A 127,729-nucleotide genomic window follows, 5' to 3' on the forward strand; every position below is an offset into this window, starting at 1 on the left:
GACAAAATTGTATCATATCATATCATATCATATCATATCACATTTTAATTATCTATTAATTAAATTCTGTTATCTTACCCTATGTTATGTTGCATTTTGATGTTTCAGTAAAAGATTTCTTCAGCACCAGTCTGCTGTTACGCATCCTTCCTCCATCTCTTCAACAGATTATCAGGCTGAGACCTGAAACTACATTCAGAGGTTCACAAGGAGGCCAAGCAGAACAGTGACCTTTCAGCTCACTGTCTTGTAGGAGCTGCCAAAGGTGCTTAGGAGAGAATATAAGAACTGAAGCAAGCATGTAAGGCATTTTTCAAAGACCCTCCCAGTCTCTAGCTACTTGTAGCTATGGTACACCCTGATCAGGAGATGTTTTCAATTTATTCAGCAGTCCTCAGTTAATTTATTTTCCAAACCTCTATCATCTCCTCTGAAGAGACTGGATAAAAAAAATCAGCATTCACAGCATCCTGCGAGAAGACGTTCCACACCTTAGTTGTACACAGAATGAACCATGGCCTTTTGATCACTTTGAACTCTTCACATGATACTTCCATATACTGTTTCACAGATGTTATGCTGGAAGAAGCATTGAATAGTTAGTCCTGTTTTGCCCTCTCACACAATCTTTTGGTCAATCCTGGACCTTGAACTTGGAGGTGACATAGCTCCAGATTTTCTGGAAAGCTTAGGAGCCTGTAGGCTGCACCCAAACCAGTACATGCATCTTGCATTTGCATTGATCCATCCACACAGTGGTCCCCATATCACCTAATTATTACTTTCTCCCTAAGCCCTGGTTCAGCTCTCAGATGATGCACACGCAGCCCCTGCAACATTGCTTCTCCCGAAGAGCCAGTTTCTGAATGCAGAGGTCATGCAATAAGCAGTTCTGCCTCCCTCAGGCCCAAATGGCATGACCTGGCCAGTCTTCCCCTCCCCTACATTACTCCAGATCATCTCCTCTGTTGCAGCTTCCTATGGAGGTGGGGGTAAGTGATGTGCACGGAGGAGGAGAGTGTACAGGAAGAGAATGGGGAGGATGGGAGCAGGGTTTTTAAAAAATCACAGAATCATAGAATCATTTGGGTTGGAAAAGACCCTTAAGACCATGAAGTCCAACCACAAATCTAGCTCTGCCAAGTCCATCACATAAACCAGGTCTCTAAGTACCACACCTACATGTCTTTTAAATACCTCCAGGGATGGTGACTCCACCACCTCTCTGGGCAGCCTGTTCCAATGCTTGTCAACCCTTTTGGTGAAGAAAATTTTCCTCATATCCAGTCTAAACCTCCCCTGGTGCAACTTGAGGCCATTTCCTCTTGTCCTATCTCTTGTTACTTGGGAGAAGCGATCAACACCCACCTCACTACAACCTCCTCTCAGGCAGTTGCAGAGAGCAATAAGGTCTCCCCTCAGCCTCCTCTTCTCCAGGCTAAACACCCCCAGTTCCACTCTTAGTCAGATCTGCTCTCTAGACCCTTCCCCAGCTCCGTTGCCCTTCTCTGGACACGCTCCAGCACCTCAAGCTCTTTCTTGCCCTGAGGGACCCAAAACTGAACACAGTATTTGCAGTATGGCATCACCAGGGCCGAGCACAGGGGCACCATCCCTGCCCTGCTCCTGCTGGCCACACCAGTGCTGACACAAGCCAGGATGCTGCTGGCTGCCTTGGCCACCTGGGCACACTGCTGGCTCATGTTCAGATGGCTGTTGACCAAAGTAGCATAATGTGGGCTGGCATTACCCTACCGTAAATCTTTGTCTCCCTTTTTAATCCAAGGAAATAAGTAGATTTTTTTCTGACCATATGGTGCCTGATGCTAATTCCCCACTGCACCATAGAATGGGGTGAATCCTGCCCTTGCTGGGTCTAATTCATGCCATGTACAATACGGGGAGTCGACTCGGAGCTCAGAAGAAGACACCAGTTCTGGTGACAACTACACTTCATCAAATGGGTCTTACCTCCTGGAGTGAGCTGGTCTGCGTTTATTACCATTTTAGGCTTTTTGAGCAGAGGGGAATCTCAGCATTAAGCTCCCAGGTGTGTGGCTTCAAGCAGGTTGGCTTACAGCTCTGTAGTACATGAAACATCCAGGTTGGCTTTAAATCATGTAGTCAAGGGACTGACAATCTACCCTTATACCTTGGTCTCAGTGTTTACTCAGCCTCTTAGGTGGATTTTCCTCAGTGCTTTGTGCCTGTAGTCCTAGAAGTATTTAAGTTACCTACCTTAAAGTTAGCTTAGAAACACCTCCGTGACTGTGGTTGGAGCAATGGCTATGACAGGGCTTATCCAGGACAGTAAGAGCCGCAGGCATGGGGCACCAAGTCTTTGCTGTGCTGATGGTATCTCCTATAGCTTGAATTTTCCATCTGAGTTCTGTTCAGACACATGCCCTTATCTCAGAGTGAGCAGTCCTTTCTCATGAGAAAGGTAAAGCTTTAGATAGCTCTTCTGGAGGTATCTGAGACCCTGGACTGGCAAGACAATAACTACTGCTCTGAAGACATGAAAATGTCCCTTTAGAACATAATTTAATTTAAACATTAAATTTTGTAGCCCCTTATTTCAGTCCTCTCATAACCACCAAATATGGCTTTTTTTTTTTTTAATTTTGTAAAAATAACAAGATTGGGAAATCAGTGTGACCACTAGATGGCACGAACTGCTCAAATATACTGTCCAAAAGACTCCAAAAAGCTGAAATTTCTCAAGTAAAAGGTACAGAAAATATATGGGAGGAACAAGTACTGAGGATGCTCAGAGCCCTACCATTTGCTATCAGGTTAGGTGAACTTCCCCAGGATTTCATGAGGAGGACAGCATCTCAGATATTTTGTGGTATGTGTTGATGGGGCTGTTTCAGGAGTTGTCCTCTCATGGTTGGGATTTCTCTGGAAGAAAGCTTTCATGCACTGTTCTCCCTGAAGCACTTGGAGTTACTGCTGGGCAGAGTCTGTCCCTCAGAATAATTAAATTGTGTTAACTTGGCTTGCACCCAGGGAGAAATGCTCACAATTTCTGTGTCTTATGAGATAGCCAGTTTCCCTTTCCCATACTGAATTTCGTATCTGAAAGTTTCTAGTAATCCAAGTAAGAACAAGGTGTACCCGCATGGCAGCACACTTACCCAGGGTGCCAGCTGCCCTGACATTCATCCCACTACACACCAATCCTTCTGAGAAGTGATATATGGACATACAGAAAAGGCTTTCTTGGTGCTTCAACTTTCTTCTCTTCATACTACATTCAACAGAGACATACCAGGTACCAGGACTTGGCAAGCTGCCTGTCTGCCCTGATGACCTCTTCAAAGTGGGTTTCACAGCTGTTCCCAGACACAGTCAGACATCCCCAGCATCAAGGCCCTTTGGTAGAGGCTTTGGATGTATTTCATCAGAACAACACCAGATTTTGAAGTTGTGAAATGCTCTGCTGCACCACGGTGCACACAGCTAATGGCAACAGGGAGATCAGCCACTGGGACCCCAGAAAAGACCTTTCAGGAACACAGGCACCTCCTAAATAGTGTCAGAACAGGGGACCATTGGGTCCCATCCACACGTTTCAGGGGAGATTTAGATTAAGCCCTGAAAGAAAATATTTAATCTAATTCCCTGAACTTCACCTTAATTAATTTGAACGCTGGACATTTATCTGTGTCTATGCCTGTGTAACCCTTTGGAATTCCTGCCAATTTCTTGATCAAATTGCTGGCTTTCAATGCCACTAAATTCTAGTTTGTTAGTGCTTTGGGTAGATTCAGTTAATGGTTCAGACACTTCTAGCTGGGTATTTAATGTAGGTGCTTCTGCATGAAATGGATGTCTGGTGCTCCATTCTTCTACCTAGAAGAACAGAGACCTGGAAATCATAGAATCATAGAATTATTAAGGTTGGAAAAGACCTCTAGGATCATCAAGTCTAACCATAAGTCTTTAATTTACAAATCCACGCAGCCATGGCACCCATGTTATGACCAAATGCAGCTCTGATCTTTTTCCCTCAGCTTCAATCTAGAGTCTGGAAACCCCCTGCTCTTGAGCTAGAAGGTGCCAACATTTTGTTTAGCTTCAACATTCCCTACAGGGTTTATTTAACTGGTATGGTGAAAATGAGGAAGACTAGTCCTACCCATGAACCTTGCATGGAAAAACAGGGGGACGCAGATGTATGAAGGCACAGCATCACCAAGGTGCATGTGTTTGTGTGTCAACACAGAGATTCCTTGATATAACGTGATCTGTTCCAGGCCAAATGTGTGTGGAAGCTCAGCTGTTAGATCATGCCTCTTTCCAATATCTCTGCTAACGCTGGCCGCAGGCATGCCAGGCAATTTAATATGCTGAGCTCCCACCCAAAGAACAGCTGCTCATCTTGCAAAGTCAGCAAAAGTCAGCATCAAACATTTCTAACATGAACACACCTGAGTAACTCCTTATCTTGGTCTTCAGTGGCATCCCCAGAAGGGTGCTTGCCATGTTCACCCCCTAAATCAGGAGATTATATTCCAAGGAGGTGGAAGAGGGTATAATATGAGCAAACAAGACCCCAGGCTTAATGTTCATTCAACAAACCTAACCACATCTGAACCACGTTAAAACACACCTTGGTCTCATTTAGCTGCATGCTGTGTCCTTATGTGCCCTTGCTGAGGAGAGCCTGAGTGGAATTGGCTGCTCCTAATCGCTTTGGGAAGGGCAGTGCTTTTCCCAGCTCATTCTCTTGTGCCCATTGGCTATCCTGTACCTGCTCTAGGGTCCTGTTTTGGTCTGAATATCCTCCTTTCACCAGATGTGCGTAGGATCAGCTTTATTGCAAGATCTTTGCACTGTCTCACTGTTTTGATTTACTCTGGCCCTCAGCTCCTCACCTGTGCACTGGGAGAAGCAGAGTGGCTGTAGGAACAAGCTGAATACTGATCAGAAGGTGAAGAGTGATAGCCGGTAAGATCTGGATATTTTTCCAAATGCCTCCTGACTGACCAGTGGTTATTTCAAATTGGCAAACATCTCTCCTTCCCGAGCAGGAACTACCATTACCTCTAGGGTTAGCAAGGTAGGTTTGACTTGCTTTTAAAGGGGTGCCTAAGTTTCCTCTAGGTTTTCCAAAACAGTAGGAAAATCATCCTAAATATATTGTTTTAAATGCCCATTTCCAGCATTTCTAAGCATATGCTTCAAGACTTTTATTCATCTGTGTCCCCTGCTTAGTGAAACATGGACAGAGCAGGCTGAGGAGCAGCCCAGCCTAATGTCAGTAGTGAGGGCGCAGGAGACTGCAGTCCTACTTCTCATGCTACTCCAGCACACTTCTGTGTCTGAGCTAGACAAGACATGCAGGAGCTGAAAAATACTTCAAACAGTCTGTTGTGTGTCCTTAAACCAGGTCTCAGCCTGAGCCATTGCTTTGAAGGCTTTCTTGACCCCCAACTGGATGGTTGAGCCCTCTTCCATCTCCCTTTGAAATGGTGAGAAGCTGAAGATAATGCCCTAACTATCTTCTGGCAGGGACCAGATCAGCATAGCAACCATTTGGGGTGCTCTGGGGGCCTGAAGCATCCTGCCCCAGCCTCCTTCCATCTTTCTCCCACAATCTTCTCTTCTCCAGCAACATAAGCCCTTTGCCATTCCCTGCAGTGTTGCCCAGGTCTGCAGCTCCACTGGGGACGTGGCCACTCCAGAGGCCTTGGTACCTGCCATTGGTGGACTGGTCCCAGTGGGAGAGGGGCTGGCCAGGTTTTTGATTCCTTTTGTCCTGCTGGCAATGACAGAAGGGGCCTGTGTGTGAATGTGGTGTGGCATCAACCTGCATCTGAGCCACCGATTTGCTAAAGGGGGTTCCAGAGGTGTTGACCTTGCTGTCCCTTCCCTTTACCCTATCTCCAGCTCCCCTCATGCCTTCTGAATGGGGAGCAAGCACCTCCCTGCTCCTCCATTGCACACGCTAGATTTGGAGGACATAATGCTCCCAGGACATAAGCTTTTAGTGGACATATGCTTTCAGGTGGGTGCACATGTGTCTGCCCACAAGGAGAAACTCCAGTGGCCCAAAGGTGTGCTTATACATCCCAGCAAGGCCGGAGAGATATTGAGACACTCACTGGACTTTCACTGCCATGGACTGGAGCTGAAGCAAAACAGATTCAGTCCCTGGTGACTGATGACTTTCCAGAGCTGGAAAGGAAAAAGAAAATACAGTGGTTTGAATTCTGACACGTTTGTGCATGCAGCACCTAGCACCTGTAAAAAAATAAAAAAGGGGGGGAGGAAATTTGGGTCTGCTGGATTTAAGATGTTACTGCTAGCATAGAAAAATGAAGGAGTAAACGCATCTGATTTGGGGTTAGGTGAGCACTGCAGATGCACATTGCCAAATGCCTGAGGATGAGGCATGCTCGGTCCGTGCCAGCTGGCACAGCTGTACCTCGGGAATGTCCCTGGCAGCTGAGTGTGGGGGACCCAGCCCGCCCAGCCAGTGTCCGCCTTCACCCTGGGGCTGGTCGGGGAGGAGAGGGCTCTGCCTCCTGGAGGCAGAGGGAAGAGCAGGAGGCTCGCACCAGCTTTGCCCAGCTGAGAAACGGAGTCCAGGTGACAAGACAGAGGGGTGAATGTATGGGTCTTGGCCATCTTTGCTGGCGGGGAGACACCTGGCTGCCCGGCGGGGTGCCAAGGCGAGGGTGTGGAGGCAGCCCTGCCCTGCCTCAGGATGGCAGGCCCTGGGGCAGCTTTCACAAACAAACCAGGGCTCTCCAGACCAGGGAGAAGGAGAAGGTGTCCCTTCAGAAAGGGTGAAACTGGAGGGTTTTACTGCTCTGTGGTAAAGCCCCAGCCTTGAACTGCGTTCTTGGATTGTTCTCCCTAAGGGGCTGGATGGGAGGGTGCTTTTTAATATGGGCTGTGGCGTAAGTTGTTCAGGCCTGCCCAATGCCATGGCTGACCCCACGAGGAGACACCCCGGCAGCCCAGCACATCCTTCCAGCCCCCACTGGCACCGGGCAGCAGCTTCTCAGGCGGGCACTGTGTGACAGCGGCCATCTTAGGCCCTGCCTCAGCACCCAGCCAGGTGGAGGAAACATCTCCTCAGCCTTCCTACCCCTGCTGAGGGCCACCACGGGGCTGGGGTGCTGCTGGTGCCAAAACGACAGGCGGCAGCGCCTCAGGGACCCCCAGTGCCACCCCTCTCCGCGAGATGGAGGCTGAGGCTGAGGGTGGCGTCGAGAGGGGCATGGCGGTGGCTTGTGCCCGGCCTCCCACGGGACGCGCGGCTGAGGGGAGCAGCTGCAGGCAGGAAACCCTGCAAGGATCCCCTGCAGCTCCTGGCGGCACGGGAAGCCGCCCTCAGTGGAAAAGGGGCCGGTCCCGAGCTGGGAAGGAGGAGAAGAGGGTGGGTCGTCTCGCCTCCTGTCAGCCTCCTCGCAGCCTGTCTGGCAGCGCAGGCAGCAGCTGCAGGCAGCGGAGCTTTGCTCTCACCTTTGGGGCAGGGAGCCCCAGCTGGTGCTCCCCCTCCACCATGATCCTATGGCTGTGGCTCTGCTGGGCTTTCTCCATGTCGGTGGGGCAGCCAGACTCGGAGCTGATGGCGAGGTACCTGGAAGAGAAGCTGATGGCAGACTACAGCATCATGGAGCAAGTAGGTTTTAAGGTGGTCGTCATTCGGGAGCATCTGGTGGCAGGGCAGGCTGCTAAAACCGCATTTATTACACCCATCCCTGCAGCGTGCCCATGGCTGTGGCGGCAGCTCAGCTCTGTGGGAAGCTACTGCCAACGAGCAAGGCAGTTGCTGGAGGTGCTAAGCCAGCAAAGACCCAGCACCCTGCTGGGCTGGGTGCTACTGCCCAGGGATGGGTTCAAGGCTGACATCCCGAGAGCTGTGCTAATGAGGCATTTTGCAGGGACAAGGGAGTTAACGCAGTGCCCTGGCCATGCGCCAGCCTGAGTAATTCAGAGTATTTCAGGCTCAGAGGAAAGTTTTTCTGCCTATGGTCTCGATCTTACCGTACTTGATTTTTAACTCATGCTGGATTAAATGAACCACATGAGTTTCATCTTGTAAAATGCTCTTGACCAGGAGAGAAAAAAAAAAATATATTCTGCAAGTGAGGGCTGTTATGTTGTGTCATTGTGTGGCTTAGATTTTCTGCGGAAATAAGACTGGAAGGGCAATGAAATTTTTGCAATTTAGCAAGAGAGTTTGGGCGGTGGTATGGGAGTCTGTGATTTAAAAGTCTGAGCTTCAGATCTGTGCTCACATCCTTCAGGTCCATACCAGCTATCATGTGTGACTTTGAGTCACTTAGGGCATCAATTAGTTATCTAAATTTGACCAGATCTGAGAAGCTCTGTAGTAACTGAGATACACATGTGGGACTGGCAGATACAATTACAGGACCTATGGAAGACTTGTGCCTTGCTAGAGGCCAGTTGGAATACCCCAGCATGTCTAAAATGTCACTAGATGCCTGGTTTTGGCATCTTCTGCCATATGATAAGCAGGAAGAGTGAGACTTTTCATATGTATCTGTACCCACCTCAGAGTTGTTCATTCAGTTGCTCATCCCACCCATGCTAGAATGGGAAGCATTTCTCTCCAGAAATGCCCATCTCTCTCCAGTATGAGGACCGTAGCAACTTCATTGTCTATCCTGATTACTGCGAACACATATTCCTTCTTGGGGAATTCAGCCACAACCCAATGTTGTCTTGTAGACCCACCTGTCTGAGTAGAAAAGAATATCTCCACCACTGCCCGTCCAGTGGAGTGGTACCTAAGAACACTCACTTATCTGCTTTAGGAGGAAAATCAGTTATGAATCTCAAGCAACTAGCTTGCAGTGTTGAAATAACCTGGCTGATCTTGCTTGAGGCAAATAAGTATGTTTTCACAGGAGCTGTGTTGCTGGCACAGGAGTGGCAGCAGTAGCTTCCAACAGAAAAGCAGTGATGTATAAATAGAGGTGGTGGTCTAGTCACCTGGGACAGCCAGACCTAGAAAGGGACATCTGTCCATCCTCACTGAACACATGAGCCAGGTTCAGAGGCAAGTGCTTCCCTAGATGAACATACTACATCCCCTATAAGCAAATCTCTACCTAATTCTGGAGAGCATATAAGGCTGTGTTTAACTGGAAGGATCTTCCTACACAAAGGCAAGTACAGACACAGGTCTTTGCAGGATCTTTGTATTTGCAATGAGTGTGGATTACTTGTTGGCTCATCCAATGATTGACCACTCTGCTAAGGTAGTTCACAAGGTTGCTAGTTTTTGCTGTTGCACTAGAGGTAGTTATTCTGGACAGACCTTCACAGGTAGTTGGGTTCCTTATTCTCTGCCAAGACTAGCAGATGACACCAGCTATGGGGTCACTACTAGCAATTATGGGGCTTTAATGAGTGCTTTGGAAGGCTTCAAACATAAAGGTTGATGGGAACTTGGAAATTGTTCCATTAGATGATACTAGTGAAGCTGGCTGGTTCAAAGCCCTTTGATGGACTGATCAGTATCATAAACCCTGCAGGAGTGCTTTGGCAGTAGCCATGAAGTCCTAGCAAACAATGCTGGTGATTCTTAGCTACTGAAAGATGTCTACTGATTATCCTCAAGCCCTTGAAGGAGCCAAGTCATACAACACCTTCTTTTGCAAATCAGCAAGTAAACAAAATGGGTGTGTGGTAGGGGAAGATAAAATCAGTAACCAGATTTCCAGTTTCACCGATTAGTCAGTAAAAACCATTGTGACCATTTCATACAGGACAACAGGTGGATTTGTTCCAAAAGGTAATCCTTTAGTAAAAAGAGTACAGAGGATCACTGATGTCTCATCCCTGCCTCTGCTCCAAGTGCAATCAACTTCACATTTGTCTTGTTCTGAAGGACCTACAGTGATGGAGACTCTGCAGCCTCTCACAGCAGGCTTCTGAGGTGCTTTACTTGCCTGAGATAATATACCCAGACAGAAAGTTTCTTCCAAAATTTAAACTGCAGAGAATTTCTCTCCTCTCCTCTCCTCTCCTCTCCTCTCCTCTCCTCTCCTCTCCTCTCCTCTCCTCTCCTCTCCTCTCCTCTCCTCTCCTCTCCTCTCCTCTCCTCTCCTCTCCTCTCCTCTCCTCTCCTCTCCTCTCCTCTCCTCTCCCCTCCTCTCCCCTCCTCTCCCCTCCTCTCCTCTCCTCTCCTCTCCTCTCCTCTCCTCGCCTCGCCTCTCCTCGCCTCTCCTCGCCTCTCCTCGCCTCTCCTCGCCTCTCCTCGCCTCTCCTCTCCTCTCCTCTCCTCTCCTCTCCTCTCCTCTCCTCTCCTCTCCTCTCCTCTCCTCTCCTCTCCTCTCCTCTCCTCTCCTCGCCTCGCCTCGCCTCGCCTCGCCTCGCCTCGCCTCGCCTCGCCTCGCCTCGCCTCGCCTCTCCTCTCCTCTCCTCTCCTCTCCTCGCCTCGCCTCGCCTCGCCTCGCCTCGCCTCGCCTCGCCTCGCCTCGCCTCTCCTCTCCTCTCCTCGCCTCGCCTCTCCTCGCCTCTCCTCGCCTCTCCTCGCCTCGCCTCGCCTCGCCTCTCCTCGCCTCGCCTCTCCTCTCCTCTCCTCTCCTCTCCTCTCCTCTCCTCTCCTCTCCTCTCCTCTCCTCTCCTCTCCTCTCCTCTCCTCTCCTCTCCTCTCCTCTCCTCTCCTCTCCTCTCCTCTCCTCGCCTCGCCTCGCCTCGCCTCGCCTCGCCTCGCCTCGCCTCGCCTCGCCTCGCCTCGCCTCTCCTCGCCTCGCCTCTCCTCGCCTCGCCTCTCCTCGCCTCGCCTCTCCTCGCCTCGCCTCTCCTCGCCTCGCCTCTCCTCGCCTCGCCTCTCCTCGCCTCTCCTCTCCTCTCCTCTCCTCTCCTCTCCTCTCCTCTCCTCTCCTCTCCTCTCCTCTCCTCTCCTCTCCTCTCCTCTCCTCTCCTCTCCTCTCCTCTCCTCTCCTCTCCTCTCCTCTCCTCTCCTCTCCTCTCCTCTCCTCTCCTCTCCTCTCCTCTCCTCTCCTCTTTCCTGAGGGAGTTGCTTTTACTTGGTTCTAATTTTACAAGATGTTGGCTAAAATAATGAGGGAAATAATAAGGTTTCTAGCAGAGGAGACTGTTTAATTTCTCCATTGGGCTTTCCTTAGCTTTGCAATGCATGATATAAACAGACATAAAATCATCTCTTTGGAAAGGAGCGCTGTTATTTCAGTGTAAGACATCAGGAAGGGCAAATCAGGTTAAAAAAAATATCATTGCATTCCTCTGCTATCTGGAGTTTCACTGACATATTAAGAAGTCACTTGGCTTCCTTCATTGACAAGAGACGTGTCCTCTGTTTTGGGAGGGATTTGATTTGGAGATGTTGCTAAGCTGAGACTTACACCATGTGCAGGGAAGAAGTCGGAGGAGTTGTTGTCGTGGAGGGCGATACAATGAGTACAATTGCATTGCCATAGGTGCAGCACTTTGTTTCATAATAAAATCTGTGGCTGAGTTTAAGTATCTTTATTCCCTTTTTGCACATAACTAGTGCTTTTCTGTCACTGTGCAATAAATTCACAGTACCTGTGGAGAGTTTTTAGGCAACAGATCTGCTGTTGAGCTAATATCAATAAAGCTGAAGCTGTAACATTAATTTACACAAGTCATCCATTGGAGCAGGTCCACACGTGCAGCAGAATGGGGTTACCCTTGCTAAGCTCCTCCACACGGGTGCTCCAGGTCAAAGCAGACACACTGTGCTGAGCTGAGGACAACCTCAGGTGACTGGGCTTGTCATGCCCTCAGCCCTCTCCCTGACAGGTGTCTGTAACCCCTGATGAGTGCTGAGTGCTCTTGCATGGATTCTGGACTGGGGAAGGGGCTTTGGCTTTTACTCGCCTGAGGATGTAGGTGGGTCCTTCACAATATTTGATGAGCATTGTGGACTGTTTAGTAGCCCCTCTCATCATGTGCTGTATACCATGCAACAGGGCAAAAATGGTGACACAGAGCCTTTGTGGGTCTCCATAGGAAGCTATAAGGGAATACACTTCCAGGGCCAAGGCATAGTGTCCAGGGCTAGGGCTAAAGGCTGGGGTTCCTGTCTTCAAATAGAGGGTCTCCTGACAAGTAGCATTTACAAAGCACACTGTACCTCCTTGCCTGCAAAAGCCGCATTCCACTGCTGAGCTTTGATCAATGGGTCTGTTAATATAGAAGAGATTTAGGTTTTAATTTTAACTAGAGGAACATTTGAACCTGGCCATAGGTGATCAGTCACACAAACCCATGTCTGGATTTAAGCAAGAGACACGTCTTCTGTGAGTTGACTAGGCTCCATTAACTCCTTTAACTCTTTGCAGGTTGCACGCCGTGTTCCAAGACAGGCCAAATTTCTACAGAGGCTGGTATGTATCTCACTGTGTCTTTATTTTACCTCATAGGAATTACACATGCTCTATGTATATATGCGTGTGTGCATCCCTATGCCCAGGAAAGAACTATGTCACTGGCTGATGGTAGGGTGAGATTCTAGGTAAAATAATCTTCATTTTGATCAATGCAACAGGTACAGATTCTTCTAATACTTCCCAATACATCTTCTCAACCCCAGATTTGGAGAGAGAACATCCAATGTTACAACCTCAACTGTGCAGTGAACATAAGCCTGATAAAAGTCCATTGAATTTGAAGAGGAAGGGAGAGTTTGCTTTGAAATGTGAAGATCTGTTGTCCTCTGTTGGTGTAGAGGCCAAAATTTGCTGAAGAAAGGAAGAAAACAAGGAAGCCAATATCCTTCTTTCGGCATAGGAACCTAAGCTTTAAGATGTTTACTTGCCGTTGTGAGATGTGCAACAAATCTGTGAGATCTGCCTATATTTCTGCACTGAGCTGCATGGCTTAGATCAAAACTTTGGCTAAAGGGGCAGCCAGTGAAATTGCTGTTCATGGCCAGTTATTTTTCTGGCTCTTCTGAAGTATGCAGCCTCCCCAGCTGAGGACTGGAGGAACTCATTTCACACACTGAGCAGCCATCACATGTTAATAGTTTCTGGTCCCTTTGATGTATGACAGATTTGAATCAGCAGCCTAGAGGAGAGCAAGTCTCAGTCTTATTGCCAGTTTATTACTTCTAATCTGAGATACAGTCAATGTGTTTTGATGAAAGCAACTGATAAAGGTAAAAACATGGAATGTATTTAATTGATCTTCAGCTCTCTTCTGTCTTTCCAAACATTTGATGTAAACAAGCATAAAATCATTTGTTTGGCAAGAAAATGTCAGCTCCCAGTTCATCATAATCACCAGGACGCCTTTATAAACCATCCAGCCAACCTGCCTCACAGCAGTGTGCTAATCTGCCACCTTGGCATTCCCTAGCTTTATTTTTAATAGGGATAATAAATCACAGCAATAATAATATTAAACAAATGGTTTGTTTCTTTTTTTTTTCCTTTGTGCTGCCTCTCATCTTCTGAAGACCTTAATAAAAAGGGGAGAAAACAGACAGACATTTGTGCAGCTGTAAGTCAGAGCATCAGGCCCTGATGGATTGTGCAAGAGCTCCAGGGAGCGCACAAGAATCACAGCCTGGAACGTGGGCTGCCCGCCAAGCCCGACCTAGTAACCTGTTAGGAAACTGCCTCTGCCCCTTTCCTTTATATTTTCTATATACAAGGAATGGTTGATCCCTTCCAGGGATGGGGAGATGAATCTATTCTTTCATCCTCAGTCTTATGTGATGCCCTGAATAAGGGCATTTGCTTTCTCCAACAGCAACACCTATCCACCAGGAAGAGGGAGAGGTGTTGAATGTCTTTTTTTTGTTTGGTTTTGCCATTCCTCATTCTGTGAGGGTACCAGAGCTGGAGCTTGTTCAGTGGGATAGAGAGATATGACAGAGATCAGTTGAAGCCAGCAAATAGATTCAGAAGAAAACCCTAAGTGATGTGGTTCTTCATATAAAATGTCATTAAGCTGTGGAACTCCATGCTGCAGGATGTTGGGGTTGCTAAAGGTTTACATGGATTCAAAAAGCAGCTGTGTAAAGTCATAGAAGAAAAATCCACAGAGGTTTACTAATACCACCCTCGGTTCAGGAATTCCTTCAGCCACAAATTACTGGAAACTAAGAAATATTTCTGGGTAGTGTCAGTGCAGGTTGGGCTGATTTCATGCTCTTCTCTAAGCATACACTATTGATCTCTGCCAGTGATAGGCTGTAGGGTGAGAATTGCTTTAGTTCTTACCCAGTACTATGGTTCTTATGTTCTTGTTGTAACAAGGGCAACATTCTAAAGACTTTCTGACTTCAGATAAATCCATCACTGCATTCACGGTGTTAGACTCAGTGTCAAATCTGTCACTGCAGAATCACCTTGTGTCTCAAGTAACAGGCAAAGGACTTGATCCTCTGTTGCTGTTGAGCTGTCCACCATGCCTGAACCCCTAGCTTATGGTGAAATGCAGAACATGGGAGTGGACGCAGGGCACCTGGAACCAAATAATTTGCTGTAGTTTCAGATTCTTTCTTTTACTTCTGTTATTAAATCCTCTATATCTCTGCTATGCCACAGGCAATTATTGGTAGGGAAGACTAAATGAAACATCAGCTCATTATATCTGGAAATGTTCCTACAACACTACTTCTTATCAAAACTCTCCATCTTCTCCACCTTCAGGATAACAAGACTGAAAACAAATGCCTATGTATCATGGAAGGCACTAAGAACAGCAGGATCTAGTTCTAATCTACAACAATTGAGTAAAAGCCACTAGTGGCCTAAGGGGGGGACATATAGATCTGAGCAGATGTGTTCTAGTCTAGATCCATCACTCTGATTTTCTGAAACCAGTGAGACGATCACACCCTAGAATTGCTAATTTCTTGCCATTGTGCTCCGTGTGAGCTGAGCCTGTATTCAGCAGGATGATGGTGGACAGAGAGCACAACACACGTTCTCTGGCTGTAAAAGATAACTATCGCTATTAGGTACATTTCAGACACATTTATCAGAGTCTTTCCAAGCCTTGAAGGTGTAGGCAGGTGGGGCTTTCTTTCCAAGTCTAGTGACAGTTCTGTGTTTGTTTCCAGTGATCCTCATTCTTCTATTTGCCTGGAATTCACTAGCCCGACAGCTTGATTAGTTGGATGCTCATTTGTTACTGTTTCTGTTGCCGTCAGCTACTGCAGAAATGTTCCTGTTTCATATTTACTCATACAACCACTCACTCCCTTTGTTAAGCCATTTGTCAAAATTATTTTTGTTCAGACAAAAAAGCCTGGAAGTGCAGCTGAAGAGCATATTCTTGTCTCCACAAGTCTTATGTGGCTGTGTCTTTTTATTAACCTCAATAGGAAGGGTCTCAGTTTACTGGCTTAGTGAAGTTGCTCTGTATTTGCAATGCATTTTACTCTTCTGCTTTTGAGGGTTTGGTCTTTGACTTTTTAAGGCAACATACGGATTTCTTTTTTACACGGACTGTTTATTGTTAAACACACTGAAGTCTTCTAGGAAGAAATCTGTTGAGCTCCATGGAGATGTTGCTGTCAAAAAAACATGTTTGACTGGAGAAATGTTCCAATCCAGGACTTGTGCACAAAAATGCATTCCCAGGAAGCAGAAATTGGCTCTCAGCTTCCATTGCTACATCGTGTGTCATTCATTGCAGTCTCTGCTGCTTCTCTGCTGGAAGGAATCCAGTGTGGGCTAAAAAGCTTAAAATATTTTGCCTGAGACATCACAGTGTCACTGTTTCTTATTAAGTCTCTTCCATCCATTGGCTGAGGCCTTCAGGATGGATTCTTAGCAGAGGAGGACTCAACCTACGCCATTGACAGCAGTTTTTCTGTTTACATGACTTGGGGATCTGATTGTATGAATTTGAAGATGCTGCTTCATACACAGTGATCTGAGTCTTTCAAGAGGTCTTACATCTGCTCTTGTGCACAGTCCACAGGGTAATTTCTCTGACATCAGTTCTGGACCCTATGGGGACATATTTTGGGCTTCTCTTCCCAGACCATAGGGGACTAATCTTGACTCTCTTACATGGTCAGAATTGAAGGGTGCAATTTAGGATACAGGCAGATCTTGTCAGTGTGTTTCACAACATAAACGCTGACATAAACAGAGCTCTCATCCTTCCTGGACCCTTCCCAACTTCTGGAGAGTGACTATGGCCTTTGCTCTTGTGTCTGAACAAAGGCAGTGACATGTTCCTGCTTTACCTTTTGCAGCTCACCTGAAACTTTGAGGGCAACCTCACCTTGCCTGCTGCTGACTGTTTTTCATAGGGGAATCTGATACTCATAAGGTGGCAATATACTTGAGCATATGAAGTATTAAAGCCATTGAAACACAGAAGGGGTGCGTTATCTAGCTCTCAGTGTTAATAGGTAACCTTTTGATACCTACAGGAAACCAGGCCTCGGATGTCTGAATTCACTGTGAAATCCACAATCATTTCTCGGTATGCTTTCACCACAGTGTCGTGCACTATGGTGAACAGCGGCTCTGAGGCACGCGAAGGTGTGTTTGAGATGCAGATCCCAGCTGCAGCCTTCATCTCCAACTTTACCGTGTAAGTAAGTAACGCTGACGGTGGGGTGGGCAATGGTTCTCCCATCGCACAGATAGCTCTCTCAGATTTCAAGAACTGGCTAATCTGCAGTAGGACTGTATCAAGGCCTTTTTGCATTTCTTTGGGAAAATTAAAACCCCCACATATGATATACTCCATCCAAGACTTGTCATGGCCCATTGGATGACAGGATGCTAAGATTCAAGTCCTCAATGTACATGGTGGGGAAGGAAATTATACTATTTCCCACCTGAGTGTCCTTTAACAACTACCTTCTCCTCCTCTCTGATTTGGACCAAAAAATCTCTCCTAGCCCTGTTAGGTTTACAGGTGGACTCAGTGACCTTAAGGGCCTTTTCCAACCTGTGACTCTGTGATTCTATGATTCAATTAAAGTTTCAGCAACACTGGCACACGATAGTTATCTCACCTAACTGACTGTGGTGCCTAAGAAGCTCCTTGCTGTTCCAGGTTCTCCATAATGTCAGTGGAGGAGGAGAGCCAACTCCAATTAGCAGATAGGTTCACTTCCCACTGGAGGTGCTAGTCATCCTCTGTGGCTAATAGAGCAAGTAGAGGGCAACCAAGCTTATGCTGAAATGACTCACTAAGGAATAAATTAAGCTCTTGGTTTCAAAACATGTTTGGTTTGGTCATGCTCAGATCTCCCCTAGGGGTAGATATTGGGGCCACAACTTCAGACCTGACCGTCCCAGAAAGGTGACCAGCTCTGTTAGAAAGCCTTCTATTTGGACTGAATAAAAGGAAAACCAGTCATCTGCCATTAGCCAGCCAAAATATATGTTAAAGGCTGTTTCCTTAGGGAATCCACGGCCGTGTAACTCATTCCCAACGAGAAGCATTTTAGTTAGGGAGAGAGCTAATAGAAAGCAGTCATCCTGGGTATTGCCATGTGTATTGACACAGATAGTGGAGCTGAGACCAGTCAAAATACGTGTTCGTTGGGATTCTTGGCAATTCCTTTGCTTTCCAGTTTGCATTCTTTTGTGCTGGAGATTACTTACTGAGCTGGCATTTCAGAGAGGTAACTCCTGGTCTAAAAATGTACTCTGCTGGTATAACCAGCCAGGGAACTTCTAAGTCGGCTTCTGTCTTAATGACTTGAGTTGACTCTGGGAGAGTTACACCATCAGCACACTTAGCCTATTCACATGTGCACAGTCTTGTGAACCCTTCTACAGCTGTCACTGTATATGGGTGCAGAATGGTCATGCTGACATCTCTGGTCTCTCCAGGAGCATTGGCAACAAGACTTATTATGGGGAGGTCACAGGGAAAGAAAAGAAACATAGCAGTGATGACATTGCAAAGCACAAGAAACCTCCGAGCCCTACAGATAGAAGGTAAGTGTTGTGCATTTGTCTGTGTTCTGAGAAGTGACATACACTCCTTCCATCTTTATTTCAGCTGCTTTTCTGTACCCATCCATGGATTGACAGGAAGAAAGAACTAAATAGAATGTTATTTATGCTGCCTGGTGTCATTCCCATACTCCAAGTCATGTAAAATTGCATGTGGCCTTTTCTAGCCCTGTAACAGAACATTTTCACATCCAAGATGCTCCAGGTATACCTGAGAGGGAAAGAAATTTTGTTATTTCCTGAATAACAGGTAGGAAAATTAAGGCACACAGAAATTCAATGAGTTACAACTTCAAGACTACAGAGTTAGTCAGTGGTAGAACCACAAGTAACCTTTTGCAATCATGCTTACTTGCCCTGTTCTCAGTGCTTGGCTGTGTTTAGTCCTCATGCCCAAGCACTGGCAGAAAGTCTCATCCCTTTAATAGCCTTAAAACTTACATGTTTGCCTGAATGCTCGTCTTCAGCAGGACTACAGGGTATTTTCCCTGTCTAATTTCACCCAAATAGCTCTCAAAGATATGCACCGTTGGATGGCTTTTGCTGCTCTGGAAAATCCTGCACTACTCCCAGTTACCTGGGACAGTAGCACTATTCCAACATGAACACATGATCAAGAACAGCTAAATAGCCTAGGATTTTCAGACCAGAGAAATGATGAACTGTGGGGACAGAGAGACCTCACAGAGATCTGAACTCATGAATGGTATGTGGAAGGAGAATAAGGAATTTTTATTTTCTGTCTTTCATAGAAAAACTAGGGAAAATTGAATGAAATTATCAGATATCAGGTTCAAAATGGCCAAAATGAGGTATTCTTCACATAAATCGTGATTCTTGCCACTAGAAATTGTGGATGCTGAACTTAATGTGGGTTCAAAAAGTGACTAGATGAATTTTTGGTAGGAACAAGTCCATCAGGAACCTTTAGCAAAGGGTGCTGTCTCAGGGTCCAGACACAGACTGGCAGAACCTGAAAGAGTTCTATATTTCTCTTGAAGCACTGTATTTCTCTTGTCCTGCCCTGTTGCATCCTGTTCTGTTGGTGAATACTACTTGTCATTGTTAGACCACTGGTATGACCCAGAGATATCGCTGAACTCTCCTAAAGGCTAACATTGAAAAAAAAGAACTTTTTATATGTATTAGAGAAATCAAAGTCTCAAATCCGTTTCAATATTCACTCAGTTGTAGCATCGCCAAAATTTCACATCAGTGAGCTCTGAAGTTACCCCTACATGGCATTAAAAGTTTCCATTCTTGTTACAGGGCTTTTTTATATTCCCTTCACAAATAGTAGTGCCTGGGACCACATCAGTGCCTGGTAGCTTGTCACTGCAGTGCAGCTGTAGTAGAGCAGGCACTCTTAAGAGGCAGAGCATCTGAAGTTATCTCTGTTTAACAGAAGGGCAGCTGAAGCCAGTAAAGGCTAAAGGTGGGACTTCATCTCACTTGAAGCTAGTGAACTGAAAGCTGACTGTCAGTTGTACGCTGGGTGACTGATGGTACACTGTGGTCAATCAGAAGAGAAGAGTCCTTTTAGAGAAGTGTCCAGTGGTGCAATTGTCTTACAGGTCCTATTTCTCCCCATTGAGTATGTAGCTAGAAACACCTAATATTAGGGAAGAGGAATTAATTTGCACTTTGCTTAAGACTTTGCAATGAGTCAGCAGTGGCAAAGTAAAGAATTAAATATGGGTCTTGCAAATCTTCTGTGTAAGAAACCAAGAGACAGCCTTTCCTCTGGCCCTGCTCCATGTTATACATGTCTGTCATATTCCTCTCCGTAAGAAGTCACCTCATCTTTTAAGACCTAACCTCCTTTGGAAACGTCCTATGTGCCCAATGCTTTGTGAAGCATTAGGACGTTTTCTTTCTTGCTGTTTTCTCATACTCAATGATTGCAAATACTTTTACTGGACTGACAAAATCCAGATTCATCATTCACTGGAGGAGGTGGTATGTGACGTGTATGGTGTGTGAAGTTGTCTTGGATTTTCCTTCCAGGGAGAATGGCTATGAGACATTCAAAGCTTCTGTCTTCATTCCTCGCAAGATGCAGGCCAGGTTCCTACTGCATTATGAAGAGCTTTTGCAAAGGCGACTGGGAAAATATGAGTATACAGTCAGCATCCGGCCCCAGCAGCTGGTGGGGAGGTTACGAGTGGAGGTGAACATCCTGGAGAACTCAGGCATAGTTTCACTGGAAGTGCCTCCCCTTCGAAACAGCAAGCATAAAGGCAATGGGAAAGTTGAAGGTAAGGAGAGGTTTTATGACCCATGGTTTTGTTACTTGAGGGGCCCTAATCACTTCTCAAGAAGCGACTGGCAATGTTGGGAGTTGTCCAAGGCAATCTTGGATAATTGTGTAGACTGGTGTGTCATTCACTTTCCCTCTGCTCCCAATGAGGCGTTAAACAAAACCCCAACATTGTATTAAAGCAGCATTGTCTAGGATCAAGACTGCATTAGAAACTAGAGGACACATCTCATGAAGACAAGAAGAAAAATGTACGCTAGCAGCTCATTAGGCATAAATTATTCTGGCAAATCCCAGCTATGACTTTATTTATTTTTTACTTTCACTTCTTAACTCTTGCTGCGCTCACTGTATGACATTCCACCCTAGAGGTGGCTGCATATGAGTGACAAGCAAGTCTCTAAGCATTGCAGGCCATCAGCAATTCCTATTTAGAGGTCTCTCATTCACTGGCAGGGCAATCTCCATGTTCATGAAAGCTGGTATAATGGCTGCAACATGAAAGGGATTTCAGGATTATGAACTTTTGTGTGGTTCAGTGGTGGGAATTCAGTCTTATCATGAAGGCTGATGGCTTTTCTTCTATTAGATGACTGTGTCTATGTGGTAACTGTGCATAAGCATGTGAGAACTTTGAAGCTTAATGAATACAGGGCTGATCCTGTTCAACTCAATAGGATTTTTTTTTTTTTTGCCATTGTCTTTACAAGCTTTGAACTGGGTCTTCAGGCCTTGAGCTCAGCATTTGAGCAGGCTCTTCCCTGGCTCCGCATCTCCTGGGAACTGTTTATTTTAATTGAATTGTTTTTTTCCATCCATCCATGCCAAAGCAGATAGGAAATCCTGCATTTTAGAACATGGAAAATTCCAAGAGGAAAATCCATGTTTTGCCAAAGCACTAGGTGCGGTCCAGGCATCTACTCTTACTCCCAACTGTCCTTGCTCGCTGTTAAGACATTGTGAAGGTAATTTTCCTAGTGTAAACTAACAGTGAGGAGCACAGGATACTGTGATTGCTACATGTTGACAAAAAACCCTCACCAAAAAAGAGGGTGAGCTGGAGCTGGAAGCAGGATGTGAAGTCTTGTGGGACTTGATCCTCAGTTACTCTAAGTGACATAATGCCAGCAAAATCAGTGGAGCTGTTCATGTCTGCCAGGTAAAGACCCTAAAGCATGTGGAGTTAAACTGATTGCTCAGTGTGATCCTACCTATTTCATCTAAATCACATTGAAATCCAGGCTGTCAGTGACATGGACTAGCTTCAGGTCAAGCCTTATACAACTAATTAGCCTCTCTACATCCACGCACTGTGTGATAAATGCGCTCTGCCCCTCATCAGGAGGGAGAGGAAAACTTTTTCACATATCAGGGGGTATCATAGTGCATTGGTGGTATATGGTTTTCTGCAAAACATCTGGCATTGATCAAAGTTAGAGACAGACTAAGCAGAGCAGGCACACTGTTGGTCTAGTGCAGTATGGAAATTCCTATATGTAAGTGACATATAGGGAAAACTCTTGTAACTTGCTCTCCAGATGCCAGTCTGTGAACACTGTTCATTCTTGGCACTGTGCTTCAGATTTAAAGCAGCTCATATAAAAACGGGCCCAAGCTCTAAGATTCCATAACCCTCTCTAGCCAGTAAAATGTATATGAAATAGATGTCCCATTTCAGGATGGGTAAAGCAACTGAAACTCAGAATCCCCATGCTTTATCCTTGCTCAGAATTCAATTACAGATCTTTTCAATCTGGAATTGCCCTGTACAGTTGGTGAAAACTGTTTGCTGTGATGAAATCACTGCTATGGAAGTCATCAAAATGCCAAACACACTTTTGGGGTCCATCATGGGCAGTCAGGAGTGGGTTATGTCTCTGCCAGATGAAGGCTTCATTGGTACTTAGGTGTGTGCCACTCAGATGAGTGTATAGGGTTAATAAACTCAGTAGGTTTGCTGAACTTCTTTCTCATCCAAAGCAAGATGAGAAGATTAGGATATTACCAGCAGACAGACAAAAAAATAAAAAAGAATTGGCAGAGGATCTAATATAGGTCGCAGAGAAGGACACCTTGTTTTGGATAGGAGGGATTTATAGCTTGTGTCCTTTTCTGGCCAACAAGATCTATCATACCTGGAACAGACAACCAGAACTTCCTGCCTCCCTAAACACAAATGGAAACCACAGGAATACAAGGCCAAGGCAAGAAGCATTTCACTTGGAATTCCAGTCTATTCCTGTTGGCTGACATCTCCCAAGCTTGATCCAAAAAGCAAAACATCTGAGTCATTAGATCCTCCTTGCAAAGCCTTCTTGTTCATATGACACCTAAAGACCCAAGTGCATGAGATCTGTACATCCAGTGAGACCCTCAGGGAAGGCTGTGGGGTTTCAAATAAAAGACATGAATTGTGAGTCTTACATTTAAGCAGTGGCTGCTTGGCAGACAGTCTGTGAACCAGGAGTAAACCAGGAAAAAGACAGTATCTGGTCTCTTCTTGGATTTCTGTGGCTTAAAACTCTTCAGTATCACTTGACTGGAGAGCATGGTAGCAATTTAGTAAGTGGCCAGCAAAGGGTGCCAGACCAGACGATGCCACACTGTTACCTGTGGTGCCCCAAATGAGATGTCATGACTTAAAAAAATAACCAAATAAGGAACAGAGGCCTGCACATTAAAAATTGTACTGCCTGATTGGTTTGAATTTGAATATGCAATGAAAACTCCCTTCCTCCATTTCCTATGTCTACAAAGATGTCTATGTGAGATTTTGATAAATATTAATAAATCACCTTGAGAGCATTGGGTGAAAAATGTATTGTGACATCAAGTCATCAGTTAAATGGCATTCTGAGTAATACGTGCAAGGCGTCACCAGCCTGAAACCATTGTTGAGGATGGCATGTAGCTTCAAAAGATATTTAGATACTTTTTACTCTGACTGATCTGGATAAGAAGCTACGTTCTTTTTCTGAGTACAGGTCCTGAAGACCCAGTGTAGGATAGGCAAATTCAGTTGAAAATCAAATGTTTGGCTTTGGAGTCATCCACGGCTCCAGATGATGAGCACCAGCAGTGACTGATGTTTCTAACTGAAATGCCAACCTGTTGTGGCAATAAAGGCTGTTAGCAAAACTAATGAAAAAAATAATAACAGTAGTGTAGATGACCAAAAGTGGAGGAATGGCTGACCTGCCTTTATGTCATGGACCAATTCTCTTAGATCTGTGGTGCTTTCTACATGCTGTCCATAGTCCCAACGTACCATGCAGGAAGCATAGTGGAAAAAAAACCAATTTCTTTGTCAAAATTCATTCAGGATTTGCACTTTTGACTCCAACGAAACTGCCAGTATCCATACCGTCTGTGATGAACAGAAGAGATAAAGCTTAAAGACCTATAGACAGAAGATGTCCCATGATGAAAAAGAGTGTAGGACAGGTTTGGGTTTTTTTTCTGCCGTTTATAAAACAGTGCAGAAATCACAGCAGCAGGAGCAGAAGCAGTAAGGAGTCCAGTGCTGCCTGGTTTTGGCTGTAGGGGCCCAAGATACAAAGACTGGAATTGGTTCCACAAACTTCCAGGGATTTATGAAAAGTAAAACCGTGCTTTGCTATAGACAGGCTCTTGGAAAGTCCTGCGTACATCCTCTCTGAATACGGAGCAGAGACAATGTGATGACAGGTGTTTCCAGGATGTTTCCTTTGTCAGTGACTCCTGCGCACACAGCTCCATCTGGGAGTTGTATTTTTCCCAAAGGAAGATATTAGGCATGTGAGTTTTGGAAAGTGATCCTTTGGCATGCTCCGGTGTTGTCTACTGTCACATACAAACCCCAAAACAGGAGACACTGAGGCCAACGATCCTGGCCTTCGCTGGTGACCTCAGAATGGAGCCATATTCTGAATGATGTCCTACCCAGCATCCTCAGGGATGACTGTCCTCATCCTTTTCCTCCAGCACAGCAGTGTGAGAACTAGTCTTGGGCAGGACTTGGGCAGGGAGACACTAGGCTGTTTGAGAATGACTATCTCTCTTCAAAGTCATAGGTCTCAGAAAGGTTTCTATTTCTTATCGCAGTTGTCCAGACATTTCTATGTGTTAGCAGAGGATGAACACTGCATTTGGGCTCTAATCCTGACTGCCAGTCTCTAAAATAATTTAGGCTTAACTGCTAATCATGTGAGGACTAAAGTTTCATACGAAAAATGCTTTTTCCTGCTCTGTTTACTTCTTTAGCTGAATTTGGTGGGAAGTTTGTCTAAAAGCCCTATTAACTACCTCAGTGTGAGCACAGACCAGCTCAAGTCTTTGGAGCTCATCCATGCTCTGTACTCTGCAATGTTTCATAGATTTTCTTCTCTCAGTCACTTGTTTGAAAAGAACCGGACAATAAAGAAAGCAGAGTAATTGTGATCCAGATATCAAGTGCTGCCTAAAAAAGAAACCTGGGGGAAGACATAGTAGCTGTATTCATGTATGTAGAAGGCTGCTGCAAGGAGGAAAAGAATACTGTGTTTCCTGTGTCAATAACAGAAAGAACAAAAAGTCATGAGTTTATAATCCAGAAAGAAATATGTAAATTAGACATTGAAAATGTCTAACAGTGAAAAAGTGAAGCCTGGAAAGGACTGGCAAGGGCAAGTACCGAGTTTCCATTACTGGAGGTCTGGAGTATATGGTATGGAGTGACCATATGATAAAACTAGGTAGGAAGGGATTTGGTCTGGGAACATGGGAGGAATTAGGTAACCTGCCTTCCAGAGCTGACTTATGTTATTCCAGGGAAAAAGAAAGTTATTTTGGACCTTTTCTACCAGTCTATTTTTTGTTTTTAATCTCCATCCTGGAGATGGGAGGTGAGTGGCTATGAAGAAGATGGGAGAGCTTCCCCAGTTATTCTTGTCACTGACAATGGCTATGTGATGCAACTTTGGAAATCTCTTCAGGGTTTCCCAAAGCACTGTCTGTGTTATAGGAGATGACATTTCTCACCTCCAACGAGTGTTTTGAGGAGTAATAGAGGAATGCAATGTGATTCACATGATCCCATCCAGATTCCACAGTGGATACAAAACTGGATACATGGGATTATGCCCATTTAACAGGTGGGCAAACTGAGGCATGGAGTGGCGACCTAACTCAGTTAATTACAGATGGCCAGAGCCCATTTAAATGCTAGGACTGGAACTCAGTGCTCAGCATATTGTGCTCACCCATCAATGTACTTACGGCAGAGAAACGCAGAAGTGAAGTCCAAGGGCCACAGCCATAAATGATTACGTGCAGTAGGTATAAGGAAAGAGCTTCTGTTTCCAGCATGAGACTGACTTTCACTAACCCTGATGTGATATGGCCAGGCAGCCTAACCAACAACAATGCTTGCTTTTCAGCAGTTGAGAAGTAATGCGAAACCCTCAAATAGGTCAGAAGATATAAACGAACTGTTAAGCCATTTCTATGAATTCTGGGCATCTCCCACACACTGGCAGTTAAATGGGATTTTGGAAGTGATAGAAGACAGATGGAAAATCCAGGGAGGCCAATACAAGCAAATGTGATGCATTGTGTATTAAAAACATATTACCTCTGTTGATTTGTCAGATCAAAAGGCAGATATAAAAGTAAAAACAAATCAAGATGGAGGTAATATAGAGCTATTGATTTATGACTTTTCTTTGCCAGGAGAAATCTGAACTGTACACAGGTTTTAGAAAAAATGTCATAGCTCTGGGTAATCATTCTATAAGGCCCTTTAAGATCCAACACAAGTGTCCTTAAGTGATTTCAATGTATTGGCTGGGACGTCTCTTTCTGTTTCTGTCAGGGTGGATGGATTAGAATTGACATAGTCAGAGAAGCCATGATGCAGAGTCAGTTCTTGACTTTACTGAAATTGAGTAATATCTGTCATTCAGCCTCCTTGGTCAGGACTTTTGCAGATGATTTTGTTTCACATTCCAGATCCTGCAACTATAACTTCTTTACATAGAGGTGGGGACTATGAGAAAACCGTTCCTTGCCTCGATAGTACAGTCTCATGCCTTGTCTAATCAAATGCACTTACAGGACAGCTATAAAACTAAAGCCAAATCACCATGGAAGTGAAATGCTAGAGTGCTATTGATTTATGGCTCTTACTTTCATTCCTGTGCCTAGAGGAGTCTAGATTGTATATGGCACTTTAAAGTAAACATCACAGCTTTGGTTAATTGTTTTATAAATCCACAAGAACCTAAGTCCCGGCATTTCTATGGACTTTGACCTGTGGGAAGTCAGGTGAGTTAGGCAACCGCTCCATGCCTTCATTTTCTTACTTGTTAAATGGACATAATCACATGTATCTGGTTTTGTAAATCACTGTGGGATCTGGATGTGAGGTGGGTTGTGTTCAGCGCCGCATACAGATGTCACGTTGCATTCCTCTGATGCTGCTCAAAGCACTTTAAAAAGGGGGAGAAGTGCCACTCATTACATAGCCAGTGTTATAGGAACGCCTGGAGAGGAGCTTTCTAGGACTGCCTGCACTTTGTCTTTGTGATCAGTACTGTTAATGGGGTATAGCACATAACTAAAATTATCCTAAAGCAGATGTCTATGTCTGGCCAGAGCTATCATACCCTAATCTCCCCTGACACTCTTGACCTCATCTCCACTGAGCATAATGGGAGCCAGGAAAATAAGCTCAGACGTAGATACTTGCCTTATGAACACCTAAACTGGAACTGAATCTCACCCATCTTTTCTTTTCCTTGCCATACCACAGACTTCTTCAGCCATTTTTGGCAAAGATTTGAGACCCCCACACACAGTGTAATTAAGCAGCTCATTCCCACCAATTTTAATCAGCACATGAGCAGATATAATAGAACTTCTGTGCCTCAGAGGAGTGTTGGAATAACCACTGTGAGAACTGAAGCACCCAGGAAGAACATCAGCTGAGAATCTATTTTGATGTTTTCAATAGTTAGTTAGCATAATGGGGGAAACCCTCAAAATCTGGAGAAGTTCAAGGCCAAATATGACCTTTTGTCAGTCTCATGTAGGGATCCTTATGGAGCTCACAGGGAATCAACAGTTAACATAGCAAAAGAGAGTAAGGTGGGATTTTGGCCGCGCAGAGAGACAACAAGGAATCTCCCTGTCCCTCAACTTTAGAAAATGAACGCAGCTAATAAGACAAGCAGAGGCTCCTTCAGGGTGACTCAGACCTAAATTATTGTCTTTCTCTGAGATGCCCTCTGAAAGGAACATCTCTTTTCATAGACTTGGGAAGGGCTCTCGGGGATTAGGGTGAGTTACATCTCAGGGATGCAATTTGCATGACTGCACTAGCAAGTGATGGATATTGTCTCAATCAGTAAGACTGAAATTGCAGCGACTATACTGATAACTCTTTGCTGAACATAAAGGCAGCTAAGATGACTTGTTCAGATGTAGACATTACACATAAGATGCTTGTCAGGTGAAGCCATCAATTAGTCACATTAATCCCACCTCACATGGTTACAGTACCTCTGAACAAGCTACCTCAAGAACTCTTTATAATCAATAGGGAGCAATCCACAGTATGACTCATCTAATCCTAGAGGAGATGTTCAAACAGGTCAAATGTATCATACTTGCATTGACTGGCAGGATCTCAGGTATAGGATCTGCATTCTAGATGTCTAGAGTTGGCTGGAATGAGTACCACGTACATGTCTGATGTGTGTTCATTATTTACAGAAAGCAATTAACATTCATGCAGAGAATATCTGCCCTTTGAGTTCAGTGACCTCCAAACAGAAGTAAACAGAGAAATTTTGCCTAAACATTTATATCCCTGATAGCATTGCAATGATGGCTTCAGTTTAGAACTAGAGGGGAGGAGTTATTAAGTTCTTATTTTATTGCTGGTGAGCTGAATCCTTAATCTCGGTATGTAACTATGCTAGTTGACCTAACTATTGCAATACTGTGTGTGCTGTGCTTAGACATCTGTAAGACAATGGGAAAAACTTGTAATATTGTGGTTTTTATCTCAACAGGTGATGTTTCTCCTCCTCCTTCTACTGTAGTTGGTCATACCAAAACCTTAGCTAAAGTTACGTTCAATCCCAGTGTTGTTGAGCAAACCAGGATCGCCCGAAATGGCATTTTGGGAGACTTCATAATTAGATATGATGTCAACAGGGAGCTGAGCGTTGGGGATGTTCAGGTACTGTACACATGACCCATCTTGTCTGTTTTATTAACTATACCTGAGATGGTTCAATTGTCTTGCATGCTCCAACTGTCCTAGAAAATGTTTTCCAAACGAAGGCTCCTTCCCCAACTTGTAAGACTATCCAAAATAAAACCAGTCAGTTGGCAGCCACAAGGTGGACTTAAAAACCACAAGTACCTAGTTCATTTGGTTTCCTTTTTTTATCTGCTTTTTAGTTTCTCAGTGTACTGACTGTATATATATATGGATACATGGCCAGCTGCCCGAATGCATGTTGTGGTTCTGATCCTGGGTACATACATTATGTCCTTACTGCATTTGGAAGAAAACCCCAATGGCCACCATGGATGGAGTTGCGGAGAGCTCTGGCAGACCCCCTCAGTCTGGACAAACAGGGGGCCAGGATTAAGACGGATACCAAGGAGCACTTATATTCTCCAACACAGACAGACATTGAAAGCAGGATGAGGTGTGCCCAACCAAGTAGCCCATAATGATGCATGCAGAACATTGCATCATGATCTGCCTTTGATTCCTGAATTCCTTCCTCTTCCACAGATTCTTAATGGGTATTTCGTGCACTACTTCGCTCCCACAGATCTTCCTCCACTGCCAAAGAATGTTGTCTTTGTGCTTGACAGCAGTGCTTCTATGGTGGGAACCAAACTGAAACAGGTGAGGCCCTTGCATTTATTACAGAATGGTTGGCTGCAAGGTTGCAGCGAGCTTGGTTCAGACTTTGTCTCACCACATGGCTTCTTCTGCAAAATGTTTGCTATGTCTGAGGTGGAGTGGGCTCTAAAGAAACCTCAAGGTGAAATGATTTACCTGCAATGAGAAATTATCCTGTTAGTGGGAATGGGATGGGAATAAGAAGTGTGGAGGACTTCATCATTCTGTAAAAACTATGCTAGATTTTACAGCTGGTTGGTGCTGTCAAAACTGAGCTAGGACGCTGCAGGTAGGATTTTCCTGGGCAGTTCTGTTCTGGGCAGTTTGAAGAAATGCAGAATAGGGAGAATTCCTAGCAAAGTACATTCAGCAGACCATTGTATCCAGCTTAACAGCAGAGAAAAGATACTGCTCTCTTTAAAATACCTTGGCAAAACCCTTAGCAATGTATAACTCAATGGGTTCTGTTGAAAGATGGGTCAGTTTGTCCTGTTTGAGAATCTGAGTCTTTCAGCACAAATCTCAGACATTTTTCCAGGGCACAGATCTTAACATAAGCCAGCATACCAAGCTGAAGGGCACATCGCCAATGCTTAAAATTGACCTTTGACAGGGAGGGTTCAGGCTGGTGCCTAAATGTTTTCGCTTCTTCAATTCTCTCAGCTGGACAGATGGAAACCACCTCCAGTTCAGGAGCTGAGTAGTTGGCCTGGAATGGCACCATGCCTGGGGGAATTCTCTCAGCATAGTATTATCAGTCTAAACTAGAAGCAGAGACGAATTAAGACTTCAGTTCTGTTCTGAATGATTTGACAGATACATCTCAGGTCTGCACTCACACTGGAGAGGTAGCTCCAGTTTCCATCTTACATATCTTCAGAAAAGGAGAAAAGTCCTGGTAGGGTTGGTATAATTTCCTTCCATTTGAAGACTTGCCCCACAGGCACGAGATATGAAGTTAGTTGGCTTCTCCCTGTTGAATGGCCAACTCTTTACCTGCTATTTTTTCACCATGGATGAGCTAATGACAGTGGAAAGTTGACACCAATATGGGGCAGTTTCAGCTTGTATGGATGGCATCTTGTTGTAACCCTACTAGAATGACTGAAGGTCAATGGCTTGAACTTGTATCTTGGCCAGTTAAGGAGCTCTAATTAGTCCATCCAGGCTCCTTGGTTGCCTGCCTGGAACATGGTGATATTTCTGGAAAGTATGGCTATTTGACAGCTTTTTCTTTCCCATTGACCACCAACACTAGCCCAAATGTCCTTGACAACACAGACCATGGTTATTCTCTGACAGTTCTCTGTCTTTGAACAAGGACTTTGGGGGTACATATGCCTTTCCTTCTCTGCTAAAAACTTTATTGTCTGTTTTCAATGATGATCATAAATCTTAATTTAAAAGCTGTGTCCCCTATTAAATCAAATTATCTCCACTGTGAGTTAAAATGGAGTATGACTTTTATGGCTTCTAATGACCTTCCCCAGTGACTGGAGCCGCAGACTTGTAAACAAACTTACCTAATACTATGCTGAATCAGGTCTTGCCTGAACGTGCCTTTGAATCTTTACAAATTCCTGTGTACAGAGCCTGGTTCTTGGCTTTCTGTTATCCTTCTGCTGAAAAACGTCTGCCTTGCCTCACAGAATAAACAGATACTGTTCAAATGCACCCCATCCTGCATGCTGAAAGCAGACAGTCAGCGATACAGTGCTGAACCAGGGAGATTAAGACTCTGAAGGGCTTTGGTGCTAGCGTGAGCTGCGCAAGTAGTGCCTTGGGTCGGCAGATTAACCTTGTACTATGAAAGCTTTTATTCTCCTACTGAGTGTATTAGTGTTTCTTTTTCATATACTTACTAGAAACAACATGGACAGGGATTAACCCTCGAAGGTCTGCTTCACAGCCTAGCAGCTCCTACTGCTATTCATACATAAATCTCAGGCCAGCTAGGTACAAATAGGTGCCTCTTGAGCCCGAAGTGAGAGGATTGCATAGCCAGAACCTTTGTTGAGGATGTACCTATTTTTTTGCCCCATTATCTCAGATATACTCTTTTGATGGAGAGCCCCTGGTATGTTCTGGAGGAGTGCTATGTGCAGGAAGCACTTATCTTCCTCTGATTTCAATTGCTCAAAAAAATAGACATTCACAGAATTATGACCTAAATAATAAAAACTCCACACAGATTAGTCAAGGAAAGACAGAAATCTAGGACTGGCTAAATAATATGCCTCTTGTGGTACACTAAGAATGTGTGATCAGTTACAGCCATGGCCCATGCCTCCACAGTGGCCTTTTTACCCAATTGTTGTTGTTATTAAGATGTTTGTTAAATTACAGACACATCCCCTGGTGGCAGGATACATCTGAGCAGAGGAAATGGCCTCCTTTTCTTTTCTCTCGGACTCTTGCAGCTGTGGTGATCCATGGTGGTGTGTGGAGAGCTGGGAATTCCCACGGGACTGTCTTTCCCCATTTCTTTCTACTGAGTCACATGCAAGATCGGCTAAAAATACAGTCAGCATTTGTTAAGAGTTCTTTTGCAGGTCAGCTGCAGTAACTATGACAAAGGACAGTTTTTAGGGTCGTATACCCAAGGATGAGAAACATCAACTGCACACCCTTTCCTATAGTAACTCGGGACGCTTTTGTACTCTTCAGTCACCTGCCTTCATGAAGTTAATAGCAAAGTGACTCAAATGGGGTCAGGATTTCATGCATCCTGCAGTTCCTACAATATAACAGAGGGTCATTCCTTTTTCCTCTCCCAAGGTTTTCCTTTACCTACATGAATTTTTATCTGCTTGCACCATCCCTTTCTTCCTAAAATATCTGACTTTGAAACAACGATGTCCAGCCCCAGTTGCAAACACATATAATGAGACTGGTTGATCAGCTTAAATAAAACCATTAAGACCCCTGAGGCATTCCCCTCACATCACTGAGGTATATATGAGCTTTGTGGGGAAGATCAGCTAACATGCGTATTCCACCTGCAGTTTTCACAGCCTGTGAACCCTGGTGATGTCTAGCAGACTCAGATGTATTACAGCAGTCCACCTCCACTGAGAATCCGGGCCTTTGCGGCAGTCACCTAGCAGTGTCAGGGAGATAAAGTTCAGGAAGAGAAAACTCTTGAACTTGATGATAAAAAAATTCGTCATGTATTCAAGACTTTCAGATCATTACAGCTGTCCCACTGGGGAGGAAAATACTATTTTTGTCCTCATGATCTTTGCTCCTTCATTTGCAAAGAGACAGTAAGCTCTGTGTGGATTAGTTGCTTTTAACAGGAGCCAGAAGAGCCTGGGGAATGGGTTGTGTCTGCAAGGTTTACTGGGAAGCAAAATGATTTGCCCTTTGAACAGTCTGACCTGCTGATTTTTATGGTACCTTTGGCCAGGTAGAGGGGGACATAGCAGTTTTACATTGGTATAACCAGGAGAAAGAGGGACCAGTTATAGGTTCACCACCTTGTGATTACCGTGATTATCCCCAGCTTCACTAAACATGGTGAAAAAGGACCTTTACCAGCCTGCAATTCAGTGTTACAGAACAAGCACGTTCCGAGCTATGAATGTGTCCACCAGAGGTTGGATTTCCAGATATTTTGCAGATATGAGGTAAATGTAGTTGGTTCAACCACAGATTCATTTCACCTTACCTTTCCCACAGGCAATAAATGCCCACACACTCAGTTAAACAGTTGGCTACACTGCAAGCCTGGCAACTTGTCAATGGTGGTGTGCCAGACTGTAATTTTCTTTGAGGTTAATTGCTCTAGGACGAACTCAACTGAAGCTGGGACCTGCTGTGTATTTGTGAGTGGTTTAGTTTTTTTGCCTGCATCCATCCAAGGGACAGCGTTGGTACCCTTAATCTGTGTCCCACACTGTCCGAGCCCTTCTGGTGGCCCAACTGCCTTATATACACATATCCGTAGACCTCTGTCCTTAGCACACAGACTCCCTCTGAGTAGTTTCAGGGCGGTGAAAGAACAGACAAGCACCCAAACGCTCGATGTTCTCTCCAAACTCCACTAACTTCTGGTTGCTGCAGAGCTGGCTGTGGGCCTGTTGACTACTAGTCCAAGTAATGGCTGCTGCCCAGGAGAACTACCTTAAATCACCAGAGGACTTTGGAAAAAATGCTAATTCTAATTACAGCCTTTAGTGAGTTTAAAACTACTGTGAAGAAGACAGATTTGTCAGCTTTTCCATTTCTGTTGGAAAGCAACAACCTGAGTGAATACAGAAAAACCGTATGCAGTGCTGGAGGCACTGACAACTTAATGCAGCTGCCTCCTACTTGGGAATACACAACAGCTGTGTCATCTCAGTCCTCTCTGTAGATGTGAATATGGAATATACGAACTACTACAGTAAGTAAGATGTCAGATCCATATAGATCTTAATTGCCCAACTTCCAACGAAGTTGCAAGTACCTGTCATATAGTAAAATAATCTGCCTTCCCTAAACGCTAAAATCTGTAAATAATGAGAGGGTCATAAAGATAAACAATTAACCTTCAGAGCAAGATGCCCTCAAGATGTTCAGGACAGGGAGCATCTCTTTCTGGTCTCAGGACTAAGAGTCAAAATGCCTCCAGCTGATTTGCTCCTTGGTGAGGCAGTAGAAGTAGAGGCAAAATTTCCCAGGAAGACCCCAGCCCACCTACAAAAGGCAAGTCCCTTAATTGGGTTTAGAGTAAGTAGAACGCAAAGGCAACTACAGAGTTTGGCATGGAAATGCTGCTAAGGGTTGAACTGAAACTCTATGAAGACACTGAGAGTTCTCCCAAGGGCTTCAATGGGACCGTTGCTGAACTCATCAAAGGATGACCTGATAACAGGTGCTACTGAAGTGACAGACACAGCTCACTGATCACCAAAGTCCATAGAGAAAAGGAAGGGGCAAAATCAAGATGGGGAGTCCATGGATGAGGGTTATTGAGGTCTATGACCAGGCATAGCTGTGACAGAGCTAGAAACAACTACAGCATAGTTCTTGGTCTGAGACTTAGACCAGAACTGTGCGCCCAGGCTGGAGCTTAAATGGGCAGGAGTGTGCGTGGAGGACCCAGGTGGGGCTGCTCAGAGCCATTAAAATCTGTTAGTATGCACAAGGCCCTGGCTTACACATGCAAGTTTATGAAACTATAGATCTGGATTCCTTTAATAGTCCTTTCCAAGCTGGAATTGTGTTTTTCCAGTTGCTGGAGCAATACCTAGAAGGCAGAGGTGGCTTCTTATTCATGTTTTCATCATGGATCTGTTATGTGAACTTAAGTACATTATTTTCTTTGTCTGTACTTGTCTCTGCAGGGTCTTGTCTGTTTAGCTGGCAAACCCATGGCTGGGCAGATGGCTGTACAAGATCCCCCAAGTCTAAAAGACACCTGATCTTTGCCAAGACTTAAGCTATTAGTCTAAAACTGCTTGCAACAGCACTGCTATTTCCAAGTAAATACCCCTCACCCTAATATGGGGTGTGTACTACCCATTGCTCAGCTGGAACACTCTATTTCTAACTGTGAAGAGCGGTTGAAGCTCAGAAGTGCTTGTGGGGCCTTATGTGGAAGCCTGCTGGAGTGAGGTCTCCCCTGTTATACTACTGTATGAAGTCATCAAAGGGTGTTCATAGGCAGTTCTGACTCTGAGGTCCACATGATGTAATTTGAGGTCCCTTAGAAATGAGACATGATGCTACCTGTGTCATAAAAAGAGAGTATTTTCTTGGATAGTTACCCCGATGTAGTGACTTCATCTCCTCCAAAACACCTGCTCTCTTGTCTGCAGAGTTTTGGGTAAAGACTTGGCCTGTGCTCATGTCTGAGGCAGTAGCTTGGGATGGAAGCGCGCAGGGGAAGGGTTGGAGACAGGGATGTGTGGGAGGGAGCGGGGATCCTGGAGATGCTGAGGGGATTTGGAAATGGGGAAAATGGGAAGGGGAGCAGGTGTTGGAGGATGGTGAGGGTCCTGTGGCAGAGTCTCAGGTGGGAAAACAGGCAACTTTGCTTTTGTTAAAGAACAGTTTAGTGTTTTTGTATTGCTTAATGCTAACTCTGAGCAAAAGTGCTGGGTCTTTGCTCCAATCAGCCAACCACTGTCACCAGCCCTCACTCACTGGGGATGAAAATGGGGAAGTCGCATCTAAAAGTAAGAGGTATTGCAGTTCAAGGAAAAAGAACCAGGGGTATGAGAGGAGGTGGCTACAGAGTCACAGCCTCTGCAGAGGGATAACAGATCCTTCGTCTCTGTGGGGGTACAGCACTCCATGGAGAAACAATATCTCCTCCCTGAGTAGGAATGGTGCAGTCTCTCCTTGGTGAAATAGCACAGATGTCTTCTCCATGGAGAGGAAACATCTCCCCGTGAAGGAACAACGCATCTCTCCTAGAAGGTTACACGCACAGGGAGGATGTTCTGGGAAGGGGCTAGAAAGCTTCAAACCTGGCAGGTTTCCAACTACTGAGGCACCCACTGTGAGAGAGCAGCTACATAACGAAGAATGGAGGCTAATCGACATGAAAAGCACAGCAACTTGTCTCTCAGCCCAGCTCCTGCATAACATACCAGCTAATGGTTGCTGAAATCGAGGAGGTGTGCTGTGGACAGCCTCTTGGGCATGTCAACTCTTCCCAGCGCTGTGCCAGCTGTGTCAGATCTGTGTGACAGAGACTGAAAGTCCCTAGTTGTTGGAACAGGTTTCATGCACTGGGACTAACCCCATCTTCTAAGGCTGGGCAGAGACAGAGACTTTAAGCTCTGCATTGTTGGCATGGGGCATTTTTCCCTTTGTGTTGACCTTTTTGCTGCTAGCTCCATGGAAATTGTTTGTCATGCTGACAAGGTGGGGGTTTGTGTGTCTGACTGGCATGTTATGGGTTGCAATCCCAATTAAAATGAGCTAAGCGCAAGACAAGAATGTGGCCTTCATACACTGCTGTGTCAGTCTGGCTGTCTGCCCAGGTAGCCCCGTTGTTTCCAGTGGGGTTATTTCAGTATGGCACTGTGGGGCAGCCTTTAAACTTTTCCCTTTGACTTATTGCACAGAAACATTTACTGCTCCAAATGTAATCCATACTCCACTGTTGATAAATGCTTGAAGTAATGACGCTTGGTGCTGATAAGAGCTCGCCTCCTTAAAAGGAGGCATTTATTTATATTCTCAACACTGCAATGAGGTTGCAAAGACTTAGCATCTGCTTTGCCCTCTGGGCACATGAAACTCCAGTTCCTGAGAAATCAGATCACCTTGCAGTTTTTAATGTATTTACCCCATAGCACCCATGCTGTTGGGTGCTAGAGAATTGAATTACCCCAACTGATAGCTAAGCTTGTCCGCATCCTTGAAGGCAGGTTTTATCTTCCACTAGGCATAAATCCAGTACTTAAACACCCTGGATGAATGTGGAGCTAAGTGATTTACTCAATGTTATGTGGAAAATCTTTTTCAGAAAAGGCAATAGAAACAGTTGCTCCAAATGATGGAGTATTTCTTTTGCAGACCAGGAAACTACAAAGCAACTCTTTCGAAGGATATACAGGGAGTGAGCAATATTCAAGTTAGTAGCAAGGGATCCATGATGTTCAGGCGGGAGAGACTGGATCATGGACTGGAGACAGACCTTTATTGTCCAGAGCTCTACAACCAAACTCCCTCCCATCAGGCCAGTGTCAGTGTAAAACAAAATACTTGTTGTCCAGAATTGTGAAGGAGTTTTCCTTGGTTACGCAATCAGCGTCTGCCAGGAAGAAAGCACAAAGATACATTGACAGGGAGAGGGTTAGTTGCAGCCTCTGAACTGCACGACGCTCCCTGCAGAGGAAGAAAGGGCAGATTGTCCTCCCCAAGAAAGGGATGGAGGAAGGTAAAAAAAAAATCCAAGGATACACTTCTGGGTTAAACCCCATTTTTGGTACAAAAGTCCCTGTTGCTGGCAACTGGCGTGTGATCTGCATTATGTGGGCAGGAAGGAAACTGGGGCACAGAGGAGAGCAAAACTCACAAGATGCGGCTTCAAACCTCAGCAGGAATGACACTGCCCAAACCTTTGCTCTCTCTGTATCTCAACTCCTCCCTGCGAAACAGCAGTGGAGCTCACACCGCCTTTCCCTTGGCTGCTGGATCCCAAACCAAGTCTATGGCAGAACCTTGTCTGACCTCGATAGCATCACCTCAGGCGTGACTTTGATGCCAGCCTTTCCGTAAGTCACAGTATTGATCCCTCTGACAGACTATGGGCAGATTTGACCAGATATTGCTATTGTAGCTTGGAAAAGCCACCTCCAGACTTTTTCATCAGCTGCCTGTGCATGTTTGGAAAGGGAAAGATATGAACCAAACCATAGAGGATATTGGAGGGGAGAGCTGAGCTCTTCTGTTTTTTTCTCCCTATGCTTCCTTGCAGTGTTTTGCCAAACAACATTTACTTGTACTCTTTTCCGTCTCATTGTAGGAGATCTGGTTTCTGAGCCCTTCTGTGCACTGTTGCAGACAAATTACTGGGCAGAGCTGTGGGTTCTTAATTCCCTTTGAGCTTACATCTTGTGCCTTAGCTCCTTTCTTGCCAAATATGGACTCTTACAGGGGATCTGGAAGGACAAAGTAAAGGACACTGAAATTTTGTCTTCTAGTTGTGGCATCCTTCAGTATAAGGTTGCAGATGGTCCCTGCCTGCTGTCTGCAGGCTGTCCTTGTGCATTGCTTTCAGCCGATGGGTACTGCTTTCCAAAGGCTTTGATTGTGAATGCTTTTCTCTCTGCTAGCCATGCTCTCTAGAGTGACTGATCTCGAGGCCATGTGATTCCCTGGTGCTGGCTGAAGCTGGAAAGGGGCCGTGTCACTGGTGTCGATGTCTCACTGCCCAGCCGTTGCGAGGGCAGATGCCAGCTGTGTTTGGGCGTGCAGGGTGCAACCGAGGATTGCCAAGTGATCTCAGAGGTGCTGCTGGGGTGGGTGTTGGGAGAGCTCCCGCTGCATCTGGAAGCCATTTCTGAGAGGGGCTGAGTTACACTACAGTGCTGCAGAGACCCACTATCCATACAGAACTGGATTCAGCATGAACTGAAAGTCTTTTGGTTTTTTTCTTCTTCTTCTTTTTTTCTAATGGGGCTGGAATGAAGCTTGCACAGAGGATGTGGGCCTAGGATGAAGCACTTAAAATTTGCTCCTAGGCAATGGAAAGTGTGAATACGTGGGATTGGGACGTGCATTATAATGAGGTGCTTGAATTCTCCCCTTGCTTCATAGCAGGGCCAATGTCTGGCAACGCCATAGCATCTAACAACCACACATTGTCTCCCTTTGAACAGCACAGCTTTCAGGGCAGCCAGGCTTTGCCCTCACCCTGCTCCTCAAACAACCAAGAGACTGTGAGGGAAATGTCACCGGGACTCAGATTCCTCTTAAAAGGTGCCCAGATGGTCTGACATCATCCCAGATGTCTCTGAGGCAGCTCTTTGACCCAAAAAAAGGCTGAAGGCCCTCAACTGTCCCATGGGAGTGTGTTTCTTCCCATGGTCTGCTCTACTGGTGCTTAAGGAAAGCGAGGTCTGTCAGAGCAAGGCCCAAGGGCCAGGTCCAAAGGTGGCAAGTCACAGGTGAGCTGGAGTGTAGCTGGGGTAGTTCTCCTCTTCATGCTGTTGCTGGAGGTTGTACAGCCCTGAATCATCTTGGCCATGATGCAGGGCCCTTAGCAAGCAAGAACCAGAACAGCAGCAGTTGTGTTGCATGTCCAGGTATTGGTGTGGAGGTGACAATGAAGACCAGAGTGGTGGCTGGGAGCTGGCTTGTCTCTGTAGGCTTGAGAAGACAGTATCTGATCATCAGTCATTTGGACAGTGTGAGCCCATCTTCAGCTTCTCATAAGTTCTGAAGCACAGACAAAAACTGTGATCACTCCCTGGCAGCCATGGCCACCCCACCTCTCCTCAGCTGTAGACCATGACTCTTCTGCTCCAGATTTGGGGAGTGATATTTTGTAGCCCTGGAGGTGGCTGTTTCAAGCCCTAGGTTCCAGCTGTGCTGACAGCTCATTCACCAGCACAGCTTTGTGACTCAAATGCACTGAAGTGGCAATTCAGTCTCCACCTTTCAGCTCAATTTCATCCATGCTAATTTGGGGGAAACAGAGGATTTTTCATTCGCTGAGTTATCCTCTTTTAAATCCTCATTAAAAACTTATCTCTGACAGCTACAAACCATTCCAAAGTGGCAAAAATTGATTTTTTTTTGGCTGTTTTGTATTGTAACTTCCTGCCACTCTCTTTTTCAGTCCTTGCTGCACCCTCCACACAAAAATGCATCTACCCAGGCAGACACATTGGCAGAAGTGTTTCACCTTGCAGCACTTGGCACAAGGGTGTTGGACCCTTAAACTGGGTTTCCTTGGTGCAGGTGGGTTAGACCTGTGCCCAGCTTATCCCCAAAATGAACCAGTGTCATATGCACAGCCATGGTGGAACGATCCAGCCCTCACCAGGAAAGAAATGGTTAATTTTCTGCCTCGAAGGAGAGCACCTTTGGCAGGAGTTTCAGTGCAATGACTCACAGGGGCCAGGCGGGAGTGGAAGTGCAAAGACCCTATCTGAAGCAGTGCAGCTTGGGAATCCCACAGCAGCCTCAGCCCTTGGCTCCTTGGAGCCAGGAGAAGTCCTGGCCGTGGCCTTACAAGGCCAGAATGAGAAACCTGCTGCTGTATCCCAGTGAAGCTTCTGCCACACGCTGTCACGAAGAGCTCTGCAAATCCTCGCCTTGGGGCTGGTGGAACCTGGGGAGAGGGCTGGGCACCAAGAGCACTCAGTCATAGCTTGCGTACTTTAGGATTTCAAGCAGTGCACTTTTACCAAGACATTCTCTGTATTTAAAGTTGCTTTTGCCTGCCAGCTCCTGAATCGTATCCAACCCTCTGGAGGGAAGCCATGTCTCTCTTGCAGCCCATTTATGGGTGAGGGATATTGGTAGCACACTGTGTTGCCACGTCATAAGGACTGCAGTCTTTAGGATAAACCTGGAGGTCTTTATGGGCTGGGAGGAGAGATGGAAACACATAGGATGAGCCAGGCAATTCAGAGCACTCTGGGGGAGGTGGAGAGCCAGTTCAGCTCCTTTTGGCCCCAGTGAGCACTATAATGCTCAGGACTGGGCAGGATTAGGCCTTGAGGTGAGTCCCACCTTCTCTGAAGCTGAGCTACTCAGCCTCTTGGAGGCTTTGCTGGGAGAGAGGCACTTCCAGACAATGACTCAGCCCATCCTAAAACCTGTCCAAGACAGATGGGATGGATTACTCTCTGGAGGTGTCTTCCACTGCCTAGAGAGGGATTAGATGCAATGCCCAGCTTTCTGATGATTGAGTTGGGAAAGCTGAATCCCACCCTTTATATTTACTGGGGATGAGGTAAAAGCTACAGGAGAAGGAACCATATGGCCTCCCTCATTCTATTTGCTTTGGAGCAAAACCATCTGCACTTACACACACTTGTACATATGTTTGTATGTAAATATATTACAGAAATTCAAAGTTTTTTATTCTTTTTTGAAATTGCAGAGACATGCACATAACAGAGGTGCAAGAATCCAGGCTGTCTGTGCATGTGCATTAAAATATGAAAGAACTTTTTCATTGGAAAAACTGACTCAAGCGCCATGGAAATGACTTAACTGTGACAAAAATAAAAGGTGAAAAGGAAAGAGAGAATGAAAGAAGGGGAGAGAGAGATGGTCCCAGCCCCGCATTTGGCCCCTATATGAGGATGTGGGGAAGTGCTGCGTTTCCTAGGAAAGTCTGCTTCAGTTCCCTTCTGACCCCCCTGCAGTCTTAGCTTGGATGCTGCGTACACACAAACTACACTGATGCTATGTGTTGTTCCTCCTTTTCTTTTTCTTTTCTTTTGGCTGAACACAGGCAAGAATGTCAAAAGGAATTTCTGAGCGCATTGGAGGTGAGATGCATTCTCTCTGCAAGAAGGCCAAAGCAAGATTATTTTTCCTCTTGCCTTATTCCAAGAAAAAACAGAGTGGTTTGGGCCCAATAAATCCCTCTGAGAAAAGTGCAGTTTGACAGAATTGCAAAAACTGAGAAGAAACATTTTGTAATGGGAAAGGTCAAATGATGTTAATTATAATCAGAGCTATAGAAGCATGGAAATGAGGCTTGGGGAGTTTCCCTCCAAATCATTCCTTCTAGCCACCTCTGTTTCTCCCCCTTGCCTACCCTGGGGGGCAGTGGAGGAGGGATGTTGCACATGGGGAGCTGTTGTAGTCTCATTGTTTCTTGCTTTAACATCCTGTCCAAAATTTCCTTCAGCAGAGATTGCCATAAAGGCCTGATCACACACAGGATAGAAACTTCTTCATTTTCACTTTCTGCTTATTTTGATTCTGTTTTTTGAGAGACAAATGCATGGGCCACTCTTGTTATCATGAAATAAATCCAAGAGTCCTTTTCTTGGCTGTGTGATTGCTGCTTTGCCCTTTTAAGTTTGCATGATAGATGGTTTGGCCTAAGATTGAGAGCTGGAAACTCCAGGTTTTGGAAAGCTCTCCATTTGTGGCCTTGACATCAATTACTAAAGTAGTCTGTGCCTCAGTTTTCACTTCTGTAAAATGGGACTGTGAATGTTCGAGTGTCCCTCTGAAGGGTGATACCATGCATTATCTGATGCATTTTTACAATACAAAGGCTATTGTAAAAGAGCATAAAAAGTTCCCTTCTTTTTCAAATTGTGGCTATTTAGCTCATCTTAGCAAGTTCTCTATGAACTGTTAGACTGGGGAGACAGCCCTTATGTTTGGGGCAGGCATTCATCTTCTTGAAGATTTATTTGGTGCACATCATGATGTGAACCTAGTGGGGTTCTCCCCTTCTGTTTGAAAGAGCCTCTTCCACCAACATTTGGTTTAGTATTTTTATCTATAAAACATTCATAAAATGCACGGTGGTGAGCTGTGGAGTAACATTCCAGCTAACCAAATGGAGAGATGAATCCTGCGATCCCTACAGATGAAAATGGTCTATAAAGAGGACAGAAACAGGCAAGGAAAGACTCCAGACCTGGCTCCAAAATGTTTGAAGCTATGTGAAATCTTCCCCTTAACTTCAGGTGAACTGGAAGCCAAGTCACCAGCTGGGAGGATTACAGATTCCACTGCGGTGGGTAATTTGTTTGCAGTTGCATCATTGCATCATCAGCTTCCATGCAGAATCCAGAGGGATGTTGATGACACAGCTTGATCAGTTCTTTGAGCTCCTTTCCAAACTGTCTTTACATAGCAACATCAAGCCTAGAAACATGTGTTTTCAGCACTGCTGATTACCTTTTTTTTATTTTTTCTGGACACGCCCTTCACATATTTCCCTGATAGACATGAAAGAAACCTTTAAATGCTGATGAGTCCACCAAATTATTTCCTACACGGCTTTCCTTGGCGTTTGAAAGGCTTAATGGTGGCCAAGAAAAGGGCAGAGCTGAGAAACTGCAGATCCTTCTATTTACAGGTATTGCCTTGTACTCCTCCCATGTGTTTTGCACCCAAATATAGGGTATGTTTGCATGGACAGAGGCTGCTTTTGGGCATCTTCTCTCAGCTGGTCTTACTAAGCTGAAGTTTGTCGCCGTGCAAAGGGAGCTGCATGGCTGCTAAATCAAAGTTGGGGACAACTGGACACATCTGTGCTCTTCCTGTTGTCTTATCCTCAGCGGTCTGTCTTTCCCATTACCCAGGAACTTTACCCTCTCTTGCTATGAACTCATCTTGATACCAGCTTTCCTCACTCTGGTTGCCTATGTTTGCATAGGATGATGAACAGCAGAGCAATATAGTGTTGACATATTGCCAGAAAAACAACATGCCTGGGACAAAACTGGCTAGCAGGTAGCATCTGCAATGACTAGTCAGGGCTTCTTTCTAGATCTTATTCATTTGAACATATTAGCTTAAACAGTTGTTAATTGTTGGAACTATTCATTGGAGTATGGAGGAGCCCAATCGGCATCCCAGTTATGAACAGAGCATGTACATCCTTGACATATTTAGAGGTATTTCAACTTACAAGTAACCTTTTTAACCATATGCCAGTTATAGCTTACTGCAAGTCTAGAGGGCTTTAGAAGAACTCCATGAGACTTTTGGTATTAGTCAACATTATTCAGTAACTCTTAATTCAGGGCATGGTTCTCCCAGTCACTGAGAGGTTTTATCCTAGTTGTCACGCATGATTTTTAAGCTTGCTTAGATCCAGGCATGTCTCACATCTTTGCAAGGTCTTTTGGGCAAGAGTTGTTCTTTCATCTTATTTACATCTGGCACCACAGAGATCAGGCCTTGAGACAGAGAAGGACATCCCGATTTTCTTCATGAGCCAAACTGTCACTGTAGCAATATCTGTAAGATCAGTAAACATCTTAAGAATTAAATTCCTGCCCATTAAAGCAGTGACAGTTGTGCCTACTGGTCTTTTTTTCTCTTCTCTTTCTAGACCAAAGAAGCTCTCTTCACAATTCTCCAGGACCTAAGGCCTGAAGACCACTTCAATATCATTGGCTTTTCCAACCGAATAAAGGTCTGGCAGCAGGACCGGCTGGTGCCAGTTACTCCAAACAATATAAGAGATGCCAAAAAGTACATTCATAATATGTCGCCTACCGGAGGTATGATCCAGAGATATGAACAGGATTAATTTTGCTATCCAGTTAACTACAGCAGAATGGAGAGTGGTAAATATGGTCCTGTAGCATGTAGCAATAAAAAGACATTAGGACCTAGGTCATGGGACAAGGGGGCCCCTTCCCTATCTCCACTCAGGGTTATGGGACAGAATGATATGTGCCCTTTATCAGTGTACGTGATGGGAAGGAGTTCCCAGATCCAGTCATATGACCTGATATATTTATTAAAGCCAACTTGGGCCTATTCACCCATTTATCTGGTGAGACCCTCAGAGTGGGAAAGCTTCCAAGGTTATTTCTTGAGGACACAGAAAAAAAACCCACCACATCCTGGTGAAGGACACACAGGGCCGGTACTTGCGCAGGTTGTGAAAGCCTGTGTAAAAGCAGTCTGATTTTCCAGGGCTGGAAACTCTGGGGATGGACTACTCAGTGTGGGCTGTAGGACTGCCTTCTGTAAGACCTGATTTCTCATGTAGTGCTGTTGTCGTCTTGTCTCTACCAAGGAGCAGCCAGAATGACATCTAAGAACTTCTTGTCCCCTTTTGCTTGTGCCTTGTTGCCAGGAGGGAAGAGGGGAGAGGAGGAGACCCCAGGACAGTGGGAGAGTGCAGGCATGATTTTAAAATTTGATTCAGTGGTCTCCTATAAGGCTACGGACACTAGTATTAAAAAAAATTTGGTGAGGTTTGTAATCAAACATACTTTGCTAGCTGTGCCTACCCTAGCCGAGCATTCCCCAGGTAAGCAGAGAGCTGCAAAATGACCTATGCAAATCCTTTTCCATGCAAGGAGTCCCAGCTGGTTGAAGGTCAGACAGGGCCTTCCCATGGCTGCCCTTGAGCAGTGACCACTCCTAGCAAAGGAAACTCTCTGATGGAAAAACACAGCAAACAGGATGGTTTGCTGTACTCTTTGTATTGTGAGAGGAAGAGTTTAGGAAGTGGTCAAGGGAACCTGCCCAGTTAAACAATTACCAACAGTGGGACTAAACTCAGAGTACAAAGCTTTTTACTCCAGAAGTGCCGAAAGAGCTGTGCAGGAACCAGCTGAGTTTGCCCATGAACCTGCCAGAGGAAAAAAAAGTGAAAGGAAATTATTAACTTGAGTTCAATAGGAAGGTGCAGTGATTCTCTGCCACAGGCCAGTGGTACTTTAGTTTTGGCTAACTCTGCATTTTCCCTATAAAGGTGGTGTTGCTTGACTATCTTCCAGTGAATGTGAACGCATTCAGGCTCACAGATCACACAAGCAAAGAATATGCTGTGCTTACACTGCTGTGTCATATTCACACACCAAAGAAATGGGAACAAAGTATAGCTGCTAAATCTTTGTGCATGCAGCAAAAGGCAGTTTTCAGTGCTTGGTAGCTCTGTAACGTGGCTGGGTTTGAAATGATGCAATCTGCCTCATGGGATGGTTTTCTTTTTTTTCTGGGGAAAAAATATGAAATTTCGGATCTGGATGGAGGCTGAGCGAGTATTAGGATGTTTAGGTGCAGGGTTTTGGTTCAAAACCATTTTGCAAAAAAACACAGTCTGAATTTTGAGGACTTTTCAGCAGTTTTAGCCCATTTTCTGTTCCTTGTCTTGCTGTAGTCACTGGAGCTGTGCACACTAGGTTTCTAGGTGCATGATGCATGGTCAGACCTGCTAGCACATCCTAGCTGATAACCTCCCTAGATCTCCCCTTCTGGACCCCCAGGACTCTGTTGTGCCTCACTCTTAACCCATTTCACCTGCTTTTATTCGTAGAGCTGTTTTTAACCCAGTTGTACTGATTTTACAAAGGTTCCACAACCAATCCCACTTTGCTTTGACTAGCACAAGAAATATATGGAGCAAGGAGATACCTGTACTTATTTTCCTGCTTCCTTTTTTGTGAATATTCAGTAGGTTTGGATCATTTTCACAGCTATTCTTCTAACATACATCTGTTCCCTAATTTACTTTCTGTTTTCTCCCTCTCTCCCCACTTCAGACAGCTCCATTCATTGCTAGCCAGTTGTTTTGTGAAAACACACTAACAAAGCCATTTCTCCTCCCTTTAAACTTTGTTAGCCCCTGGGGTTGGAAGGACAAATGAAACCGCTTGTCTTTCGCATTTGAAAGCTTTTTTTCCTCTCTTCAAATCTTGTGCCCTTCAGACAAAGTGAGCAGAACTTGTTTTCCTAGTTCAGATATCATCTGGGAGAGTCCCGTAATTAAGTGTAACTATTTTTGTATGTACCGGCAGACATGGTATGTGCTGTGACTCTGCTTACCATGGCTGATTATTGTACATTGAGACATTCAAGGATACAGCAATTCCACATAATAAACTGCAATTCATAATTCAGTTCATAAGACTATAAACAGCTATCCCGAACTGGTGCTGAGTAACAGAGCTGAACTGAATTAAAGGACTAGTGCAACCTCATGTAGAGAAGGAACATCCTGATGCTGTCATCGTACTAAAGGGAGCTTAGGGAAATTATTTTTACCACTCTTAGAAGGAGAAATGAGCTAATCATTTTGGTACCTTCTCAGGGACTAATATTAATGGTGCTCTCCAGACTGGTGCAAAGCTGCTAAATGATTACATTGGTCAGAATGACGTTGATGCCAGGAGTGTCTCTCTGATCATCTTCCTCACCGACGGGAGGCCCACTGTTGGGGAAACACAGTCGTCCAAAATCCTCAGCAACACCAAGGATGCCATCCGTGATAAATTCTGCCTCTTCACCATCGGCATTGGCAATGATGTAGACCACAAGCTGCTGGAGAGGATGGCGCTGGAGAACTGTGGCATGACAAGGCATTTCCAGGAGGATGAGGATGCAGCCAGCCACCTCAAAGGGTTTGTTCTAGTTTTTCTGTGCTTGTATCTGCACTGGGTCCTCTGGGCATGGGTTTTTGGAAGGAAAACCTCTAAGGAGACACAAGAGATGGGAGTTACCTCTGAGGTTGAGGTCTCTCAACTCTGGTTGAGAGAGACAGAGTACGCTCAGTTACTGAGGATGCCTGCCTAGAAATTGTCTCCTTCCTAGCAGACCCCTTGGGCTGTAGTGGAGCTTCCTGGCCCCTCAGAACAAGGTATTTGTTTCCCTAATTCAGATCATTGCTTTGGGCACGTTGACCTGGAGAGACAGGAGGCGTGAGTGCCACCTCTCCAGAGGTGGATGGAGGGAGGGAAGGATGCATTGCTCACTTCAGATTGACAGCATAAACAGCTCAGGAATGAAGATCCCAATTTGGGACAGAAAATTATTTATTTATTTTTTGAAAACTAGAACCTTTTGCCCAAACTCCAAAATACTTGACTTTGAAAAATACACAAGGGTCATTCTGGGGATGATCATATAGTCGCTTCATTCCCTCATTCTTTGTGACCCAAACTCCTAGCAAGTTTCCTTTAATCTGCATCATTCAGTAGGACCAGAGATTATGTTTCTCTTCTGTGATCAGGGAGCTGTAGTCCAAGGGGAGACCCTAGTGAGGAAGAGCAAAAAGATAACTGAACCACAGCTCTGTTTAAAATGTCAGCCAGCATGTCAGTATTTCCAGTCAAACATGTTTGGCTTTCACTCCCAAAATGTTACTGTTTTCAACCTTGGAAACCAAAAAGAGACAGTCATTGAGCAGAGACTTGTCATTTTGCCTGGCTAGTGCCTAACTGATCTGGAGCAATGAGACCATGCACTTTGCACTAGGGCTGTTCTTTCTGCTGTGATTGTACTAGGACAAGAAGGTGTTCCTTTTAACCCAGATTTTGTAGATCCATCTGCCACTTTGCCCATGTCATTTACTTCTCAGAACATGCATTTTGGATAGTGAGTGGCATTCCCCCGCAAATGGAGGATGTGCTGATTGATTGGGCTGCAGGAACCCAGCACTGCAAGTACTTGTTCAAACACCTCTACCTGATAAACAGCTCACTGTTTATCAAGCTCAGTGATGGCAAACCCACTTGGCAGCTGGTGCCAAATTTATACAGAAAAGCGCAATTACTTGCTGGATGCCAATTTAAATCACTATTGGAGGGAAAACCTATGTGGGTGCCAATGTAATTTCTGATTTTTGTGGTCAGTGGGTTGTAATTTTTACACAGGTCCGTCCTTGCATTGTATTATAAGACAAGTTGTATCTCTCCCTCCACCATTTGGTACCACCCAGGAGTTATTTCACAGAGAGTGCTCAGGTTTAATTCACTCATGTTTTAAAATGTGACAAGGTCTCTGCATCAAAGACACTGAGTGCTCAGAGAGACTTTAAAAGAAAGTCAACTAATTCAGGCTTTGGGTTTCCTTGGAGAGAGAATAAAACAGAATGAGTGTCTCTAGCTTCCAGACAATCTGTTTAAGCAGATGTGAAAAATAAATGCAGCTTGAACTAAAAAAGGCTGAGGCCAATTCTTTGTTTATTTACCAAATTAGACTCAAATGTCTTGCCAAGAGATGAGAAGTCTGGAATTTAAATGGGAAATATGGCATTCTTGGAACAGCTTGGGAAGATCCATCAAAAGCACATTGCTGCAGGGAAAACAGAATACTGTAAAATTAGGTCTTGACCCTTTGTAAAGGCTTTCTGGCCTCAGAAGTATGGTAGGTTCATGTTAACAGGGCATTATAGGGTTAAGCTGTCTGGTTCCACAGAAGCCATGTCTTGCTCCAACAGAAAAATCAGCAATAAGGTAGCAGTTAGTTCTCTTCTGCCAGGCCGCCTGCATTTAGTAGTTAAGATTCCTCCATTCCTTGGAAATGTCCTCATTTATGGGAGTGTAGTGAGATTCCTTCCTGATTTTCTTCCTCCTTTGGCCATCAGAAAACTGTATTCCTGCCTGTCCTACACTGGCTGCCCTGAACAGTAGTATCTAGGGCTCTTCCACTGATGGAGAAGTTTTCATTCAGATACTCTCCAGCTTTGGGGGACCTAGCATCTGGGTCTAACAGTTTCTGGCTCTGGAACACCATGCATAATACCACTAGAAAACTGTGGGTAACAGCATCTCTTCTAAGTATATTTTGAAATAACTAAGGGGCTTTCTGTGAGCCTGAGAAACTAAGAATTTACTTTTAATGGACAAGTCCTCTTAAGAAAACTTAAGTGGGCCACAAATATCATCTTGTAGAGCTCTGGAATCATAGTGGAAGGTAAGTGACTGACTGCCAGGCCATGCTTAAATGCTTCTGAACCTACTTAAGAGACTCTAGATGTCTAAGAAAAACTGAAAACTAAAATGAGGCAGAGAATAATTTTGGTTGAAAGGGACCTCTGGAGGTCATGTAATCCAGCCTTCTGCTCAGAGAAGAGCTAACTTCAAATTTAGGTAAGGTTTCTCAGGCCCTTGTCCACGCAAGTTTTGAAAATCTCTAAGGGTAGAGACTCCCCCACCTCTCTGGGCCCAGTTACAGTGGATGCAGTTGTTAAATTTGGGGCCTGATAGCTCAAACTGCTCCTGAATGTCTTAGCAGCCATATTAGTTAGTCTAAGTCAGACCATAAGTTAGGCCATGCATAAGTGCAAGAGTATGTACATACACTTAGATGAACAGTACTAATGGTGAGAAATATGTCTTTGTTTAAGGTTCTATGATGAAATAGGAACACCCCTTCTCTCTGACATCCGTGTCGATTACCCTGAAGACAATGTGGAGCAAGTCACCCAGAACTTCTTCCCTAACTACTTCAATGGCTCTGAAATTATAATAGCTGGCAAACTCATCAACCATACCTCAGATAGTCTCCACGTGGAGGTGACTGCTAGCAACTCCAAGAAGTACATAGTCCTCAAAACAGATGTGGCTATTGACCTGCCAAGCAGGAATGACATCAGAGGTGTCCCCGGCCTGGAAGATGGCAAAGGTGATAAAAATTACATTGAGAGGGCATGGAGTTACCTCACCATCAAGGAATTGCTTAACTCCCGTTTGAAGAGCGATGACAATCAGGAAAAAGACTATTTGATGGAGAAAGCCAAGTCAATTGCCCTGACTTACAATTTTGTTACTCCCTTCACTGTTCTGAAGATGAGAGAGGCTGGGCTCCATTCAGAACCTCCTCAAGAGGAATTTATCAGCCCTTCTACCGATGGCATTGGTGAGAAGTTGCAGAGCTTGCAGGGACACAAGGCACCACCAGGTATGAGGGAAAAATAACCATGTGCCGGTAAGAAATCTTTTTGCATAGGTAGTGCCTCACGGCTGGCTTTGGTAACAGGGATGATCTAGCCAATGAACTGAGGGGTGGTAAAAAGAAAGTTGAGATTTTTCAATTTGATTTGGCTAACTGTGGGCAGGGTGACCTTGAGCAAACCTTTTAGGCACCTGACTCACCCCCTGCTCTGTAGAAAACAGTGAAGAAAAACTGGTATTCTAAATGAAGGTTAAAGTAGCTGCAGGAGTACGTCCCATAATCTGGCTGAATAATATTTTGGGAGCATTATTATACTGTGTCTCTTTCTGCTGCTCAATAAGTAATTGTAACAGCCTTCCTTCCTCACTTCTAGGTATACGCAGACAGCAAGATAATCAAAGAATTAAAATCTCCAAAACTTCAGGTCAGTGCCTGTTTTTGTGCCTTTAATAATCCCCAGTAATAGTGGTTGATTTATGGAAACATCAGTTGCATGCCACTGTGGTATAACTATCCTGATGAATCGGCCAAAATCCTCTTTACTACACCTGCAGAGCAGGGAGGAAAATGAAAACAAAAACAGAATACAGAGAGGATGAGTAAAGAGAAGTGTGAGGAAGCATAGCATGGCAGATGATCTCCAACACTTGATAGTCATGTTTGAGACTTGTGTAGATTAGGGGAGAACAGGAAGCACACTCTCTCTGTACTAGAACTAGTCAAAAAACATTTTATAAAGGAATGTTGCTGAAACATAAAAAGCGTTGTCAAATGAAAAAAATAAATTCTGTAGTGTTGTGCTATTTCTCTGTTGGTTCTGCACCCTTACTTAATATCCTTTTCATACATTAAGCACTGAAGAATAAGCCCAGATCAAGAATTTAGACTTGAATTTCACTGGATAAGGTCAAATTTATCTTAAAAACTAGGGTTTTGTCTTATTATTAAAAACAACTATCTGGTAGTTGATGATAGGTTAAGGATTGTTGAAAAATTAAGGTCATAGGATTGTTTAAAAATCTCCTGTTGACAGCTCCAATGTGATATTGAGGACCAAGAGGGTTCAGTGTGAGGTGTGCCCAGGCAGCTGTCCTTGGTTAGAGGACACATTTTTGTGTGCTGTGGGGGATGTAGCCTTCCAACAGAGTACGGAGGAGTACAAAACACCTGCGTGACAATTCCCATAAATCACTGAAATTATATTCCAGGAAGAAAATATGTTCATTTTCACCTGGACTGCTTTGGGTTTTGAGTTTGCTTTGAAAACCCAACCTCTTCTGTGACAAAAACAAGACAAAACAAAATAATCTTTGTGAAAAACAAAGCAAAATTTGGCATTTCCTGGCAAATTCCATCCAACCCTCTAAAAACAACAAACCATGAGGTCTTAGAAAAAACAGGGACAAACACACTTTGAAAAGCAGTTTTGTTACATTTTTGGACATTGCAGTTTTGTGTAAGTCTCTCACAGTTGTCTTTTTTTCCCATGTCTTCTCAGCGGATGGAGACCCTCACTTTGTCATTGATTTTCCCTCCAGCAAGTTCTCAGTCTGCTTCAATATTGACGGAGAACCAGGGGACATTCTCCGACTGGTCTCTGATCATAAGGAATCTGGTGAGCAGCCAAGCAAAGCAGTTGCTTGTGGAGGAGAGCTGAAGTGAAAGGCCAGCTCTCTAGCAATTAGACTAAGCACCAAGGTGCCTCATAGGCAAGAAAGTGGCAGGAAATTAGAAGTTGCTTTTCTGGCCAGGCAAAGGAAAATTGGTGCACGTGAGTTTTCTGGCTCTAATCACCTGGATTAGAAGGGGAGGTAAACTGTCCACTTGCACTTACTGACCTCCAACTTTATCATAGCTTATGGGTGAATTCACAGTAAGCCTAAGTAAGGAGGAGGCCTGGCTACTGTTACACAAATATTTGTCAACAGATTAGACTTAACCATAGAGAGAACTGGCCTTTATGTGTATCCAGACTTTTCCTAGTTCAGATCTTCATTGACTGGAATCAAGGGAGCGTCAATTACATGTAAGCAGCCAAGAGACCCACTTGAGTGCATGATGACCATATTGCACCCCTTCAGCCCAGCTGGACTGGAGAGCTCAGTTCCCAATGGTTAGACCCAGTATGGTCGGGGGGTTGCACTGGATCAGTGCTACAACAGCTTTCAGCTTTGTGGTGCAGAGACAGTGCATTTCTTTGATGGTACAACTTCATCAGCCCTCCAGTTACAAAGTCACAACATGCAAATGAAAGATTTGGACTCTCCAAAATTGCTCTGCTATTGGAACTTCATTCTTTACTTACAGCACTGTTTGCTTCAAGACAGAGCAAATTATCCAAACAGGCTAAGCAAGCACTGAGGCTGTTTCAGTGAAGGGACCACCAAACTGGTTACCGAGTCGTGACAGCCTTGAGAAAACCCATGCAGTTCAGGATCTGCCTTGCCCAAGCCTGTCTGATCCCCAGGAGCCCAGGCTGTGGTCTGATCTGTCCTGGAATTCTAAGCTGTGCAGCTAATAAGCAGATTATGTCCTGAGCAGGGAAATGGTGGGACAAAGGGGTGTCAAAATAAGAGACAATGCACAGACTTGTTTTACAAAGAAGATAAACAACCCCACAATAAAGTTATAAGAATTCTGTTCTGTGTGGCAGTGGTCTAGCCTCCATATTTCTGTGTTCATGCCTGCCTTAATGAGTAAGATCCAGCTCCTGGCAACATTTCCCTTAAACTTCTTTCACAGACTGTGTTTGCGCTACAGCTTTGAGTGATTCTGTGGCTCAAATGCGGAATAAGCTTGAGAAAAAACAGGCTCTGTAGCACTAGCAAGTTGAGTCTATAAAGACAGAAATGAGAGATTCCATCAGCAATGATGGAATCTCAGTGTTGATGGCTTGGGTTAGCCACAAATCTTCTCCTTAATTGTTACTGTCTAGCAGCTGTTCAGAGACCTGTGGGAAGTGAGACACTATCTTAAGGACAGGAAGTCACAAAAATAATTAAAATAATTGGGAATCTTAGTGTGGATATCTAGGCTTCAGCTGACTTGGTGGGATCTGCACCTTAGACTACGCAAAAGTGGTTCTTTTGGGGCAAAACTGAGGAAAGCTGGAAGAGCAGCACCGGTGAAGGTGAAAATAACCCAACGGGAGTGCAGGGTTCAGGGTCCTATTCTGCACCAACACAGAGAGAACCTGAATTTCTTACACTGCCACCTGAGGAGGTTTAGCACTTCACTAGTGGTCCTGCTCAGTCTTTATCATGTTGGCCAAGGTAGTAACCCTTACTCTGTGGCTTCCCAGGCTAGCTCTTTTCTTAGGAGTCAGGTAGAGAGGGACATCAAACTCCAATTGCCTACTACCCTGAGATACTCTGAGACAGCAGCATTCGGATACACCCAGGTCCTATCTGTAGAAGTTCAGTCCCTAGGCCAGTTGGTGATATTAGGAAAAGCAGGGCTGCCAGCAGCTTTTCTTAGGCCTCCAATATCTGGTATGTTTGCAGTTATGCATCAACAAATAGGTGGTCTAGGTAAATCATACCACAGTTTGTCAGGCTACAGCAGTCAGGAAGATAAATATTAGTCTGATATGGCTCAAAACTCCAGCACATCATTGTCTTGATGATAGGTAGGTCTAAGGTTGGATGGAGCTTAGGAAGTGGCTGTGCTGAGCAGCAGCTGATCCTATCCTGTACCACTGTGTATGCAATGTTAGGACTAATGGGGCTGGGGGCACCTGTCTCCAGGTAAGGTCAGTATTTCTAAGCTTAGGTAAATTTAGGTGCTCTGTATAAGGTAATCAATTTTTTACAGACTGGCCATACTGCTTTGAACACTGGTAGGTGAAATAATCAAGCATGAGGTGGCAAATTTGCATTTCATCATTTGCAAAGCTTATATATTTGAGACAACAAACCTATTCTTGGTTCCAGCTTTCATTTATTGATTATTTTCCTGCAAGGTGTAACTGTGAATGGGCAACTAATTGGAGCTCCTGCACCACCCAACGGCCACAAGAAGCATCGGACTTACTTCCGCACCATCACTATCCTCAGCAACAAGCCAGAGAGATCTTACCTAGAGATCACACCCAAAAGAATCATCCTGGATGACGGGGAAAGACTACTTCTGTCCTGTGATCGGAGTGCCGTTGTGCAGAGCAGTAGCCTCGAGGTGTCCGTCTCTGCCAATTCCAACATCACTGTGACGATACGAGACACAATCAGCTTCGTCATCCTCATCCACCATTACAAGAAGCCAGCCCCGTATCAGAGGGATCACCTGGGGTTCTACATCTCCAATAGTAAAGGCCTCTCTTCGGACACCCATGGGCTACTGGGTAGGTATCAGGTTCTCAGATTCAGAGCTGTAAGCCAGAGAAGAATGATCCTTCCAAACAGTTTTAAAGGACAGAGACAGGAGGTAATGAATGAGGCAGGTAGGGATTAAGTTCCCAGGTAAGACTTTTACTTCCACTCCCAAACAACTTCTCTATTGCCAGCATCACCAACTCCTCTCCCATCTTTTCCTGTAAGAGCTATCTCCCACTATCCTAGCTATGTGGGTGTGCCTGTTTCTCACATTTCCACTCTTTTTACGATTCTTCAATACAGTTGTCATTAGAATACACATGCCTGATGTTCCCAATATGGAGAGAGAAAACCAATATTGCACAAGAACCCTGAATAAGGCACCAATAAGAGGTTTGCTAACAGTAGCCCTAATTCAGAATAGCCCAGCTGCTAATGGGCTCTCAGGGTCATAGCAAGGTAGGGGCTGAATCTCTCTAGGCACAGGGGACAGTCGACTGAGGTCTTGCAGCTTCTGAAAGAGAGCCCTAGTCCCAGAGCTGGGATGTTGCCAGAGATCATTGGCTTAGCCTTCAAGTACTGCACTTGCACTTGTCCAGAGGGTCTGTTTTCACAGGGCTGAGCTGTTTACACATGGGCCTGATTGAGAACAAGAAACATTAGTACTTTCTCTGGCCCCTTTCTTTCAGACGTGAAGTGAAAGAAGAGCCACCCCCACATTTTGAGAGCAATTGGGCTTTAGGAAGTCTCAGAGAATGTCTAGATGGTTGGGTTCTTTCAGTCAACGGGAAGTAGTAATGTTAACGGTCATGTAGAGGTGCAGAACTCTAAGACTGAAGCCATAGTTTCTGCGACATTCAGGTACCCCTAGGTTAAGCAGGAAATGGTCCTTCAGGAGTGGAGTTTTGGATTCAGGCTGCTCACACATGCAAACCTCTAAATCCACACTTAGGTTTGGCCAAAAAGAGCTTGCCCCCAAGAAGGCAACAGAAGAAAACTTGGAGCTTCAAGCCTAGATCTTCTTTCTGCTTGCTGATGGGCTTTCTATGGGTTATATTATCCTCTAATAACCATCGCCCACAGAGGGGAACTTGCTCTTAGCAGCTCAAAAAGCTCTTTAGCTCAGCCAGTGTATCTTGATGAGTGAAAAAAGAAATAGGGTTTTATTCTTATCTCTATGTTTGTGAGATTTGGAAAAGAATCACAGGACCTAGATTCATCCTGCTGTTGAAAAGCAGCCCTTTACAACCCCATATGCCAAGAATCCTCAGAAAAAACCCAAACCCAACAACTTATAAACAGGCACAAAAGAGCCAGTCACGGAGTCTATTTTATCTTGCCTTGCAGGTCAGTTCTTGAACCATGAAGTTAAACTCCTTCAGGAATCTCTAAACACAAGTCATCAGCAGGTTGGTCAGAACCAGACTGAAGCATTAAAGCCAAACCCTACAACGACCCTGAAAGTGAAGGGACGGCTCATTCCTGTTGTGTGGAAGCAGAGGAGGATCTACAATGGCCAGCAGGAAGTTGACTGCTGGTTTGCCAAAAACAATGCAGACAAACTGATCGATGGGAACTATAAAGACTATCTGGCTTCTCATCCTTTTGACACAGGGACCAGCTTTGGGACGATTAACAGCCTTTAAGACCAATCTTAGCAACGCATGGCAGCAGCGTGTGTGACAGCGGTTCCCTTCTGAAGCCTCTAGAGCTAGGCAACTTATATTTCTTTACTTTTTGGTGCCAAAGAAACCAAGGCTTTTTGCCCTTGGAAATCAGCTGTCTCTCTTTCATGCTAGATGAACATCATTCATCAAATTCCCAAAGACAAGGAGGTTTGTGGGGAAGGGTTGAGGACACGGTTAAAGGTGTGACTGGTGCTCTCCCAGTGGGGAGGGAGGGAGAAATGGGCCAGCACATATCTCAAGCAGTACAGAGAGGTGCTGGCCTTAAAATAAACCCATGCAGGGATCTGTGCAATACTCCCAGGAGCTGACCAGTCACCCAGCAAGAGGCACACATCATACAGCACAGCGCCTATTTAGAGAGACAACCTTGGGTGACGCACCTTGCAAAGAAGTGACTTGGAGCACCTGCTCCAACCATAGTCCCTGGGCAAAAAGAGAGAGAGGGGAGAGGTGGGTGGATATTCATCCGCAGTGACCCGTTAGCATCAAAGAGGTAACAAAGAAATCAAAACCTTAAATCAACAGGCCACAAGAGGGTATTGCTTTCTCAGTTATTGGGATGGGGTCTGGATTTGCCACTAAGCATGATGTTCCCCGAACCACTACAGACCCTTAAAACAGTGGTGAAAACGTTCCTGTTGTTTATTGCTGTCTCTCTGCACAGGCTGCATGCTTAAAAGGCACTTCTGATCTTCAGCAGCAACAGGAGTGGTGCAGGCTCCCATTCCACGCAGCATCTCATTTAAATAACATTGCAGGTTTAGTGATCTCTTGAGTCTTAACTCCCTCAGAAACAAAGTTCCACTGTGAGCTTCCAACAGACCTGCCACCTCCTTGAGCAGGCATCACTTCTGCTTAGCAGAGATTTAAATTCTCTAAAGGATGACGAGCCAGCACCTGGGATAGCTTACAACCCTAGAAAGCAGCCTCTTGAATTTAGACTAGACATATATAGCTGCTTTTTTTAATCATGGAGGAAGTCTTTACTTCAAATTGTCAAAAACTTTTCATCCCAATTTCCCTGGCTCCTTCTCCTTCCCTACACTACAGGAGTCCATACACAGCAGGGGGTTACAGAAGGGTCTGCCAGCCACACCCACTGCAGGTGGTCTGCTGCTCTGCAGAGAAACCTCTCAACCCAAACTACAAGGCTGCAGTCTATTTTAAAGTGAGGCACCACTGAATAATGCTATAGCTCAGCCACAGGGGAGTTTGTTTAGCAGACAGCTTGGCCAAAGAGGACTTTGACAACCACAAAGACATTTACATGGCAAGGCCAAATTGAGCTCATGCTCTGCCTTTCCAGAACTGAAAGGAGGAGGGTGGGTGTGGAAGCAGCTCCAGGAGCTAAATAATATCCATGTGTTAGGAGAAAACAGAGTTGCCAGAAACCTACAGAAAAATGTTCAATCTTGACTGATTTTTTGCATATTTAAAAATTAAATCATATTGTTGCTGTAGGAGCTCCAGCTGCTGGGGATGGAGTGGTGGTTTTCCAGTTGCTTGATCATCAAGTTAGTACTCCTAGAACTGTGGCAGCAGAGCAGGTAGTGAGCATGGTTACTTATTCACACCATGTGCCAAGGGGAAGAAGGAAACAGCTGAAAGCAACCAGCTAGATTTAATTGCACTCTGGAAGGGCCTTACAGAGAGCTCAGTTAGTGCAAAACTCATGCCAAGGCTCATGCTTTGGTACTAAACATAAAGACAAAACTACTGCTTGGGGCCCAGCTATCTTGAGAAACCGCTCTCCTGCAAGGGAGAACCAAAGACGAGACCTTCAGCACAGGCCTGAGCATGCAATAACCCAAGATGCTAATGCTCATGGCCAGGAATAAGATGAGAAAAAAGCATCTGTGAAGTTGACTTCTCCACCCAAGCAGACAGTAGGAGGCTCACCCAGCCCACTCCCAAACACCCTCCTATTTCCCTAGCACAGGGTGAACAAGACAGTGGCAGTGAACTTCTAGACAGTCCAGGGTTTGGCAGGTGTCTTCTTCATACTGTCATTACTGAAAGGGATTCCTTTGAAATCTTCACTCTCCTCCCACATTTTGCTGTTCAAGTGTATTGCTAAGGGGAGCGATTGGCTTAGGCTCTCCTCTCATCTCTCCTGTATATAGACATGTATATACACACACATGTTGCTAATGCTTCAGGTGCATCATTACTCTTCCTCCTCCTCCAGCCAAGAAAACATTTTTCTTTTAAGGCCTGAAAACAACAATGATCATGTCCAACTTCCCAGCCACATGAAGCACCTGGAGCAATATACTCAAGTTCTTGTTAAGGCTCCAGTTATCCATTTCACAATAAATATTTTACAGTGAACACTGCAGTGAAGCTTTCCTTTGGCAAAGATAAAATGAGCTTTGAAGCCAAGGTTATGTATGTTTTACGCTGCTGGACAAAATCATATTACCAGATGGCTGAAAGAACCATTCACGAGGTAACAATAGGTTAGGAACTAAAGTAATTTTAGCAGAAAAATAAAGGTCAATGATATTCTTCAGCCTCTAGACACCTGGTAGGGAGCAAGAAGTGTGTTATGCGAACAGACCCCAGGGGTCTACTCCCACAGAAAACCTGAGAATTTAACCAAAGAGTAATACAGTAGCACAGGACATGGGGAACCAGAGCTTGTGCTCCTGCTGCCTCAAGAGCAGCAAAAGCAAAGGCAGGTCATGGACTGTAAACTTCAGCTTTCCCTGTCTATAAGGGGGCATCACAACACTTCCCTCTCTCAGAAAGAGATTGTGTCCAGGCTTCGTCCTCACGGCCCTTTGTCGTAGCACAGAGATGTCCCGGGAGGTGCACTGCGACAGCTGCAGGTACAAGCACACACTTGTTCTCATCTCTGAGTGTCACAGAGCACTTGGTTTTGCCGTGATATGGTTAAAGATTGCAAGCTGCTCAGATAGCCCAGGAATGTGGGCTGAGCAATCACTTTGGAGACCAGTGGAAATGATTGCACACCACCGTATCAGACAAGGGAACAGGACTCCTGAATTTAGGGTTGCTGAAACAGCACTAGGCTACACAACGCTTGAGAGGGATAACCTTCCTCCACATTATACTTGCCCTCCTACAGCAAGCCCTCTCAGCCAGCCTCAACTGAGGGCAAGAATGAAGATCACGACGCTCACCTTCCATTTTAGGACAAGGACTTTGCTGTGCCTATGTTTGCGCTCTTCACATACTGCAGCATTGCACTGTGCAGCCCTATAGCAAGGACAACACCCAAAATATCAGTACGCCTCAATATAGGGAGCAAGTTTCTAATAAGGAATCTGTATTAACCTTTTTTTTGGTCAAGACTTTAAAGAGCACAGGAGTTATTCCAGCCCCTACCAGCACAGAACTCTGCCAGACAAGCAGAAGTTGCATTGTGACACTGATTTCACTAGGCATTTATAAATGATCTGTTCAGAGAGCTGTGTTCCAAAAGCCATTGGATGTGCTGGCACAAGTAGGATTTTGACCTTTCATTAAGGAAAAAACAAAAAAGGACGTAATTTACAGAGATACAGTACAAGGCTGTGCAGCTGCAAGTGTAGCCAAGCATGTCTAGTTCACTAAGGAACATGCAAGACGCTGATTTGCATCTAATGCTTCTAAACTATTTGAATTTAGGGGGAAAAAACCAAACCACAAAACCAAGAAAAACTTCATACGCTCTCAGCTCAGCTTTTAGAAGTCTAAATCCATATAAGTTAGAAAATCCAAATCCTTTATTTTCTACTCCTTATTAGAGAGTATTTTCTTGGGAAAATAAACGATAACTCCTGCCCAACACTTCCAGGGACTGTCTTGCAACAAGCAAAGCCTGTCTATGGCTCAGCTGGGTCTAACGGTTGGGTTCAGTGGGTCCTGGATCAGGCCCTGCTCTGAGGACTATCCCCCCACCCGGACTCACTGTAGGTCTCATCACAGCTGTATGTCTGCACCCAGGCTGGGAGCACGTCATGCAGCTGCGCTGTGCTCTCCCTCCCCCCAGGAGAGCTGCAAAGTGTTTTGCATTTTTGTGTGTTTATAGACTAATAGAGCCTGTTGACAAGAGAGCAAGGGCAAAGCCCTGCCCTCACACTTGGAGCAAAAGGTGCCAGATCTGGGATGACCCAGGGGTCTTGTCCTGCAGCAGTCCTCCCTGAGGCCATTCCCTTACCCCCAGAAGATCAGGGCTGGTTAGTGGGGCTTCAGTTGACTCTTCAGATCTCATTTTTGAATCAGGTCCTGCAGAGATATGTTTATTTTAAACTAGGCAAAAGGAAAGTGGTCAACTTCTAGTTCCCGGTAAATACTCACTTGTAAGGGTGGCAACTGGGATCGGTCTCTGAGTCTGTTCCAGTCTGGAGTCCAGCACAGGCTGATGCTGCTGCATCGGGTCTTTGCACTGAAGGGGCTCATACAGCCCACCTACAGAAACTGGGCACTGGGGCTCAGCTCTTCTTCTGTAGGTTTACTAGCATAGCCCTGCTGCAGAAAGACAATCTGCCCTGTGAGGAACTGGTCGGGAAGGATTTCAACAGATCCCCTTCCTCCCCTTTGGAGCATTAGGGTTTTGCAAAACATTACACACATGAAGGCATTTAATTTATGAAGTGGTTTGGGGTCAAATATTTATTGCATTCCTTATAAAACTGTAAAAAGCATCAGACCCACTGAGACAATCTTCCCAATTCAAGACATTTAAATACATATTGCAAACCAATTCTTCTGAATATTGTGCATATAAAAGTGTCGCAGTTCAGGTAGTACAGGATAGATTCTTTTTTTCCTTATTTTCTATTTAAAAAAGCAGACAATCTTTTGATTGCAGACTCTAGCCCTGACAACGTTACACCCAGCTGGCCAGCCAGGGGAAGTACATATCCATACCCCCAACCTCAACGTGCCTGCGTGTGTACAGGTTAGGGTCAAGCAGGTAAAGCAGATACTGCTCAAGCCTGTACAGGATGCCCAGATACCATCCCAGAGACACAACTGCAGAAGGATAAGTCTAGATGAGGCAGGCAAAAGGATCTCTGCAGATCCATAGGGATCGACTAGAATTCCCCACCCTGCCCTTCCTTGGCCAGCTCAAGGATCACAGTGCTACTTCCCTTCCTCCACCTCCCTTGTCTCAGTGCTGTCAGATGACCACTTCATAGCTGGGCTGCTTCATGTTCTGGTTTGTTCCCTGGAGTCCTGGAATATCCTGGTCGCTTTCAGACTGATCAAAATCCATGTCTGGAGAGAGTAACACCTAGAAAGGCAAACAGACAGATCCAATGGAGTGAAAGTTCTCAGCTCTTCATGACACTGCTTGCTGAAGGGGTCAAGGACACCTTGAGGGGTCTGCTTCAAGATCTCATACTCTCTAGCAGATGGGAAAGGTCTCAAGGTCACTTTGACCATCTCTCCAATGACAGCCAGACAGATCTGGGCACAGACACCATGATGATCTGGCCACCCAACCCCCCGCCCCCACCTCGAGAGGGGAACAGGCAGCTAAAAGCTCTGTTCACCGTGGGACAGGACTCACATGGACATGCATGTTCAGGCCAGGCTGCAGCCTCAGTGGAGATTAAAAAACATGTGGCCTAGTTTTTGTACAACAGCTGTACCAAATGTAGACCTTTTCCCAGGCCGCCAGCTGCTTGCTATGTCCAGAGCTCAGCCAGAAGGGCAAGCAGAGCTACAGGATAAGCTTCAGCCAAGGCCAGCAAGCTCAGGAGTGGTGCCCTAGCCTGGTAGCATCTTATTTCTACCCGGTGCAGCAGCTCCTGGCTCAGTCAGAATGGTGGGAGCCAAAACAGAGCTCTGACACCTCTCACCGGTACCTCTCTGGGTAAGAAAGCCCACAGTTTTGCTGCATGATCAGAAGGCTGCCCGTGGCCTGCAGGAACACCTACTCTCTCAGTAGCTAACTTCAGACTTGAAGCTACCAACAGGCTCTTTTGAGCTAACTGGCTGCCATCGGCCTGGAGCGTTTGCATGATGCAGACAGAGCCACGCGTGGGGCATCCTCCAAGCCACATCATCTGGAAGAGGAAAAAGGCCGGATTTTACTTGGGCTATGGCTGAACTGACTGCAGAAGAGCTGAATCCCCATGCCAGCCAGCAGGCTGGACGGACGAGCAGTGTGCATGAGTAATACTCATGGCTTGACAGATTTCTTTGCTCAGCCCCATCCTACCCCTTCTTCTTATCTCAGACACGTAGCTTTGGGCAAGAGAAGCCCTACTGTCATTACCCCTGACAGCAGGTACCTCTAAGCACAGCTGAAGTGCCATCAACCCTTGTGCTACAGCTTGTGTCTTGCCCAGCAGTACTCAGGGTCTCAGTCGAATCACGGGGTTTCTGGTAAACACTAGTCATCAACATCAGAAGCCTGGCCAGGTCCTTGGCACCTCAGCCCCCAACTCTAGAGGGGCACAAGCCTAACAGCACAGTCAAGGCCTCTAGATTTATTTCCCCAGATTTTCAGTGCCAGCAGCCCTTTCCCCCTCCTCCACTTGTCCATTAAAGAACCAAACAGCATCATTAGCTCATGGCTGATGCAGGGACAAGTGGCACTTACCACAACCACCCCCACAGCTTCCTCCAGCAAGGTAGCACAGACTTCCCACCCAAGCCCTGGCCCCATCTGACCCCACTTTGCTCCAAAGGCTGAACCAATGCACTGTGAAGCCTCCCTGTGCCTGACTCACATCAGCCTTCCAGCTCAAAGGCACACGCCAAGGGATGGTGCGTGGGCTTTCAGCCAAGCACATTCACTCGCAGTGCGCCCCCAGCAGCTCAGCCAGTCCTAGAGCTTGGGCAACACCAGGAGCATGGGGGAATTAGTCTTATCCGTGGCTATCTCCAGGCACAGCTGTGAAATAACATGCCCTCCACTTGTTAGCACTTAGGCAGCGCCACCAGGCCAGTCACCACAGCAACAATACAACGAACCAGGAAAAACAAACTGCAGTGAGTCACTGACTTCAAAGGAGCAGAAGAGCCGCAGGGAAAGATTCCCTCCCCACCCTCACGCACCCTCCAGCCCCTCCATCTGATGTTGTTATCTTCACAGCAGCACATCAGACACTCAAAGGATAGCAGTAGATCAGATTAAGCTCTCGTGTCCCCCCCATTGGTCTCAAGGAATTTTTTTTTTTTTTTTTTTTTGCTTCTAACACACACTGGAAAGTTTTCACCTCTTCCAAGCAAGTACTTCCTCTGTTTAACATATTAATATTGTGATGCTGTTGAACCTGAAAAAATGAGTGGATAATTAGTCACACTCAGCATTATAAACTCACTGAACTCTGACAGGCTGCAACAGGCTAATTTTGGGGCCTAAAGAACCGGTAATTTCAGTGGGTTTCAGCTGCAAACTCAGATCCTGTTGCAGCCAGGCATGGCTGACTGAGCAGGCACTAAGTGTTGTGCATCCAGACCCATTCAGGCTGCTACCTGCCCACCATACCACTTGTATGAAGCTGCTCGAGCCAACAGTCTCCCAGTAACCTTTCTGTGATTCCTCAGGGAGCTTCATCACAAGGCAGCACCTCATTGCTATGACAGTCATGGGACAAACCCTCAGATATGTTTTTTTCAAGCCAAACTCCAGTTTGGGAGTTTTCAGCACAACTTGGACAAGGCGCTTCCCCTGCAGATGCATCCAGGTCAGGATCACAGTGGGTTGGTGGCACAGCTGGGAATGGACCACATTTTCCTAGTCCCAGGACAATGTGCTACTGTCTCACTCAGCAGTCCTCAAATACTTCATGCATTCCTCACTGCACCAGGAGGCCAGCAGCTTGCAAAACAACATGGGTCACGCTACTGAAACAGGGCTGCCCATGTGCTCTGCCAACCCCTCCTGTCTGGGGGAAGAGGCTGCCTAGTGGTTTGGTGCTCCATCCAAGCATACCCTTCGGGTAACCAAGCCATCTCAGTGGCAGAGAGAGAGATTGCGCAGACAGATGGGAACCATGACACAGGTTGTAAAACAAAGCTCTGGGGCCATTTCCCTGCTAGCAGTGGAAACCCCTTTGCCTAAAGCTCCACCAGCTTGGTGTAGAGGTGGGAACCACCCTACTGTCCTCCTGCATCTGGGCTTAGATGAGATCCTAATGAGTCAGTAGGGTGGGAAAGTCTCCTTCCAGATGCACCTTTGTGCCCACCTTCATTTAGCTTCCCTGTAAGGGCCAGGACACTTAGCTCACCTTGAGCTTCAGCCATTTAAAAAATCAGCTCAGCTAAGCAACTAGCAAATCAAACTCCTTCTTGGAGTATTCCTCAATACTTAAAAGCAAGAAGTGTAGGTATTTGCATTCATGAGCATCTTCAGTCTAGGGATTTGCCAAGTCACAGCTCCTATGAAGGGAACGGAGGTAGGTGCTGAACTCTGTGCCGACCAAAGGCAGGTCCCCATGTAGTGTATTAGCTTTCCTCCCAAGCTTAAACTAGCCTCTAGTTTCACCCTAATGGTTCTCACAGGTACCACCGTTATAAGACCAAAGTTTGCTTTAAGGCTCATCGCTGAAAATGTAAGCCTTCAGAAAAGGAGCAGAAACTCAACACACCACTCTTGGGGAAAAAAAAACCCTAGAAACAAGTTCAAAAAAAGATCAAATAAAACATTGTTAAAACAGAGTTGTTTTCCTGAGTGGAGGAAACAAATCACTGATAAGATCTAAAATTTACTGGCACCTGCAAGGGCAAGGGAAGAGAGATTCAGGTCAAGGGCAGGACACACACAAACCAGAAATAAGGGCCACGCAGATGAACACATTTCCCAGCCTGTACAGCACTGGATTCAGACTGGCACCCTTGAAAGATCTCTTTCCATCCCATGAGAGGTCAAAAAAAAAAGACTGGGTGAAGATTTACCACAGCAGGGCACAAGTCCGAAACAACAGAAAGCTTTAAGACTGACTTGGAAGGAATGGTGAAATTCTTCCAGCCATAAGAGTGGGTTTGTCCCTTTCAGAGTTTCAGTGTAAAAGAAGTTCAGCAGTTGCTCCATTACAGGCAGGGGCCCTTCGTCACATCTGTGGCTCACCAGAAGAGCCTTAAATCCCCAAGAGACCGCCAGTTCTTTGGTCTACACTGCAGCCATGGAGTCAGTAGGTGACACCAGTAGCAGGACTGCTGGTTGCTGGGTTTCTTCTTGCTCCCCAACTGGTCTACCAAGCCAAGGACAGAGCCGAGTCTTCCTGCTGTTCCCTATAGAAAATACTGAGTGTGGGATTTTAACAGGTTAACTCCAGCCCACCCTTTCCATTCTCCTTCCTTTCTCCCCTTCCTTTTCCAAACACAAACTGCTAGTTTGAGTGAAAATAATGACACTCTTTATTGGCAATATAGGCAGAGGGTTGAAATTCAAGAAGGCAGCATGATGGGGAGCTGTTGGCGCCTGCTGCCAGACAGCCCTGATGAACCCTGATAAACTGCGGGACACATTAGCCTCAGCCAGCTCTGCCCTGTACAGAAATGCTTCTCAGCTTCCCTCCCTCCCCATGGGGCAGCAGGAAGGGAAGAAATTCCTCCGCCTGAACAGGTTATTAGTAGCAAGAAACCCAGCAAACCCTAATTTTCTGTTTTTGAGCCTAAATTCCAACCAATCCAGCTGTCAGGTCCAGCCAGCCAACGTGATCTTTAATTCATAGCCTAAGAAGTTAACACATCAAGCAGAAGCCTATGGCTATACCTCAAGGCCCAGTGCCAAGAAATAGAGTTGGAAAAGCAGGTCACCCACTTCTGTATTTCTTCATTAGCTGCCTTCGCTGCCCAAACTATTTGTAGGGCCAGGGGCACAGGAACATGTCTGAGCAGAAAGGAGGCAGTTCCTGTAGACTGGTCCAGGTCCCCTTGGTAGCTCCACTGCAGTGATGGATCAGAGGGTTTCAAGACGGACAGATGACCTTCACATTGAAGGTCTCAGCAAAAATTATCTGAGAAAAAGTCAAGGACTTGGAAGACAGAAGAAGCCTTTGACAACAAGAGTCAGACTGCGGGAGTCCAGTTTCCACCACTTCAAACAACCTGTCTAGTTTTGCTACCAGAAAAGCCTTTCCTAGCTTCTGGAGATTAACAGATATCTTCCCTTCAGATTATCCAAAACTGAGCTAGAGGCCAAAAAACACTTGCCCCACCTTAAGCCGTGTAAGGTCAAGAATCTGTTCCATTTCTGTAGAAAACACACTAACCATGATACACCATCTGTGTATCCACAACAGCAAAGCATCTATAAGATAAATGCTCCAAGTGTAGGTTTGAAAGGCTGGAAAGAAGATTGGCGTCTCAACTAGAGATGCCACCTCCTCACCCTTGTTTCTGAGCCGGTGTAATTTTAACCAGTCTTAAACGTTCAAGAGCACACCAACAGATCCAGTCAGTAAGGCAGATCTTCACCACCACTTCTACAGTTGGAGCAGATCTCCAACCTAGCTCTTTCAAGGAAGTACCACTCTTGAACATCACTCACTACTAAGACACCAGGGCTGTGCCATAACCAGGACGACGTTCATGCTCAGAGTTAATCCACCTTCCCATCCTGGGTACGAGTTCTTAGCTTCAGGGCACAACTATCAAGACCTACTGGTACTGCCCAGCTCAAGCCTCTCGTACCTCCTCTCTCCAAAACAATAAAAGATTTCTCGAGGGTGCCCTCACCACACACATCACTCGGGAAACTCACGGCGGCACGCTGTTTGTGTGTTTCTGGAGACCTCGCCAAGCTACAACTGTTTATCTGGAGGCCGGGCCAGGAGGAGTGACTCAGTTGTCTCAACAGCTGCTCACATCTGCCTGCCCTCCCTGCCAGAGGGAGAAGGTCTCCAACACAGCATCCCCTTGAGCGGCGGCCGCCTCCCCACTGCACCCTTGAGCCGTGGAAGCGATGGCTGCTGTGCAGACTGCCAAGCACGCTGTTAAATGTTATTACCTCTGCGTGTGTTGCAATATCACCAATAAATGGCCATCCCACCCATCATCAAAAGAGCAGGGTTACTCTTTGTAAAAGAGCTCTCAGAAAGCAAGAGCTATTTCTGTTCATCCTTAATTCCTCAGCAGAAGCTACTCCAGGAGCCAGCCTGTGACTGCCAAAAGCTATCTTATCTTAGCGAGTCTTGCCAGTGAACTGCAGGATATATCAGCAGTCATACACAAAGCACTTTGAAACAGTGTCTGGGTGCAAGGGAAGGAAGGGAATTCAACCCAGTGACTCAGGTTGTGGTCTGTGCCCAAAAGCTGATGAGAAGAACAGACACCACCTGCGTGGCAAACCATGTGTCATTAAGAACAAAGTCTGCTGGGGGTGGAGCACCTCCTCCCCCCAGTAACTTAGGTGTCAAGCTCAGACTACAAAAAAAAAAAATAAATACAGGTTCCTACTAAGCTAAGGGGCCATCATCAGGCTGAAAATGTACCAAACGCTGACAAAACCAGGATTCCCAGCTAGGCCTTGTCCTCTAAAAAAGGATGCTATCAGTTACAGTCAGGAAAGCAACCTCTTCTAAGCTAAGATTAATTACAATTAAAAATGGGAAAATTGAGAGAAGCAGTGCGGAGGTACCCGCCAGCTTCAGCCTGCCACTCCAACAGGCCCACACAGGTTAGTGCAAAAGTTAACTCATTCCTCGCAAGATACTGTCATCATTTAGGGCAGTATTTCAGCAATGCTTGGTAGGCTGTAATATTGCTCTTTGTTAGACAGGGCCAGATCATCCCAGAAAACATCCCTCTGACATCAGCTATAAGTATGGAAAGTCAGTTTGACCTAGCAGGGTCAATCACACGCACGAAGCACCAGCCTAGGCACCTTGATGGTATGTTGCATGATTGTTGTGAAGCACGCAGACCATGCCACACGCTTGCAGTTTGGTCTCAAACACAGGGCATCCTTGGTCTTACCTGAGATTCCCCAGTCCTCCTAGTCCGAGGAGTTTCTATGGATCCACTGATGTCCAGGGTGTTCTTCTGTTTATATTTCCTCATGATCAAGCTATCCACAACCCAGAACATAATGGCCTTGGGAAGAAAGAAGTTGCATGAACAGATTGCAGAGACCAAAATATAAAGTCATTCTTCTCCTTCTGGTTTCTCCAGATGTCCAGCCTTGATCAACCTAATTTAATATCTAAAGTAACCCTGCATCAAGTGCATCCATGGGGGTGGATGAGCCACGTTCCTGAGATCCTTTTCCACATAGATCCTATTGACTCCATAGTTGTTGAAGACCCAGTGAAGGAAAAAAAAAATCAGACCAAAAAACCCCCACCACCATGACAGGACAACTATCTATCAGGAAATGACCATTGAACCAAGCCCCACCCCAGGTTTACCTGCTCTGTCTGCATCAGTCACTGGTCAGTTCTTTGAGAACCAGAGTTTGCTTCCAAATAAGGAAATGCAGCCTGGGCTGGGGAGAGAGGCCGGTAGCACAGGCAGGTAAACCCAGCTTTGCCAACGCTGCATCCATTGCAATGCTCGTGGCACAAACTGAAAGAGTTCAACTCACTCCTTGGCCGGGGGGATCTGAATATTAACGTCTTGTTCTCACTTCCCATCTTAGCAGGAACTAAGCAGCAGGTCAAGGATTACCCAGAATCAGGGGAACCAGGAAAAAGCTGAGCTTTAAAGAGATCTTTGCAAAACTAGTTTGGCCAAACCAATAGTTCTGGGTAACCTGAACACCTTGCCTTGCTGTAAACACAAACTGAAGTCTAGCCAAATGGCTAGATCGGCAGGTTGCCAGAGGTCACCACTGACAAGCCATCCTAAAGGAACTTACAGGGCTTTGAGGCATCCCCATGCCAAGATGCAGCCCTCTGCTAATGAGCCCCATTCTTCAAAGAGTCAGCCACCCAGCAGCTTGGCCAAGGGAGCGGGAATTAGGAACAGAGACCATGGCAGGGCAGTAGTGACATGTTTGTGTACTCATGACAACAAGTACATTTGTTTCCACTCCCCTCCACCCTGTCCCAGCCACTTCAATTACTCAAGGCTGCCCCAAGCCAGTTCCTGCATATGCTTCCCGTTGAGGAGGGCACCGTCATTTCCAAGCCTCCCCACCCAGCGCTTGCAGAGGCCTCACTTACATTGACTATAAAAGGCACAACAAACATGACCAGGACAAGCTCCAGCTGGGGGTTTGCGATGTAACCCAGGAGGATCTGCTGAAGCTGCAGAGGAGAAAACATTTCGAAGTATTACTTGAACAGCTCTGTTGTGAGATCTTTGCTGCAAACTGGTTGCCTTCTTACACCAGCAGTCTCCCAGCTAGGGCTCTGCTGCCTCTGCTTTAACCCGGCTCTTAGAAAGGCTGCATGGGCTACTCCTTTAGCCCCACTGCCAAACACAGGATTTTGTACAGATCAAGAAGTAAGTGCTTCTAGTCTTTCAGTTCAACTATCCAAGACAACCAGCGGGCCTTTGCTCAGCTCCTTGGAGCCTAGCTGCAAAATAAGGACACCAGCCATGCGTGGTAAGAGCAGAGAGGAATCCAGCAGCATCTCCAGATCTCGCAGTTCGTGCTGCTGAACAGCATGTCTGTGTCCAAGGCAGCACTGTAGCCTACTGAGTTAGGACAAGCCCTTAACAGGAACAGACAAGTGCTCCCAGATGGCTGTAAATAACTCCTCAGTGAAGTCACATCATCCTTTGAGGTATGGGACACCACGTGTAAATGCACTCAGTACCGAGTTACCCATCAACACGCAGAATTGGGTTTTATACCCATCATACCTACCTGCCACCAGGTATGTGGCTACAATTGCCGCAGGATTATTATTTTTTCTTTTTTAACAGAGAAACTCACGATCAACACAATTACCATTGCGTGAGCTAGCATACAGAAGCAGTCAGGGGAGGGGAAGGACAGCATCCTACAGGGATAGTTCTTTCCAGATTAACCTCCAAGAGTCCCCCTAATTTAGGCAGGGGATCATGAAACAGCAACATGAACTGACTTCACAAGATAATGTAGAAATCCTCTAGCAGAACTGAAGTAGCTCAGCTTCCAGCCCAGCCCATTTTATGTTTCCAAGGATGGAAAAGAAAGTTAAAGCAGCATCTTATTCCACTCGCTTTTGACAAGAGAATGTACCAAAAGCCAAACTGTTATGAAAGTCCTGTTTCCGCAAACTTAAGTAACAGCTAATGATTACAGAGAGACGTCAACTAGTCATAGGGATTAAAGACCTATGATGATGGGGACCACTAATAAGGCAAAGCTGACAAGAAACAAGCCACAACAGCTGTGGCTAGAAAAATACAGCTCAGGAGCTTACCTTTGTCCAACCAGGGATAAGCAGGACTAGGCTAATCACAGTCTTCTCGAAAACCATTATCAGCAAGTAGAGGATACACTGGCCAATCCAGGCAGCAGCTTGTGGAGGGTCACCTGGGAAAACAGCATACTAAATCTGAGACAGAGGAGGAAACAGCCTCGCAGGAAAGTTGCCTCATGCTTGATACCTGAGCTGGTTAGAGGGACAGGGAAGTGTTTCCATACTGCAAGTTTTGCAGCAAGACAAATACTCAATACTGAACTTAAACTTCACAGATGTATTTTCTATCTATAGCTGTAGGAGCACATGCCTGGGATAGAAAGGTTTGGGGTCTCTGCTGAGTCTACAAGTCATTACTCCATGGAAGATCAAAATATACCAAGATCTAAGCTCAAAACTTTCCAGTTAAAAAAAAAACAACCAAAAAACAACAAAACAACAGAAAAACCAAATGTAAATCTGACTTATATTAGAGAAAATTTAGCAGAGTTGCATTCCTTACTAATTGCAGCTCATTTTACATCTTTGCAAACTGATGTAGAGAAATAAGCGCAGAAAGGCAAAAGTGCACCCACTTCCATTTGTGCAGGCTCCCTTTATCAGGGCAGCTGTTTGTTTTCCATACTGCAGTTGTGCTGTTGAACTGAACAGGGCTATAAGCAAGAGAGCTCCCCCTCATGAGACAGGGCGTACACCGCTACCCCCACTGGCCTTTTGTTCTAGAAGCTGATACTCTTTCTATTCCTTTTAGGGCTGATTCTGAAATGGAGACGGCAACTAACCAGGCCTCTGGTTAATTCGAAGGGCAAGCAAGTAACAAATTTGAGACACCACTCAAAAAGCCCTTCCTACCTACTCAGCAGATGCTAACACTATGTATTTATCTGCCTCCTGTCCCACTCTCCATTCCACCAACCTGCCTCTGAAATCCACCACCAAAACCCTTCTTGCCTTGCACCTCCTTCCCCATTGCCTGTCGTTCCTAGATTAATAACTTTACTGGAGCAAAACTCTTACAAATGTCTTACAAGGCAGGCGGCTTCTGTAAAAGGGGAGAGATACACAGCTCTGGCTCTGCCTGAAGACCTGAAATTCCCCAGTTTTACCCAGCAACGCCAGCAGTCGCCGACACTCCTGGGCTCGCAAGGGCCACAGCCCAGTAATTTCACAAGTGCATAGTGGAAAAGCCATTCCTGATAACCCCAAGAAGACTGCATCAGCTTCTATGAATCTTGGTTTGGTTAACAAATATGCTCTCCTCCCTTTGGGGAGGATACACAGCTGTGGAGACGCATGTTTCCCCTCTCCTTCAAGCACTGATGGGCACTGCCAGTATCCTCCCCATGGAGTTGAGCTGCTTTGGGCTGGATGGATACAGGGATTTCAGGGGAGGAAGCCCTGCTCGTGCAAGAGGGCAAGTATCCCATCTCCTCAAAGCACAGACCACTAAAATCCTTCATATAGGGAAAGCTTGAAAGCTCGGAAATCTCAGCATCCTACTCAAATGGCTCCTTACAAGCCTGCGTTGCTTTGGGGCATCAGCCATTTGGCTTGTCCCTTCTCTGGTACTCTTTTGTCAAGGTACCAGAGATTTCGTTTCTCTTCACCTTGACAAACACAGAAAAGGCTGCAGAGATGGGTCCCCCCCAGCTTTTCCAGCACCCTTCCAATGGATAGGAGCCTTGCAGGAGCAGCATATAGAATAGTGGAGCGTTTTGACCAGAATGGCAGACTGATAATCTTTTCTGAATTAAAGCTAATCCCAATAACAACCCCCAAAACAAGATACTGCTGGACCGACCCACCCCTACACAAGGGCCAGTCAGTATCCTGCACACTCCTCTATAAAAAGTAAAAATAAATCAATCATTAAAGACATCACCTGCAATTTGCTCCCTGCCAAGCCTACCCACCCAGTTGCCAGCAATAGTCTGAAAATTTCTGGTCACCATTTTTAATACAAGAAGCATAAGTTTCCAGTCCTGAACAGAATTAATTTTTCTGCTGATGAAGTGAACGGCTGGTTATGTGATATTCGCTGTCTGAGCAAGAGACAGGGGCTCCATCGCCCCAGGTTTTAGCGCAATTGACTCAAAAAGAATCAATGCTAATTAAATATGAATGTTTCCAATGGGGTACTCACCAAGTAATAAGTAAAAGCGTATTTGTATTGTTAACAATGATAATGGTACCATATCTATTACATGTGCTTCCTTCAGCCCTCTGTAAACTCCCTGCCAGCTGGTTATCATCTTCCCAGGCTCATCAGAATACCTCAGGTCTGCAAAACTGAGCTACTTATCTGGCTTAGGAAAGCTCCAACATTTCCTCTTACCACTTGAATATAAAGATAACCCCTGGCAACACTCATTTCCAGCATAATCAGGATGGAATTTGGAATTGCATCTGTGCAAGAGAACCCAACCCACCGCGAGACGCCAATGCTCAATGTACTGTCTCAGATGGCATTGGACTGGGAGCTCTGCTCCACTTTTCTCAGTGCAATACTGTTGAGATGTGGCAGGGGAAGACAACACCAGCTGTTTGCAAAAGCGCATTTATCCAAACCACTATGCAAACCTCCAGCCACTGAGACCAGCAGTGCATACCAGGATTTAGCTGTTATCCAGCCGAGCCCAGCTCTAGGGGTGTCTGCATCCCAGCAAGGGCAGAACAGGTTTGCACGTATATTTATCCTTGTTCTGTCATTTGTTAGCAATGTACCAAAACATTTGCCTCATTGCAAAGCTACAGCTAAGTAGCAGAGGCATCCAGCTAGCGTCTCCATGCCAGAGACCTCAGAGTGATCACCTTGCATCCCAGCTTTTTAACTGCTCAAGCTGTGATTGAGAAGGAAGCAAAGGAGGGGAGAGGGAAGGACTGGGAGGCCAGGGATGCAGGGAGGCTGCTGAGCTGGGAGGACAGCAAGCAGAGCGTGCCAGACCAGCAGGCAACCGCGTGGAGAGGGGAAAGGAAGAGGGAGCCAGGAAGGTTACGTGTGAGTGCAACCAGCAGAGCCCGCAGAGGATTTCAGAAAGCGCACGTCTCCGCTCCCTGGCAGGCAACAGCTTAATGGGTGGTCTGTGGAGGAGACTGGAGCAGTGTTATAGGCAGCTGGCAATTAAAGGATGGTGTCAGAGAGCCTTTGATCCTCCTGAGCATGGACAGCCTCCCCCGATAGACTCGGGTGCCTAGTTGTCTTTGGCACAGGTTAGGTATAGTGGTGCTTTTTTGCCCCATAGCCTAAGACCGACCAATTCTCCTACAAACCCCCAGGTTACCACCGCCCATCACAGCTTGGAGTACAAACAAAACAGGAAAACAAACATATCCATTGTGTCCTTCCTGCATTTGAACTCTTTCCCTTTTGCTCTCTGTTATCAGCTGTGCTCCATCCCCCGTGGAGAGAGAGGATGAACAGCCACAGCACCCTTTGCAAGTTGGCTCTCCTGCGCTGCGGTCGCAAAGGCACTTGCAGAACACTTCCCTCTGTCATCTCAGCATGCTCAAAACACAGCAGCAAGTTTGAGATCTCTCCTAAATACCTATCCCCTCACACCCCTTTGGGGACAGGAGATCACTACTATCCATCATGACAAACAGCAGGCTACGGTTCTTCATTTGGTGTACTGTGCACTAGCCAGCCCTAGCCAGGTTTTGGCTAACCAGGCTGATACACAGACACTAGAAAAGACAACCTGCTTCTTAACATACCCTAGGCATGGACTTGCCCATGTCTCCAAGGTTAACAGCTCTTCACCCAAAAAATTTTTGCTTCACTTCCAGTGAACAAGGAAGCCATCAAACTGCTCTTGAGTTTTCTCGAGGTTTGGCAACCTTTAGGAAAGGAAAACCTTTGCTCCATTCACTAGAGAACAGTTTTCAGTGTGCAACTGTAAGATCCCACCAAGGGAACCCCAGTTCCCCGAGACCAGAGGCCTGCCCCAGTTAGGCCAGCTTCACTGGCTAAGTGTACAGGGCACATGCAAGTGGCACAGCAAGCCTGCACTACCGAGCAGGACAGACCTGCACCCCTTACCACCCACCACATCCCACCTTGTCAAATGCGCCTCCATCGCAGCATGGAGCTTCAAATACGAACATTTCTCACTCCGGTCTTTTCTGCATCACCTACAGATGATGCTGTGAATCTATTCCACAGCTGGAAGGATATCAGCACTTCTTACACATCCAGGATAGACAGTGGAAGGATACGGAAACAGACCCACAGACCTACGCAGAGGCCAGATTTGGCCATCTGCTCTATCACCTTAAGCAGCTCAAAATTCCTACTGTTTTGCAACCTCTTCCACCTCTTTTTCCACTCTGAGTTTTGTTTTCAGGCTACAGGATGAGATGCTTCTGTACATGAATCCATGCTGCAGCACAGAATTAGACAGGACTTAATTTCTATCCCCCAACAGGAAGATCAGAGGGTGTCTCCAGAGTTATTTTACTACACCTTGGTCTCCCAAGGACAGGATGCTGCTCTGTACCAAAATAACTCAGTACAAAGATGAAAATGAAACAGCCGCATGGACCACAGGGCTGCAAGGATGACTTCAGCTATAAATAGACATTGGCTCATGTCCTCTTCACCAAGGAGCTCAGCTGGCTGCTCCTTACCTCAGCAGGCTTGGGGTCCGAGGACCATCGATCCACCTCAGAGCAGCCATCATCCAAGTCTAACTCACCACCAATTCATCTAACTCTGACTAATGCCGGTAACACACAAGTCACCATCTATTGGCATCTCATCAGGGAAGAGGGAGCCTTTGGTGTGGTCCCTGGACAAGTCCATGAGAGACTGGCCACATTTCCTCTTTCCACAGTTAGGAAGTAAGGCTGGAAAACTTGAGCTGATCCTGGCTAACCACGCACCTCATCATGAGGGATCCTCAGATGCAACTTAATGTCTTTAATGGATCAAGTGCTGCCCAGAGATTCCTTGCTGCATGGATGGGAGAGGATTCTCTCCCATTCATGGGAATGGCAGGAAGAATGTGCAGAAGGAATAGCGGGAAGATGTGCCAGGGGAGGGTTAGGTTGGGTATTAGGAAAAGGTTCTTCCCCCAGAGGGTGGTGGAGCACTGGCACAGGCTCCCCAGGGAGGCATCACGGCACCAGCCCGGCAACATTCAAGAAGCACTTGGACAAGGCCCTCAGAGACATGGTGTGAATTTGGGGTTGTCCTGTGCAGGGACAGGAGTTGGACTCCATGGTCCTTGTGGGTCCCTTCCAGCTCAGGGCATTCTGTGATTCTTCTTATATGAAATCTTTCCATTACATAAATCTAGGCGAGTGCCAACAAGGCTGTTTCTGCCACACAAGACTGTTTTTTTTCCAGCTGGCAATCTGCTACCTGAAGGGAGGGAAAAAAAAACCCAGCCCTCCTCTTCACTGTGTTCTGAGCTTCCCTTTCCTTGTAGGAGAATGGGGAACAAGTCCAAAGGATCTCTGCAGCCTCCATATCACACCTGTTTGGACATTATATGTATCATGCTCCCTTTGAACACTTCCAACTAGGACTGGGGACAAGAAACTGGAAGGTAACCCAGGACATCTCAGCTCTGCACACTGACTCCACCACCAACCTCGCCTTTTAGCTTAACAAACACCCTTTGCTCAAACCTTCTTATAGCCATCTCCCGCACTAACCGAAATAAATATCCTCCTTCACCCCGAAGGATGCACATGCTGCATTTAGACTGTTCTCCTCCAGCAGCATCGCTGGTGCTCCCCACCATCAGCAGAACTCCCTTGGTGCAGACCTAGGCCCACTGATCCCTGCAGCAACCTCACACAAACGCACATCTTGCATATTCTGCTTGTGCGTGGGAGCCCGACTGCTCACAGAGCAAAGGCAGCACGGCTTGAGGTATTTGAGTCGTTACCACACAACAGGATTAGTTTTAATCCAGACTGTCTAATGTACCAAGCTGTCAGCAGAGCCCACATGTTACTGCCAGACAGCTTTATTTATGGTCTTTTGGGGACTGTGCGTGCACTGAGTAGGTAGGAAAAAGCTTAACCACAGCCAAAGAAGGTTCAGGGGGGTTGAGGAAAAGCAAATATTTGAAAGCAATGAAAGTTGTACTGGGTGACATGGTGGGGATAGAAAAAGTCAGTAAAAACCTCTTAAGAGATACTCAAATGGTACCTCCAAAACCAAGGGATCTAATTATCAGTGCCACATACAGAGGAGGGTAAGAAATAGCAGCAAAGCATCTGAACTGCGCAGAAGTGCTCCCTTTGGGGGCAAGAGCAGGTTTTCACAGACTGGGACCTGATGCACCAGAGCAGCCAGATGGGTCCAGTGGACATCCCAGACCCTCTCTGACACATTCTACATCTGAACTAAACGTAGGTGTACAGCTGGAATCAGTCCCCAGTGTCACACCACTGCTCGGATCTCCAGTCCCTGGAGATATTGCTGTTGCAGTGGGGTAAACAATGCTGCCACCACCCAGATCCCAGGGGTTCAAAGGTGTGCACCCCTGCTCAGAGCTGGGGGCTTGACCACACGCTTCATTCAAGGGTGATCCTCAGTCCTCTCCTTACTTTTCTCCCTGGCCCCGGAAGGGGAAAGGCCAAACACGCTAAGGACAGGACAGGCCCTCAGGTTAGAGCGATTTTCAGCAGTATTTCCTCAAGCATTAGCAGCCAGCTCCCTTGGCTGCTTCAGGACGTGGGAATATTTGTTACGGAAATTTTGTACAAGATCACAACAGGGCCAAAAGCAGCCTACACAGGTCCTCAGTTAAACTCAGCAGCTGGCACAGAGCACATTCTCCTATAACTAAATTTGATCAGCAGAGTTCAACAGGCCACTAAACAGACTTTAAAGGCCTCCAAGCAACATGCCTTTCCATTTCCAGACAGTGAATGAGCACAAAGCATCAAGCTTAGACTAGTCAGGGACTGCAACCACAGCCATACACAAGTCAGCATCCAGATGGGCATCCAGAGAGAGATTTTCAAGCAAGAACACCCTCTTTTTCTTCCCATCGTTTCTTAATGCTCCTCTTCAGCATTTTACTTGCACATTGCAGAAACCATCTCTTAATGCAAATTCTTAGCGTTTGCTTACCTAAAAGAAATACTCCACTATTTTTCAAGTAACGCTTTAGAGTTATTAGACACAACCACGATAGCAGGACACTGCAGCCATCCAGAGGTTCCCTCTAGGGAGTTGCTTATTGCCATGGGAATGAGTGAGGCAAAGCGAGCTGGAGCAGTTTGGAGGTGGGGCACAAAGGTGAACCAGGCTTCACCTGCATGCTCTGACTCCAGCCAGCCTCTCCCCTCCTCAGTCTACATAGGCTCAGCAGCACCTCCAAGCCCTTGGGTATTCACCTCCCAAGTCCTTTGCAGCTTAAACTCTGCTTTACTCTCCTCCCTGCAGAAGTTCCCGACAGGGAAAACTCCTCCAGACATAGCCTGCAGCTACCCTGCTAGAGCAATGGTGCACAGAGCAGCCCTGGAGTTTGTTAGCTTTGGGTATGTGTAAAGTAACTCCCATTCTCCAAAGCATACTTGAACCAAGATGAAGAATAAACCTCTCCAATCTTTGATCTTAGGAGCCAAGCAGCTGCAGAAGAGCCAGCAGCCTTTTACAATACAGTTTCCTGTGCTTAGATGCAATCTGAAGCGTAATCGAGAGCTGCTGGGCAAAGATGGAGGAACATGAGCATATAGAAGCCTATGACTCTCCACTAACTAAAAACCAGGTCATTCCTGGCTGGAGCAGTCTTTGGCTGAGAGCTCAGGCACAAGAGAGGCTGATCTCAGAATGGGTGTCTCCTGGTTTGTTTTTTTTTTTAAATTCAGAAGTAATTGATTTTTCTAAACAGTTCTGGACAACTGGATGCTGAAAGGAGCAGCATAGATTTAGGTGCTTTCCCTTCCCTTTTCTTTGCTTCTCCATTAATGCAGCTATTGCAGTCACACAGGGAGAACCACCCGGGGCCGTGGAGATGGGCATGCCACCAGCAAAGCAGAAGGGAATGCTGGAGCCCAAAACAAAGCATAACTGCAGCAGTTTGCAGCAGTTGCAGGGATGCAACTGAGAGCTGGAAGGTCAGAAAGGAAGCAGTTGCAACAGATTTCCCCCCCGTTCCCCTTCAAGACCATGCAGGTAGACGGGTACGGGCTCTACTGGACAAGGACACAAGTGTTCTTTCCTGATGGTTGGAGCAATGACACTCACCACTGTCTGCAGCATGAATTCAATGTTTTCCTGCCCTTTGTCTTCTGCAGGACTGCAAGAAATGCTTTTGCTCCTCAGGAGAATTGCAGAAAGAAACAAAGTCTGGTACAGCAATTAGAGCAGAAAATGAATCATATTTCTGGAGCCTGTATCAAACCATACGAAGTTTACTAGCAGCTTCCAAACGGTTTTGGTAGTTACTTAACACCTGAGATGAGGTTAGTGCTTCGCTTCCCTCGCCCTACCTAACTTTTCCATCGTGGTCACTCTGGCTAGAGACCTGCACCAAGAGCGGTGCTCGGTAGATGAGATATTTAACCCCCAATTCAAGAGCTAAATTCAAGCAACAGCAGAATTTTTTTTTTTATTAATGAAAGCAAGGTTTCCTCAGAAGGGTGAGCTGTTTCTGTGGTCTAAGCCAGCCTTCATGAGGGGCCAGCTACAGGCCAACAGAAGTTCACTACTGCTCTGCAAGGTTAAAGCAAACTGCCAATACACTTTAACATTTCCTTGCTTCTGCTCAGCTGCAAACGTGGCGCAGGAAGCTGTGCCCGGGGATGGCTGTGATTGGGCTTCAAGTCCTTGTTGCTCAAAGGGGGAAAAACGCCAGTCCCTGAACTGAGAATATCTGAATTCCTCTGCTGCCTCATCTGAATGACTTCAGCACTCTCTGCTTGGCTCCTGAGCTCTGAGAAAGAGCCATTCGGGGAAAAAAAGGTAGTCCCCACCAAATGCATGCTATCAGGATGCTGAACCTGCTCTGGAGACCACTGCAACCTTTAAAGCCAGTCACAGCTTCGATGACAGCCAGCCCTGCCACATCCCATCACCTCAACACATCTCTTGTCATCTCGTTCTGACTCTGTAGCTGCTTCTGATGTCTCACAAACCCAACCGTCCCCTTCATCCTGTGCCATGACCACTTACACATGCTGACCGTGATCCTGAGTAAGAGCTCATAAGTCAGTGGGATCTCTGCATAATCCCAGTTTGGCCCAAGATCCACCAGCTCAGTTATTCAGCCAGCTACTAAAAATACAAAGGAATGAGACTACTTTCAGAACAGACTTAATGATTACAGTCTTAAAGGTGGGAAAGTGATTAATTCAGTCTTATTTTTGAGATTCTATCCTCTTCATACTAATCTGTATATTAGATATAACTTAAGAGGCAAAAGGGTAATTTTTCCCTTTCCTGCCGCCACAGAGAAGCTCTGTTCTCAGGGAAGCTGGCTCTGCTCTTTCTGAAGAGAAGTGCTACCCTCTAGCGGGGCTGGCTGAGAAAAGCTTTTCGGAAACTCTCCATCTCAAGGCAGTAATCAAAGCAGAGAGAGGCCAGACTGAGGCATACTTTTTTCTTTTAAATCAGCTGGGAGAAAACAAAACAAAAAACCTCATCACCAAAACAAACACAAAATGCCACGAGTCATTTGAGACTTCAGCTTTGGGGCCAGGTTGTATCTTGCTGATGCCTCCTACGGCTCAAGACAAATGCAAGAACAGCTCTATGTTTTGGACTGAAGGGCTAGGAAAAAAAACCCCAAAGAATCCCACAAAAATCACCGCCACCACACCCAAACACCTTAAGTTTATCATACGCATGTCCCAGGGTATAAATCTGCCCAAGGAAACGTTCAGCCTTTCATTGCCAACCTGCTACGCCCAAGAGTGCTCGGCAAGGCAGCGGGCAGAGCTACCTGTGACCTAGCGATGTCCCAGCACTACCGCTGTGAGCTCCTTGGAGAAGGGGTAACGGAAGCAGGAGGCTCACTTGTTTTATCCCCAAACTGTGGTTTCTACCCTTTTCTTCTCCACATTCACAGCTGGCAGCAAACAAGCCACCTCTGCGCAGAGCGGTTGACACCTACCATATTCTCCGAAGACCAGGTACATGGACTTCTTACGCTGCACGATCCAGGAGACAGCTTTCACACCAAGCCAGATCAGCAGCATTCCCAGTGTGGCATCAAGGATGAAATTGATAAGGTATCTAAGAGCAGGGGAAAAGTCAGGTTTCAGCTGTGTTCTTAAGCCGTATTCAAAATCTTTTATTTCATTATAGGAACCCATAAAAAAACCCCCAAGATTTCAAAAACCCCCACTTAACAGTCCAAGATCACTTTTCTTTTATTCAATTTACCTATAGCCTCACCAGGTTCAGCAGAGAAGGGAGCAGGCTCCACCAACTCTCTGGCATTGCTCATTTCTTTATACAGCATAAGATACTTCCTGGGCTAGCCTTAAGAGTTACCCCAAAAAAGGGGGCTTTCCATTTGCAGTATCTTTTGTTCATGTTAGAATGAAATCCCAAGTTTCAGTGAAACAGAACCAAACATTTCTGTATATTCATACAAGAAAATGGATGCTGCTTGGACACCAGAGCTGCTCTGCAAACTGCGCTGCAGAAGAGACGAAAAAGCCCATTTTACTGAGCACCTGCAAGAGGCTCCTATGGGCAGAGACACAGACAGAGAGGCAGAAAGTCTTGGCAGAGACAACAAGCCCTGGCTCAACAGGAGGCATCCTGGGGTCCCCACGGCAGATCGAGGAGCTGAACCCATCCCCACCATGAGATTTGGGCCTGACGGGTTTGTTCTGCAGCTTTGGGTATTTAAGCCTTGCTGGACAGAGCACCAGAGGCAGGAGTCCTGCAGGAACCTTCTGGGGATTGCAAGATCCAAGCTCTAATCCAGGGCTCGGTATTTTAATGAACTCCAGAGGAAAAAATATCAGACTAATGTTTTCTGGCCAGTTTTCCATTATTGGAATATTTTCTGCCAGCTAAGGCCAGATTTCTACGGTGTGAAGAAAATATCAAGCACAGAGCTACAGGAATGAACATTTCCCTTTCCAGAACTTGATACTGCCTCTGAATAAAGATGCTGAAAACAACAATCTGCTTTTAATATCCTTTTTGAAAACATGACACTGAGTTTTTCTACATGGAAAGGCTCAGACTAGCTTATTACAGTTTCCAGCTGCCGAAGTCAGAGTACTCCGATACAAACATGAGGCTCTGGTGGTTTATACTGGGCAGGACATGTAGCATATGGGCCTCAAAGCCCAGAGACATGGCTTTAGGGTTTTAAGCTGCCTCGTTCAGGATGACAAGTCAGGCAGCACAGGGAAACACAAAACACTCATTAGGGAAAAAAACCAACCCCGAACTGAAGGGCACAGCGTAATCACAAAACAGTTTATTTTAAAACAGTGTCTGTTTAAAAAACAACGATGAATCATATTAGAGGTTATATTTAGCCCCAGCTAAACTTGTGTTTGTTTAAAGGAACATATTAAGGTGCATCACTTTTATATATTAAAAGAAAATGGGCCAGAAGGTTTTCAGCAGTATTTTGAAGCCTAAAGGAGTTTCTCAAAGCAAGATGAAGTTAATTCTGAATCTAAACCTGTAGCTGCAAAGTAGCTGGTCTGAAGTAAAGGCAGCACTTCCATGTTAAGTGCGAAGTCTGGCTTAGAAAGACCCCAAACAGGACTATGGAAATACATGTGGTAGACGCAACTGAATATCCAAAAAAACCCCCCATCCTTATATTGGTCAAAGGCCTTCACCCAGAGAGTTAGGAGAGCATTCTCAATACTGCACTGAGACCAGCCAAATTGCAAAGTCTGATGTGCAAACAAATGGCACGTTTAACAGTTGCAACTGCCCGGGGCACTGCTGCCTTATTTACTGCAGCTTTTTGCCCGTACATTTCAGGGTGCTTTTAATCCTCAGAAAAGCACAGTCGCACAGCCTCATCTCTGTCAGACCAGGAGACTGCAAAGACCAAGAGACAACCCAGACCCTGAAAATAAGCACAGCATGGTTTATCCCCACCTAGTACTTTAAATGGATCAGTTTCCACCATATACATTTTCCCATAGGCTTCCTTCCCCCTTTTACAGATGTAGGATATGAATGCAAGCACTTGTGTACTTACAGAGAGCAAGGGTCCTCTTCAGTGAGATCTGACAGAAAAATATTGGCAAAGTGGATGAAGAGGGCACCTATTGCTTGCTTGGAGGTATCATAAAACCTGGAGAAAAAAGGCATAAAGATCTGTGCCCTGGAGCACAGCAGCCCAGCAGTCACCCAAGTGAAGGCCCTGCATGGATCTGCTTTCCTCCAAGATGCGTTCCTGATGCACAAGAAGTTGTACATAGTAGAAAATGGAGAGCTTGGCTGACTCCAAATACTTCAGAACAAGAGACAGCACTTCAGCATGCAGCAGCTCAGTCTTGCAGGTCTGCACCCGACTCTTGCTGCGGAGCTCTAGCCTGCAGCGAAGGGTGGTTTGCCCTCCAGCGCCCAGCCCAGCCTCAGTTTCTCCAACCAGCAGTAGGTGCAGGGAAAGTGTTCGGCTACTTATGATTTTTGCACCTGTCCATAGGGACTACGACTGCATTCCCAAATTACTGTAGAGGAAGAACCAAACTGAGAAGACTAACAGGCTTTTCATCGCTAACGTTGGCTAGTAGCGGACCGTTCGCTAAACCCACCCATACGCCCACCTCTTGGCAGCCAGTAAATCCTACAATACAGAGGTGCTTTGCAGAGGTGTCCGGAGCTGACAGCAATACCCAGCTACCTTACATCAATGCACAGCCAAGCACCTTGCCTGGTCTATACCTGAGTTGGGTCAGGGGACACCGAATTAATCAAGTTTAAGAACAAAACTTAACCCTGTCTGGGAGACAGCTCACGTGCAGATACGCCAGCAGATCGGAGAGGATCGTAACCTCTTGGTTCAGGCACCTACAGTAAAACCAAACTTTTCTGGAGGAGCTAGGGAGGGAATTTTACTTCTAGGGAGCACCAGCTACTTTATGGAGTAGCTGGAAGTGGCAGCAGAGCATTTCATTTTATGACTAAATACTATGCAGGATATTTAGAAGGCCCAGAGGATTGTTAGTATAAGAAGAAAATAATATTATTACAGATACATGGTCTTTTCAAGCTCCAAATCAAAAATCTCACCATATCCTCCAGGGACGCCTCTCTTCCTTTGGTTCCTTAAATCGTTTTACTGCAAAGAAAAATTAGAGAGGTTATGTTAACCAGCAGAGCTGAACCAATACACATGTGTAGTCTGTCATGATCTTCAATGCAAAAACAGTCAAAAAAGTAAATCCGGAGGACCCTCAGCATTTGCTAGTCTAAAGCTGAGCAAACCCAGAAGACCCAGCTCCAAAGTGCCCAGAGGCAACGCACGCACCCACAGGTCAGAAGGATGAACAGCAGAGGTGTTTGGGAGGTAGGTGTGCGCTTCTGGCGTCCTTCAGCAACAGCATCTTCATGCCGTGAGACACAACCTGAGGGGAGCTAGGGAGGGCTCGCCACTACCTACCAGCTCTAGAGAGTCTTCCAGGCAAATTGCAATTATGGTATCGACAGTGGAACGATGTGGCCCAAGAGTCCATTAAGCTTTTGAGCCACAGCAGCGCAATAAAGCCACCTCCTCCTTGCAGCTAACAGAACCGGAGGACCTTAAAGGAAGCAGGACCTTGCACACATCTCCAGCACAAAGGTACCACTGCCAAGCCCTGAAACCCTGCGAGCTGGCATGGTGCCAAGCTTGTGCCAGCTCGCATTAAAACATTATTTCATTACACGTTTTGCATGCCCACTGGCTACCACTGTGGAGCGGTAGTCTGAGACACGTTCAAGGTCAGGTTGGACGTGGCTCTGAACAACCTGACCTAGTTGAAGATGTCCCTGCTCACTGCAGGGGGGCTGGACTAGGTGACCCTTAAAGGTTCCTTCCAACCCAAACCATTCTATGATTCTTCAAATGAAGTCCCCCAGGCCATGGATGAGCTTGCTCCTTGCAGCCCTTCAGGTCTCTCCTCCTCTAAGGACTCCTCTGGTGCTGTCTATTGCAGTTGCTGCTCTGGGCTTTCTCTAGTTACTACCTGGAGATAACAGCAACTTGGATTTTTACCTACTTTTGCTCAGAGCGGGGTCCAAGCATTGCAAAAGCATCTCAAAGGGTCCCAGTTGGTTTGTCAGAGATTTGATGCTCTCCTTAGGTTCAACCAGCTTTTACAGGCACAAATAGGAGCTGCTAATGGAAAAGGGCCAAGTACCAAGTCCCACGCAGAAGTCATTCTTGATTGTTTTGCTCTCACTCCAGCTAGGAGCTCATTTCAGGAAGTACCAACTACCAAGCCAACTCTTCTCCCTTTAAACCTACAGGTACCAATGCTCTGGAACAAGCAGACTGGGAAGAGGCTTTTCCACTACATTAGATTTATTAATTAGAAGAAAAAAAACCCCACAAGTAAAGGGCGATCAGTGGCACTGTCTTGCTTTGTGGTAAGGTTGCTAACAGCTACATCTAGAGTAGAGAGATCGTTACAGCTGCTGCCCTGAGCACGCTGCCTCCAAACCCCAGGCAGACATGGAGGGTGCAGACCCCCAACCTTGCCTCAGCCGCTGGAACCACCCTCCTCCTCACCAGCACCAACGAGCTCAAGACTGAGAGCGGGTTAAATCCGCCACAATCAGTTCCCAGATGTGCTGCCAGCCTGAACAGGATTCAGAGTTAAAAATAATGAGCTGTGACCTTTATTATTTTTTCTTCCATTCCCTCAAAAAAAAAAAAAAAAAGCATTTCATCCTCTAACTCCTGACAGTCCAGCCAGGGATGCGAGCAGAGCGGCTGCTTGGTGGTGCCATCTAGCGAAACCAGGAGCCCAAAAGCAACAGGACACGTAAGCATGAATCAACACGTAATGTACAACCCTGTTAGAGGAACCACCCCAAGAGTGCATATGGTGAGTGCTAGTCACCAAATCCTTCTATACCTCCCAGCTGTGCCCGATACCGGGCAGATCACTGCGATAAATGCACTGAAGAGTATGAAGACTGCAGAAGTACAAACAGCCCATCAGTTAATCTATTATAAAATAGACTATTTTATTTTATTTAAAGACTGAGTCTTTACCCTTGGGAGCCCCGTAGCCTACTCTGCTCCTTTAGAAAGCAACCAAAAGCCAGAACAGACACACAACACCCCAATTGTCACAGCTATTCTTTCTTTATCCCCCCCCCCCCCCCCAGTTACAGGTAATCAGCCACTGCCTTCAAATTTACATCGAAAGGGACTTTTTTCATTGCCGACAGTTCCTGGCACATGAGGATGCTTCCCAGGGCTACTTGGGGATATGAAGACAGGGACCCAGAGTGCCACAGATGAAATCAGGGCCATCAGAGCCACGTGCTCCTCCTGCCTGCCCTCCAGCGGGGTAGGGAGATGCACTTTTTAGACGTGAGTTTCCTTACTGCCCATGGGAGGAACAAGGCACAGCAACACCTCTAGTCCATTTTAGATCACCAACACTTCAGATAAGGCCAGAACAATTTTAAACACAACTTGGTATCCAGCTCTCTTTCCGGATTTACACTCCATCCGCTGGTTAGCCTTTCAATTAATGAAACTACAGAAACTCACAGCTTCTGTCCAAGTAAAAACTGCCCTTTTAGAGACAGGAACTGATTAGAGACCAGGAACACCACAGTGGCCAGTCCCATGTGCATCCCATAAAATGCCCACAGGGAATCTGAATGACTCAAGTTATAACCTGAAACAAGGCTTTTTCTTCCCCTGCTTGGTGGGGGAACACACAGCTTTGACAGCACAACTCATACAAGCTCCACGTACCAGAAGACAGACCCACCTCCAAAAGCAGAGTCAGCGGCAGGCTCAGTAAAGGCTGGGAAGAAGCACCAAAACATTAGCTGGGTACAGCCAATTTCCAAATAAAGGGCTCCCTGCTATTCTGCATCTAGATGGTAATTAACTGATCTGTTCAGTCCAGCTGTGCTTGAGCGCTCAGCCTGCCAGCTGGAGCCCTACCATCTGCCCCAAGGGACAGCCGGGGCTCATTCCCCGGGGAAATGCCTTCCTGGTCCAGCCTGGAAGGACGCAGGCACTTCCCTGCCAGGGGCCGTGATGTTTCAGAAGTACAACTTTCTACTTCTTTTACCAGCAAGGTGACAGGGCAATATATGAAAAGACGATCCCCCTAATCCCAGGACTTCGGTCAGGCACATGCAGAGCTTTCGGTGCCACTCAAATCCATAGAAAAAGAGCACAACCTGATCCGCTATTGCCATTAATAAGCAACAAAGCAGCGGCCATGTCAAGTCACACCAGGCATTGCTGCAGCAGTTTGTGTCCTATCCGTGTCCAGAAGAAACGCCTGGTTTCCCTTATCCAGCTGAATCCTACCACGAGATATCCCTGCAGCAACGACTTCCATCAGCACAAACAAGGTCTGCCATCCCTGATGCCCTTCAAAGGGCTGTTTGCATTTCACCCACCCACAAGCAAGAGCCCTGTGGACCAACCAAGCTGTTTGAGGGGCCAGAAGTATTTAACTGAGCCTAATAAGCTTGCTCAACTCATGGGGCAAAGAGCACAGTGCTGCAGAGAAGCTGTTGGAAGGGTCTGCAGGCCACCAGCTGACCACTAGCCCAACCGCAAGAGTGCCAGGGATGATTTTCATTACAGTCTTAATGAAAAGTGACATGTTATATATCCACAGCCACTCAGGCTAGAAATACAGTAATTCAGTGTGATAAGATGACAAGTAAGAGGTAAGAAGTTAATGGTGTGGTGCCTTGTTGAACACAGCTTGTCATGCCTCATTAGATTTAAGAGAGTTATCCGAGCCTGTGTAATTATCAGAGACAGTAAAACTGTTGTATTAAAGATAAAAGCTAGTATTATAGAGAAATAATTAACTGCTTAATAGTGCATTTACTGTGCAGAGCTGCAGCAGGCTGTCTCCAAATTAAACCAGAAATCTAGCCAAGATTACCAGAGCTTAAACAGGCAGCAGGGTTGTTTGGTAGCAGTGACCCAGAGATTATGTGGATTTAGCATCACCCCTAAAAGTAGCACCAGGCCTTTGAAAACTCAGGGAGCTGATGAAGTTCTCTCTGAAGCAGCACCACTTCTTCTGTGTTTTGGGAGCACAGTGGGGCTCTGGAGCATCAGCCCGAGCAGCAACTGCAAAGTGTCCCTCTCCTCTTCCAGACCCTGCAGAGAGCCAAGCCATGGCATGCACAGCCGCAGGCTCAGCTGGCTGGGGTTGGAGAAAGGCTGAAATCTCCTTTGCTCTTCTCAAAATGTGTTTCCACTCACTGGAGTCAACTCTGTTTTCCACTGGCTGTAGGCATGGGTTTGCTACCATGGCTCAGACAGATCAGCCCACCACCCTTAAGACAAGTTGTGCATGCTTATGCACGCATCGAGCAAACAAGAAATATGTGATATTTAAGTTCTAGTACCTATAACCAAACACAACTTTAATTTAGTGCACACAGAGCTGCACAAGATGGGAGAGAACGCCCGTCCAACTAAAGGCTAGTGTGTACTGGGTCTACACACAGGAATTTGTCTTCCCAACAGTGCTACCAGCCACAGCATTGATTACTTTAGCTCTGCTTCCCATGTCAGCTTTGTCCATTTGTAACACGAACTGGCTTTTGCAAAGAAGCAACATTACTGCACATCTCTATAGCTAAGTGATCTTCCCAAACTGCCAGATACCTGCAAGCCTAGTTAGGGCAGAGGTCTGGACCACACCACAGCCCAGGAAGGCGCAGGTCCCCCAGCTTCCTGGCACACATTTGCTCCTCATGGACCCACATGCTAGTCACTGCTTTTTAAGTCTTTGCAAGCATGCTATACACACATCGTAAGGGCTCCCAGTCTCCCCTTCGCACCTCTTCAGACCATCACTAACAGGAAGCTAATCCTAGTAATATATGAAGCAAGTAAAATTCACATGAACCTTTAGATTCTCTCCCCAAATCCTTCTAAGGGGGAGAAGACACAGGCAAGCTTTCAGACAAATCTTTGAAATCTAAAAGAAGTGGTGAACCTCAAAACTGAATGCAGGTTGGGAACAACTGCTCCAGGGCTGACTTCAAGCAGGGAAGCTTGAGAAATCAGCCTCAACTTGCATTTCCACTGGTGGTATAAAGCGTGGATGTTTGCAGCATGTTTAACATGAGCCCTCGCTACTGTCAGCGACCTACAGCATTGCCCCTTTTATCACAGAGCAGAGCTACTTGTGTTTTGAAAAGCAGCAAACTTGGGAGTTGTGTCAAGTCAATACCTCTCTGACAGGACAAAACCACCCAGCAGCGCGTACTGCTGCTGGAGAGACACGACAGGTTGGCAGGAGATGCTGGGTGAAATAAAGCTGAACACACACCACGGTCATGGCTGAGGGTCCTCATGACAGAGCAGGGTGGTCCAGCAAGCACCATGAAAAAACAAGCTGCTAAACAGAGGAAGATTGAGACTGCTTGTCCAGATCCTTCCTGCAGGACCCAACCCTGCACTGAACCCATTTCAATCTGATCCTGATTTATTGCATTTAAATTTCAATTAACAGTAAAGTGGGTGGATGTCAACAATAAAGTACTTTACACTGAAGAAATTAAGCCTTTCTGAAGGAAATGCAAAGACACTCCTCAAGAACAAGAAAAGGAAGCATCATGAAATCCCAACACAGGCTGCTCCAGGGCACACAGCCCTTGCCACATGGTCCAAAGCATCTCAGGAAAAGGGTGGGCAGGTGGGAAGATGCTCCTAGGAGAGTCAGGAGATGACGACCCATCCCATTAAACAGGCATAAAGCACCCCTGAGATGACAGCCTGCCTTGAGTTGGTGTCCTCATAAGTTACCACTCTCCCCATACTTGGCTCCTGTTACTGCAGACAAAAAGCTATGAAGTTAAACAAAAGGGAAGGAAGATGAGTGACAATTTGAGAATTTAAAAGATATACTCTGCCCATGACTGAGAAAGGGCAGGGCAGGAAACAAAATGCTCCCAGGCCCTTCCTCTTCAGTCAAGGACAATAAGGATTATATACACTTTGAACTCCCTGAGGGCCACCAGGCTGGGTGGAAGTTGCACATCTGAATAAGAACCTGTGAAATGTAAAAAAAAGTTTTGGAGGAGAGTCTTTCATTATAGATCTGTAAATGGTCAGAGAACTGGAAGATAGAAACTCAATGACAGCTCTCCTCGCTTTTTTTTTCAGAGTAGGTAGACATTTATTATGGTGTTTCCTTGATGCAGTAGAAATGGGACAGCTTTGCCTGCCCTAGACACAGAGTTCCCTGGAGTTACCTGAGTCTGCAGCAATGTTGTCCCACAGTCTACTTTTGTTTTTTAAACAAATTATCTGATTATTATAATCAATTAAGACAAGGACAGCAGCCACCACCCGACTCCCTCGTGCTGTTCCTCACTCCATTCATGGCAGAGCACCCCTGCGTGTAATGTCCTCCCTGCATCCCCCACTGACCCCACAGCTCCACTGCAGATGTGTGCGTCAACATAGGTGCCTTTTACCCCTCTTGGAAATAAAAACCTTAACTTAGGCAGAATTAGCTGCAGTAGTAACTAGCTGCTGATTAGCAAAACAGACTATTAAGTCAAGTTTCTACAAAATTAAATGGGGAAACTTGTGTCCCTAAGAGAAGCTTAGGTATGCTTGGCTGAAAGTCAGACCATCTCCTTGATAAATCTTATTACTGCAATCAGCCAAAGGAATCAGAAATTGAGGTGTGAAAGAGAAACGTTAACTCATCAGACAAAGCTTTTAGGACTTGATTTACTGGAGACACAAGCCTGACCCCACCGAGCTCAGCGACCGGCCCTAGAGGATAAATACTGAAAATGGACCTGGTATTAGAAGAACTTGGACAAAGAGCTGCAGCATCAATACACTTCAGTTGTGAATGGTCCACCAAAAATAAAGGCTGCAATGTGCAGAAGTGGTTATGCTGTCACCTGCTTTTAGAAGAAGGGCTAGCTAAATTGCCTACCACAAAGCCCACCTCTGGGGCAACACTGCGCTAGCAGGAGGGTTCAGGACTTTATTTCTGGCTTTTGCAGAAAAGAACTCAGAGCTACTGTACCAGGGAGGAAACAGAAGCCCAACCTCCATGTTATTTATAGGCAGTATAGTCTCCAATAACACATTTCAACCTATTTTGAAGGACACACCCTTCCCCAGGCTTTTCCCAAGCCTTAGGCAGGAAAGAAGCCAAGATGCAGGATACAGAGGCCAGAACCCTGGGGTCTGCACTATTCTTAGCTTGAGCATGTAGCGACTCAGACAGCTCGACCCGAGACACAATGGGAGGAAGCAGCAGCCACTGCTTGCAGGGAGCAGCCAACATACTGCTTGCGAGGTAAGCGCGTGCCCGAGCTGGAAAGGCTCAAAACATATACCCTCCATCAGTCCAGGGAGCAGCAGAAGTCCTATCAGTGGTTTAAGGAGACAGATTGCTACTGCCTTACAACCTCTAGTCTGCACCAAATGTATTTAGTAGTTTCCCCCCAAATAAATACCCTTGCACCAATGCATCAAGAACTTAAGCACCTGGAGCAAACCTGGCAGAGTGGATACTTTAAGGAAGGAATAGGAGTTGAGAGCATGCCCTAGGTTATCTCTGGGTCTGCAAGACATGAGGCAGCAGGAAAGTATATAGATTGAACTAGCTCCTACTGAAGATATCCAGCTATTGCTGGGCTACCACTGCTATAGCACCTAAGAAGAGTTTGTTCTGGGTTAGAGTGCTCTGACTTGCAAGAGGAGCATGCACGGGCAGCAGCGTGCTGGGTTTGGCTAGGATAGAGCTAATTTTCTTCACAGTAGCTAGCATGGGGCTGTGTTTTGGATTTGTGCTGGAAACAGCACTGATAATGGAGATGTTTTAGTTACTGCTGAGCAGAGCTTACACAGAGTCAAGGCCTTTTCTGCTCCTCACCCCACCAGCCAGTGGCTGGGGGTGCACAAGGAGCTGGGAGGGGACACAGCCAGGACAGCTGACCCCAACTGACCCAAGGGATGTCCCACACCATATGGCGTCATGCACAGCATATAGAGCTGGGGGAATAAGAAGGAAGAGGGGAAGGTTCTGAGTGATGGCATTTGTCTTCCCAAGTCACCGTTAAGTGTGATGGAGCCCTGCTTTCCTGGAGATGGTTGAACACCTGCCTGCCCATGGGAAGGAGAGAATTAATTCCTTGGTTTGCTTTACCTATTAAACTGTCTTTATCTCAACCCACAAGTTTTCTCACTTTTACCCTTCCCATTCTCTCCCATCCCACTGCGGGGGGTGAGCGGGTGGCTGTGTGGGGCTGAGTTGCCAGCTGGGATTAAACCACAAGCAGGCACTCAGGAAGCTGTTGCTGGAGCAATGGCCCTGGGCAATGTCCTGCATGGTGCTGCACACTGGAGTTTCCAGGCTGATGCAGGTGGACCACAAGAAATAGTTCTGCTTTTTCCTAACCAAAAGAGAGACTTGGTCATCTTTCCTCCCTGATACATCACCTAACAGCTGCTCCTCTTCCCTTTCTTGGGTAGTTCCTGATGTTGTTTAGCTCATCTATTCCCATTCCCCACACAAATGCAGAGGTCCAGTGCAGAGGAAGCTCTGGAACCCCCAGAGCAGCATCACCTCCCCATCTTCCACCCTGCAGACACATGGCAAGAGCCTCAGCTGGAGCATTCATCCATCTGGGGACCCTAACTGCCCAAATGAAGGCCACACAGTACTTTGGCACGGTTCTCAGTTTTAAGCTCTACCCTGTATGTCTTGTTTTATGTGATTTTTACAGCTGTCATTATAGCCAAGTGCCAGGTGGTCATAAACCACAGCTTTGAGATAACAAGCATTAGTCATGCTTTGCACATTGAGAACAGGGCACATTATGTGATGATACAATAGATCTTACAGGAGACCTGGACTGGAGCTGTGCTCTAGCTCAAATGCAGAGCGTGTTACTTAACTCTGTCCTGGGGGAGGCAGCAGCGAATCCCTCCACATAAAGCATCACTACATTTCAGGTCAGTCCCTTGAAAAATGGGTTTTTAAACAGCAAATGCTGTATCTTAAGACCATAAGATTTGAGATCATTAAGAGAACACCTGAAGGATGAAGTGATGCAACTGGGCTGGTAGTTATCATTCAAGTCTGTCTGCCGTATGATTTTCTCGCAAATGCTGTTAAAAAAGGAGACGCCTAGAAGTTTAACAGACTCCTCCCAAAACCTTTACTTGCTCCATCCCTTAAGAAGATTACTTTACCAGTTTCTTCTAGAGAGTTAAAAGTCACCTATAACATCAACTGCTCACCACCTGTTGCTGAACCAGTTCAGCAAGGTGCTTCGCAGCCCTTGGGTTGCGGATAACTCTTCATGCAGGTCTGGTTTGCCGGCTCATTTCTCAGCTCACCCGACCCATTTGTTCCTAGCGAAACCAGGAACCTCACAATCTTCACTTAGCATACAGCTTTCACTGCTCGGTTTAGCTGTTCAAAAGGTGATTTCCAAGAAGAGGTTAACATAACCAACACCTGGAATTCAAACGCTTTGTAGCAAATTGCGTTCAGCTTAATGAAGCACATCAAGAGCTGCACGGTCCGTGCAGCTTAAAGTGCAACATGCGTTTTCAAGCTCAGCAAGTTTTCAGATGTACTGGAGCAGAAGGTGTCTTGAGAATCCTGTCATATGTAGCTTTTTGCTTAACCCACAAGCCTACATATAAATCGCTACTGTGGTCTGCAAAGCCCTGTGCTTCGCACCTCCAGAGACACAGTTAATTTTTGTTTTCCCCTAGAGGGAAAAGAATCTGCAGTGCTCAAGTTCCCATTTAAACATAGATGTTTGTGAATAATAATAATTAAAAAAAAAACCAAACACAGTTATGTATTTGTGTTAGAGGAAGAAAAGTCAGCAAAGCCTGTCTTGGACATGGTAAGCCTGTAGTGCTCTCATGTCCTGGGCAGGTTTATTTCAAAACAGAATGGAAGTCTGGACAAATCAAGTGCTCTACCATTTATTTCTTCTCTTTCCTGACATAGACTCACAATTCCTCCTACCCTTACGAGAGATTTTCAGTGTAAAAGTCAAAACATGACACAGAAAACGCTCAGGATAATTTTGAAGCACAAAAACAGTGCAGCAATTCAAACCATTTATAGCAACAAGCCTGAACTTAGCTCTGGGGCAGGATCATAGAACGATTTGCGTTGGAAGGGACCTTTAAAGGCCATCTAGCCCAACCCCCTGCAGTGAGCAGGGACATCTTCAACCAGATCAGGTTGCTCAGAGCCCCGTCCAGCCTGACCTTGGATGTTTCCAGCAATGGGGCATCCACTACCTCTCTGGGCAACCTGTGCCAGTGCCTCACCACCCTCATGGTAAAGAATTTCTTCCTTGGATCTAGTCAGAATCTACCCTCTTCTAGTTTAAAACCATTGCCCCTTGTCCTATTGCTACAGGCCCCACTAAAAAGCCACAACAGGTTGCTTAAGTTCTGATGGAGATGAGTACCACAGCTTCCACCAATCCCTCTCAGAGTTCAGACACTTCCATACACTAGGATGCTGTTTCCCATTTTCACTAACCAATTGCCCATCCTTCTGAAGAAAAATACACTGGAAGGTCAGCTGGTAAGCCCACGGGGACCAGGAAAACACCAGCAATGGGGATTTTCCACTATATTCAAGAGCCACTGCTTCTTTTACAGTCAGTCTGGCAAACTCTGTTCTGCAGCCCCACCTCAGGACAAGCTACCTAGACCAGAGTATAAAACATCGCCCTGCTGGCTAACATTATGCCTCCATCACCAAGCCCTCCCTGGGGGGTCAGCACCAGGGTCCCTACTGCAAACAACGCTGCCTTCTTAGACTAAGCTCAAGGCAAGATGCACTGGAAGAATGCATCCAGCAGTGGTGTGCAGGAGGAGATGAAGGGACCTTGCTGTCACATTAGGCAGGATCAAGACATTTTCAAAAGTCAATCTGGAAACCAGGTTTCACTGCATGAAGATGGCTATGGAGCTCAGTCCAGCCCAGCTCTCCCTGTCTGGCAGCATGAACTCTCTCCAAGAGCTAAGCCTATTTTGACACAGGCAGCACAAGTGCTATTATACATCATTCAAGAGCTCAGAGGGCTGCTAAGACAGTTTCAGGAAGAGAGGAAGTTGGAAGAGAAGTAAGCGTCTCCAGATGTCCTCCATGCTGTTTGTGGTGGGGTAGAAAACAAGTATACCAGCTCCAAGGAAAGCTTTTTCCATTCTCAATGGGGAAAGAGATCCTTTAACTCCCAAAATCTGTTTCTCGTGCACTCCAGTTAATCCACAAGGGTGGCTATGGCTAAAATGTCTACACGAGATCTCTCCATATTTCAAAGGGTTTTGCAGTCCAGGTTGCAAATCTGGACAAGTTGCTAGCCTACAATCCCTTCCTCAAAAAGAAAAAACAATTTAAACTTAAACAACAGTAACAGGGACTCAACCCCCAGATCACACCCAGCATCAGCAGCTGACATAGCTGCAACACGCTTTCTCCGCTCAGCTGAGTGATGATCAAGGCAGAGCAACAAAAACTGCTTCAGACGGGATTGCACAATTATCCGCATTCCTCCATGTCACGACTTCCCTAAGAGCAAGCCCTTGCGCAGGAAACTGGATTGCCACACACACGCGGCTGCGAGGCTTTACTGCCTCTTCTTTCAAGTATATCTCAGTTCTTGTAGCAAGCATCTTCAGAGCCGAAGTGCCTCCAAAGCCACCGCAGGCAGGTGGGAAGGATAACAAACCATTTTCTGTTGATTACCAAATGGGGTAGAGCCACACCCAGGGCAAGCCCTCCACCACACTGGAATTAGGTTCAACTACAGCTCCAGATACCTTCTTGCTGGAAAAGCAGAGACTACCTGTAGGCTCAATGGAACTCTGTCATTACCGCTCGTGCCAGACTCATAACCACACTACACAGCTTTCCTGATTCCCTACCAAGGCTGGGGATCATTTACTTCTCATTTTCTCCACAAAAAGGACCCATTTCATGTACCCCACAGCAATGGGGAGCAACCTTTCCACTCATCGTATTACAGGGAAACAAGCATTCCCTCTGCTGCCAGAGAACTTTTGCTCTAAATTGATCTTTTTTGTAGCCTTTGCAACAGGCTAAACTGGCCTCTGGAAACCTAATGGGCTGTTCTAGTAAAATTTGAAACCATAGGTGACAGCTCCATTTTGCCACTATATTCTCTTCCAGGATTGCATACGAGCTGTGCTTCCTCCAGCCCAGACATGCGCCAGACACAGAGCATCAGCATTCAGACAATCACGGAAGACTGACCTCCTGCGCCGTTGGGTTCTCCTACCTGGTTGGCAGGAGACAATCTTTCCACAGCCCCAGACAGAGAAATTCAAGGAAACAGACTCTTTGGATAACAACATACAAACTCATCCTTCCTGCAGCAGGCCATCCTTGGGACCCACATGCTGGACGTACGCTCTGTGAGCACATCCCATGGATGAGCACCTACGAAACTTTGCAGACCACATTATCGTTGGTCTGAGTTCCTCCCGATGTTTCCAATTTCAGACGTTCAGGGGTTCAGAGAGGAATTGAATTTCCACTCACTGACCTGTAAGATGGAGCAAGCTGGCCTTCAAGGTCCCATTAAAGGAGAAATCACAGACATACAAACGACAGAAATACACATCCAGGAATGTCACAGTGCTGAAGGAAGAAGTATTAAAGAAGGGCTGATGCTGACTCCAGTGACAGCAGTGTCCCAAGATCTCAATGATCCCCACCCAGCTGGGACTGCCTGACTTGATGCTGGGCTGGATGGAATAAAGATGCTATCAAGGTTCTCAGGAACCTTTTTGACTCTGGACATGTCACCACCAGCTCAAAAGGCTCCCATACGTCCCAGCTACTGGAGCTTCTCCACCTCAGGAAGCTGCCAACAGAACTGGCCACATGAACAGCCCAAAAGCCGCTTCAAAGCAAATTATTGCCTAACATGAAGTCGTTGGTAAGCCCGCTACAACCGTCATCGGTTAGAAGTGTGCATACACACAGCCCCAACAGCAGATCTGAGAAAGCCTCCAGCTGGGAGTGTGTGAATGGGGCACAGATAAGAAACAGCTGGGGTGAATTAGGGACCACCAGCCCAGCTGCAGCCAGACGAGGTGCTGCAGTTGAGAACCCAGGGCCATAAACACATCTGCTTTTGGGGTCCCAGCCAGCGGTTTCCTCCGCAGCTCCAGTCATTGAGCGGATTCACAATGAAGCTGCATAGGATCAGCTTTCAGTTTCTCCTCCTTAACCGTGAGGTTGTTAATGTTCAAGGGAACGTTAGCCCTTGCACCGGGGGAGGACAGCAGTTAGCCCAGGGTCGATGATTTGCTAGCAGGGGTTACATAGCCTTCATCCACAGGAGTATTTTGATAAGATTAGCTGACGTCCTTGATTTTACAGGACACCCCATGGAGTTTACAGGACAATTAACCCATCTGTGAACAGCCACACAAAATTAATCTATTCTTACTGTTAATATTTGGTGAAACACAAGCAGTGAAGGGCTGCAACTGGGCTACTCCAGCTGGAAAAGTTATCAGTTATCGCAGGAAGAACTTGTTGCAGTTTTCCCTGGCAGCTTGGCATTAACTGCTGCGCTGGAGCCTTTGAAAGCAGTTTCCAAAAGGCAGAGAGGGGCACGCAAGCCTCAAAAATCCGCAGCTACTTAGTTAGAAAACTTGAAGTTTCAGTTCGCGGTCACCACAGGCTTTTAAACAAGGAAACCAGATCGAGTTTTGGCAGGTTGTTCAGCTTGTGTTAAACCACTTAACCCAGAAGAGAAGCCACGCACATGTTGCTCTGAGCAAAATGCAGTTGCAGCACAAAGCAACAGCCAATTCTCTCGCATCGTTCAGTATCAGCATTCCACACTTTTTCTCGCTACGCAGCCTCTTTCTCCACCACCCCTTCCCAGCAATCAGCGAAGCACATTCTCTCAGTAATTTCTCCAGCCTTTGGAGCCCTGAAACTTTACAGTTCAGGCAAAGGTACACAGAACAGCATCACAAATCAATTGAGGGCACTGTTACTCTAACCAAGCAGCGCTGTACCTGACACCCGCCCTGGTTTTCTTAGCTCCTTCTTCCTCGCAAACCACCGGGTTACACCATTAGCTTTCAGCCTTCATTAAAGTTTTTTAGGCGACTGAGTAATCGCTCGCACAAGCGGACTCAACCTTCACAGACCATAGCTGCAACTTCGTGGCGCTCCGTCACCAGCGGCTTAAGGCTCTGAATAAGACTTTTAAGAACAAGCACCTGGCACCGGACCCGCCGGCTCCGGGGAGCTGGAGCCACCAACCACGGCGCTGCCCATCCTGCGGGCAGGTGCGGGCGGAGCGGGCGGCGCTGCCCGGAGCGGGAGGGACGGGGCCCCGCCGAGCACCCCGGTACTCACGCATGAGGGTGCTGAAGGCGCAGAGGGCCAGCAGCGCCTGCAGCAACACGCCGAAGCGGCCGAGCAGCGCGCCGCTGCCGCAGCCGTGCGCCGGGCGGGGGGCGGCCATGGCCGGGGCGGTGCGGTGCGGAGCGGAGCGGCCCCACCGCGCACAAAGGCACCCCGAGCCGCCACCACCCCCCGCCCGGCCCCCGCCGGCCGCCGCCACACCCAGGGGCGGGGCGGGGGTGGGGCCGGCTGGGTTCGGGGTGGGGGTTCGCATGGGGGTGGGGATGGCGATGGAGATGGGGACGTGGACGGAGATGGGGACGGAGATGGGGATGGGGATGGGGATGGGGATGGGGATGGGGATGGGGATGGGGATGGGGACGGGGACAGGGACAGGGATGGGGATGGGAATGAGGGTGGGATGGGAATGGCGATTGGGATGGGAATGTAGATGGGAACGGGAATGGGGACGGGGATGGGAATGGCGATGGGAACTGAGGTGGGGATTGAGATTGGAATGGGGGTGGGAATGGGGATGGGGTGGGGATGGGGACAGAGACGGGGATGGAGATGGGGATAGAGATAGAGGGTGCCTGCGGGGTCTGGGGTGCCAGGTTGGGGAAGTCATAGTGAGGTTTGGGGTGCTGGGTTGGGGCAGTCCCAGTGGGGATAGGGGTGCTGGGCTGGGTGTGTGTGGGTCCTATCAGGGTTTGGGATGTTGGGCTGGGGGAGTTCCAAAAGATGTTTGGGGTGGCAGGATGGGGAGGTCCTGGCAAGGTTTGGGCTGCTGGGCTGGAGGAGGCCCGATGGGTTTGGGGTACCAGGGGGGTCTCAGTGGTGTTTGGGGTACCAGGCTGGGAAAATCCTGGTGAGGTTTGGGGTACCAAGCTGGTGGGGGTCCCAGCTGGGTTTGGGATACTGGGCTGAGGGAGTCCCAGAGGTGTTTGAGGTGCTGGGTTAGGGAAGTCCCAGCAAGTTTTTGGGTGCTGGTGCAGGGGGTTTGGACAAGGATTGGTGTGCTGAGTTGAGGAGGTCCCAGTGGCGTTTAGGGTGCTGGGCTGCAGGGGTCCTGGCAGGGTTTGGGGTGCCAGGCTGGGGTGGTGGGGCCCAGCAGAGTTTGGGGTACTGGGATGGAGAGGGTCCTGGCAGGGCTTGGGGTGCTGGGTTGGGGGGAGTCTCAGTGGGATTTTGGGTACCAGGCTGGGGAGGGCAGTAAGGTTGCCAGGGAGACTGGGGGTACTGGGTTTGGGAAGGTAGAGTCCCAGCAGGGCTTGCAAAAACTGGGAGGGGACATGAAATCACCCCAGCAGGGCTTTGGGGATGCTGGTCTGGAAGCATGGGTGTGGGCAGTAGCATCAGGGGTGCAGGCACGGGGTGAATATACAGATTATCCCAGCAGGGCTTTGGGCGTGCTGGGCTGTGAGAGGAAGGGGGTGATGTTAGTCAGGGATTTGATGGTGCTGAGCTGGGAAAGCACAGAGTCAGCCCTGGGGGGTCTGGGGGTGCTGGGCTGGGGGCTCCCAGTATGATCTGGGCTGAAGCACTTGCACTGGTTAGAGAGGCTGAGCGAGCTGGAGATGAGACAGCTTTGGGGACAGCCCGTAGCAGCTTGCTCATCCTTTTGAGGAGGAGATCAGGAAGACAGAGCCAGGTACTTCTCAGTGGTGAGTGGTGGGAGGACAAGAAACAACCAGCATCAGTTGAAACAAGAGAGGATCTGGCTGGATGTAAGGAAAAACTTTTTCTCCAGGAAAGCAGTGACCCAGGCTGTCCAGCCAGGCTGAAAAGCCTCTGTCCTTGGAGGTTTTCGAGACTGGATTAAACCTTGAGCATCTTTGTCTGATCTCAGAGCTAACCCTCCTTTAAGTAGGAGGTTGGACCAGACACCTGCCCAGGTACTTTCCAACCTGAATTATCCTATGCTCCAGTGCTGTGGTCCATGGCAAGATGATCTGAGGCATTGCAGGGTCTGCTGATGGGGTCAGTATCTCAAACTGTGTCCTCAAAGCTGTTTTTTCACTACTCTGTGTAATACTGGTCCCATCCCCCTTTACAGCCTCCTCCCCAAAGGGTGGGTTTCATTTTCTCTCTCTTTTCAGTATACTTGAGGCCATCTTTAGGGAACACTGAGGTCACGCGCCTGAGTTTTACTCCCTGACTTTGAGACTTGGAGCTTGCATTTAGTTACAAAGCCAAAGAGGCTGCAAATCTCATCATATCATATGACTGTGAGCAATGGCTTTAAAAACAGCCGTAAATGTCATGAGACAAAATCATGGGAGCTGGCCTGCTTCCCAGGTAGGTCCTGTGTACAACACGGGAGGGAATTGTGTTATACATGGGCTTGGGAATCCCCTTTCCTGGGGAGGTCATTAGTGCCAGGTAGTTTGGGCAGAGGCTAGCCCCAGCCAGGCAGGCTGGTTGCAGGCTTGTCCCTCCTCCAGCTGCCTGTTGCTGCCTGCGCTGAATTTCTCCAGCCCCTGAACTGAGCCAGCACATCCCCTGGTACCAACGTGCTGACTCCACGGCACTGAAATAACCCCCATCAGAAATAGTCCCTCATTTTTTTTTCAAGGGTGAATTGAATTTTGGGTTGATGGATGTTCATTTAGCTTACCAACTTTAATCACGGTTAAATCATGAGTTCCGTCAGCAAGCTGGAAGTTTGATCTTGCAGTCATTTTCAGCTGATTTTATATGGGTAATTGTTAGTTTCATAAAAAGGTTCATTCCCCTGAGCTGGTAAATCTGACTGTGTTCTGCAATCAGTCACCTTTATATTAAATTCTAAATCAAATATTAAAGTTGATACTCTTATATAAGCGGTTGAACACACTATATGTGGAAGCATCTATTAAGCAAATACATATTTTAACACAGATTTACTCAGGCTCTAACATTTTGCATTTTCTCAGATTTCCTAGGCTGCTGCTAAAGAACGATTTTCAAGAATTGGTTACTGGATGATAATTTTTCACCTGGGAATTGCCTCAGCCTCTATTTGCCCAGGTAGCACAGCAATTGGTGAACACACAGAGAAAAAAGACATTTAAACCAGATCGGTATTTCTTAAATAAAATTTCATTTCCTGTGAATAACCTGCACATTATCTGTAAGAGATGGTATCTGCAATGCATCAGTGGATTGTACATGTATGCACAAGGGAACAGTTTTCCTAAGCCTCTCTCCGAGCCAGTGCTGCCTCCTCCTTTTTCTTGCTAGCCCAATTAATGGTGATTTCTTCCTGCTGCTGCATTCAGCAGTGCAAAGTTGTCTGAGGCCTCATTTTCAAGTGCTGATACATTTACAAGAGAGCACAGTACCTCATGTGTGAAAACACTCAGGCTGTAAGAGGGCAATAAACAGAAAAGCCCTTGATTTCACCCCTCCTTGCAGGAGGAGGTAGGTATCCTTTAGCAGCTATTGCTGCTTGACGCTCCACTGCGAAACCACAGCTTTGCTTTCTCAAAAGCATGATTTGCACTTCAAAATATTTGGATTTTCTGAACCCATGCAAAAAGCCCTTCAGGCTGGGCTGTATCCGAGGTGGAGTCTGGGAGCTCTGGCTACTAAATTCTGTTGTATTTTTTTGGCAATTAAGATGCCCCACAGCTGTCTCCCTGCTTTTTTCCCCCAGGGTTTTCTATCTCTCCTCAGATGCACAGGGAAGCACCGGATCCTGTTTATACCCAGCACCATTCCCAAAGCGTGTGTCTGCCTGGTTGTGAACGGTGCGAGCTGCAACCATCAGCGCAGCTAAACCCAAATCGTGAGTCGGTGCCCTCAGGTGCCGCAGCTCAAACGATTATTTTCCTTAGGAAAATTTTCCTTTGGGGCTCTGGATTTTATCCTGAGTTTATGCAAAGCTGTTTTCCAAGCAGGAAAGTTGAGAGAGGGATGTGCTCCCTTATTTTTTCAGGGTGAAGCCCTGCAAAGCTGTGTGATGGCAGAACTTCCCAGCCAAGCTCAGCAGCAAGAGTGGTGTAATCACAGAAAAGAGAAAACAAGTGCTGCAATCCTCCTCTTTTCTCTTTTCCCTTAACCTCACGGTGCATTGGTCAGTTTATGCTGATTTACTTCAATCTATCCACTGATCTTTGTGAGCTTACGGAAATATTGGTGAGAAAACAGCAAAGTAAGAAAAAGCCAACCAAGTAAGCAGTTATGTGAGAAATCTCCTAAGAAATAGGAATTAATAAAGCAGTCATTAAAGAAAAAAAACAGTCCAAGAAAATGGAATTTAAATATTAGGCCATGTGAGTAAGCTTAGATTCAGAAAAGCCAAGACACTGAAGCGGTTGCAAGTAATAAGGGATGCAAAAACTAATCCAGGCAATTCTGTGTGTGCATGAAAACAAGAGGAAAATGAAGGATGGAGTAAATCCATGAATTCTCAGAGAGTGGAAAACCAAATCATGGAAACCACAGAAAATACCTCCTTTTTTTCACCCTTCAGAAAAGGATTAGCAAGCAAAATTAATTTAACACAATGGAGGCAGAGATAGTGCAGGGCAAGAACAGGTTAAAAGAAGAGAGGAGGCCAGTCTGATATATTCAAGGGCCTGCAAGTGTAGCTGTGAAGTGGGCAGACCAAAGCCTGGCTCCGTGGGGTTTGTCACAGGAGACTTGGCAAGGAGGCTTCGGAGGACCGGAGAAGGGCAAATGCTGTGCCTGTCCGTGAGAAGGAAGGGCATGAGAGTCTGGGGAATCAGAGACAGGCCATTTTTGTTCCAGGAGCAGGGAAGGTACTATTAAAAATTATCAAACAATCAATTTATAAGCACCTAGAGGATAATAAGGTAACAAAAAACAGCCGACATGGATTTGACAAGAATAAATCGTGTCAAGCCAGTTTAATTTTCTACTCAGAGAGGATAACAGGCCATATCTTGACTTGGGGAAAGCTTTTCTTGCTGCCCCAGTGACTCTTTTAAATAAGCAGGGAATATATGGCTGCTTTGAGCTTTGCAGGAGAGCTTTGTAGGAGCACCACCTCCGGACAAACCCCCGCCACCTGCTCAAAAAGGTGTTTGCGGCTGCATCGCAAGAGGTGCAATGGCTCCGTGGTAGGCATCTCAAGTTAGGTAAGGTAAATTACAATCGTAGGCGATGATCGTAGATATCAAGCCAGAAGAGTCTGCAAACATTTCTGCAAGCATGAGGTTTGGGTGAGAATTAGAAATTATTTTGTTAAACTGGAGGGATGGTCCAAAGTCAACAGAATGAAATGCAGTGAGTGACAGGGAGGGAAGGAGGTAGAAAGTGTCATACCTGGCTGGAATGAGGATCAGGAGATGTAAATGACCTGCAGACAAAATGCTAGTCAATAACAAAAAAGATGTTGCAAGGAAAGCATGTCCTGTTCTGGGAGGTTATCTGGAGTGTTTTATTGAAAAATTGGGGTAGTTGTTGACTTCAGCCCGGTTTTGCTATTGCACGAAGATGTACAAATGCTGGAGTCTGGAGAAAGGCAAGAAGACTGTCAAGCATTTGAGAAAATAGCAATTAAAAGGGAAATGGGATATTTCTCCCCCCCCCCCCCCCCCCCCACAGTAAAACCTGCAGGAATAATAGATGTCATTGGAGGAACAGGGTTTGTGGCAAAACTATTCCAGCAGAGGGAAAGTTATTAGAAAAAGTTATTAGAGAAAGATATTAGAATCATAGAATCATAGAATCGTTAAGGTTCGAAAAGACCCTTAAGATCATCGAGTCCAAAAGCTAACCTACCACTGCCAAGCCCACCACTAAACCATATCCTCAAGCACCACGTGTACCGTTCTTTTAAATACTTCCAGGGATGGAGACTCCACCACCTCCCTGGGCAGCCTGTGCCAATGTTTGACAACCCTTTCGGTGAAGAAGTTTTTCCTAATGTCCAATGTAAACTTGCCCTGACGCAGCTTGAAGCCATTTCCTCTTGTCCTGTTGCTTGTTACTTGGGAGAAGAGACCAACCCCCACCTCGCTACAACCTCCTTTCAGGCAGCTGCAGAGAGCGAGAAGGGCTCCCCTCAGCCTCCCCTTCTCCAGGCTAAACCCCCCCAGCCCCCTCAGCCGCCCCCCAGCACACTTGTGCTCCAGACCCTGCCCCAGCCCCGCTGCCCTTCTCTGGACACGCTCCAGCCCCTCAAGGCCCTTCTTGTCCCCAGGGGCCCAAACCTGAGCCCAGCATTCGAGGTGGGGCCTCCCCAGGGCCGAGCACAGGGGCACCATCCCTGCCCGGCTCCTGCTGGCCACACCAGTGCTGACACAAGCCCGGGGGCTGGTGGCCTCCTTGGCCACCTGGGCACTGCTGGCTCATGCCCAGCCGGCTGTCAGCCAGCACCCCCAGGGCCTTCTCCGCCGGGCACTTCCCAGCCCCTCTGCCCCAGGCCTGGAGCGTTGCCTGGGGTTGGTGTGACCCAAGGGCAGGACCCGGCACTTCGCCTTGTTAAACCCCACACATTTGGCCTCCTCAGCCCAAAGATCCAGCCTATCCAGGTCCCTCTGTAGGGCCTTCTTGCCCTCCAGCAGATCGACACTTCCACCCAGCTTGGTGTCATCTGCAAACTTACTGAGGAAGCACCCCATCCCCTCATCCAGATCATCAATGAAGTTATTGAACAGGACCGGCCCCAACACTGAGACCTGGGGAACACCACTCGTAACTGGGAATTTTATGCTACCATAAATTTCAGTCTCTCAAAACACTGGAGAATGCAGGCATCGATCCTGCTACCTCTCGCATGCGAAGCGAGCGCTCTACCATTTGAGCTAATTCCCCTTAGAATTTTTCTTCACATCTACCTGTTTGTTTCTCAGAGGACAGCACCATTATGTTTATGCATCGTTTTTGGCTGAGAAGATCATGACTGAGAGAATCAGATGTTATTTTGGGCTCAAAGAGAGCTTTTTCATTTGCTTGAGCTGTAGCAGTGCTGAGGCCCATCACCACTGGAGTCAGGGCAGGAAAGGACATCTCATTATTAATTAATACCTAACATTGACTGGGGACATCACAGCTGGGTTACCAGGGCATCTTCTGTGCCATTCCTTTGTTGTGTGAGTGTGGCAAGAGGACTCAGCACATCAGTGGAGGGCAGCAGCAGTACAAGAAGCAGGATGCATCAGTGCAAGCATTGCAGGCCGGACAGATCTGATTAGAGAAATCAGTGGTGGAGTTCGCCAGAAAGCATCTAAAATAAGTGCATGATGCTGAGCTAGATTAGAATGCCTTTTTTTCCTCCCCAGTAATCCTGCTCTATTTTACTCCATGAGTGTAAAGACCCCATTCATTTTCTTCCTGACTTCTGGTACTTATCTCCCATTGCAAAGGGCTGCCAGTATTCCTTGAGGACAATATGCTTGCTTTTGCTTCTTTTTGTCTTTGCTTGAAAAGACAAATCAGGGGTTTTATTTTTTTGTTACAAAAAAAGGGTGTTTTGGAGCACTGGGAAGTATCCAGCCCATTGCAATGGCTAATGACAACCATCTGCATGTCACCCGTTCCCACGCTCAGCTGGCTGGGATGTCTGACATGCAACGCAGGTACCGGCTTACAAGCAGAGCCCTCGGTGTGGCTGTGCTCCAGTTCAAAATAGACATGGGTGGAGGACACGTTTTTTCAAGGCTCCTCACTTCAAGAGCATGAAGCTCTGAAAGGCTGCTGGCTCGGGATCAGGCAGGGTACTCGGCACTGGGCCAGGTGCTCCAGCTTATTTGCATTTGCTGCTCCTTGCACTGAGCTGAGAAGGAAATAATAATAGTGCAGAAAACGGCATCCATCTCCATGTCTAAAGCCCCAGTGGGTGTTTTTTTTTGGTCTATTACTTTTTTTTGTAATGTTACCATGGCCTTGGATGCTCTTATAGCAGTTCTGGTACAATCACGGGAAGAAAAAGCCAAACCCTGCCACAACCTACAAGCTACTTTTGGGTGGGATCCATCTCACCTGGCTTTAGGTGTCTCCTGTTGAGATGTTTTTTGGCTCTTTTCATAGTCAGTGGAGAGAAATAGCCTCTTGAAGGACATCTTCCTCTGACGTGTTCTGGTCAGGTCTCAGATGAATTAAGTCTGCTCCATCTGCAGGCAGTTCAGTGACAGCCCACGTGTCAGAAAGCATCACAAAAACACAAGCACTGATTTTGTTTACAACAGCACAACTTCATTGTCTTCAACTCACTTGCCCCATAAGAACCCAGGTGTTTTGTACCCCCAAGATCCCCTGTGTGATGGTAGGGATGAGGAGGGGGCAGCGGCAGGGCTGCTTATGGTTATTGTCGTTATTCGGAGGGGGGCCCTTTGCAGGATGACACTCATTTAACCTATTAATCTGATTTTATTTCTCATTTGATTGAGAAATTGCTTCTGAAAACAAGGTCTCTTGAGAAAATTTCATTTAAGTGATACTTGGAACAGACTTTATTCTTGCTGCCAGCAGCAATGATCCCTGCCGATTAAATAGTAGATAGACCTTATTCTTGCTGAATTATCCATTTTTACAAGGCCTGGCACATTTAACAATCAGTTCTACCTTATATTCATAAGCAAGAGGCCAACAGCAATTTTTATGTCAGCCAAGACTTTGCATTGCAGGATACTCCAAGGAGTAACTGTCACAGTAACTCTTTTGTATTTTCAATAATTGCTTTAGCTATGTTATTATGAGGTGTTCAATGTCTTGCTCCAAATGAATGGGAACAATTTCGCACCTTACAGGGCCCGTGGCATCGTTGGCATGCTGCGCTTGGCTTGGAGCTGAGGCTCTCAAACACCCTTTGCCCTGCTCACCCCCGGCCGTGTAGGCCAGCGAGGCAGCTGACAGTTGCTCTCGGGTCTGTGCCAAGCTGTGCTGATATGCAGAAAGAGACAGGTCTCAGCCTCCCTTTTCCCGTCCCCTCACTCAGAACAACTCAGCTGTGCAAATGAGTCCATTAGCATATCCCACTCCCCCTGCATGGCCATCCCTTCACCTATGGTAGGGAGCAAAAGTGGAAGGTCCTACACAACCACAGAGGAACCTCCTACAGGTCCCACCATCCCTATGGGGATGATGGTCCTCCATCACAGTTGTCCCTCTCAGGGTCATATATCACCCTACATCTGTACAAGGATGATGGTTCTGCTTTACCCTACATCCCTACAGAGATGATGGTCCTACACCATCTCAGTGGCTTCAGCACTGCAATGAGAGGCCAGACCCCACTCCTCAGTCCTGCACAGAGCTCACAGCAGCTGAGAAATCACCCTTCTTCCTTGCTAGTCCGCTGGAGTGCGGAGCCCATCTTAGACCGACTGGTACATGTACTGTTGGCAGGACTCCAGCTTAAAGGAAGGATGATTTAACAATTAAGAGTGGACTGAAACTCCAGTTTCAGTGGCTGGCTTTGCTACAGTATTTGTACATTACCTTGGACCAGCTAATAAGTCATGCTGTGTTTTCCTCTGAGTAAACTAGAGGGCAACCACAATTCTTTCCATTCTTCACATTTTGAGGACACCTTACAGCCCACAGATCACAATCAGCCCATCACGGTAACAAGTGAGATGAGCTTGTTTGAACCACCAGAGCAGATGGTTTGCATGGCCTTATTTTATTCTGTAACGCAGTAGCTTGCAGCTAGCCCAGACAGGGCAGCAGCCCTGCAGGTAATTACTGATGATGTGATTTGGTGCACCTTTGACTCAGACCACTTTGCCGATGTTGTGTATAGGGAAACTCGTAAAAAGTTTAACCTGGCACAGCTGATGAGGGTGGTGAACTGCAGAGCTGGGGCGAGAGGCAGGGATTTCTTAAATCAACTTCCTCACTGAAATGGAGGTATCCTGTGTACCTGTGTTCTAAGAGATGACAGGAGAAAGCCAAACAGGGAGTGTCTAACTGGAGTACAAGCACCCACTTAAGCATACCCAGCGGCAGCTCTAGATTTCCTGAACGGGTTCATTTTGGCAGGAAAATTAACTATTATTTGTAACTCTGCAATGCCAGTAAACGCTGCCTGAGACCAGAGTTCCCTCGTGGGTGCTGTGCAAGTGCATGCAGGACAGTCATCACACCAGAATTTTAGACATGAAACATTTTTTTTTTAGTGAAAAGATGATCCCCAAGCTTGCAACTAATTAGATAAGAATAGAACTGGTTGAAAAGCTCCAAATTTGCTTTTCAGATCAATTTCTTTTTTGAAAATCAAATCATAAAACAAAAATTACAGGACAATTTCAGCTCGCTCTCTGTGCCTCCTAGTATGGGGCTGAACTTTGGGAGCATGCTGCATTCAGATTTGTGGCTTGGGCCCATCTTTTGGAAGAATGGGATGCCAGGATGCAAGTTCCTTCAAGCTTGAGATGATGTTTGAATTTACTGCCATTGTGGCCTGGGCAGAACTCCCTAGGTCTGAACTGCCACAATTGGATTTAGGTTGGCACCTCTTTCAGGAATAAGGCTAGTTAAGAAATGCAGTAAGTTGTTGGGGGCAGAGGGAGAAATTCTGCCAATGGAGGGTTTTAAGAACATCCATCTTTTCAGGTAGTCTTCTCTATAGTTAGGTAATTTCTGCTTGGGGTGGAAGGATGGATGAGTTGATCTCTTAAGTTCTCCATGAACTGCATTTTCTGGGCTGCCATGCTTTTTTTAGCCAGCCTGTATCTCCAGCCTCTCCCTGTGATGCATCGTTATTTATTGGACTGATAGGCAGTGTCCTGATCCTATGCTTTTGGTGACTTGACTTCTAATCCTGTTTGGAGGCGCTACTGACAGTATTTTGACGTCTCAATCAATCCTTGGTGGTCATTGAGATGTGTGGTTGCACCACTATCCTGTCGCCCCGCTCCGAGGGCAGAGCCGACCTGGATTTATTTCAGGCAGGGATCCCACTGAGGCAGCAGCGCTCACCCATCCGCCTGTCTCACACTTTTCTGTGTCAGGGGGATCAGGTGGCTCCTCAGGCAAAAGAAAAAAAAAAGGGTAAAGAGAAAAAAAAGTCAAATCTAGTATGGTTTTGTTCTTTACAGCTCTTCTGTCTCTCTGGCAGACCTGAGATTTCCCCGGGGAGCAGGAAGCCTTTTTCTCTGCATGGTTGCGGGTTTGGATGCATCCTTTCAGATCTTTTGCTGGATGTGGGAATCTGACTGCCTGGGTAACTACTTATGCAAACAGATCAGTTAGGAAATGGAGACGTACACAATCAGTGAAATATTCACAAAATCCATGTAGCGTGAACCAGAGAGGACCATGATTATTTTATCCCAAGTTCTATCGCTCATTGAGAGTCTTGAAATAAAATGTTAATTTGCTGAGACCTGGTGAATATTCACCGCTCCCGAGCCTTTCTTCCATTAGTACTTGAAAACCACAGGTTCCTTCACAAACCATCCTTGATGTTTTATAAATGTTATAGCTAAGACATCGTTTCTACTTCCTTTAATGCATTTTTTTACAGCTGCAGTAGAGATATTATTTCGATTCAGGCTGCACACAGTCATCCTGAAAGAGACCTCAGTTACCTCTCCTGGGACGTTTCCAAACAGCAAATGCTACCTAAGTTTAAGCTAATAACCTGCTCAAGGACTCAGTTTCACATTTACAGTGCAATCTCAGCTGCAGAATTACAGGTTGGGAGAATAATGTAACCTTACAGGTACAAAAAAGCTTTCAGAAGATGGCTTGATCCTCTGGCTAGGTTTCACTCTTTGGATTAATGGGGGGTGTTTCCTTCCAGAAAAATACCTGGGTGCGCAGGAAATGGGGTGTTAATGGCATTGGGATTAGAAACCATGCAATGAATGCTGCAGCAAATAAACCTTAGGATTCAGGTAGAAGCCTGACTTTAGCCTGGAAACCTCAGAAAGTTCTGACCCTGCGCTAACCTACAGCATTTCTTCCCAGGATTGCTAAAGAGCAACAACCGCCTTAAAAGTCTTTTGTTACTGTCCTAACTGGTCTCTGATGAGAAACATGCACACCCTCTCTTCAGGATAAAAGTCAAGTGTGGAGACTGCCTTGGTAGCCTTAAGAGAAGCAGGAGAGAGTCCATAATGATCATACTGGAAAGTAAATGGGAGGGAGGAATAACAACAATGAGACTTGTGTTATTCTTCTTAGGATCCTTAGGATCCTCCCCAGGAAACCAGGCAGTGTGAGTCCCAGCCAGTACATCATCCAACATGCAAACATTGATTTTGTGCTGTAGAAGGCAAATGCTGTAAAAGGGAAAAGAACTGATTAGCCCAAGCCGGTTCTTCCTGGAGAGCTGAGTGCTGGGATCTTGATTTTGGGTTCATCCCTGCTTAGTGACTTCCTCTGTTTAAGCAGGAAACAAAAGTCGCAAAGAAAATATCAAGGAGGGAATTGTTCGTTTCTCCTGTGACAGGTAACCTGAAATTTGGTGGTGGTTAGTAAAGGACGTTCCCCTAAATTACACACTATTTAAAATGAATTTATCATTAGTATTTTTCATTCATTATGATATCCAGTGGTTTTCCAAAGGAATGAACACAGTGGCGAGGTTGCTTAGGTTAGTTCTGTGCTTTCTGAATTCAAGGGGAATCTTTTTACTTGCTCCAGCTGGCACCAGATCAGATCTGTAAACCACATCCTTAGATGAAATCTGATACAAAACAATCTCAGTTGAATGAGTCTATTTATTGGAGATGTGTTTTCACATTTTAGTTCCCAAACACTGGGCCTATTCTACAAATAGCCAACATACACCTTCTCTTAGTGCAGAAATATTATAGCATAAACACATACACACGCTGAGCTCACTGTCTCCTGAAATTCTGGAGGGGAGGCTGTGACCCCAGGCCATCGAGTATATTGCTTTTGAACAGCTTAAGGTCTCTGACATGTAGACATACAGTCAAAGCTGGCTTTCTAGGCTTTCTCAAATTGTGTCTCCTCACCTCATGCCTAAATTTAGCATGTAGAATGGACAAAAGGGTCCCTGAAGCTGTTTACAGGGAAGCCCCAGTGCTCAGCTGGGTGAGCACGGCTCACAGACTGCATTGTATTTCTTTCTCTGATCCCCGAGCTCTGCAGTGTGTAGATGCAAAGCTATCCAAAATGCCTGGCAGCTGTCTGGAGAAGCTGTATCCCAGAGGCGTCAGGGGTTTTTACTGCATTTCCATCTTTAGCAGGAGAAGAGAAAAATATTTGAAGGATCAGGACAACAACCGCTACAGAAGATCATACAAATCCATCCCATCCTGCAGTCCTGCTCTTACTTTCCTTAGCTGCCTGAAATACTTTCCAGAGTTAGTTGCAGATTTAATTATATTTTAGGGCTTTGATTTCTTTTATTATGCATCATAGTTTGTTGTTTGATTTTTTTTTTACAGTGTCTGCAAGGACCTTTCGTGAAAATGTTTCCCGGAGCAAACAAGACTGGTCTTGTTCCCTCATTGACAAGGAAAGGGCAGAAGACACACCTGTGACTATCTTGAACCTTAGTCAATGGTTCAGGCTGAATAAGTTGAGAAAAAACCCAGTGCCTTGATGAAAGCTAGGGCTGGGTTTACTTCTGAGCACTGGACCACAGCAATGGGCAAGACACTCATGGTGGCCTCTCTTTGGCCATCTAAAATTTGAATCTAATCTAAACTAATCTTTGTCTAATGTAAGCTACTCACTTGGGCTTCCTCCAGTCAATGGGAGGCCTCTTTGGGTAGCAATTCATCACCCTTCTGACCTTAGGGAGAGCCTGGGTGAATGGCTTAGACAAGATGCCTCATCTGCAGACTGTATCACCACATTGCTGCTGGATGTGAGGCAGGTCCCAGAGCCATCACTGCCAGGCAGTGAGATCGAGAAGAAATCATAGTGTGAGTGGGACAGGCTTGCAAAGCCTTGGTGGTTACAGTCAGGATGATTACTCAGCAAATCTAAGGATTTTCTCTAGGGAGAATGGCTGGATCACAGCACTGCCTGCTTTTCATTAATGACAGCAGCATACCAGAACTTGGGACCTGAACTGAGATCATGGTGAAAAAAACCCAATGTGGAGAGCAGGAATAAAACCAAAGATTGTTCTTTACTCCAGGGAAAGCGTCTTTGTGATGGAGCTGTACAAACTCCTATATTACCCTGAATGTTTTTGGGATGGTTGCTCGTGAGTGCAGTGCCTACTCCAGATCTGCAGCTCTGTTATAGGCATGGTAATGTTCACATCAGCCTTTTGCATCTGATGTTGCTGCTCAAGACTTTAAATAGAAGTGGCTCTTTCAGATGCTGGGACTGGATTTCAAACTGTGCTGCAGGGTTTGGCAGTTCTACAAAGAATGAACTTTTGGAAAGACGTCACATGCATCAGTGAATACTGAACCAGAAAGAAGGCTTGAGAAACATGTGAAGAAACTGTATTTTCCAAGATAAAGGTTCAGTTTCAGAGGACTTGTGGAATCTCTCACTTGGCACTAGCCATGAAGGAGAATGTGCTCTCCAAATAACCAGGCACTCTCAGGAGTTTATGAAAATACCTTGATTTAAACTTAGAAAAAACGATCAGAATTTACTAGGCTGCAAAACATAGCCAGGGAAGACTATGAGCTTTGGATGGAAAACAACATAACAGTAGTTTAAGACCAAAAACTAACACCATTGAGGAGATGTAGAATCATGGGAAGTGGATACCTATATTTGGATCAACAATGCACAAATATCAGAGGTAGAATCCATCTCACTTAACCTTACCTGTGGACAATCAGCTTAGACTTGCAAGGAGAGAAAGGACTGCTCTCACCATGCCATCCACCTATCCTGGGGCAGACGTGAGCTGAACTGCCCTCTGGGAGTGTCGATCTGCTGGAGGGCAAGAAGGCCCTACAGAGGGACCTGGATAGGCTGGATCTTTGGGCTGAGGAGGCCAAATGTGTGAGGTTTAACAAGGCGAAGTGCCGGGTCCTGCCCTTGGGTCACACCAACCCCAGGCAACGCTGCAGGCCTGGGGCAGAGGGGCTGGGAAGTGCCTGGCGGAGAAGGCCCTGGGGGTGCTGGCTGACAGCCGGCTGGGCATGAGCCAGCAGTGCCCAGGTGGCCAAGGAGGCCACCAGCCCCCGGGCTTGTGTCAGCACTGGTGTGGCCAGCAGGAGCCGGGCAGGGATGGTGCCCCTGTGCTCGGCCCTGGGGAGGCCCCACCTCGAATGCTGGGCTCAGGTTTGGGCCCCTGGGGACAAGAAGGGCCTTGAGGGGCTGGAGCGTGTCCAGAGAAGGGCAGCGGGGCTGGGGCAGGGTCTGGAGCACAAGTGTGCTGGGGGGCGGCTGAGGGAGCTGGGGGGGTTTAGCCTGGAGAAGGGGAGGCTGAGGGGAGCCCTTCTCGCTCTCTGCAGCTGCCTGAAAGGAGGTTGTAGCGAGGTGGGGGTTGGTCTCTTCTCCCAAGTAACAAGCAACAGGACAAGAGGAAATGGCTTCAAGCTGCGTCAGGGCAAGTTTACATTGGACATTAGGAAAAACTTCTTCACCGAAAGGGTTGTCAAACATTGGAACAGGCTGCCCAGGGAGGTGGTGGAGTCACCATCCCTGGAGGTATTTAAAAGACATGTAGACATGGCACTTCAGGGCATGGTTTAGGAGACATGGTAGTGTTGGGTTGACGGTTGGACTCGATGGTCCTAGAGGTCTTTTCCAACCTTAATGATTCTATGATTCTATCTCTGTCCACTAACTACTGAGGGAGCCTTGATGCCAACCTTAAATTAGAGACATAATCCTTGGGTAGCTGCATTTGATCAATTGAATCCTATACTAATTCTCATTGAGGGAGCTGAAACAACATAAGGGCATCCCTGAAGGGATGTAGATAACATCTACATAGAGAAAGTTAAACTCAGAGTATAGAAATAGGTATAGAAAGACCAATTTCCCTGTGAAAAGAGTATTATCACCAAGAATAGATCATGATAAGAAAATGTTGATTCTGCTTTAAAATTTGGTGACAAAGCAAAGTTGAAAAAATGCAATTAAAAAAAGGGAGAGCTAAGGTGGTGGCAGTTATAATAAAGAGGGATGATGGTTATAAGCTCAGCACATTCACTTCTTGCCCCTGAGGAGGCTGCAGCACCTTCAGTCTGGTTTGTTTTTTTTTTTTTTTTGATGTCCAAGACCATTAAGTGTTGTTCTCTTGCTCAGATCCAGTATCAGTAGGGTGGGATTCATCTCAGTCAATTTTAGTTGTCCGAAGTTAGACCATTAGTCTAAGTTAGCTGTCTGAGCTCCCTCCAGAAACCCCAGAGGGAAACAAAGTTCTTTAAAAAAGATTCATCTCCTCTTAATACTACTGTCTGAAATAGTGAGATGAATTGTTCTCAGTGCGTTCTCCCTCCACTGGACCTAGACACCTTACTCCGGAACAGCTACATTTAGTTGAGAAGAACCACAGCCTTTGCTCTGCTTTGTCTTTGGCTAGAAATCCCATTCTGATTGCTTTGCAGACCCCTCCCCTGATGTATTTTGGCAGGTTTGACCCTCTGAAAAACAGGTCTTAAACCACTTTGCAACTTTAGCTTGTATTGTTGCTCCAGCTCATATATCTCTGCATCTCATCTGCTTCCTCTTCCCTCAGTAGCTTTTCATTCCCTGCTACAATGAGGTACCTAATATTAGATGGCCACGATCTCTCACAGCGTGGGAAATAGCAGTGCTTTCAAAGTAAGGGTGGTGGCTTTTTCTACGCTTTGGAGGGAGCCCTGGTCATACAGTACCTGGAGCTGCACATGGCTTCCAGGAATAGCTGAATTGTCCAAGGCTAGAAGGGATGGGTAAAACCCTGAGGCAGAGGGTGTCTTTCCTTTCATTGTGAAAGAGGAACAAAAATGAAACCTCCCTCTAATGGAACGAAAACACTTATTTTACAATGTGACAAAGTGTTTCTAATGGGATTTTCTTTCATTTATTTATTTGCTTGCTATTTGGACAAGGAAGATGTAGTATTCTCTTCTTAATGCCCTCTCTAAGCCACCAGGGACCTTTGCTTGAAGACAACCATGCAATAGGTTCTGTACCCACCCTCAAAGCTCCCCAACAAATGCTTCTGGGCTCTGCCAGTTGGTGACAAATAGACATTGATTTTCTGATCCAGTGTCTGCTCCCTGGGGAAGCTGAGCAAAGGTTATTCTATTTAGCGACTGATTTGACATATGGCTCTTGGAAGCTGAAAACTGTCTGTAGGTAAATCAGGGTTTACTGTCAGAGTGGTTCATTTAGAAACATAATTAAGTGAGCATGCACATGCATACCCATGGAAAGATGCCCGCAGGCTTTTCATAAACTATGCAAGCAGCATTCACAAGGTGGCTTTTTCCATAGGTTCTTTTTCTTTTTTTCTGATGGTATTGCATCAGTGAAGGTGTGAAGTTTTACAACTGTCTTCCTGTGATACATGCAGTTGAAAACCCAGCTTTAACTGTCCTAAATCTTATTCATTGCACCAGAATAGTAACTCTACAGGCTGGAAACTTAATTTGTTGCAAGGAGATCTGTGCCTAGTGACTTTTGCTCTCTGTTTCCCCATGACCTCTGCTGAGATCTTAGCTTTTAGCATAGCTCAAGGTGAGGTCCCAAAACTGAGATTTTTCCTCTTTGCCTGGGAGGAGTAGGTCTGTTATTATATACCATTCAATAAGGATTTATTCTTGAATTCAATGCTTATTTCAGACTCATCCTAAATGGTGTTTCCACTTCCTTGTACTTCTTCTGTTTCTTCTACTTTCACCCTTGCCTTAATAAAAGGCTGCTGTTGTAGTAGGCGACCTGTTAGCTTAATGCTGACATAGGGCATAAATTCTTGTCCTCCTGCCTCTTCGCTTCTGGAGGTTACAACTGAAACACAAACCTCTGAATGCCCAGGGACTTCCAAAGGCCAGAAGACATCTGCTTGCCATCACAGATGTTTGCAAGTTAACACAAGGGAAAAATAATATTAGTCAGTGAGACTCGGAACTGGCTCAAATTTCTGAAATTAGACGTAAATTGTGCTTTGACAAAGAACTAAACAGGGATGGAAAAAATTAAAACATAAGAAACAGTAAGAAGAGGAACTTATTCATCATGATGTAACTGAAATTGTATTGGCTTTTCTTCTCCTGACCCACCCCTTTTGGCAGTTTTGGACTCACAGATACACCACGAAGGATTACAGCATGGGGATGGTGGGCTTCAGTCCGCCCCAAGACAAAACCTCACCGTATAGGCTCTGCAAGGACACTGGGGGACTCTTACTGAGAGTTAGCCAGGAGAAGGGGGCATCTAGCTTAAGCTTGCTGTTGAGACTGCTCTTCCAGGCAAAGACGCACACAATTCCAGCATGTAATTCCTCCTCATGGGACAAATATCTAAAAGTGCTTAAGATCACTCTCTGGCGGTGCCTGTTCAGCCATAACGGCCATCTGGGCAGCCTAGATCAGGTGATTATATACTAGTGGAAGGCTGCAGAAGTGAACTTGGGATGCAAGCTTGTGTGTGAAATGGTCCTGACTAATCAGGGGGTCTTTGCATCCCAGAGTGTCGTTTCAGAAGACAACAGTTGCCAAACATATCTCCACTATTCAGCCTGAGGGAAGACACCCAGGCTAGCTTGGCTACAGGAACCAGTCTTGCTGTAGTAGGAAGAAATGCCCACGTGGGCTCATTTTACTCCATTTTCAACAGGGAACATATTACAGCAGCTTCATTGTTTCTGGATAGGTGTCTGCATCGGGGTGCAGCGCCGATGCAAGCATGAATCAGATGCAAGCATGAATCAGAGGTGGAATGGAGAGTGGTGGCTTAGGGACACAGTGCATGAAAAAGGGAGATGTGGCAGCAGAGACGGGTCCCACAGGGAGATGTGAGTGGCACAAGTGTCGCCTTCCCTGGGGAAGGCAGCACGGCCACCTTCAAGAAATGTGCAAGGTGAGTTTGGCTCTCCAATAAAGCTGATATTTTCTCTCACCATAAATAAAGAGCATGCTGTTCGCTTGCTGTGTCTATACTGAACTCCACAAGAAAATGTCTTTTTTTTTTTTTTTTGGCAGGATCCTATTGGCTAAGGCAAAAATAATTCTAAAAATCATTTATTTCTTCAGAAAGTGTGGGAGTGTTTGTCCCTGCTGCTGTCAGTTCCCATCCATCCCTTTTATCCGGCAGTATCAACGCACACTCTTCCAGCAAGGACTGCTCAACAGCACACAATAAAATTGATTCATTACTCATTTTCCTCTTATTATGTTTCAATTGCTCCAGCTCTTGATACCACTTAAAGTGGACATTAGCTCTTTGAAACCAGTGTGTTCCTCTAATGCGATAACACTCCTAGGAGACAACGCTTCTCCTCCAAGCTTTCATTATATATATTTTCATTTAGTCTCATTTACACCTTGTGTCTTTCTCATGAACTTCTTATAATGCCTTTGTACAGGTTTGCTTTACCTGGAGGTAGACCACCGTGGTAAGGAGTGAGAACACAAATTGATTTCTTGGAAAAGCTGGCCCAGGTGCTCTATGGGTATAAATAATAAGCATTTAGTGCTGGGAAGTGGTTTTATTCACAGGAGCTGGCTCTCAAGCTCTCCTGAAAGGAAAAGGCTGAAATTACTAAGAGTGAAACTCAACTTTTGTGCTATTCTTTGGAATGAAAGTAAAACTATTTAAACTCCAGGAGAATTAAGACTTTCTGTTTATAATCGGCCTTGAAAAATGGAGATGGGAGTTGACAGCTTTGTTTAGGGATAGGAGGGAGGATGATCTGAACTTCTGTATGCGTTGGGAAGGGTTACAGCAACAGTGATTTTAGGGTAGTTTTACAGACTCTAGTTTGTCTTCTGGGTGGAAAACTCCTCCCAGTTACAGCACTCGTTTAGGATTTAATTCAAAGAGGTTCAAAGCAGTGTAGCTCCAGTGCAGCAAAACTCACAAGTACATGCATAATTTTGCTATATGAGTAATGACCCTATGGGGAATCTTGCTCCTTACTGGAGTCTGTGGGACCAGGATTTCTTCTTGGCTTTGGGTTGGATTTGGCACTCTGATCACCTAAAGGTCCAGACCAAGGGGCCTCACAGACTACTTTGGTCCCGGGAGCCCGTTTTCCTTGCACCGAGGCAGGGCATGACCAGTGTGAATACTCAAACGTGGGAGTTAGGAAGTCTCAAGCATAGATATCATATTTGTTGTTTACCCTAGAATAATACGAATTTCCCATCCAGTTCCCTACAGTGATTTTCACCACCAATTACAAAGGGGATTAATACTTCAGATGCAGATATCTAAATATATCCTACTTCAGACAGATGAACACAACCTTAAACATTTGATGGGATTGGATTCTTTTTAATTAAAGGAGCCCTTTGTTTCATAATAACTTTAAAAGTCTTATTTATCATTATATTCTTCAGGAGTCTCTTAGGAAAATAATTTCCTGCTGCCGTTTTTGCTCAGTCTTTGGATCTTCTATGTCCTGTCACCTGTAACAAAGTGCTGTAGGAAGGAGTGCTGCTGTATTGCTTTCATGTTCTCCATCAGCTCTGATATGGATAGTTGTTATAAAGCTTCATACATAATATATGCCCTGTCTTAAAGCAGCCCTGTAAACGACTGTACAACTGTAAAGGTTTCTTAACTTAACTAGCCTCCAGCTACCGGCTATAAAAAGGCATTTAAGCAGATTAGCGTTAGAACTACCTGGTGAGATGAAAAATGGGGAGGCAGAATGGCCTAATGATGGATCGTCGGGCTGTGACCAGTCACGTGGGAAAGTCACCTTTCTGTGCCGCCAATGTGCAAGTGCTGACGGTAATCTTTTTTTTTTTTTAAACTGTTCTGTAAGTGCATGGTTTGCCCTCACAAGGGCCGCCTTTCTGAGCACACGCAGGGAGGATTTTACAAGCGGTCCAAAGGAAATGTTGCCCCTCTCCCACTGGGTCTGAATTTGCTCTGGCTCCTTTGAAACTCCTGCCTTTGCTGTGCAAATGCCTTTGAATGACTTTGCATGCTGTGTTTTCTGCCTTTTTGCTGTAGCGGAGTGCTCTGAAATAGGTGGAGAAATGCCTTTGGAGCCTCTTCTGCCAGGAGGTGGGATCTGCTTCTGGTGGCTTTATTTTCTGAAAATTTTAGCTGAAAATCAAATCCATTTTAAAGCTTGTCATGAGGAAAATCAAATTCCTTCCCTACCTTGGCTCCTGTTGTCACTCAGCGGAGGAAGAGTGTGAATTCTCTGCCCTGTGCTGTCACATTCATCAGATCAGGATTTGTCTCCATGGACATAGCTCACCAGTCCCAACCTACCACTGGGCTGGACACAAGTAATTTTATTAGAATAGAAGAACATAGGAAGAGCCAGACCAAAGGCTCCAGCTACTTCAGTTTCCTGATTTTTCACAAGTCTCATCATACATTATGAAAATCTCCCTAAATTACTGACATTTCCCCAGAGCAGCATCCCATTTCCTGCTTCTGGTGTGCAGTCTTGGGTACCGCAGAAGCTCTCAAAGGTTTTACTGAAGCATGTAAGGGGTAAGATAAATCTGAAGAATCACCTTCAGGTGTCTTCATACGACATGGACACCTGAGCTCCCATTACACATGGTAGATATCTGGTCAATGTAGCCAGTCAAGTCTGGAAAGCAGTTCAGCTCACCCCTAAGTTTGGTACCTGCATTCACTCAGCTCTGTTGTTCTCCAGATCCCACTGACCAACTGGCTGCTGGATCTCCATCGATTTTGAGCTTTGACACCTGGGGTAGGCTTTGGTGACCTGAACCAGAAGACTTTAGAGCAGATATGGCAAAAGATATGTCAGAGGTCTAACCCAGAGCAGTATCTGGAGACCAGGTGGGACACTAAGATAAATCAAAGGGCACTGAACATCTCCATTTAGGCATTTGAATCCATCTCCTGACCCACATGGAGATGCCTACATTGGTGACACCTAGTTTTTGATGTGCTAATCTTGAACTGCATCCCAGGAACCTCGTCAGACTAATCGTAGCCAGTCGATGGAGGTAGGTAGGCAATGCAGAACAACCTGCCCGCAGCCGGTATCAGCCCCCTCCCTCACTGCCTGCTCTGCCTTGCTCTCCAGGAGGGCTTCCTAGGCCAACTGGGGCTGGTCATGCTAAGAGAAAAAGCCTTCTTCCATGGTTATAAATATGTGAAGATTGTTTGCTGCTTATCACGGAATTATACTTGGAGAAACCTTGTTAAAAGGCATCATCACAAACACTGGCAGCGTCTGTAGGTATGCTCTTGTAAAGACAAACAGGAGTCAAGAGCCCTGGCTGAGAAGCCTGCGTTGTACTGATGGAGGGAGGTGCAACCCACCCAAATAAACCTTTCAAGCGTGTCTGTTGACACATCCCAATTATGCAACAGTGACATTACACTTGCCAGTTTAAGAAGGCATTTTCACATCAGCTTTCATCCCTGACATTTCTAACTTCTTGATTTTCAAACAAAATATTTGCCCTGGTCTTGTTGGCCTCTCTTCCAAAGTCCCCTTTGCCATGGCTTCTGCTTTGTACTCTTTGATAATGCTGATGTAATAAGCTGCCTTTTGTGGATCCTGGATAAATAGGATATTTCATAGACAATAACGTAATCAATTAATACTAGACTGTGACCGTGATTTGTTTACCTAAACACTACTTTAAATCCAGTGCTTTTCAGCAAGCAGTTCCTCTTGTCAGGACTGGGCAACATCCCTTTGTTTGTAAGGAGGCAAATCAAAGGACATTGAGATGAGGACTAAGAAGATCTGTCAGGGTAAAAGCTTCTCTTGTTTTACAATCTGAAATTGTAGATGTGAACAAGAAAACAGAAGTTGTTTGCCCAAGCAAAGAAAAATGTTGTTCCCCCTGCGTAGAGAGTCATTGTCCTTTAGACAAAAACTTTTTTCAGAGTACTAAATCCTATTCTTTTCTGAACCACCATGCCAGGAAGGTTTTACATTTATTCCTTGCATGGCCTCAAGCTGCATCAGGGGAGTTTTAGATTGGATATTAGGAAAATGTCTTTACTGGACATTGGCACTAGAGCAGGCTGCCCAGAGAGGTTGTGGATTCACCATCCCTGGGGCTGTTCAAAAAACGTGTAGATGTGGCAATTCAGGGCATGGTTTAGGAGACCTGGTAGTGTTGGGTTGCCGGTTGGACTTGGTGATCCTGGAGGTCTTTTCCATCCTTAATGATTCTATGATATATAATGCGAGGTGGTCAAAAAGCAGGGAGGGAGAAGAAATTTTTTGTGTTAAAACATCATAGCTGTTGGTAGCACACCTTCCCCAGTGAAGACTCAAAAAAACCTGTCCAGTGCCAGTGAAATATTAACTGCATCCACTCTGCTTGTGTCATTTGCTCTAAGGGGAGACCTCCAGCCTCCGGGCCAAGCCATGCCCATCCATCTCATGGCTGGCCTCTTCCCACAGCCACTGACTGTGTTCACCTTGCACTGGCACTTGGCCATGGTCTCTTCTGGGACTCACAGGGCAACTCTCTGGCCCTAAGATAAGAGTTAATTTTCAATGCAAAATGCCTGAAAATGCAGCCCACCGGCGTGGCATTGATGTGGCACATCCCTCCTATGGGATCTTGGCACACTGTCCTAAGGGTACCTGAGGTTGAGGCTTGCTGGGATGGTGCTGGAGAGGTGTGTAGGACAGAGTGAGGTACATTTATCATGGGTTGTACTGCCTACAAAGGGGAATCCTTCAAGTGACTCCTGAATACACCCAGGTTTCATCTCACAGGGAACTGCTTGGTTCAGTTCAAAAGAAGTAATATTTATGGAGTGTAGGTGGTCAATATTTATGGTGTAAGAGCAGCAGAAACAGGCTGGGAAAGTAGTCTTTATCAAAGTACAGCTGAGCCCATGGAAAAGTAGAGCTAGCATGAATGTCAGAAGCTGCTCCTGCCCCGCTCCTTGGCTTTGAGGCAGAATTTAGATGTCCAGATGTGCATACTGGCCAACTGGAAAACAGCTGGACAAACAGCAGTGTCATTCCTAGCCTTCAGCTGAGCCAGCTTAGGAAATCAAAAGGGAAGCAGCAACACGGTTGAACTGCAAAAAAATCTATGTCTCATTAAATGCCTCCAATTCTCTCTGCCCACGTCACATGCCGTGTTTTAGACTATCAGATCAGTGCCACCATTTAAATCAGGGTGGTTGACTCAGACGGAGTGGCTGGGTGACTGCTGGCATCTTCTGCTGGCACGGCAGGCTCTGGGTGGGGGTGTCTGCACACAGCTGAAATCCAGCGTTCTTTCCGTGGTCCTTCCAGGGTCTGTGTGCGGGTTATGGGAGAGCACAACCTTCACTGTGCCCACTGGTGTCCAGCAAAACCCGAGTGACTTCTCACTCGGAGGGGGTACACGGGAGGGTCTTGCGTTTGGGGCTGAAGTTATTTCTCACCCCTTTTACAGGTAATTCCGTGCAGCCGGGATGGGTGCTGTGGATTTTCACCCTCTCTGGCTGCCTGACTCTACATGTGGCAGCAGCTACAATTTTTTTTCAAGCTTGAAGTTTTTGGGTTTGGCTGTGAATCTGTGACAGACGTAGGAGCTGAGCCTCTCTGCATGATTTCAAAGTGAGTGCAAATTTCAAATAGACCAGATGCTGCTATCGGACCAAGGTTTACTAAGGCTCTGTACCAGCCTAGGGGTGCTTGCACGTAACCAGACATGCCCTGGGCAGGCTTATTGAGACTCCAAGAGTGAGGAAAAGGGTATCAATGTCATAGACAAGGTAGGGACTTTGAGGAACTGCCTTGACCAAAGAGTCTTGCCTAGACGGTGAGATGCTGGGCTCAGGGCCACAGCTGGCTATAGCCTTTTGGGTTTCTTAGAAATGTTCCTATGTTCCTAAAACCAATTCTTTACAAAAGAAAATCAAAGAAGGATTTAAATTCTTACATACCTCTATGGATCCGGCTTTTAATTCATTTAGATTTCAGTCTCCAACCTGTAAGGTGCTTCCTAAAGGCAAGATTTTGGGGGAAGCAAGGATTATTCCTTCGTCTGGGTCCTCTGGATCCAAACAGCATTGGAGCAGAATCAGGCCCTTGCTGCAAATATCTTTTACTGTTTTGTCATTGAAACTAAATCCATGTGGTTTGATTCCCCAACAGTCCATAGAGAGCTCCAGGGCACGATGAAAGGGAAGTCTCAAACTGCTCACTGTGTGTAGAGACCTGCAATGGATGCCACCCGTTCTGCCGTGTATCCGCTAGCTTTAAATGGGAGTGAAGAAACATCTCATTTAACAGGAATGTACTTCATTTTCTGTTAAAAAAATATAATCCATCTACAGGGGCTGAAAGCTGATGTGGATCATCATAGCTGCTACCTTCCTCATCCTCAGTGACCTTCCCAGCCCTCCACACCTCAGAGGGCTGCCCAGCAGCAAACTTTAGCCAAGACTGCGGGAAAGGAAAAGCTGGAGAGGAGAAATCACTGTGCAGCAGCTGGCGATTACTGTGCATGCAAGTTGGACAGGAATATTATTTCTAAAAATCTTTCTTTTCAAGAAACTGCATTTAAAATATTTATTTAATTTCCATTTAATCTGTATTTTGTGGACTGTTGGAGGTCCAGGCAACACCCATGACCCCATGAAATTTTTAAAAAAGATGTGGCTTCAGGAATGTTTCAGAGACTTTTCGTCGTCTCAGGAGTGAGTGGCAGAGCTGCAGCTCTGGAGAGTGGAGAAGAGGGGTGTAAGAGGAGAGGGGCCACAGGATTTGCTTTGGAGTAAAAGGCTCACTGGGTTGACAAGGCTCAACTACCGGTTACAAGATGCTGGCATTTTTCAGCAGTGAATCTCCGAGCAGTTAATAAAGCCGGGGCACTGTTCCGCTTTCCATTTCAGAGATGGGGAAACTGAGGCACAGAGGCCATCACTTGTCAGAGGTCAGCCAGAGTCTGGTATCAGTCCGGAGTAAAACCAAGGTCACCTGCAGGCAGGTCATGAACCACCAAAGGGACATGGTCTGAAAAGAGATCAGAAAATCCACTTCATGGAAAAAAGCTCGTTTCCTTCATTTTTTAACCCACAGCCATGTCTCGCTCAACAGAGTCCTAGTAAGGAAGGTATTTATACGCCTTCCCTCCTGATCCCTGGACTGAGATACTTACTTAGTCCCGAGCTCATTACGACCTTAAATATGTTACCTATTACCTCTAATGGCATATTGTAGACTCCTCCACTCGTATGCATTCTTATTAAATGAGCTTAGCAACCTGGCAGTGAGGAAATACAAGTGTCAGCTTCTTCAAATTAAAATAAAAAATCAATTACGCTCTTAGAGGCAGATGGAGATTAAGCTGAATACAATGTACATTTACACTGTCGTGGAAGCTGAGGCCTTTTTTGTGCAATTAGCGGCATTTCATTCTTAATCTTCTTCCTTAATACAGAAGGAGCCATTAAAAGAATAAAAGCCGTCCGCAAGCCCATGTCACAGTTTCAGAGAGGTGTTTCCAAGTGCACTATTTTTATCTCTGTTTTGTAAAAAAAAAAAGAATATTACTTATATGCCCCTTTAATTCTTCACTGTTGTTTTGGGGTGGGGGTTGTGTGTGGGGGCTGGAAGGAGGGAGGAGAAGGTCGAGTGTATAATTGCAAGATTGGTTTTTGTTGCAAGGGGAGATGTTTGCCAGAGGAACTTGAGCACAAAGGATGTCATGGATGGGCTTTTGGGCTGTTGTGGGAACATGCCAGGGCATTTTAGCCCACAACTGACCAGCTCGTAAATCTGACACAGTACCAGAAACTGTGGAAGTGCCTGGGCTGGCGTTCGAGTCTGCTGTGCAAGCAGGGCACATGGAGAGCCAGAGCCACTCAGTATTTTGCATACTATGATACAGAATTCGCTCAACGTGCAGCAACTGCTCCGATCCCCCAGCGGGGTGCTGCAGCATTGGTGAGAAATGCAGATGTGAGGCGGAATTTACATTTGTTGATAAGACTTGAGCTCCTGGTCATCCTTGTCGGTCCGAGGTTTTGGCCTTGTTATACCATTATGGAGACTCCTGTACTAAAGGGCAAGAAGGGAAATGGAGGAATGACTTGTTCAGCATCACAGATTTGAGCAGAAACACATGTGTAAGTGAAAGCTATAACCACTCTGCTGCGCTGCCCCGCTTTGGAGGTCTACATCCATTTCCACTGCTGCAGCATTTCCCTGGAACCGCACATCTGTGTCTGAGAGCTCAGCTCCCCCTGCCTCGGTTTCCCCGGCCTCCCTTCCCAACACCAGCTCCTAGAGGCTGAACAAACCAGAAGGTGTTTTTCTGCTGAGGGAAAGCCTGTAAATACTCAAAATAAATAAGGAAGCTGTTAATAGATGGTAGAAATGAGCAAGTTCTTGATATAGGAGTGGATCTTTCCCATAGTGCAGGCATGATCAATAAGACTCACAGCTATGAGCCTCAGTATTGAACCTCAGTGCTGTGATTTATTGGATATAACATGTGCTTCCTTTTCATTTACTGCTAAGGTGGAAGAGCTATTGTTTATCACTGAGCTCACGCTTTCTAGGCATTCTAGAGCTGCAGGCACGATGCACTGGCTCCGATTTTCCAGTTAATATTAAAGACAATCATTGCCTCTCTGCTGAATAGTCACAACCCCTACGCAGTGATTTCTAATCAACAGGCAATAATAATGAACAAAATTTGCTAAGTAAGCTGCAATGACGACTGCTTTGGGCTGCGAACTTGATGTGTGGGTCTCCACGTGCTGTGTGTGTCCCGGGCAGGGGTCTGCAGGGCAGCTGACGCTAGGGACTGTGGGGATGCCTGGCCCAAGACCTCCCATTTGAGAGGCGATGATCCCTTTGCCATGGTATCCTTTGAATTCCTGCAGGAGAAGAAGTTCAGCAAGGGACTGGCTTTTTAACCCTGCAACCACTGCATGCAGGGCTGGTGCTGTCGAGGAAGAGGTGCAAAGCAGTGTGTGACTACAACCTGGCAAGTGTTTTATGAATCCCAAGCCAGTAATCTCATTGTTGTTCACAGCGTTTAAAAAGCAGGACTTTTACTGTGAAGTGTAACGAGGGAGTTTAAATGTTGGATTAATTTCACTTATATTAATCTCTTCTTTAGATCATACCTTAAACACCTGCCTTCAAAGCACCCGACACTCAATGGATGAAAAAAGGTACCTGCAAAATGCAGCCTAAATGTGATATCCCTCTCCAGGAGATGGCACTGTGTAACTAGTCTTTCAGCATCCCAGTGCCAGCTTCCAAGGAACAACTTCTCTCTGAATTAGGGCTAATGAATAAAAAAAAGATAAAGGTGTAAGTAAGTGATAGCCCTGGTCCCGAGACAAAATACCAGCCTCAGCTGGCATGAAATAAGGGCCTTATGGTGTCTTTTCCTCTTGTTTTTGATTGAGATTGAGTGTAAGGTGGGTTGAACACCCTAAGACTTAGAAGCTGAAGGCCACGGTTTGTTGCATGGAGGGGAGGAAATGCAGAGTAGCTTCACTATGAACCCAGGAGCAGCCCTGCAGAGAGAAGTTGATGGCAAAGGAACAAGTAATAGGAGCTGCACTTGGCAATGGAGGTGGCCCCAGATGATGTCCTGACAGTCTCCTCTCCGACACTAGGCTCCTGTTAGACAGTCTCCTTGCTTCAGCTCACTCAGGTGGTTCACTCACTCAGTTCAGCTCACTCAGATACCTCTAACCATCCCCAAATAATTCACCAGCATCAGCTGCGCAGCCTTACCCCTGTTTGCAGTGCGGTGCGGCTTGATGTCAGCATCCTAAAGCAGGCAAATAACTCCCCAAAGTGGAGCTCCTTTACCTATAGCTCACCTTAACTATAGAAAGGTTGGCTCAGACCCTACGTTTTGCACTATCTACAAGGCTAATGTCATTTAGTCATATTTATGAACAACATCTAGACACTGTCTGCAGATACAGACCTCATCTCAGCACCGTGTTACGCTTGGGGAGTACTCTGAGTCCTTCAGGCACCTGGCTAAAGGGGGCCAGAAATGGATACCCAAATGCACATCCATCTACAAATGCTATAATGTCCCCCAGGGTGTTTATCTTCCTGGGCCAGGAGAAACAAGAGAAACTGGGACTGGGAAATGAATGTACCTGCTTGTGTCTCTTTGTGTAGGGGATCTTTTTATATCCCCACCTCTCCTTCAAAAACCAGAACCTGCTGAAGACGACAGCCTGGAAAATGGGAGAGGTTTTGTGTATTGATAATCTACCCTGGAGATCAGAACTGCTGATACCTGATCTAAAGTAATGGGACTGGCTGGATTTCACTGGCTTGGACATGTTTCTCTTCTTCAGCTATGGAAAACTTGGGGTGTGAACAGTTATATCCTTTGAGGGTGATTATCAGAGGCAAGGCACCTGATGCTCAGGTAAATATCATTTTTTTATCAGTGCTATTTGCATAAATGTATTTATCTTAAGAACAACAACAACAACAACAAAATATTTCAGATGTGAAACTTCTATTCCCAACTTGAAACACAAGTTCGGGTGTCATGTGGCTGCCAACAGATGCGGCATTAAACAGCATGGATAGCAGTGAAATTAATACAGCCAAGTTGCTTTTAATCAATTGAAGATACATCCCGGAGAACACAGGGTCACTGAGACTAAAACTGGAGTGAATCTCACTGTGGCTTTTTTCACCAGGAGTTAAATCAGTTTTATACCTTGGGATACTGTGCTGGGACAATTCAGTATTTCTCAAAACGCAAATATCAGCCCTGATATAAATCTGCACCTTTTCATTCGTATCTGAAAGTCTTATTGTAGCAGCCCCTTAGAAGAAATTCTGAAGGGCTTTTCTTCCTCAGCTTTGATTCTTTTTATTATTTTTTAATTCATCTCTTTGGACACCTTCCACAGAGCTAATTTAGTTGGCAAACTCTTTGGACAAGGATAATGCTTTCTTCTACATTGCTATGTACAGGGCCAAATGCACTGTCACTGCCTCAGAAATAGTCTCTAAATAAAAATAGAAGAGGGAAGGACAGAGAAAACCAAGGCCAAGAGGGGAGAAGAAGCTCCAGAGAGGTCAGTTGAACCAAAGCTCCTGCAAAGTGCACTCAAGTGTGAATGGAAATAAAGCACAAAAGCATCTGGTGTTAATGGAAAGGAGATGGAGAAACA

At 46.1% G+C, this 127,729-nt stretch overlaps 2 protein-coding genes and 1 non-coding gene across 6 annotated transcripts; 1 reads left to right on the plus strand and 2 right to left on the minus strand.

Annotated features, from left to right (window-relative positions):
- Positions 1-7,358: 7,358 nt before the first annotated feature.
- Positions 7,359-58,193, plus strand: ITIH5 (inter-alpha-trypsin inhibitor heavy chain 5). Its single transcript, XM_075081656.1, has 14 exons — positions 7,359-7,642; positions 12,327-12,371; positions 16,385-16,548; positions 17,805-17,912; positions 19,938-20,188; positions 28,224-28,393; positions 28,961-29,077; positions 43,563-43,734; positions 46,281-46,590; positions 49,317-49,870; positions 50,238-50,288; positions 51,363-51,479; positions 53,826-54,203; positions 55,522-58,193. Exons 1-14 carry the CDS (start codon positions 7,523-7,525, stop codon positions 55,818-55,820), a joined length of 2,856 nt encoding a protein of 951 aa, XP_074937757.1. The 5' UTR covers positions 7,359-7,522; the 3' UTR covers positions 55,821-58,193.
- Positions 58,194-60,450: 2,257 nt separating this feature from the next.
- LOC142051914 (store-operated calcium entry regulator STIMATE-like) lies at positions 60,451-97,849 on the minus strand. 4 transcript variants are annotated; one of them, XM_075081657.1, is made up of 9 exons: positions 97,652-97,849; positions 83,313-83,361; positions 82,276-82,371; positions 80,203-80,324; positions 70,127-70,239; positions 68,936-69,019; positions 67,749-67,865; positions 61,757-61,885; positions 60,451-61,107 (listed from the first exon to the last, which is right to left on the minus strand). In XM_075081657.1, exons 1-9 carry the CDS (start codon positions 97,758-97,760, stop codon positions 60,994-60,996), a joined length of 933 nt encoding a protein of 310 aa, XP_074937758.1. In that variant the 5' UTR covers positions 97,761-97,849; the 3' UTR covers positions 60,451-60,993. The 4 variants fall into 4 exon arrangements, with proteins under 4 accessions (XP_074937758.1, XP_074937759.1, XP_074937760.1 ...); XM_075081658.1 differs by lacking the exon at positions 97,652-97,849 and adding an exon at positions 97,513-97,618; XM_075081659.1 differs by lacking the exon at positions 61,757-61,885 and having other exon boundaries at positions 97,652-97,846.
- A 6,482-nt stretch (positions 97,850-104,331) lies between these two features.
- TRNAA-CGC (transfer RNA alanine (anticodon CGC)) lies at positions 104,332-104,404 on the minus strand. The gene has a single exon. It is a non-coding gene; the product is annotated as a tRNA-Ala (tRNA).
- Positions 104,405-127,729: the final 23,325 nt, after the last annotated feature.

This window comes from Phalacrocorax aristotelis, chromosome 1, assembly GCF_949628215.1.
Source record: "Phalacrocorax aristotelis chromosome 1, bGulAri2.1, whole genome shotgun sequence".
Lineage (NCBI taxonomy): Eukaryota > Metazoa > Chordata > Aves > Suliformes > Phalacrocoracidae > Phalacrocorax > Phalacrocorax aristotelis.

What these genes read in the sequence shown, in the direction of transcription:
- LOC142051914 (XM_075081657.1), bottom strand. Translation starts at nt 97,760, where the DNA reads ATGGCCGCCCCCCGCCCGGCGCACGGCTGCGGCAGCGGCGCGCTGCTC. An exon ending in GAAGAGGACCCTTGCTCTCT is followed by an intron (nt 80,325 to 82,275) that starts GTAAGTACACAA and finishes CCCTGCTCTTAG; the next exon opens with ATACCTTATCAATTTCATCC. An exon ending in CCTGGTCTTCGGAGAATATG is followed by an intron (nt 70,240 to 80,202) that starts GTAGGTGTCAAC and finishes CTGTTTTCCCAG; the next exon opens with GTGACCCTCCACAAGCTGCT.
- ITIH5 (XM_075081656.1), top strand. Translation starts at nt 7,523, where the DNA reads ATGATCCTATGGCTGTGGCTCTGCTGGGCTTTCTCCATGTCGGTGGGG. An exon ending in TTCATCTCCAACTTTACCGT is followed by an intron (nt 16,549 to 17,804) that starts GTAAGTAAGTAA and finishes TGGTCTCTCCAG; the next exon opens with GAGCATTGGCAACAAGACTT. An exon ending in GGACACCCATGGGCTACTGG is followed by an intron (nt 54,204 to 55,521) that starts GTAGGTATCAGG and finishes CTTGCCTTGCAG; the next exon opens with GTCAGTTCTTGAACCATGAA.